This window comes from Diadema setosum, chromosome 8 (assembly GCF_964275005.1).
Source record: "Diadema setosum chromosome 8, eeDiaSeto1, whole genome shotgun sequence".
Classification (NCBI taxonomy): Eukaryota; Metazoa; Echinodermata; class Echinoidea; order Diadematoida; family Diadematidae; genus Diadema; species Diadema setosum.
In genome coordinates, this window is record NC_092692.1 from 5,207,549 (window position 1) to 5,351,727 (window position 144,179).

At 39.3% G+C, this 144,179-nt stretch overlaps 6 protein-coding genes across 6 annotated transcripts in view; 5 read left to right on the forward strand and 1 right to left on the reverse strand.

Moving 5' to 3' along the window:
• LOC140231725 (chromosome transmission fidelity protein 18 homolog) overlaps positions 1 to 13,430 on the forward strand; it is a 23,470-nt gene extending 10,040 nt beyond the window's left edge. Inside the window, exons 11-23 of the mRNA XM_072311878.1 lie at positions 474 to 567; positions 1,162 to 1,260; positions 3,928 to 4,055; positions 4,645 to 4,808; positions 6,201 to 6,253; positions 6,713 to 6,883; positions 7,593 to 7,742; positions 8,423 to 8,553; positions 9,340 to 9,424; positions 10,008 to 10,063; positions 10,430 to 10,556; positions 11,131 to 11,191; positions 13,199 to 13,430. Coding sequence (XP_072167979.1) covers positions 474 to 567; positions 1,162 to 1,260; positions 3,928 to 4,055; positions 4,645 to 4,808; positions 6,201 to 6,253; positions 6,713 to 6,883; positions 7,593 to 7,742; positions 8,423 to 8,553; positions 9,340 to 9,424; positions 10,008 to 10,063; positions 10,430 to 10,556; positions 11,131 to 11,191; positions 13,199 to 13,332 — 1,453 coding nt within the window. The 3' untranslated portion in view covers positions 13,333 to 13,430. The remainder of the gene's footprint in view (positions 1 to 473; positions 568 to 1,161; positions 1,261 to 3,927; positions 4,056 to 4,644; positions 4,809 to 6,200; positions 6,254 to 6,712; positions 6,884 to 7,592; positions 7,743 to 8,422; positions 8,554 to 9,339; positions 9,425 to 10,007; positions 10,064 to 10,429; positions 10,557 to 11,130; positions 11,192 to 13,198) is intronic.
• A 9,452-nt stretch (positions 13,431 to 22,882) lies between these two features.
• Positions 22,883 to 54,042, reverse strand: LOC140231726 (TPR repeat-containing protein DDB_G0287407-like). Its single transcript, XM_072311879.1, has 24 exons — positions 53,749 to 54,042; positions 52,783 to 52,959; positions 51,956 to 52,099; positions 51,308 to 51,584; positions 50,518 to 50,625; positions 49,782 to 50,011; positions 48,530 to 48,796; positions 47,490 to 47,557; positions 45,403 to 45,481; positions 44,749 to 44,888; positions 43,724 to 43,835; positions 42,750 to 42,886; positions 40,972 to 41,140; positions 40,303 to 40,398; positions 38,936 to 39,090; positions 37,468 to 37,561; positions 34,694 to 34,849; positions 33,773 to 33,897; positions 30,012 to 30,156; positions 28,420 to 28,531; positions 27,500 to 27,737; positions 25,941 to 26,148; positions 24,643 to 24,867; positions 22,883 to 23,384 (listed from the first exon to the last, which is right to left on the reverse strand). The coding sequence occupies exons 1-24, from the start codon at positions 54,040 to 54,042 to the stop codon at positions 23,316 to 23,318; spliced, it is 3,825 nt and encodes a 1,274-aa protein (XP_072167980.1). The 3' UTR covers positions 22,883 to 23,315.
• A 1,944-nt stretch (positions 54,043 to 55,986) lies between these two features.
• On the forward strand, positions 55,987 to 88,043 carry LOC140232346 (aconitate hydratase, mitochondrial-like). Its single transcript, XM_072312475.1, has 22 exons — positions 55,987 to 56,053; positions 58,316 to 58,381; positions 59,083 to 59,229; positions 59,789 to 59,899; positions 60,824 to 60,904; positions 62,736 to 62,828; positions 65,122 to 65,280; positions 65,873 to 65,924; positions 67,686 to 67,784; positions 68,204 to 68,308; positions 69,174 to 69,265; positions 71,080 to 71,185; positions 74,419 to 74,512; positions 75,618 to 75,755; positions 76,028 to 76,139; positions 76,747 to 76,869; positions 77,411 to 77,566; positions 80,020 to 80,117; positions 80,592 to 80,685; positions 83,841 to 83,973; positions 85,384 to 85,505; positions 86,694 to 88,043. Exons 1-22 carry the CDS (start codon positions 56,021 to 56,023, stop codon positions 86,829 to 86,831), a joined length of 2,352 nt encoding a protein of 783 aa, XP_072168576.1. The 5' UTR covers positions 55,987 to 56,020; the 3' UTR covers positions 86,832 to 88,043.
• Positions 88,044 to 91,842: 3,799 nt separating this feature from the next.
• LOC140231728 (microfibril-associated glycoprotein 4-like) lies at positions 91,843 to 97,955 on the forward strand. Its single transcript, XM_072311880.1, has 5 exons — positions 91,843 to 92,089; positions 92,826 to 92,963; positions 94,060 to 94,196; positions 96,795 to 97,056; positions 97,687 to 97,955. Exons 1-5 carry the CDS (start codon positions 91,843 to 91,845, stop codon positions 97,953 to 97,955), a joined length of 1,053 nt encoding a protein of 350 aa, XP_072167981.1.
• A 14,469-nt stretch (positions 97,956 to 112,424) lies between these two features.
• On the forward strand, positions 112,425 to 121,295 carry LOC140231730 (microfibril-associated glycoprotein 4-like). Its single transcript, XM_072311881.1, has 6 exons — positions 112,425 to 112,485; positions 113,734 to 113,871; positions 118,272 to 118,307; positions 118,820 to 118,956; positions 120,181 to 120,442; positions 121,030 to 121,295. The coding sequence occupies exons 1-6, from the start codon at positions 112,425 to 112,427 to the stop codon at positions 121,293 to 121,295; spliced, it is 900 nt and encodes a 299-aa protein (XP_072167982.1).
• Positions 121,296 to 139,840: 18,545 nt separating this feature from the next.
• LOC140231731 (fibrinogen-like protein 1) lies at positions 139,841 to 143,352 on the forward strand. Its single transcript, XM_072311883.1, has 3 exons — positions 139,841 to 139,897; positions 140,926 to 141,187; positions 143,081 to 143,352. Exons 1-3 carry the CDS (start codon positions 139,841 to 139,843, stop codon positions 143,350 to 143,352), a joined length of 591 nt encoding a protein of 196 aa, XP_072167984.1.
• Positions 143,353 to 144,179: the final 827 nt, after the last annotated feature.

Sequence of the window (144,179 nt, forward strand, 5' to 3'; positions counted from 1 at the left end):
AGTTACTGGTGAAACAATCTTTTTATATCTACTCCCCTAAATTATGGAAGAAACTGCTGTTTACATTGTTTTTGAAAAAATTAGTAGAAAAAATAAATGGTATTAGGGAAAAAAATATACAGGAAGGACTATACAGAGTCTGAATGATTAGACTAAATTGTTAGTTACTGCTTTCTTCCGTGGGCTTTGTTAGTTACTGCTTTCTTCCGTGGGGAAACTTGCAAAGTTGAATCAACTGGATGCAGTTACTGCTTTTTGCAAAAGTGAAAAATTGCATTTTTGGTCACTTTCATTTTTGTTTTTGCAAAACTGACCTATTAACATTGGAGAGCATTGGGTAAACTATTCATTTTTGCAAAAAAGTAAATATTCATAAAAATGTCAGTTACTGCTTTTTTCCGTGGGGGGGGGGGGGGGGGGCAGAAAAGGTCTCTTGTTATCAGCAAACTATACACTTTGATATCATCTTACAGGTATGTGCCGGCCCTCAGACAGCTGCGCCAGCTCGCCTACGTGACACACTTTCCTCCCACAGTGTCTGCTAGGCTGGCTCACAGGATGTATGTGGTGAGTTGCCATGCTATGTGCTATCCTTATGCAATACATCCATGACTAAATTGGTTCAAAGAGCATGCTATTTGTGATATAACCATTAAAAAAAGTAGCATATTGATATTAGTTCAGCTTCGAGCCTACGCTATGAAATGACGATGAGATCTCAAGATTGTTTTGAGATTTTTGAAAATTGCATAGTGCCAAGACATAATGGAACAAAATAATGTTGGGATATATATGACTGCTCACCTCTTCATTTATGTCATTCCATCATGGAATGTTACCTCCCTAGCACCATTCACAAAACCTCAATGGTTCTTGGTGCCGATGTGCCCACTGAGCAGGAATGTAGATGCTATGCCGTGCTTCTTTTAAGAGACTGTATTTTGGATCAGAATGCGGTGGTGATATGAGAATGACATCACTGGCAAGAACAGTCCGGCAAAGTGACTGCAAGAGTTCATGTTCATGTATGATAATGCTAGTCTGTGTCATTCAATAGTAATCAAGCATACCCTTACTTTCATTGTGATGAGATGGTGCTGGGGATGGGGTGTTCAGGTGGTTTGAGGATAACATCATTGCAACCCTCTTGACTCTTGACAGATCTCAAAGCGAAACCAGCTCCAGACAGACCTCACCACACTGATGGCTCTCTGCACAAAGGCGGAGAACGACATCCGATCCTGCCTCAACACTCTCCAGGTATATATCCTCTCACTGACATACTTGTAATGGCTTCATCAATCTGTGGACCATAGTAATCATGGTAGCAAGAATATTACTCTTAAGGTTAGCACACATCTTCTTAGGCAGAGGAACATAGATTCATTCTGCACAATTTCATAAAGACAAGTTATGTTGAAATTTGTACGTGGGTGTTAAAATCAGATGGACAATTCTACTCTGATCCTTCCACAGAGATGGCAATCATGGGGTTCCCATAAGATACAGTGTTAGCTATTCAAGGGTCTTCTGCTGTCATATCTTAACCTGTTGAGGATGGTTTGATTTTGCTACAACACGCATTTCCCATAGATGCTTGCCTGAGTATACTCGGGACTCGTCCTCGACGGGTTAAAAGGTACAAGTCCTATTTTGCTGGAATTTTGCTGAAACTGTAATGATTATGATACTTTGTTTACACCATCATCATGCTGTGATTACATCACTGTCAAGGTATAAAAAAACCCCCCACCTTTCCCCACAAGACAAATTCTGGGATGATGATTGCAGTGATGATGATTCAAAGATGAGAAACGATGAGAAAGGAAGAAATAGACAGAAATAGATCATATACTTTCGTACTGGACCATACATCATATGTACGTTTTGAATCATAATTGTCAAACCTGCAAATGCTCCTTATTCTGCAGCAAGCCTCATTAAATACTATAGATTCCTTCATGCCCTGACTTAAAGTATTGTGAACAAGAAAAAAATGTCGGTATTCATAAACAAAGTGATTTACAAATTTTGTATATATTTCTGCAAAGCTTAAGTCTCTAGGAATATGAATAGTTAACTTTGAGAAGGTGAAAATGTCTTTAGAACGATTGAGAGATGGTGTTTTGAGGCCCTTTTTAGACCACCTGAACCCGATCTGATGGCGAAATTTTGGTGACCAAAATTATGACGTCATGACATGGACGAATCAGCCCTGCGCTCGCTGATGTGATACGCTACCGCTAGCTAACTTTGCACCTAAGCTACGCTCTGTATCACGCCGCCGCGAGCGATGGCCTGAGTGCACCGAGGTATCTGTACGTGTCTTGTTTACTCTATCAAGCAAAAGTGAGTTATAATTTCACTTATTGAACCCATCTTCCTTCGAATTACCATGAAGTATACCTTTTTAATTTTCTACTTGCGCTTTCGCGCCTCAGTCTCTACTCTTAAACGGCTTATAGTAACCGTTTAATAGGCCTAGTTAGTACAGTAGTAGAGCCTAACGTTATGGTAGAACAAGAACTCTGACCTAGCTAACGTAAGGATCTACGTTGTGGAGTAGCCTATGTAGGGTTGGACCTACTACTCATCGACCGCCTAATGTTTATTTGCTTGATAAGGATATTTAACACTGAAATTCACGTTAAAAACTTGACCTGCGTGATTGAGAAAATCCAGCTCTATCAAATGCCGTTGTTCCCTTTTCGATTCGAAGTTTCAGTGCAAAAATGTCGCTGACGAACTAGCGTGGCCTCGTTTCAGCTCCCCGCGGTAAATCGCGTTATCAGGATCGACAGCTGTTTTTTGCATTGACAATGCACGCAAACCGAGTTGTATTGAACACCGTGTTGTAGAAAACGTCAACGAAGCTTTTTAGGAACTTCCATAGACATTACATTGTGCTGTCATTACGATTCGGTGAAAGTATTCATTTGAAATTTTGTCCTTGATTAAAACCATTAATGAACAGTGAATTATCGCGTTTTCCCACACCATCCTCATCTACATTCAAAGCCGATCCATTTTTATGTGCTTTGCGCGCAGACGAAGTGCGTACTAAGTGTTCAGTGCGCGAATTATACGCGGTCGGATATGTAGTGGGGCTACCATACACACCAAACTAGCTCTCCGGCGGGGACTCGGCGGTTCGCTACTGACGTTGCTTCAGACTATATTATTAGTATTATTATGGCTATTATTTATTTATTTATTCATTTATTTATTTATTCATTCATCTCTTCTTCTTTTTTTAAATAATGGTACATTTTACCCTGCTGTTTCTGCCGATAAAGCAGATGCGACTAAAGACAGGCAAGGTACAGTATTGTATTGCATCCGCTCACAAAGAACTACGTGCTTTATGAATGGCGGACTCGATGTAGAGCTAGCTAGCGCTGCACACTCGATCGTAAAGGGTACGTTCGTCCATGACATGACGTCATATTTTAGGGCCCCGAAAAGACGGCCGTTCTGGAGCGAAAATCGGTGAAGTAAATCAGTCAGTTTTAACTCGCGATTTTTCAGTGGTACGAATATATTTTAAAAAGTCACATAAAAAATCTGTTTTAACAGACATTTCCCTCTGCTTTGACACCTTCTTTTGTATGATTTTCTTGATTTTAATGTCTCGTTCACCATCCTTTAATATTAAAAGTCAGATTTCCCTGATTCGGGAATCGTAGTCACCTAAGCCATTACCATGTGTGTATCACAAAAGTTTCTTCCTGATAGTCTTTGAACCCTTCCTGATTTTGGTTAATGAATGTATGCATTGTCATTGTGCTGCCACTGAACATGTCGACTGGAGAATATTCTTTTCAATCATAATTGTTTATTCATCTGTTTCTAAATTTGTATACATGGAGAAAGTATCTCTTTTTGAATCACAGGTTATTTTCCTTCGCTTTCTTTGTTTCCTGCTAGTTCCTCCAGCAGCAGGGAAAACCAGTGACCCTGAGCCTGGTGCACTCCCTGACAGTGGGCCAGAAGGACCAGCACAAGAGCCTCTTCTCTGTCTGGCAGCAGCTCTTTCAGCTCCCCAAGCCTAAGAAGTGAGCCGTCTCATTCTAAATCATGGCACAAAATAACTAGATTTTGCTATAAATTTGGGTTATGAATACTGTATAGGCTGTTATTTTCACGAGGGTTTAATTTTTGTGAATTTCGCGAATCTCTGTTAGTCCACGAATTTTACAACACATGAAAAAGTCGCCATACGCTAGGCTAATAGTGCTCTTGCAATATTCTCGGTGTCAATTCGCGAAAACAACATTTCGCAAAAATGTTCATGACCTCCTCATTGGCAAAAATAACAGCTTATACAGTAATGGATTTGTATAGAAATCCACATATTTTACTAATAAGGTATGGACTAGCAAAACAACAATATGGCATGAGAGAAAAATATACTGTAAACTGTTTATCATTCATAGCTCAACCATTACTGATATTTATTATGAATATGACGGGACAAGTACAAAATTGTTAATAGGCATATGCTGTTGGTCAGAAGTTAATTTGAGTAAAATTATCAAAAGAGAGTTTACAAGTTACATTTTCAAGGCAATTATTCCCATAACAAGTCAAAAGTAGTACTCATATTGTCATTGTCTTGTTTATGTTGTGTGTGTCTGTCTACAGGAAACAGTATACCAACCCCCATGACTTGAAGCAGGGGTCAAGGTTGGGGGCTTCGCTGGACTCCATGCAGGGCCTCGACGGGGACATGACGTCCCCAACGGCCCGCTTCCACCACATGCTCCATGTCATCCAGGCCAGTGGGGAACACGAAAAGCTCATGCAAGGTAGGGTAACAGACAAACAAAGAAACAAACAAAATGAGACACATATCGTCGCTGGGGTGACAAGACCTCGTATCTACAAAATGTCAAATGTTCAGGAGAGCCAAAACACATGGCGGCCAAAGCATTGTGGCGAATTGGATAGCCTTTCCTTTGACATGCCGTGGTGGCTTCATTTTTGGAGTAAGACAGTTGGGATTTGGACAAGACATCGCTTTACCCATTATTTGACCATTAATCCAAAAAAGTCATTTTCACCAAAATTGCGGATACAAGGTCTTGTCACCCCAGCGGCGATGTATGCATACATACAATGTATACTAACACACATATCATATTCAAATACACAAAAATATATGTAAACATAATAGACAGAGGACAAACAAATGCTATGGGAATTTGGAGAGAAATGTGATGGATGTGAATGTGCTGTTTACTTTTCTCTCAAATTTTGTTTTTGGTGTGTGTTTCATTATCTTGAAATTGATCATTTGTATGTGCATAATCTGTCCTATGTTTCCAAAATGGCATGTTTACACTAAAAGTCACTGGCATTTTTATTTGCCAGTGGCAAACTAGCATTCTATTTCTTTGCATTTTTGGCATAGAGGTGTACAAGTGAATTCATATAGATTACCTTTTTGTGTCCAATAAGTTGAAATTTTTTAATTGTTTGCTTACTTGGTGATCCAAAAAAGCATTTTAATAGTGCAAATTGGAAGATCCCAATGCGGCAACTACAGTGGATTTTCCAAATCCATGAATTTTTTTGGGGTCTTTTTGGCATAAAAAACGATCGTCAGTTGAGAACAGTGGATGCGGGACGATCGATTCATTGAAAGTGCTATGATATGTGAGGTGTGCAACGATGACTGCAGAAAGGTGACAAAGGAAGATCAGTGTTTTGGATATGTATGGTGATGTAGAGGATCTCAAAATAATTTGCATGGTCAGAGTTGCATGTATTCTGCAACTCATTTCTCCTTTTTCGTGAACACCAGTTTTGACGTCTGAGACATCTTGTGGTTTTGGCTGTTGTGTGGGATGAAGATGTAGATGACAATTACTTTTAAAGACAGAGATAGTCGACTTACTTCAATATTTTAGTGAAAGATGTTACCCTAGGATGTTACCCATTTAAGTAGTTCTGCTATGCTAGTCATTCAAATCAGTGGTAACCTTTTTACCTCGCCTCATTCCAGTCAACACACTAGTCACAAATCATGTTTGCCTTTCGATATATACCATCAAATGGTAACAATCCTGAAGTTCAGGTGCAAGTTTCTTCACTTTGTCTCCCTCTACAAATGATATCTTTCTTTCAATCCTGAAGTTGTTTCGTATCTGCATTATTTTGTTTATTTGTCTGCTTGTTTGCTTGATTGCGTGTTTTAGGTGTCTTTGAGAACTACTTGGATGTCAAATTTAAGGATCCGCACATGGATGCAGTAAGTATTATGTCTGTGAACATTTCAGGCGACTGTCAGTTTACAATCCAACATTTACAATCTATCTTATATCTCGTAGCACTAGTAGGATTTAAGAAAATATTGCATGACCTGGGCCACATTTACAAGTTTTCCATTTTTTTTTTTTATGGGCATGAAGAAAAAAATGTCTGCAAATTGCATGATTGTTCCATGATGACTATAGAATTACAATTTGAAGTAAAAAGTAGCATACATGTTTTGCATTTTGAGAGGTGTAGTATCTAATGAAAATGTTTGCTAGTATAGGTCATCAATCGATTGATTGTCCCATCTATTACTGCCTGATGGTGTTTTGTTGCAATGCTGCTGGTGGCTCCATTTACAATGACATTGCAGCTTTGCAGTGTGCGCCTTTGAAAAAATCAAACCACCAAAAACATTCAAACAAACAAAACTCTCTCTTATTCTTCTCCCAAGATCAACGCAGCCTGTGATTGGCTGGTCTTCTCCGACAAGGTCCAGACGAAGATCGCCATGACGCAGAACTACACTTTCGGACGCTTCCTGCCCTTTGTGCCCCTCACATTTCACATGCTGTTTGCCTGTGTGGCATACACCAAGATTCGTTATCCCAACACCCAGTATGAGGTAAGGAAATTTTTGGGATTCTCTTTATTTTCTGTTGTTTTCAAGTGTTTGGGTATTGAAATCTGATGTTGTAGCACAGGACCTTCTCAAAATTTCACAATCAAAAAGCATAAATAAAAATTTTGAATTCTGAGAGATATATACAGAGAAATACTTATATTTTATATTCAGTATCAATCACTCCAATAAGCAAATATAAGACCACATAAGACTTGCATTTTTGTGCCTTTTTTGGTTGTAATCTCAACTTACAATTTGAAAGGGCTGTATCAAAGTTCTGTCATCTTTACTTGGTAAGTTCAGACTTTTTCTCTCTCTCTCTCTGGTTGTGTAGCCTCTAATAGATTTTTACTCCCTTAGCTTTCCCGCTACAATATCATTAAACCACAAAGAGCAAGCCTTAATCTTTAATTTGACAAGTCTCACGTTGAATTATTTATGGGGACTTAACCTGGCATTGTATACAGTCTCCAGTCCAAACATGTTCACAAAGCTGCATAGGAATTGTAGAAATGCTTATGTAGAAGATGTTTGTTTTTAACAAACACATGTCATTCATATTTCTGTATGGCCCAGGCTGAGCCAAGGTGACACTTACAGATGCATTTCAGGTTCAGCCATGGACACAAACCTAGCTAGCATATTGAGCGAAGTAACAATATCACAGCTGTAATTCAACAAGTTTTGTGTTTATTATTTCTTTTTGCAGCTGAAAACAAAGAGGGAGCACATCAGCAACCTGGTGGAGACCATGTGTGCTGAGAGCACACCCCATGTCCGGCGGGGTATAAACCTGACGCTGGCCGTTACCGAGATCCTCCCTCCTCTTCTCATCATCCTCAGGCCAGCCTTCAGACCGGTAAGCAGGGGGATGGGGATGGAGACATTGTGGTCTGTTTGGTGGTGGTAACAGTAGAGGGCTCAGTTGTTTGTTTGTCTGTTTCGTTTCCATCTTAGAAAATGGTAGGGTAGCCCATATTCAGCTGCAGTAGCTGGTCTTCCATGGGGTCCAGATGGACGTAAGGCGGGACCACTTCACCGGGTTAAACACTCTGCTCTTTGCAATGAATAAATGAAGTGGGATCTTTTAAGTGCATGAGTTGCGACTCTCTCACACATGTGACCTCCATTTTATGTGTGTTTTGCCTCTTACTGGAGGGAATGTTATGATTACACACAACATTGCTCAGTGGGGCCCGGGAATCGAACCGGGTCCTTAGGATCGTGTGGCAAACGCACTAACAAGTGAGCTAACTCACCACCCCTGTAATAGAAGTGGAAGCCCCAGCCAAGACAGAAATGTGATTTTGCAGACGAAACCTTTGACCCTTTTTAAAAGCCCTTGTGCTATTGTTAGGGCCGAAAGCAGTTAAACAGTGTCAAACACTCTTCCTTTGTGAACACTGTTCTTCAATCAGCCAACACACACTGTCACTTAGGTGGAGACATTTGCCAAGGCAGGTTTGACAGTATATTGTTGAAATTGTTGAGATTGTCCAATATGATGTAGTGAGTAATTTGCATTTGCTTACCGTGTAGATCAACACCCAGCTGTTCAGTGTGTCGGAGAAGAAACAGCTGAAGGAGCTGGTGGACACCATGATAGCCTACAACCTGACATACCGGCAGGAGAGGAGTGCAGAGGGAACGTACAACTACAACTTGGACCCGTGAGTGTTTTGAGTGTGGCTTGTGATCGCTACTAACATGGTGATCACCTGTGACAGCAAATGTGATGACACTATGTATCTTGGCCATCTTACTATGATTGAGACCATAGTTGATATCATCTTTACCTTTAGTTAGAAATGAAATAAGAGTATGAAATACAGTGTACATTATGTTGCTTTTGATGATTACAGCAATAATTACAATCGCAAATGAGGAATTTCATAATGTACGATTGCATCAACTTTGCAGTTGTAACAAGGATAATCACTAGAGGGGAATACAGAATGTTTGGAGGATGATTATTTTTGTTGCATACTGGTAATTGTAGATATTGTTTACACCTTATACGTATAAAATCTTGTAAATTGGAACTTGGAAAGAATTATGCAAGTAGTTCAATTTTATATTGAGAAGCATGTTGATGGAATAAAAAACTATTTATATTCACAGCAATAGAGAGAGATCTCCCACATAAGAGACGATGTGCAATAGATTTATTTTACATTGGGCAATTTTTTCGCATGCTGTTAATTTTTCAATATTGGTCATCTTGTAAAACTCATGAAAGTGGAAATTTGGAAATATTTCGTACCAGCTGCTACGATAGAGTTGCATTAATTGTCACCCAAAAAGTTAGTGGAGATGAATTGGAAACTAGAGTCGTCTAGATAACGTGACAGTTATTATAATGTGATGGTAATGAGAATAATGCTGATTCAGGTTTGAAAGAAATGTTGGCTCTCCTCCATTGGTCTTTGTAACTCTTGAACTTCTTCATCCCACAGAAATCTTGAAGTTGTCACACGGTTCTCAGACTCTCCACCAGTCAGACCAATCACCTATGCAGCCAAACAGCTCATAGCCAGAGAGGTAAACTACTAAACTGCATTCTGTCCAAAAATTAATCACAAGTTGTCAAGTCTCAGATACATTTCCATGGTTTGGTGTGGTATCTTTTTACTATGATTTTTACTGTTCATTGTCAGTGTATCATAAGGAAGAGTAAAAACATAGTTTTTGACTGATGCCCTTTCATTTATTGTTAACATACAACTGCTTCAGTAGCAGATTTTTTCGAAAGCCTGTTGATTGCTTCAGTTATAACAGATTGAAAAAAAAAATGCCAGTGCATTTTAGAAGATTTGGGAATTCATGTTCTTGTCTCAAATTGTTGTAAATTTCTTTCTGAATATTTGCAGGCTGCTTGTAGGGCTGGAATGAAATAATGTGTATTTATGTTGACCACATAATGCAACAAATAATGCCTTGTCTATGGCTGTAATATAACACTTGACAGTCCCTCCAGAATTATATTTTCTTCTTTAGTCAATATTTTTCCTCACTGCTACGTGCTGTGGGTAAAAATATAATCTCTTGGGGAAAATGTAACTCCCCCTGGGATATCAACACCTCTTAAAGGGCAATATTTTTTATATTATTATCCATTTTGCAGATTGACTTGGAAAAGATGCGGCGGAGTGAAGCAGCATTGGACACGAAAAGTGAAGGGTAAGTCCCAATTTTTGACCATACATATATAATCTGCTAAACAAAATTGTACCTGTGAGGGTGTTGATGGAGAGTGATTATAGTTTTAAGGATGATAAGGATGTCAATTATTGCTGCATGAACAGAGGGCTGAAAATTGATGCAAATGTATGACATTTATGTGATCACAAATTGAATTAGATAAAATTTTGGTGGATAAACTGTCATTCCAGAGAAGAATTAGCTTCTTCAATTGGATTAGACCCCCCTCCGCCCATACAAATTACTGACAATTTCAGTCTATCACTTTGAATTTGTCTTTTTAGTGTGTAAAAACAACATTCATGAGAGTTTTGCCTTTTGCTGATGTCGTAATTGTTTTAATAGTTCAAAGACATCGGGACTACCTGTTCAAAAACCAGTCAACGCCAAGGAAAAGAACTCTGACACTGCCGTCCCGCGCCACAAGCAGAAACTACAGGCGAAGAAAATTGATGTGGAAGAGGAAGAAAAGGTGAGTGGACAGAACACTCAGTCAAGTGTTCTGTTTTGTCAGATAAACACCAGAGATATTACTACAATTGTATTCCCCCCTCGGAACTGAGGAAGTTTGAGATTAACTTGATAATTGACAGAACTTGTACTTTGTGATAATTCGTTATTGCAATCCCTTTGACAGAAGTGAATAATAACACATATCAAACAAATTATATTACTTGCAGAGAAGTTCAGAAAATATCTTGTCAGATATGTTTTTGTTCATGTAGTTTTTTTTTTCCCCATTCAAGTGATGTCATTCTTGTCTACGGTTCCCTGAAGTAAACTAGCATTTTGACTGTGGTTTAGGGTTGGATCAGGGGTAGAAACTTGTCTTGAGCTTATGATTGTTATAAAAAATGGTTGTGTGCATTACCTCTGGTTGACCAGAAAGTGGGCAATTATTCATATGCTGGTATCTTGTCTGTTTTAAAGTGACAAGTATGACGGTTGAAATCTTTGTCATTATCAGTTATTTAAATTCTGTGGCTTTCTGATGGAAGGGGCAGAATCAAGTCTGTATTGATTCCTTTCGATTGTCCCTCTTGCAGCCCATGAGAGATTTCTTTGGAAGGATCATCCAGGTTCCAGCAGGAACAGGGGACGACCAAGGTAAATGAAAAACTCACACACATTGCCAGGACAAGAAGGACTCTTGTCAGATGCCTTATTCCTAAGTTGTCCAATTTTGTAAAATTCAAATTTCTCGCAAAGGGATTGTATCAGAGTAGCTTGTCTAAAATGGCTACTCACCCAGCTTTGTAATGAAAGCCTCATTTGCTGCTCATGCTCACCTGAGTCAATACTACAGTGAGCCATTGTTGTGTTGTGTTTTTTATGATGCATCCACAAACTCTTTACGTCTTCATTCCATTCTTAGAATCCATGATTACATTTTCTCAAAGCTTGGCAGGAATGATTTTTATGCCTCCGCCACGAAGTGGTGCCGGAGGCATTATGTTTTCGGGTTGTCCGTCCGTCCGTCCTTCTGTCCGTCCGTCCGTCCGTCCGTCCGTCCGTCCGTCCGTCCTTCCGTCCGTCCGTACTGAATTTTGTGGACAAGGTAACCATCAAAACCTGTTAAGGTATCCTAATGAAACTTGGCATGTATGTGTATTAGGGGGTGAAGTTGTGCCTATCGACTTTTGGGTGCACATGCTAAAGGTCAAAAGGTCAAGGTCAAATACATAAAATTTCACTATTTCCACCATATCTATTGAATGCCTGAAGATATTTTCTTGAAACTTAGTGTGTACATGTATTACCCAATTAAGACTCTCTGGTGAAAGTTTGGGTCATGAGGTCAAAGGTCAAAGGTCAAAAGGTCAGGGTCAAATACATAAAATTTCACTATTTCCACCATATCTATTGAATGCCTGAAGATATTTTCTTGAAACTTAGTGTATACATGTATTACCCAATTAAGATTCTCTGGTGAAAGTTTGGGTCATGAGGTCAAAGGTCAAAGGTCAAAAGCTCAAGTAAAAATATTAATACTTCTTTTTTTTCTCCATACCTTGGAAAATTGTTCAAGGTATCTTCATGGAACATAGTATATACATATACTGACTGGAAGTGATTATCTAGAGAATGTAGGGTTCATGGGGTCAGAGGTCAGGGGTCAAAGGTCAAGTGCAACACTTCAAAATTTTACTATTTCCCTCCTATCATGCAATGCCAGCAGGGTTATTTTTTTTTACACTTGGTGTATGCATACATGTGTAACCTAATAGAAATTCTCTGGAAAGTTTTTTTCTTCTTTTTTTGCCTCAAAGGTCAAAAGGTCAAAGATCAAGTGAAAGTGCTGAACTAACATTTTCCTCCATATCTCGGAAGTGGCTCAAGTTATCTTGAAACTTAGTACATATTATGCATGTTCTACCTGAAAGTGATTATCTTATGAATTTTAGGGTCAAGGGCCAGATGAAAATGGTAACAATTTACTATTCAATTCAGAAATTGCACTTTTTCTCCACACCTGTACCTTGAAAATTACTCAATGCCTAAATGTATGAATGGGTCAAAGTCGAGTTAAAGTCCTTAAATCCCTAGATACATGCTCTCCTATTCATCCAATTAAACCTAGGTCAAGGAAGGTGAACATTCAACACATTTGTGACAAACTTGTCATTTCAATATTATGCCAATTTTGTGAAAATGTAATCACACATTGTCCACATGTACTATCTAGACCTATTGGGAAAATCATGCATTATGGCGGAGGCATACCAGTCGCCAAAGCGACATTTCTAGTTAGGACTATGGGATATGAAATTGTTCCAAGTAGCATACCCCCTTGTTGCAATACATTATTCGTAATTCAAAATAATCAAACATGTAGTACAAGGTATTTCACAGAAAAAAAAAATCATAGCAAAATATTGGCATGAGCAATAGCTACTAGGTGAGCACATTATTGTTGTTAATATAGTTCCAATTGTAGTATATTGTAGCGTAGAATGATTATCGTAAAACATGACTTGGGTGTGTGTGTTAGGCATCATTTCAGACTTGGTTATTATGAAGTGCCAGTAAAGATGCCATTTCAGGAACGAGTGTGACTTGTCGTTTTGATAGATAGTACTGTATTTTTTCCAATAATCATTGATATTGATGCAGGAAACGAAGCCAATCAGAACAAGAGGCAGAAGCAGCCAGCCAAGAGGCGGCCAAACAAGCAACTCTGGTACAACTTCAACACCGGCTACACCAATGCTGTCAGGAAGCACATCAAGATACAGGAGCTCCTATGAATGACACTCTGTGTAAAACTGTTGATGTGACCCCAGGAACAGCTATCACAAACACTCTGTGTTACAACTTTTAACACCGGCTGCACCAATGCTGTCAGGGAGCAATCAAAATACATTAGCTCCTATGAGTGCCACTCTTTGTGTAACTATTAGGTGTGACCCCAGGAACACCTATGACAAACACTCTGTGTCACAACTTTAACACCAGCTACACCAATGCTGTCAGGAAGCACATCAAGATACAGGAGCTCCTATGAATGACACTGTGTGAAACTATTGGTGTAACCCTAGGAGCACCAATGACAGACACTCTCTGTTACACCTTTTAACACCAGCTACACCAATGCTGTCGGGAAGCACACCAAGATACATGAGCTCCCATAAGTGCCGCTCTGTGTGTAACTATTAGGTGTGACCCCAGGAACACCTATGACAAACACTCTGTGTTACAACTTTTAACACCGGCTACACCAGTGCCATCAGGAAGCACATTAAGATACAGGAGCTCCTATGAGTAACAGTCTGTAACTATTAGATGTCACAACAGGAGTACCTGTGAATAATACAGTGTGTCTTTTAGGTGTAACCCCACGAGTGGCTATGCATGACACGCTGTGTGTAACTTTTAGGTGTAACCCAAGGAGCACCACAGGATTTGGCGGTGTAATAAGATTGAAGGAAACATTCTGATTTCCTATCAACTTCATCCTTCTGGAGTCTTCGTGGTGTCTGGACAGCAGCCATCACATTTCAGCTCAATTCACATTTGGGGGTTGGCATTGAAGCACACAAAACTGTAACATGATCCCAGTTGACATCTGTAGAAACATACTGCACTGTCTTTACATTCATTAAAAAAATACTGTAAAAGTGGATGTTTTTGAGCGAGTAATTTTTCGCACTCAGCCAGGTAAGATGAGTTTTGTATACTTTTAATTCCGGCCACGGAATCAGCAGACATGAAATACTGGAACCTATAGCAAAAATATTTATGTGCTTTTATTTTCGCGCTAACTTCAGGTTGGGCGAAATGCATGAAATTTTCAACTCTGAAAATTTCCACTTTTACAGCAGTCACCCACTCTTTTCAATCTCTTATCTTTATTTTGAGATAAATATTCATTAAAGGGCTTGAAATTCATACTGCAGTTGTACTGCTATCCAGGACAATAAAATTTAAGCCCTAGACTGCCAACTCTTCACAATACCAGATTCTGGGTTTTTTTTTTTTTGTGCTGTCTATCCTTCCAAGTACAATAGAGGATCATTGTCAGCCATTCTGAGTTTAACCCATTGAGGACGAGTCTTGATATACTCCGGCAGGGGTCTATGGGAAATGCGTGTTATAGCAAAATCAGTCCATCCTCAACGGGTTAACTGTTTCCTCATGTATGATAGCTACATGTATATACAGTCAACCTCGCATACCTCAAGTCAGTCTGGACTGAAGCAAATGATTTGACTTACGAAAACTTTGAGGTATGCGAACCCCAATTCTCATAGGAGGGAATACATTGGGACTTTTCATGAGGCAAGTCTCTCGTTTGAAGAAGCTACACCCCTGTAGACAATGCCAGTGTATATCTTGGCAATCAAGGACTTAAAAACCAAAGATATAAAACACCCGTTTCTTGACCCTGGCCTAATCTAAGCATCAGTCACTGGCCACAGGGGGGGGGGGGGGGGGGGGGGGGGGGGCACCCGCGAGTGGAGGAGATTGTTTTGGTTTTGGCATGGGCTATGTAGCTCCATGGTGCGTGTGTGTGTCGACAAACTTCTACAATGCTCTCCTTATTATTCCTGTATTTTCGTTATTTATGGGTCAAATTTTTTCGTTCGAAATTCAAAACGGATGACTATAGGATTTCTCAATAGAATATAAAATCTAAAACTTGAGAAAGAATAGAGAAAATTGAGTACACTTTGAATGGTCTGCCACAGGTAGATATCCTTATCATGCTCTTACGTAATATGACAGCTGTTGCAGTCATTAAACCCTGGCTTGGCCTCCAGGTTTGCCACGTCCGAGTAGAAAGTTATTTTGCAGTGGGCAAATACATCTACTCCCACTTCTCAAACTAGGAATCGTTAGGGGGGTATAGCACCCCATCAGCTTCGTTTGGCGATGGGGTCTCGCCTCAAACGGGGGTTTGACGGCATGCTATTTTGCCACCGAGTTAAAAGATATTCGTCTAATCTGATGTTGAAGTAAACGAGGTTGACTGTAGCTTCTCATAAAGAAAACAGAGAATAGATATATCTTTGTCTTTTATATACACCTATGTCTGTCTGTAGATTAGAATAAAATAAAGGATCATGGCAGAATATAGCATGTTACATAAATTTTGCTCGTATCTACATGTAAATTTGCATTAAAACAATATGGAATGTATGAAGTGCATTGCAAAGATGTATTCTATCATGTGCTGTGTCTTCTATTGTGAAGCATGAACTTGTAAGATATTCCCAGAGCAGAATTTTATTATTATTTTTTTTTTTTTTAAATCACACGTCTGTGCCACGATTCATTTTATAGAGACATAGAGCAAGCAAAGTTTGGAAAAACATAACGAGATTAAGAATAATTCAAAAGAAAGATAACAGATTTTGCTGTAAGGAGAAAAATTCTGCAGTCCCAGAGTATCTTGTCATACAGTGTAGTGGGTTTATTGGACCAATATCTAGGACAGATAATTTGACAAGGTATGATCGAGGGGGCATTTCATGAAGCATTTTGTTAGATTTTTTTTTTTCTGACAAATTTGCTCTCAGCCAATCAGATGCAAGGATTCCAGTAGCTTTTCACAGTTGTCAAAAGAAATAATAAAAAGCTTCATGAAATGTCCCCCTTGGTGAATGTGTACATGTACAGACTGCATCAGTGTCTCTTAACAACACATGTTACATGATGTACTTGATGTAATGAAGAGAAATCACAGTAAGTCAACATAGTAAATACACACTTTAAAAAACGATTCTATTTTCTTGTCTTGCTCTTGAATTTAATGGATCAGTACAATGCATGTACAATAAGACTCACTGTCCATTTTAAAGGGCTGAGTTTAGTTTGTAGAAAATGGGACTAAAAAGCATGTGCAGTACATGTATTTAGTTTTCTATTTACCACAACATGTATCACAAAAAATAGAAACTACAAATGATGTGGTCAAGGTGGAATTTAGGCAAGATGATTGGTATGACATTAATATTTTGACAATCTTAACAATTACATCATAATAATTAAATAAATTATCATACGTCAGACACATCTGTACTTGTTGTCAGGTTAACTAATCTTTTAGAAATTTTATGAATAATCCACAGTAAAATTCATACAGAAGTTTAGATTATTAGCAGACAATGATTTGGAATTGATATAGCAGCCATCGGGAATTGAGTAATCAGCAAATTTTGAGCTATTCCTGTGGTAACTACAATAATCATTACTCACAATTTAAAACATCTATCACAAAATAGGTCCAAGAACTGTCCAAATCTACTTACGATTCATCCTTTTTTGTTTGGGCAAAATATTAAGCAATACAGGTCACATTAAAGAAGCAAATAACATTCAGGGCCAGGACTCCCAAGAAGCAATGCGTGCTCATAATGAGAGCCCATATTCTTATCTATAAATAAAAAAACATTTTGTTCATCTTGTGTATAGTCATTGACCATAAAACCCACAAACAGATGTGAAGCTAGAGTTTATTAACTAAAATAAAGGACATTATTACATGATACAAGGAAACAGGAGTAATTTTACACATACTGTACCTAATATTATTACATTAAATCACTTCAGTAAAACCCCATGAGTTTGTACAAAAATTGTTGTTACTACAACTACACTCGGGTTACAACAGTCCACTTATATTGACACATCTACACATCAACAGTAGGTCCTCGGTGTGAACGAACAAACCAAGTACTGTAAAACATGATATATTCGCGGCATGAAATTTTTGCGAATTGGAGCCGAGGGCCTCTTGTGGCATGAAATTTTCGCAAATTGCCACTGGCGTGCAATGCATACAGTGTAGACAAGAACTTCCGTGTGCATTTTATTTTTGCGAATCTTGGCGCTCGCGAATTTTGCGAAATTGAAATGCACGCAAACATTCCTTGTTTTACAGTATGTTCACATGATCAAGAGTGTATAAATATTCCTTTATTTAACCTTGTACAATAATTACTCTTTTTTTTTTGTAATTACTGCATAAATACTAGGGTTATAAACATTCATCCCCATTGACAAAATAGAGTTGCATCTGTAGTGGTTTATTTTTATTTCATTGTTATTTCTAAATGATTGAATGAAAGACATTTCTGGGCAGTGCCAGGTGCGCAAGTTGGACAATTCACAAAGTAAAGGCATGTACACTGTATGTACACTGTATGTACAATAATGGTGGAACTGGGAAAGTTTCTGCCTTAAATAGTACGATTCCATGGCATCAAAAATGATGTCACGCTGATTGTGCAGCAGAGAGTTGAAGGTTTGTTGGCAGACATGATGATGTTTAATTTCCGATTTTGCTACTGTAAGAGTACTGCAGAAAGGAGGCAGGTGTTCTAAACCTTTGCCGAGAGGGGATGTATTCAACATTTAACAACACTGCTACTTTTGTTTGTATATTATGTAGGCATATAAATTTAAAATGGTGATGTCATGTTATGTCACATCACAGTATATTATGTCATGCTATGCTAACTATGTGCTACATTATGCTACTTTACAACATTACAGTATGTTATGGTATAGTTATCACATCATACATGTAATACAATTTTTCTTACAGGAAAAAAGTATAATTACGCTACACTGACAGATATCTGCTGCATAGAATATTTTACACTTACAACTGCCACACATCACACAACTCAACACAAAAGCAAATGTCAACATGCTACAACGAAGTGCACAAAACTACATATTGAACATTAATTACGGTGGCAAATACACACACAACACTCCAATCACCAAGTCATAGTTACAACTTCCCAGGCTATGCTTTGTTTTTGCTATATGACCTCTGCAAGTGGGACTGTAAGCCTGTCGAAAACAAGTGATTTTTTTTTTTCTCTAAACTTTCACTTTTGAAAACTACATGTAACAGTCTATGTACAGGAATATGTATTGTACTGTGTTTATTGCTGGCACTGATCATTGCACTGCAATGTGCATAGATGACATAAGGCAGAGCTTTCAACATCTCCTGATTAACAGAAAAACTGACGCATGCTAAATAAGAAAAGAAAAGAAAAGAACATTGTGACGGTAAAACCAACATTTGGTTGGTACATACAAAGAGAATTTCAGAAAAGAAAGATCATATCTGTCATTTTGAAAGCACACTTTCTTCTTCAGTGTGAATGAAGAATCAGCCCCGGTGCTACGGTGCAATTAACTCACTGATAAGAGGCCAAAGCTTTTGAATTCTTAACGGTCATCAAAGCGCTGTGCGGAGGGAAGGACAAAAAATCTCGAAAGTTCACCTCCTCGTATCTCCCTTATTTTACCACCAAATCCCTTGAAACTTCACACATATATCAAATATGAATATATCATCCTTCATATGATTTTTGGGCGAAAACGCTGATGTATCTTTCGAGATATGTGTATTTTTCTGCTTGAGTCGACTGTGGGAAAGGGTTACGATTTTTTCCCGACACAAGTCTGCGCCTGCATGAATATGCATTTGATCAACATATTACTAGTCTGTATACACCAGACTCACTACCTGCGAAGTCTCGTGTTTGTGCAATTAGTAGTTAGGTAAAAATAAGAGCAAAAAGACAACCAACTTTAAGAGAAGATACTGGACATGCACAACTAGATCATCCTCCTGCGCATGCGTTTTCTACTGGTGAGTGCACGCTTAGCCAATCAGCGGTGTCAGGCTCGGCGCAATGCGACAGAGGTCGATTTTCGGTCAGCAGGGTGGTGAGTGGGCAAGAGAGGAACCCTGCTTTGTGCTTCAACTGTTTCAAGCAGCACAAAAACCAATACATCGGACTGCGTATTCCTTACGCCATGGATTTTACGTGGGTCACAAGTGACAGTGATCTCGATTTTTTCCAGACATAGCTGTGCGCCAAATGATACAGAAAAGATATTTGGAGAGCAGCATGGATATACTACCATAAGTCATATATCGAAGTTTCATTTTTGTGCAATGAAGGGAAATGTGAGAAAATAACACTTGTTTTGAGACCAAATTTTCTGTTTTGGAAGCTAAGTTTCGACATTATTTTCACACGTTTATCCTCAATAAAACCCCAAATAACTAACATTACGAGTTAGAGAATAGTTTCTTCTTCAGTTTGCTGTATAGATTTAATCATTTGATGGCTTTGAGGTGAGATATTGCGATTGTCCTGCAACACTTCCCCAGCGGTTAATTACGCACACAAGCTGTCTACTTTTTGCAACTGAGGCTTCGAGGTCATAAGCTTTTGGCGAGTTAATTGCACCCTAGCGCCGCGCCTGGAATGAACATACTATAAATATATTATGATATAAAACACATGTGTTTGTTGGCAGCTGTGGTAAACTTCTTCAGTGTGAATGAAGAATGAACATACTATACGTGTATATATATTATGATATAACACACATGTGTTTGTTGGCAGCTGTGGTAAACTAATGAAAACTAATGTTAGAGAAAGGCAGTGAGATATGAGAAAGAGCCAACACCACACCTTGTACATGACAAGTTTTCACTTTAGAGTAGAAGTAGAATCTTAGAATAAAATACAGTGGACTCCCGTTATAACGAACACGGTTATAACGAAATTTCGTTATGACGAAGTAAAACTTCTGGTCCCAAAATTATCACCATTGAAGTCTATGGTACAAAATTCGCTTATAACGAAATTTTCGTTATAATGAAATCTTTCTGAGCACCACTGACAAAGAAAAACAAAAGAAATGTGCTCCGTTATAACAATGCGAATCGCTTCCGAAAATACGTAGCGGAACAAGCATTTATAGCCTCTTTGCATGGGCGAATGCTTCACATCACTGTGTACGTGTTCGCTCCTTGTGTCCTGCATAGTTTCCGAGGGGGACTTGCATTATTGTAATACAATAATCTGAAATTAAACAAGGTTCGTTTTCGTTATTACTAAAGTTCCTTAAACCGTCAATGAGATATGGTTCTTATTACGACGGTTCGTTTGTCAGAAAATGATAGGAATTCTAAACTTTCGTTAATCGGAACATTAAAAAAAAGTTTCGTTAATCCAAAGGTGAAAAAGGTGTGTCCAGTAACAAAACTTTGGAATTGCAAACTTCATAATCGTCTTAACCCTAAAAGGGCGGGGGGGGGGGGGGGGGCGGAATCCGCCCCCCCCTCGACGTTTCGCACTATAATTCTGTTACGCGAGAAGGCCTCATCGCGAGGCTTCTTGACTTTGTTTGTTCAAGTCTCGCGCAACTTTTGAGACCAAATTTGCGACATCCGCGCGTACTTTTGCGAAGCCACGCCCATTTTTGTAACGGAATGTCGCCCCAAAACGGGCACAATTTTGTGATTTTGTGTACATTACCTATGGAAAACAGTGCTCTGTCGTGAAAGTCATAAAAACCTGATTATTTTTACAATTAATCACTTTCATTGATTAGTTTTGTGCTAATTATGGTAGAAAAGTGGTCAGTGACAATTTCCAATGAAAAAACAAAGAAAAAACAAAAGTTGAAAAACACAGAAATACATAAGAAATTCTGAAAACAATAAAATACATAAGAATTGAAATGAATTTTGGAAGTTTTTGTGATGTACAATCGATGAATATGCTGCAACAGATTTACAGACCAAAAATTAGACTCTCAATGCTTTTAATTAGGCTAAAATATGATCTTGAGCTTAATTTGCATAATTAATTAATTAAAATTAGAAATTGATTGTTTCAAAAAATCTTATGACACAATCTTGTAGACTATGACGCAGGTCTCACGCATGCAAAATTTCATCGCGATCGCGCCACCGATGGCCGAGATCTCATGGGGGGGCGGAATCCACCCCCGGCCTGAGCATAGCCAAAAAAGCCCGGCCCCTTTAGGGTTAAGATAACCGAACCTACGAAATAACTAAACCTTTCTCATTTTTTTTTTTATTATTTACAAACCTTCGGAATAACAAACCTTATTTCATTGTCGGATTAAAAAATCTTCTGAACAGTGAACCATTCTCATTTTTTTCATTTACAAACCTTCGGAATGACGAAACTCATTTCATTTTCCGATCAACGAGCCTTCGGAAAACGAACAATATATTTATATCTAAATTATGAACTTTCAGAATAACAAATTGTCGGAAGAGCGAAGCTTCAACATAATGAACAAACCTTTGGATTCCCGGGAATGGCGAAACTTCGGAACAAAGAGTCTTTCAGAGTAACGAACTTTAGTAAGAAACGAATCTTTGGAATAGCGAACTGTAACGGAATCCTAAACTATGATTTTCTATACGACTTAATGTGTGACAAAAACAACTTTATGCTCTCTTTTAAATGTAATATCCAAACGAAATTAAAAAGGTACCATCCCATTTCACATAGCTTTCCAGTGTATGATCAGTATTCAACAGACATATGATATATGCGTGGTGGTTACCTTGTTTTTGTTATATATTGTATTTGTTCCGTTAAAACGAAATTTCGTTATAGCGAAAGAAAACGGCCGGTCCCGAGCATTTCGTTATAACGGGAGTGCACTGTATAGGGTTTCTGCTACTGTGTAGACAAAATGTGCAATACGTGACATCAATGCAAATGTAATCAGTTTTTACTTCTCTTTACATAAAATACACTAAATAAGAGAAGCACAAACCTCCACCAAGCAGCTACTTTTTACCAATGATCTAGTTCTTCCAGAGATCAGTGATTTCCATCCGTATGTATGCATGCTGAAAATCAGAAATTAGAGCACGCACTTCAATGCATGTATGAAAACCTCAAAAATGCGCAGCTTGACCTCCCAAGTTCTCTGACCCTACCTGCCAAAATATCGAAAATCCTTCATAAAATCCATAACAATTTCCGGATCACTACCAAAATTTAATCATCTTTTCCTTGTGTCATTCCCAAGCGTTGTTGCAAGTTCAAGTTTCATCCCAGTCTGTTCACAACTTTTTGAGTTATTTTGCACGCAGACAAAGAAACAAACAAACCAACGGTAATGAAAACAACCTCCTCCCTTGGCGGAGGTAATAATAACATGCAAAATGAAGTTCTTCCTCATAAGCAATACCACAAATCCCATGAGAGTGAAAAATGAATATAGACACTGACTCTTAGGAGATCAAATACCCTCAGTTGAATCGAAAGCACACATTCACTAAACGAAATTTCACAACTGCACCACACATTTCTGAAATGATGACTACAGTGCTGGAATGCATAATCAGCAAGGATGAGGTTGCAAAAAAAAAAAAAAAGTAGAAAAAAAAAGCCTGCTTACACGTCCAATAAAATTTTGTATTTCAGAACTTCATATTTCACACCTGCAATGCATTTCTGGCCTAGACTATGGACGGCTGAACACAAACTATAAATTTCTTCATAAAAGATTGACAAAAAAATCATTGCACATTTGGCATTCCACACATAATGAAAGACGGAGTTGACCACGTACCAATATCACAAGATTCCTCTCGCTTCCACCACAGTGACCTGTTCTCTGAGTTGTATGTGAATCTCCTACAAACTAAACATCATGCTTTACACAAAGTCGCAAGTAGAAAACAAAATTCAACAATGAAGAAAATCTGACCGCTGATTTGAACTCCATGAGATTTACTCGGTGTCAAATTCCTTTATTGAATTACACCTCTTGCATCCTAAGCTAAGTTACATTTTATCTTCTTGGACCTTCTTCTAAATCATCTTTTCCATCATGTGACAGATGAGCTCACAGCACAGCAGTGTACAGGGATACACCACTGATTTGTCTGGACTCTCCTGCGTGGGTTGACATCTTAGCTGCTTGTTGGATTGCCCTGGATGCTGGCGAGGGATTCATCAATGACAGCCTTGAACTGCTCCAACTAGATGTGGCATAAAAAAAAACAACACGGACACAAAAAAACAAAAAAACAAAAAAACATCAAGGTCACATACAACAGTTTTTTTTATAAAAAATTTTACCATTCACGCAGTGTACTTCTCATTCCAAACACAATTTTTGTCTTCTTCTTCTATGATGATGGCGACGATGACGACTACTGAATGATGATAATAACAATGATACTCATAATCAGATATTGGCTTAGAAAATGTTTACATGCTAACAAAATCAAAGAATAAAATTTATTAGTGGAAAAATGAGCAAAGAAAATGGGATTAATTTTTCATCGTGGCTACTCGGCTTTTTTTTTTTTTTTCTTCATCATTGATGTTGCTCTGACCCTTTTATCTCTGCTGGGCATCATTCATAAAGAGGAATTCCAGTCCAGTTATAAGTTGGTCTGATAAGAAAGAGTTAAATCTCATGAGTACAACAGTGAAAATTAGATCAAAATCTGATAAAAATTGGGGCAGTTATGAAACTAATCAAGTGTAATACATGAAGTTATTTCTGGTTGAATAACTTCAAAATAATGATCAGTTACTGTACGAGCTGAAATTTTCACGGTGGTTTTATTTTCGCGAATCGCCTTTGAACCGCGAAAATAACAACGCGCGAATAACTAAGTTCAGTTAGACCCTCGCAACCGCGAAATTAACAACACGCGAAAATGTCCTCCAAGTAGCAATTCGCGAAAATATCTTTACGCGAAAATTTCAGCTCGTACAGTAGATAATATCAGGATTTGAGACTGGGGCGTAATTGCGTTTGAATGAAAAACTGGAAATTTCAGAATTTTTATGTACAAACTATATGGCAAGTTATGAGGGAATGACATCATCACTTTTACTATTATAGCATATTCTTATTGACTTTTCAATAACTGTTACATGAAAATAAGTGAAACTTCAAAATGTCACAACTTTCTTATTTTTCATCCAATATTGATCAATTCTTAATTGTAGTGCTAAGAAAATTTTACTCCTTCTTTTCAAGCTAACTTTCGACTGCACCAGAAATCCCCTTTAATTGCTAATGCTACCTCAACTGTCAACTTGGTTAAGATAGTGAAGTAAAATGCAATAAAAAAGGAAAAGATGAAGAAAATGGCAGTGATATAGAAGGAGCTTTGACTCTATTATTTATTGGACTTTTTTTGATTTGTAGAATGACTTTTATGGAAAGGAATACATCCCGTTTCTCAGATCTTTTGTAGTAGCTTTCTTTTTTTGGCCTACCTGCTTGATGGTCTCAACAGCACCCATCTCTGTGGCTAGAGGTAGACCAACGTCGATTAGGTCCCTGGCCTCCCTGAGCCTGTTCCCGAGCCCTAGCATCCGTACCCTCAGTGCCAGCAGGTCCAGGTTCTTGCCATCCACTGCCATGGCCTGGTCCAGGACTTCAGCTGCCTTGTCAAACTCTTGAAAGCCACCACACAACTTGGCCAGGTTCTCCAGGACAGTCTATTGTGGTGAAAGAAAGTATAGGAATATATATAAACATTTTTTTTGTTTTTGTTTGGTGACACATCGGTGACAAAATATTTACTAGACTGAGCATCTGAAAATACAAACAGAACATCACTCATCAGAACTATGTCTCTTTTGAGCTGAAATTTTATTGCAAATGATTGCTGGCAGAGATATATGCTCAGAATGATCTTCACAAAAAAGACACATTGCTCAACTTTCTCTTGGATGCTGCTAAAACCAAGAGCTACAAAAAAATTAATTGCATAGCCATAAATCAGTCAAAGATTGCAAGGTCTGAAATTCTGCAAAGGGGCAATTGATTTTGACATTTGTGACCCGCTACAACAAAAGGATCCGAAAGTCAGGGAAGGTCGATTTTCTGAAAATGACATGATATTATTCCCTTACTCTTCCACTCATAAACTCATAAAACTCATAAAAGTACTCGGTTGCGAAGATATCAATGATTTTATGAGAGCATGTGGAGTGGCTTAGGAAATCAGCGTTTTGAAAAAACCACCTTGAAAGTTTTCCTTCAGATGCGATCGTGATCAAGGGGAGACAAGACAGTTTTCACCTCTTGACAATAGAAGGTATGCTCCTAGCAACCCCTGCGCAGTAACCAGGATGCTACGTACTGGCCAATAAAATCACTCCCTTGTTGCTAGGGGCGGAGTCTACATGCAGCGCTAAATCCAAATCTTCGGACACGTTTCTGTTCCTTTGAAAGTCGGAAAATCATGGCCGACAAAAATGCTAATTTCTTGCTTTTCCTTTGATCATTTATTGAGAAACTTCGAAATTTTGGCAGATGATAGACGATATATTAGACTACAAAATTGTGCCAAAAACAGAAATCTGATGGTTTTAAACAATTTTGATGATCTGACTTCAAACTTGATTTTCTCGGCTCAGCCGTCAGGGACTTTTGGACCCTTTTGCTGTAGCGGGTCACAATTTGAAAGAGCAAGAGAATGAATTCCATTGACTTCAACTTCTTTGAAGAGTATGGTATCCATTGGGAAATATGAAAGCTAAACCAACAACAGAAGGAAAATTTGTACCGTGTCCTCAGGGAATTTTTCTGCAGCACGCTCCATGATTCTGAGTCCCTCTGGTTTGTGGTCGTTCGTGACAAAGTCTCGGCAACACAGATTGTAGGAGTTTGCCCCAAAATTTCCGCGTTCGAGAACGGCCAGCATCTCCTCTACTTTGCCCTGGGGGGCGAGTTGGACGATCTTCCGACCCAGTAGCATGTCACTGTCGGGAAACCTGCAGAAAATAATAAATTAATTAATTAATTACACAGAAAAATAGCCCTTTCTCATTGGGAATTATTGTGGCTTAAAAAATCACAATATGTGAGCTTACCATTCAGACTGCAACAAAATCGTGGGAAGTTATGGCACCACAGAAAAATGTTCAGTTTTTGCAGGTATGCACGACTGACTCAACAGTCTGCTGCAGGCAAGTATGATTATTAGGTAACAACAGCATGGCAGGCTAATTGCATACTTTGAATGTGCCAGTGGAGTGTAGAAGTGGAAGTCACATGACAGATATACCTCCTTTTTTTTTTTTTCCTGTTGCAAGAGTTGCCCTTGCAACTGTCACATCAGACTGAAAGTAATGATTCATAGAAAAATCATATTCTGGTTATCAATTCATCATCTCTTTTTCTTTTCTCAGGATGTTTTGAGTGGCTTTTGCACAACTGCCCTGCAACTTTCATAGAAATGACTCAATTGTCCAATGTTAAAAATTTTCACTGGCAGGGTGAAAGACCCTACTGGTGTATATCACACAGGCCCTGTATCCTCATGAACTTTGATGATTTAACATCAACATTTGCCATGGTGGAAACCCCCTGTGTGCCACGTTATTCTGAGACACAAAGGTAGTCACGCTTTGAGAAAGAATTCTGTTTTTCCAATCTATATAACTTCTACAAATTTCTGTTAAGCTGGACATAGTGAGCAAAGTTGAAGAGGAATGCCAAGCTTTGCTTTGATATAAATTGTATGACAAATCTATTTCTATTTATTCTTTAATGGCCAGTTGCTACATTACAGTAAAGGCATGACTTTTGCACATGAAACCGTGAGAGAAACTTAGAATTTACACACAAATTTAGTTGGAAACACCGCTTGATAGTCAATCACCACATAGAATGCAAGCTGTATGTAAAAGGAACAAAAGCGCGAGAAAAGCTTTCATTGTACCGCAGGATTAGGCGATTTATTGATCAGTTTAAGCGGATTAGTGCGTTTGAGCGGAATATGTGAAGTTGGCACGCCGTCGACTGAGTGGGACGTGCGAACGTGGCACATAAAGAGTTAAGGGAAGATTCATTTTAGTACTAGTAATGGAAGTTGCCACAGGAAAATATATCATATGCTTAACAAATTACTCAAGCTCAAGCTATAGAGTATGAAAGTGATGATGTCCCAGTTTTTTGTTATAGCTTATGTTGGGACCAGTTGTGAGCATTGTGAACAACAATAGTATTTACATACTGGGCTAGGAGAGGTTGTTTAGAACCAGTTTCCAAGGTAATGAATAGTTTTGACACAAGTTTGTTACTCGTTAACACTAATACTTCTGCAACAAAAGATTGTCTAACTTTTCAAGTGCAAAATCCACAGAGTGTTCATATGGCCTGTTGGGTATCTCATCCAGTGTGCTGTCAAGGTAATCAAGGGCAGCGTAATCACGGGCCGTTGCAAAGGGAGCATCGACAACCCGCACGAGGGCGCTGTGTGCATCAGGTTCTCGGTCAGTGGACAGGTAGTAGGTGATCATACGGCTGTTGAGGTAGGAGTGGGAGAACATCATGCGGCCCTGCTTGTGAAGAATCTCACCTGTGGATTTAACAGTGCAGATCCACCTGTCCATTACACGTGACTGTGGACTATGCCTATGGACTATTTGATACACCTGTGGACTAGAACTACAACTGGTATCAAACTTGTGGATTACACCTGTTGATTGCAATGTGTAAATTGGCATGTGTTGATTACATAGTCACTGTGGCTAGCACTTGTGGAGTACATACTGGTGTGTGGAATACATACTGGTGTGTGGATTACATACTGATAATTTATTACATGGTGGCTAGTACCTGTGGATTCCATACCGGTATGTGGATTACATGGTGGCTATTAACACCTATGAATTACATACTGATATGTAGATTACATGGTGGCTATCACCTGTGGATTACATACCATGGCCCAATTGTATCAAAAGATAAAATTGATTATAAATTTCCTTACCACACAGGCTATACCCATAGACTTACCATACAAATCAACTACATAATCAATTATAACTCTTCACAAAATGGGGCCCAGTACGCCATTGTGGATTATATGATGGCCAACACCTGTGGATATATAATGGAATGTAGACTACAGTGTGACCAGCTGCTGATAACATATCAATGTGTATGGATAGCAGCCGTTTGGGACTCTTTACACTCTACACTGCCAAAGTCAAGCTCTCTTATGTGGACATACATTTGCTGCCAAGTCTTCCATTTACCTGCTTTGTGGTAGTAATGATGAGCCACATCAGGTTGCTCCTTCTGTAGGTACCCCAAGGCTATGTTCTCCATGATCATCAATGTACTATGGTGTTCTGGCCCACTGGCAATCTACATTAGTGTAAACCATTGAGGAGAAAGACTCTTCAGTGCCTTGCCGCTCAAAGGTAATAAAATCAACTCTGCAGCCTGCATTTGTTGGAAGCTGATTTGAGCACTGTTGTATAGTTCTCGGCGATGAAGACGTACCATGAGAAACACTGGTGAAACCTTGTGTTTCTCTCCAAACTAATGATTGTGCAATTTTTGTCAAAGTTTCAGGTAAGCAAACTACCAACATCAAAGCATTTTATTCTTTCTCCTTTTTCCAGTTGGCAGATCATTTTGGCTGAGGATTACATACAGGGAAAGGTATAAGATGAACTTGTAATATTGCTTTTGAAAATAGATAATTATCACAAGAGTGATTTGACTTGGGAGAAAACCTGATCTTCACAAGTGTTCTTGACTGCACTCTTCTCACAATCAATGAGCTGCTTTCTCTCAAATGTTAAAATGCAGTGTGAAAATTTGCAAACAGTACAGATGGATTCTTCCCCCCCCCCCACTGAGATCTCGGCCATCGGTGGTGCGATCGCAATGAAATTTTGCATGCGTTAGACCCATGTCATAATCTACAAGATTGTGGCACAAGATATTTTGAAACAATCAATTTCTAATTTTAATTAATTAATTATGCAAATTAAGCTCAAGGTCATATTTTAGCCTAATTAAAAGCATTGACAGTCTAATTTTTGATCTGTATATCTGTTTTAGCATATTCAACAATTGTACATCACAAAAACTTCCAAAACTCATTTCAGTTCTTATGTATTTTATTGTTTTCAGAATTTCTTATGTATTTCTGTGTTTTCTAACTTTTGTTTTTTCTTTGTTTTTTCATTGGAAATTGTCACTGACCACTTTTCTACCATAATTAGTGCAAAATTAATCAATGAAAGTAATTAATTGTAAAAATAATCAGGTTTTTATGAATTTCATGACAGAGCACTGTCTTCCATAGGAAATGTACACAAAATCACAAAATTGTGCTCATTTTGGGGCGACATTCTGTTACAAAAATGGGCGTGGCTTCGCAAAAGTATGCGCGGACGTTGCAAATTTGGTCTCAAAAGTTGCGCGAGACTTGAACAAACAAAGTCAAGAAGCCTCGTGACAAGGCCTTCTTGCGTTACAGAATTATAGCGCGAAACGTCGAGGGGGGGGGGCGGATTCCGCCCCCCCCCCCCCCCCCCCCCCGGCCCTTTTAGGGTTAAATGATGTACTCTGTTAACTCACAAGACATCATTTACAACAGAAATTATATTTGAAGCTGTGTTTCATAAGGTTTCTTTTTTGAGATTCCGAAGACATTTTGTCAATAAATTTTTAAATAAGCGGGCACTTAACTATAACAAATCTGTAGGGTTACTGTCTAATAATGAAGTAAACTTACATGTGACCATTCTTAGTCTATTAATTTTGTCAAACATATGAATTTTATCTATGACATTGGAAGACTTCAATCTTACAGCTGTATGACTATCAATACCTCTGATATTTTGAGGGCATCCTTGGTCATGGCTAGCGCCCTCTCTAGCTGGTCGATGCGCATGAGATAGGATCCATAGCTCAAGTACGTCTGTGCCACTGTCGGATGATCTGTTCCGAGGGCGTTGATGCGGATCTCCAGAGCTCTGCGTCATTACACAAGCAAATGAGAAGAAACGGGTGTGACCTTTGGCCTATACTCGTGCTTTAGGTATTTACGCGCTAACACAGCACACATTCCACAATCTTCGAGATAGAACCATACAGAGAGATTGCACTGTATCAAACGCTTCACAAATTGACAAAATGAAGTGACGACTTGTGATGGATGCAGGAAGGCCACCTCTGCATACCAAAAACACACAAAAAAACAGTTAAAGAAATGTTTTGAAGGAAAACAAGGAAAAGTAGAAATTACGCGGTGCGTAATATATGTCCCCGCCGGAAGTAGCATTTAGTAGCAAAATGTACAATATAGGTAAAAAGATCAAGGTCAAAGGTCAAAGAAGTCAAAGGTCAAAATTCTATGTAGAAGTTTTGAAGCCCTCACCTAGTGCCATCACATAAAGCAAACGGAATCGAAATCGGGTTAGAAATGGCGAAGGAGTAGCATTTTGTAGCCAATGTACAATATAGGTAAAAAATCAAGGTCAAAGGTCAAAGAAGTCAAAGGACAAAATTCTGTGTAGAAGTTTTGAAGCCCTCACCTAGTGCCATCACATAAAGCAAACGGAATCGAAATCGGGTTAGAAATGGCGAAGGAGTAGCATTTAATAGCAAAATGTACAATACAGGTCAAAAATCAAGGTCAGAGGTCAAAGAAGTCAAAGGTCAAAATTCTGTGTAGAAGTTTTGAAGCCCTCACCAAGTGTCATCACTTAAAGCAAACGGAATTGAAATCGGGTTACAAATGGCGAAGGAGTAGCATTTTGTAGCAAAATGTACAATTTAGGTCAAAAATCAAGGTCAAAGGTCAAAGAAGTCAAAGGTCAATATTCTGTGTAGAAGTTTTGAAGCCCTCACCTAGTGCCATCATATAAAGCAAACGGAATCGAAATCGGGTTAGAAATGGCGAAGGAGTAGCATTTTGTAGCCAATGTACAATATAGGCAAAAAATCAAGGTCAAAGGTCAAAGAAGTCAAAGGTCAAAATTCTGTGTAGAAGTTTTGAAGCCCTCACCTAGTGCCATCATATAAAGCAAACGGAATCAAAATCGGGTTAGAAATGGCGAAGGAGTAGCATTTTGAAGCAAAATGTACAATATAGGTCAAAGGTCAAGGTCAAAGGTCACAACTGAAATTCTTTATAGAAGTTTCAAAGCTCCCATGTAGTGCTATCAAATAAAGCAAACAGAATCAAAATCGGGTTAGAAATGGCGAAGGAGTAGCATTTTGAACATTTTGATCACACACGGACGCACGGACGGACGCACGGACGCACGGACGGACATACGGACGCACGGACGGACACACGGACACACACACGTACGGAGCCCGTTTCATAGTCCCCTGCTCGAACTCGTTCGGCGGGGACAAAAAAATGTTTTAGTTTAAATTGGGTGTAGTGCAGATACTTAGCGGTGTACATCAACTTTCAGAAAAAAAAAACAAACAACAGCATACATTTGAGAAACATAATTGATTTCTACGAAGAAAAAAACATACTGAATTTAAAAAAAAAGTATGCTGGTTGGCAGCACTGTGGATGGAATACACAAGCACTTGATTGATGGAATTTAAGGACACCTCCAGTATAAAATGTCAACTAGAACTATTACTGAATTAATATGATTAATCCCTCCACTAAAAACTGAGGGAGTTAGCTCAAACCACAGTGTTTTGTATGCTTTCATTTATAGGGATGGTACAGTATTGGTGGAGATGAGAATTGGGCTTTTAACCTTTTGCAAGATACCAAGAAAACATTTATGATATAGTACAGAGCATACTGTTTTACGAGGAATTCAAAGTTTATTTGATGAAAATTGGGTTTGGAATGACTGAAACATCCAAAAACAAAGTAAAACAAAGCGATCGTAATAAAGTGTGAGTCCCACACTTTATCAGAATCGCTCTTTTTTGGATATCTCAGCCATTTCAAAACCAATTTTCATCAAATAAAAGTTGAATTCCTCATGGAATTACATGCTCATTCATATTTCATATGAGGTTTCTCATTATCTCTCCAAAAAATGTTAGAAACCTGAAGTTAGGTCTCAACCAAAACTATACGATCCCTTTAAAAGAAATACTGTTACCACGGGAATGCATTGTTCCACATTGATGAAAGATAAAGTTTGTGCATTTACATACTATTGGGGTCACATGTGCCAAATTTCAAGTCAAATGCTCAAAAACTGAGGTACAGTTGAACCTCTCTTATCCGGCCTCCCTTTATCCGGATCTCTCTATTATACGGACGTAATCTCGCCGTGATTTTTTTTTTTTTTTTAAATAATAATGGGAGGAAAGGGGGATTCCCAACTCCTTGAGAACTCCTACACAAACACACATGAATTACATATTACTTCCAACATCAACATACACCTCTATTTTGGGGTCTGTTACTGAGTGTAACAATGAAAAGGTTGCAGTATACACATTACTACATGTGGTACTACAATGGGCTACATCAGTACATGTGTATGTATATGTACATGTATAAAGCATTGAGTCTCCCGTATCCGACCAAATCCCTTATCCGGATGAGCTCCGGTCCTGACTTGTCCGGATACGATAGGTTCAACTGTACATGTAGTTGGCTCATTCCACAAATGCTGTTGCCATGGCAACACATATCTTGACACTCACAAAAAAGTGTCTTGCATGACAACATAATGTAGTGACTATAAGTGTCAAATTCCAACTCAAATGCTCATAAACTGAGAGCAGTTGGATCCCCAAAATTTTGTGTGATTTGTACAAAAACTGCTGTTGCCATGGCAACAGATTTCTAAACACTCATGAAAAAGTGTCTTGCTCAACTACACATTACACCAATCACATATGCTGAATTTCAACTGAATTGCTTTAAAAATGACATAGCAGTTCGATCCACATTTTGGTATGACTTTTACGAAAATTTGCTGTTACCATGGCAACACATTACTAGATGCTGACAAGAAAGGCGTCTTGCACATTTACATATGATAGCGGTCACACTTGCCAAATTTTACATGTAGGTCAACCGCTCATAAAATGAGGGAGGAGTTTGATCCACAAGTTTTTGCAATGGACAAACTGACCATCTAACTGGCCACCCAACCTCCGGATGATTCCTATAATACCCCCATAAGGCCTACATACTACAACTGTGTGAGTGAGGGTATGACATAGTTTTGGCTGAGATGGGGATTCAGGCTTTAACTTCTTGTGAGATACTGTAATTACATACGATTCCACGAAATATCAAAGAACAAACAATTCTTAGAGGAGTACAAAGTTTATTTGATGAAAACCAGTTTTGAAGTGGCTGAGACATCCAAAAACAAAGTAAAAACAAAGCGGTGCTGATAAAAGATGGGACTCACCTTTTATTAGGATAGCTTTGTTTTGGATATTTCAGCCATTTCAAAACCAATATTCATCAAATAAACTTTGAATTCCTCTTGGAATTATATGCTTTTACATATTTCATTAAAGGTTTCTCATTATCTAAAAAATTTATTCAAAAAAAAGTTGAAATCCTGTAGCCCCATCTAAACCGAAACTATACCATCCCTTTAAAATAGGTACTCTGCCACACTGTATGATTTTCAAAACCTTTTATACAGCGGTTCCACGTCTTCCATTCCTTTATCTGCAAGGCGCGCTGAGCACATGGCGAAGTTCATGTACGTTCCACCAATGTCGGGGGGAAGCTGGCCGAAGAACACTTCCTCATAGATCTGCAGTTGGTGTGTCAAGCAAAGGGCTCTTGCGAAGGATTGATCGTATTGAAAATTTCTTTCGGCATTCACTTGGCCACAACAAGTAATACTGATACACGTAAGGTACATAAAATTATGTGGTATTTGTGTGCCTGCGACCATGCATTAACTAGTTTAAAACATGGTTTTTATGCAAATTTGGAATCAAACGCATACACTTTGAAGGCTTCCCATTTTTTGACAGTTTGCTGAATTTCATATTTTGTTGCTTTTTTTTTAATAGGGTTCATTGGGCCAATTCTGTTCTGGCAAATTTACCTCTGACCATGCTGAATAACAGATTCAAGATGCATTGTCTGTTTTTTCTTTTTATATGTGAAAGTTTTATTTCAAAAAATATGGAGGGAAACAGAACTCCCAAACTGTAACTAAAAATGAAAAGGTCAACTACTCCCTTCAGGAGCACAGAAACAGTGCCACAATAGATATGCCAATGATTGAATTTGAGAAAATGATTTTTTCCTTCTATAAACGTCATGCAAACATCAATCATTATGTGCTAGCACACCACTAAAATGTTCTCCTATATGAGCAGAATATTCTAGATGTTCTGTATGGGGTGCACGCCCCCTCTTTATTTTTTTGTTAAAACAAAATAAGTAAAAAGAAAAATGGGGGTGGGCGCCCCCCCCCCCCCCCCCTTTAAATGCGTCTCTCCTTTATGGAATTCCTGGATCTGCCCCTGGTTCACTGTCTTTGCTCCTAAAGGAAACGACAATCACTGATGACCACAGTCGGAGAAAGATCCCATTACCTTGAGACTCTTTTCCAGGACAGGGTAAGCACCCTTGTAGTCTTCCTTCCCGTACAGCACCATCCCAACGTTGTTGAGGGCAGACGCCACCAGTTCGTTCATCTCACCGTGAACTTCTCTGTGCAGATCTAAAGCACGCTCAAAGCAATCCTCCGCCTGCTCACACACACCACAAATTAAGAAATGTTCTTTGCAGTGCAATGCAAATATCCCGGGAACAACACAAATTCATACCTAGCTTTCACACATACCGAGAGTGCTTAATTTGAAACATGATTGTAATGACGCATCGCAAGAATTGTGTTTCAAAATTAAGCATTAGTTGCCGTGTGAATGCAAACTGGAATCACGGAGGGTGATCTGAATCGTAATTCCAATCGTGTTTCAAATGATGGTCTGGAGGTGTTTTCCAATCACATTTCGCCAGAATTAAGCAAAAAACAACCATGAGAATGTAATTCCAATCGTGTTTCAAGTGATGGTCTGGAGGTGTTTTCCAATCACATTTTGCCAGAATTAAGCAACAAAACAACCATGAGAATGTAATTCACCTCCAATCGTGTTTTTGGGGGCAGAGCTTGCGGTGACCTTTCAAACCCCTCCGCAGAAAGATTGCATTCCTCAAATGCTGGCACTGCAGTCAAAGCATACGCTACTTATGGCTAAAGAGTGATTGAAGGGAACTTGGAAAGAAACCAAACCTCCCCTCCTTGCTCTGAAATTAAAAACTGCAGAATCTGTGAAGCCTTCCTCGGTCGTATGAATGAACGATAATTCCAATGGTAATTGCAATCATGTTTGAAATTCAGCATTCAAACATTCTCGGTATGTGTAAAAGCAAGGTTAGTTGCATGACACTTTTGTAATACACATGAAGAGCCGGGGCATTCTTCATTTCACTACATTCTTCTTAAAGGCATAATTTACCATTTGCAGATGAAACAAAAACCCAGCATTAGTCCTTTAAAATAGTTCTAAAATGTGAGTTAGGGATAGAAACACCCACTGTGAAAATTTGAATCAGTGAAATCGATCTTAAGTATTGTTCAATATACAAAATGTGAACAATGGTTATAATAAAAATGCTTCCATACTAAACCGTCCACAGTTATGATTTATTGAGAAAAATACTGACATCTCCTTATATTTTAGGCGCTATTGCAAAAATTTTATATGGGAGGGTGTTTCTGGTACAGCAGACCTACACATATGCATGAAAGGCAATATCTTGAACTGTTCCCAAAGGTGAACTGGACCTTTGATAACTGAGTACGAGTCGTAATGGCTCGAGGATCAGTGGATAACATCACACACTCTCAAACTCGAGTTCCTTTAAAGCAGTTTAATATTAAAATAGACTTACACCATGAAACACCCAAAATATTTAGAAAGAAATTATGATGATCACAGCTAATCCCATTGAAGGTGATACCAGGAAACTGAGGAAGCATCTACGTCTACTGTAAAAGCCGTTATTCACGCAAGGGCTTAATTTTCATGAATTTCGCAAATCACTGTTAGGCTGCGAATTTAACAACATGCAAAAATATTGCAACCTGGTGCACTAGCGGAGTGAACAGAGAAGCATTAATGAACTTATGATAGCCTCGGTTTCAAATCGCAAGAACAACATCTCGCCAAAAATGCCTGTGAGCTCTTCATTTGCAAAAAATATCTGTATGCGAAAATACAGCTTTTACAATACTTCAATCTGCATTTCTTTCTGCTTCGTTGGTTTCTTGTCAGACTGTCTCTAGCCAAAGTTCCAGGACACCAATCCTTTAAAATCCACAACCAAAATAATAACTAGAAATGTCGCTACAGCGACTGGTTATACCCCCGCCAAACAACATTTCATAAGCTTTGGTCAAAACAACATTTCATAAGCTTTGGTCAAAAAACTGAGGAAGTAGTTAAATCCGCAAGATCTTTCCTTGATCTTCTGCCATTAATATGCCGTTACCATGGCAACGTACTTTCGGGTACTGTCGAAAAATGCGTCTTGCACATCAACAACCAAAGGCACACATCTGTACCAAGTTTCATGGAAATTGGGCAAAAACTGAGGAAGTAGTTTGCAACACAAAATTTTCCATCATTTTGGCTCATAATATGTGAGCTGTTACCATGGCAACATACTTTTTGTCACTGTCAAGAAATGTGTCATGCTGACCTATATCCTAAGACAAACATTCAATATGAATTCCATGAGAATTGGAAGAACACTGATGAAGCAGTTTTGCCATGAAGCATTTTGCCCTATATTTTACCAATAACATGCCGTTACCATGGCAATGCACTTTTTGCCAGTGCGGAAATATGTGTCTTGCACATTAACATATTCAGATGAACATCTGTACCTAATTTCATAAAAATTGATCAAAAACTGTGGGAGGAGTTCGCGACGCAAGATTTGTACCCATTTTTGCCCATAATATGCCGTTACCATGGCAACGTACTTTTGGGTACTGTCAAAAAATACGTCTTGCACATCTACAACCCAAGGCACACATCTATGCCAAGTTTTATGGGAATCAGTTGAAAACTGAGGAAGTAGTTCGCGACGCAAGATTTGCAACGGACCGACCGCCCGACCGACCGCCCGACCGCCCGACCGTCCGCTGATTCCTATATACCCCTTCAAACTTCGTTTGGCGGGGGTATAATAACTATTCTTCTGCTCTACAGTTATTAATAGTTGCTAGCAGTGAATGAAAAAGCTTCAAAGGATAAAGGAAAGTAGATAATTTTTTTGTTTGTTTGCACAGTCCCACCTCATCAAATTTATGCTGTTGAAGAAAGATGAAGCCAAGATTGTTGAGGGTCACAGCAAGGTAGGACTTGCCTTTCTCCACCCTGTCCACATGCCTGCAAATCAAATTAATTGTTCACTAATATAAATGTGGAAATACTGCGCATTTCAGGAGAGACATGAAACAAGCATAAAATAAAAGTGCACAAATATTTCTGCTTCTCGTATCATTAACAATATGTAATCTCTTTCATTACATGGATATAAAAACGTGTTAAATTCATTTAAGTACCCAGCCAACTGCAAAAAAATTATTCACATGAAAATTTCTACTTCAACAGTATCATCATCACAATCATTTAAACTTATGATCATGATTATCCTTATTATTGTTACTATAATCATCATTATTATACTATTTAGCATTTTGTTTACTTACTTTAAATATTAAACAAAATTATCCTCACAATTCAATTTTCACTTTCATTATACCATCACTACGACTGTTACAATTTTTCTGTGCATGTTTCATGAATGATTGCTGCCATCAGATAACACACAAAACTAACCAGCAGCCCATACTGCTTACATGTTCCAAAGGAATATCACTGGACACATGACATTACTACAAAGGTGCCTGCTTTGTCTTTTGCACCCTTTTGTAGATGAGGGCTTGTCAAAGAAGTACCAACTTCTAAGATTTCTTAACAAAGTTCTTAACTTTTCATCTGCGAAATGTGACTTTCCAGCTCAAAACCAACAAAAAGTAGGCTAAAATGACTTTCCACCTTTCTAGGTAGTTTAAAAGAATAAGCTCTAGGCTTCAAAATGATGTACAACTTGTTAAAATTGGACCATCTTAACCCATTCAAAAAGTGGTTGAAATGAGAGAGAGCATGGAGGTGCAGTTTCATAGAAATGGGAGAAAAGAGGATTTAAATATCATGGTCATTCAGGCATAATGTGCTGAAGTATCAATGAAAACATGTTCTATTTTACAGTAAAAGCAGCACCTGTCCATAAAAATGCAGTCCAGAAAGAAACCTATGCTGATATCTGGAATTTGCGTTTCTTTTAAGCCGCCAAATTTTGACAGAAGGTAGAGAAAAGATCACTCTTCCAGGGCCCCATTTTATTAAAAGAAAATCGATCTTAAATTTCCTTACCACACAGGCTGCAATAAACTTACCATTGAAATCAACTATATTATAATCAATTTTAACTCTTCATAAAACAGGGCCCTGGCAAGACAAACTAAACATTTGAGTCAGTCAACCCAAATGACATACTGTGGTCCATTACAGAGAATCTTAATCTGCGATTTTCTGTGGTTTTGAGCCGGGTGGTCATATATTTGGATGCCTTCATAATTTCTCAAACAGGTAAAGAACATGACAGCCTGGTTTAACCCTCTCTGCGGGAGGGACTTTGGACAGTGTGTGGGTTTTCTGTGCCAATCGTCACTCAAAACACACAAAGGGTTAACATACCTCTCTCTAAGGTCCAACACTTCTCGGTGGATCTTGGAGGCCTCATCAAACCTCTCTGTGCTGGCGTAGTGACATGCTAGCTTGGTCTTCAGCTCACAGTAAGAGTCCAAGGCGTCCACATCCCTCTCCACCTCCTCCATGTTATATCTTGCTTTCTGTCATGAGGTCACAAGATATCGAGAATGGGAGCCATTACTGAATATTCACTCTCTGAAATCACAGTGCGTTATATCTTTTCGTGAATCATACACCATGTTTTCGGTATTAAAAAGTGTTAAGTGTGACCTTGAATACATACACTAAAAAAAGAAAACATTTGCCACAAGTTGCTGTTCAATAATCTTAATTCAAAGTCAGATCTAGACTTATGAAATCTGGATATTCCTAGTGAATTTGAAAAGGAAAATGGAAAGACCTTTGAAGTCAATGGCCAAATGAAGTGTCCTGTCTCAATCTTTGCTGTACCCACATTACCAGCAGAGGGTGATTCAATTCACAGCACCTGCTACATGAAGGGATCATCAGATCATCCAGATACTTGTCAAACTCATTAAGCATATTCTACTCGTATTTATTCTTCAGATCCAAATTTACACAAGTTTTTCTTAAGGTTTAGAGTACATGTTCATACTGTTCACGGACAGAAAAAAAAAGGACACATGACAATTATTCTCAATATCGTGCAGCAAAAGCATATGATTTGTTTTATAGACAAAGATTTAAAATAAACATCGTTTATCAAACATGTGAATTTCCAGGCCTACTTGAATATCAACCTGAGTGACTTTTGGTGCATTTCATGAAGTAAAGTTTAGATAATACAACTAATATAACACGTAAATTGTTCCTCACACCAGCAGTAAATGGATTTTCACTTTGAGTCACTGTAATTATAAAAGACACAGCATCTAGTAGCACATATGGATTTTATAGGAGCAAGTTCATCATTGCTAAAGAGGTGACATTTAAAGAGCACTGAATCAACATATTCCAACACATGGTGTGGATTGTAAAGAAGGTATAAAAGTGTGCAGTGTGCCACTGTGTGTAGGCTTTCATGATCTCTGGTCAAAATTGCTTTGTGACAATATTTCACAAGTAGTGCACTATTTGAAAAAAATGTTGACATAAAAATTGACATCATTTTCAAAGTCTATACCATGGAGTGTCAAACATGCCACCATTCTGAGATAGTTTTAAATACACATAATATTGTGTGAAACTCTTTCAACTAATCACCAAGGATAAATTTTAGATCCAAAATAGAGTAATATTAATGACAGGTAGATACAAAATCCCCAATGTGTGGTTTTGGGTGCTTAATGGATTTAGTAAACGGTGTTGAAACATTAGGGCAGACTACATACATGCATCTTGATTAGCCTCAGCAGGATCGGCTCCATGGAAAGGGTGTAACCAGCTTCATCCAGGAAGTTTGTCAGTTCCACCAACACTGGCAGCAGCTGGATACAGGGACAGAGGAGTAGGTTGACTCTCACTTTACCACAAGAAACAGTATTGCATACTATGTGTTTTTTTTTTTTAAGTAAATAATCTCTAAAGGGGTAAAGTAACTTTTAACATTCTAAAGTTACTGAATGAGGTTCTGCTACTATTTTTGCAATGGTATAAGAAGAATTATACGATATTTAACTAAGAAATGTTGAATGGCAGAACAAAACTACAATGAAACTACTCAACCTCCACAACAGTAAATGTGTGCAATTCCTCTGTTGTTCTCTGGGCTTAGAATTTTAGAAAACCTGATAGCTTTTCTAGTTACAATAAACTTTTCATCTGTGTTTTGCCAATCTTATAAAATCTGAATGAAGCCTTTCCCCCATAACAAAGAAGAAGATAATATGACATATGCATACGAATTGAATGTAATTCATAACTTACGAAAATATGGTTCAAAACTCTGACACAATTCCAATGTGTATTCTTCAAAATCTATCAATAGTTTCCCATGCCACCAAATTATATATAGTTAACCTCCACGCTATACCACAAGCTCTTCACACTATATTCCTTACCTGTTCTGCTGGTGTCTCCTGGTTGTCACCTGATGCACCCCTTTTCTCTTTTTCCAGGTACAGCAGGGTCACCTGGTCATCTATGATGGCTATCAGTTGCTGGACAATCTGATCACCAGGCAGACTGGTCGCCATCCAGTACTGCATTAGGTCATACTTGGCTTGACCACTGCGCACAAGATATAAATCTCCTTCATTTCCTTGCAACTTTATTTCATTATGGATATTCAACAAAAAGTCACAATTAAATTACATCACATGATTATAAGAAACACAATAAATGAAGGGGAAGATAAACCAAACTTTGATGTGATTCATGTGGAGATATTAGTGACTTGCAAATGGTATGTCAAGGCACAAATAATTAAAATACTAATGATTGACAACACCCACATAGTGCATAACACAGTGTACATGTATCCTCATTTGCAACACACAATTTGCGACACAAAAATATAATTCCTGCCAGATCAGATCAGAATGCATTCTCACGAAAATGACAAGAGGGTTGTGTTTATAAGTGAGGAGACCCCTTAGAACTGTCAAGAAAAAAATGTTAAATTTCGCTCAACAATTACACGGTACCCATACATTATCCCACAGATTGTTGTTCTTCAGAGAGTATATACAGTGCACTATCAATTGTATTTGTAATATTGCTTTGCTCTATTGCTTTTTATCTTGAGATAAAGATCCTTCATGTCTTATAACTTCTGGGTCTTTTACCTATCCTGGGCCCCCATGGAGGGCCACCTGAACCATTTGAACAATTTTGAATTTCCTCTGCCTTAAAAGAATGATTCCTGCCAAGATGTGGAATATGACAATGTACCTCACAGGATAAGATACATGTGTCGGACTTTAACCCGTTAAGGATGGGCTGATTCTGCTGCAACAAGCATTTTCCACAGAAATCTGCCCGAGCCTACACAGGACTTGTCTCAAATGGATTTATATAATCTTGGGCCCCATCTCGGATGAATTTTAGTGGAGAATAATCAGTAAGGTAAGATGCATGTGACAGGCAGAGTTCAGATGGCCATGATAATCACATAATATGGGAAAAGAAGAAGAAACAGAAACTGAAGAGGAAGAAGAAGACAGAGAATATGACAAAGAAGGAAAGAAAGAAGAGAAGCAGGAGGACAGAGAAGAAGATAAATACTCAAAAGGAGAATAAACAAAATATACTTTCCTCCTGCTCTAGAACAGGAGGTAACTAGAAAAGCACTCTGAGAGCGCAGACCTCCACCAAGCAGCTATATTTCCACCAATGATCTTGTTCTTCCAATCCCTCCATAGAAATCAGTGATTTCCACCCCTATGTATGCATGCTGAAAATCGCCTGATTTCCCAATTTAGAAGCCTTTGTTACGTCATCAACTTCCAGCTGCGCGACGCGCCTCGCCCTCGCAGAAACTAGAGCACGCACTCTAGTGCATGTACGTATATGTACGAAAATCTCAAAAATGTGCACGTTGAAGTCCCAAGTTCATTGACCCTACCTGCCAAAATATTGAAAATCCTTCATAAAATCCACAAAAATTCCTGGATCATTACCAAAACTTAATCATCTGCTCCTTGTGTCATTCTCAATCTTTCCTGTAAGTTTCACCCAAATCCATTCACTACTTTGTGAGTTATTTTGCACACGGACAAACAAACAAACCAACGGTAATGAAAACAAAACCTCCTTCCTTGGCGGAGGTAATATGAATAAAGAGAAGCAGAAGAAGAGGACGAAGACCAGCCTTATGTAAAATGTTTTCTAAACTCACACTGACAATGCATTGAACATGCTCAGAGAAGACAGGCAGTCCACAAGGTCCTCCAGTTGTCCCATTTTCTGCAGTTGCCATGGCAACTCATCAGCAACCCGCTTGGGCACTTTGGTGTCGAATCTCTCATCCAAATCCTGGTGTAAGGACACAAAGTGATTTCGAGACTATTAGTAGAGAAAGAGGTTTGTGAGGTGAAATACACATTTATTTCAACATCTTGGTAAGACTTTGTGTATTCAAACTGTGTATACAATCTCTCCCCACAATACTTACTTGTCAATTGATGACTCACACATATTAACTTCCTGTGATGAGAAGACGGAAATTCACTGGTACTTTTCACAGGAAACAAAACAAAACAAAACAAAACAAAACAAACAGACAGACAGACAGACAGACAGACAAACAAACAAACAAACAAACAAACAAACAAACAAACAAACAGCATGTTCTAAAAACACAACGAAAGTAGCTAAAGCCATTTAACTGCCATGCCAATGACCCTCTTGTGATCACTATACAGCCCTGTATGCTAGTTTGTGGTATATGTAGACCTCTGCCCTTAAAGTAATTCACTTTAACGTCATTTGCATAAAGACAATATTTCCTCATTAATTTTTAAAAATTTTATGGCATGATTTTATTCTCAATGAACTTTTGCTGTTGAATTTATGGCTGGACAATTATGGTATATTTTTGACCCTCCTACCAAATCATAGCACAATATTGGACACTCCAGTTCAGCGGCCTTGGACCTTGACCAAATCATGCATCTTTACTTTATGTAGCAAATCTGGTTGAAGTACCTACAGCATCATACCACTGGTTTTGTCATGAATTGAGGTGAAGAGAGTTGGGTGACTGAAGACGTCAACAAAAGATGGAGAGAAAAATGCCTTGGGCATGGAGGTAAAAAGAGATATAATTGAAAATATCCACATGAGAAACTGGTTTGAGTTATGTGTCAGTACCTTGAAGTTGGACATGAAGTATATGATGAGGAGTTGCCTATGATGCACTTTACTCTCTGCTGACGGGCAGAATGAGGCTTCAACTGCCGAGGCTAGTTCGCTAAATGCAAATCTGTTTGGGGAGGGGGTGGGGTGACACCCAGACACCATGTGCAAAAAGAGGGGAACAACCATTCACATGATTAGACGTGCAAACGCTAGTTCTGATCAAAAGTCAAGGTGCAAATGATTAATGTGAAGTTAAACACACCTCGTGCATTGGTAACGTCCAAGCAATATTCACACTCACACCGGGGGAATCAGATTGAAAGAACTGTATTACTTTGAACCACTGAAAAGCAGGATGCTAAAAATCATGCCCACAAAATAGAGGGAAAAAAAAGAAAAACATTCATGTGAACATAATCTATTTTTATTATGATATAAAAAGCACTGATAAAGGTGTCAAAATATCAGAATATCAACCTCAAACAGTGTGCAACATACTCTTATTATGAAACTGCAAATTTACAAGAGTGACTGAAAAATGCTACCAAGTGAATTTCAGGGTGACAAAGGGTAAAAAAAACCCCAACAAACTTTGGGGCAAATGACTGTATGTGCAAAAGCCTTTTTTTTCACACTGTGAACATACATACCATTTTTCATTCCAAATGGGATTATTACAGTAATGAGTATATCATCTCTTTGATAATTGACAGCTGACACAATGTGCACTTTATACACACACAAACAAATACACACACACACACACACACACACACACACACGCACACACACACGCACACCTGTGAATGACACAAATCAAACAAAGGCAAATGTTCATTAGTATTGCACTTCAATAAACACAGTAATAGTTCCCTCTTCTTCATATCATGACTGACTGCATCTACAGCAACATGAAAACACAGGGTATACTGCGAACAACAAATTTACTTCACAGAATGTTAATGTTAAGTGCAAAGTAGCAGGTCTAGGAGGGTTGATGATGCATAAAGGGTATCATCAATAGAGGAGAGCATTACCTGTAGAGCCCTTCGGCCTCCAGGAGAAAGTCATCCATGGCAAAGAAGAGCGACGACCACTCCTGGTTGGTGAGTCCTACGATGGCCTTGAGCTCATTCTCGGACAAGCCGCGGTGGGCCAGCAACAGACAGCACATCACCTGTGAAAGACAAGCAGTGGAGTGACCACAGGGGATCATTCCAAAGTCTTTTACCGCAGTCACCACCTTACTGGGCAAACTCCTCATGACCAACAAATTTGCGACATTTCACTGCCATCCATGGTTATTCCTTGGTCTGCACACAACAAATTTAAATCAAATCGAGGCCAACAAATACTGTCTGGCAATTTGGCATCTTAAGAGGTTTAAGAGGCTAATGTTATGGGGACACAAATTCTCTTATACGACACTCTCACCACACAGTACAAAGTCATTCTGGATTGTTTTCAGATTTAATCTACTGGAATATGGGCATGATTTGATATTTGCTACTGCATATCATTACAGCATATCAACAAAAAGAAAATGAATCTTAAAATTTACTATCATCATTCTTCTGCAGTAAAAGAGCAAACTGGCAGAAATATTTTGCTTTTTCCCCTATACCTTTTGAAGTTTGGTCACGTGGATTCCAAATAACAAATGAGTATTTTGACAATACATTTTTACATACCCCTTTAACAATCTCCTTTCCTTCTGGGTTGTAGTCTTTTTCAAGTCGCTGGAGGAATTTCTGAAACAGATCCACAGTGCTATTAGAAAAGACAAAGCAAAACAAAACAAATAATGAAAGGTCAACCAAAAATCACAAAACATCCTATTTACCTGTTGAGGATGGACTGATTTTGCTATAACACGCATTTCCCATAGACACCTGCCTGACTATTTTCGGGACTTGTCTTCAACGGGTTAATACAAGATAAAAGACTCAGTGGCATAGGTTTTATGAAGTTAATATTTTAGGTTACCACATGGACAGATGGCTCTGAGTAGCCTCTGGCAAACTGGACAATGAGGTTTAAGTGTCTTGCCCTGAGGACAAGACTGCTGCAGCCGGGGACATGAACCAAGGACCTTATTCGCGTACAAGGAATTAATATTTGTTCTATCTCCCAGAAGTTAATTGACCTGCTTATGACCTTTGACCTTGTGGTGACCTTCAACACCCCAAGGGACATTTACCATCCAAGTTTGGTCACAAACGGGCAAAGGGATCAAAAGTAATGAGCCATAATCGAAACGTGCCATAAAAACATAACATTGGGCCCTAAAAATTTGTTGACCCCTTTCTGTGACCTTTGACCTTGTGATGACCTTTAACTCCCCAAGGGACATCTACCATCCAAGTTTGGTCACAAAACGGACATAGGGATCAAAAGTTATGAGCCACAATCAAAACGCGCCGTAAAAACATAACATTGGGCCCTAAAAGTTTGTTGACCCCTGTCTGTGACCTTTGACCTTGTGACGACCTTCACCTTCCCAAGGGACATCTTCCATCCAAGTTTGGTCACAAACGGACAAAGGGATCAAAAGTCATGAGCCATAAACGAAATGCGCCATAAAAACTTAACATTGGGCCCTAAAAGTTTGTTGACCCGTCTGCGACCTTTGACCTTGTGGTTACCTTCAACTTCCCAAGAGACATCAACCATCACCCAAGTTTGATTGCCATTGTAGCAACATGTGCTGAGTTACGTGTGATAAGAGAGTCTTGCAAGTAAACTTTAACGTATGACCTCAAATGACCTTTGACCTTATCATGTGACCTCTTACGGCACCATACCATGAAGGTACCCCCAGTGCATCCATCACCCAAGTTTGATTGCCATTGTAGCAACATGTGTCGAGTTACAACTGTACGTGTGATAAGAGAGTCTTGCAAGTAAACTTTAACGTATGACCTCAAATGACCTTTGACCTTATCCTGTGACCTCCAACGGCACCATAACATGAAGGTACCCCCAGTGCATCTATGACCCAAGTTAGGTTGTAATCCAAGCAACTTACGTGAAGTTATTTGCCAAAAGAGAGTCTTGCAGGTAAACTTTAACATAGAAAAGAGAGTCTTGCACATACTCTTTAATATATGACCTCAAATGACCTTTGACATCATCACATGACCTCCGACAACACCATAACATGAAGATACCCCTAGTGCTTCTATCACCAAAGTTTGGCTGCCATTGCTGTAACAGTTGCCAAGTTATGCATCATAAGAGAGTCTTGCAGGTAAACTTTAACATTTGTGACGGACGACGGACGGACGACGGACGGACGACATTTGGATCCCTTAGTCTCGCCTTCACCTCCGGTGGGCGAGACAAAAAGGAAGTGAAGGTATTTTAAATACATGATGCATCTATGTGACAACTGAAGAAAAATATATTAAACAGAACATTTCATATCTCTTGTGTCCACAGCAACAAATAAAAAGCATTCAACAATACCTTCCCAAAGACCATGTACAAAGTGTACATACCAAACTTATACAATGAATAAGTAAATTTGGGCAGGGAACGCTTGAGCATACTGTAACAAAATTAAGTTCTTTACTACAAGTTGATGATCTTCCACAATTTGGTGCTTTATTTTTTCTCCTTTCGTGCTCCAAAGCTCATTCACTTGCATATATTATTTCATTCTTTACAGGGTGGGAATGGGGGAGTTGAGATGAGTTTCAAACTTTACCCAGACAGACATTCTCCCCCATCCCCCTAAAAAAAAAAAAGTTAAAGTAAGAAAAAATGCCAAACATACCTTGTAGATGTAAGCATGAAGGCAATGTAGTCATCTAGCTCAAAGAAGGAGCCAAAGCTGCACAGCTCCTGGTGACAAACAAACAAACAAATGAACAAACGAAAAAATCAGAACATGATGAAACGGAGTACGCTCTGCCACTTATGGAAAAAAAATGGTATTATTCTCCTGGGAAGCCAAGTCCTTTCAAATGATTGAGCATCTCCTGCAAACAGTTCAGATGGTGTGGACTTGAAAAGCATGATTCTCTGAATTCATTTTACACTAAGGAGACAGAGCTTTACAGATACCATTGACAGATAAAGTTGTAATTCTAATGACTTATAATGCCCCTTGTGACTTGTATACTGAATCATCAAATTAATTTCATGGTATGGAGTTTTGTAAATATTGGAGATAAAATAAAAATGCTAAGGGACTTTCAATTTCACATGTTTTTACTGAACAGTGACATTGGGCACAACCACATATTCAATCAGATATTTAAAGTGATGATGTCACTTCCTTACAACTCTCCTATTGGTTCGCTCACAAAAATATCACAACAACCTCTTTTTGATCAATGATTCAGCAAACCACCTACTTGTCCCCCTTAAAAGTTATCATGGATAGGTTTTGAGTCCAATGTCATTGAACTCGCTGAGTTATTACATAATACTTGATGTAGCAGACTTGCCTTCTCAATCTCATTTCAAAGAAGGAAATCACTCGTGAAAATATAATGTTATGTATGTTCACAGATCAATGGGAGGCTCGCATGGCAATGGCATCATCAACTCATCTTAGTAAAGACAGATGACACTGTTGCACAGAAACACAAGTGAAATTCCATACCCTTCTCATTTTTAGTTCCTAATTCAACTCCCATAATTTTGTTTGTATAACACTGCTCTATCAATTTTAGTAAACTTCAGCATGGGATGGTCTTGCAATTCAAATATAATAACTATATTCACAAGATTTATTTACTTTCGTGTGAGTGAGGAGTGTAACACAGAGGAACAGTCACATGGCATGCATACAAGGGGCACAGACCTTACCTGTAAGAGAATGTACAGGTAAAGGGGGTTTCCCGTCTCAGCATGGGCCAGCACTTTCTCCATCTGTCCCGGGGACAGCTCCTTGCCCCTCACCAGCAGCATCCTCTTTGTGACCTCTGACCTCAGGTCACGGGTCAGCTGGCTGATCTCTAGGCTATCGTACTGGCGTGCGTCGACGAGCTCCCTGATGTTCCTGGTGTCGGTGTTGGTGGTGGAGAGGATGATGTGGGCACTGGATGATGCCACCTTGGGTAACCAGTACAGCTCCTGTTGAGAGATTACCATATAGGTAACGCCATATACAAGCTAGGTATGTAACTTTTCACTCATCTCTTACATAAAATTGCACAGATGGGATTAAGGGCAATGTTGTAGTTTACATGCACACTGTCACAATTTATTCATTTGCTCAACTCTAATCATTTTTGAAAACTTTGCCCTTCTTTGATAATACAGTGACACTACCCTCAGTGATTTTCATTTCTTTCCTTGTGAAAATGAGTCCGGTTTATTGTGGCCCCACCACTTTCATCACACCTTATTTTGTATTCTTCTTTTTCATTATGTACATCTTTTTATTGTTTGTCTCTTTCAAAATGCACCTGAAGATTATTTTATTTGAATTTATGGTAATTACAAGCGAAATATAATTAAGGTGTCTCCTGATCAATGGCTATCCAATGTCATCACCACTGACTCATATGTTGAATTTGTGAATGCACACAATATATACATGAACACAATCAATAGAGTATTGTAATGCAAACCCTGAGCTGCTAGTGTTTACAAAATAAACATGGTAAGGTGCATAAGTGTACAGGTACGGTTCTGTCTCTCTAAAGTCACAAAAGCTTTTTGCACAGAATCAGCAGTTTCATTTGTAGTGCATGTAAGTCTGGTATGGGACACACACAATGTCATGGCCCACTGTGATAGCCTACCAAGACATCTGAAAAATTAGTATGACTGGAGAAAGGGTAATAACATTCATGAGTTGGTGAAAAGTTTGTGTTACCTATCTGAATGGAAGAGGGTTGGTTGGAAAAATATTCATTCTTATTGCTGCAGAAATGGCATAAATTGACAATTGGTAATATTTACATTCAATCTGATAAGAAATATATGAAAACTAATGTGTTGTTTGTTTTAGTTTCTTTCAATCAATGAAAGGCTCAACATTATTTACAAATCTTCAAAAGCATTACATAAGAAGGCAGAAATGCATGAATTTTGCACAGATATTCTCACTTGCCTTCACGGCCCGCCCACCAGTGTCCACTTTGTCCAGTGCGTCAATGACAATCACGACCCGCAAGCCTTTCTGCGACACGTCGTTGATGAGCTTCAGAAGGAGCTTTTGCATGTCTCTTTCATCCTTTGTCTTCTCGGCTTCCGTTTCCCCGTCACCGCTGGTGGGCAGACTGCCGCCTCCCAGTGCCATCTCTATCTGGTAGCAAATGTGTCGGAGGATGTCCAGCTCGCCTGGTTTCCATAGCAACAAAAAATACTGTCATATCAAAGTAAAAGTGATTTCATCAAACTGCAATCATATATCTTGTGCTGTTTTTAATAAAGAACACCACCTTTAACATCAAGACTCCACATTCATGGAAACAGCTATTCATACACATGCAATAGGGGAATGTCAAAAGTCAGAAGTGAAGAAGCATTAGATTCTTAAAAAAAAAATAAATAAATACAGTGACTGATGTCCATGTGACCACTGCTGTAAATCATAAATGATGCAGGATATGCAACAAGAGATACATATTTGGTGAATATAGTTCCTTTGCCAGGGATACAAACTGCATGTTGGCTTATTATGGGGCCCATTCCATGTTCACACCTTGATATATTGAAGTGACTGCATTACTATTTGATTACTTCAATATGGTAAACCCTGGGAGAAAAAAATATCCTGTAACAATCAAAGATTCCTGTAGAAGAATTCACTTCAGTATAGTAGCGGGAGTGATAGTGCTACTTACGAGTGCTGTTACTGGTGCAGCCAATGAAATGAAAAGCCAAAATGTCATCACTATACTTTCCAAGATGACGTTCCATCCAATTAGCAAGAACACAAGACTTTCCAGAACCTGGCAGCAGAAAGAAAATCATAATTTCACAAAAATTGTGAACATTGAAAGCATCACTGGTGGCAGTCACAAAAAAAAAAAAAGCACAGTCAATGTTTACACTCCTAACAATCATATACAAAGCAAAAGCAATATTTGTGTAACATATATAATACCAGTATCCCATCACAAATGCATCTCTTTTTGTACCTCCATTCACCCTACTATATTTACAGAGATCCTTAAAATTGAATATTAAGAGGAGTAAATCTGAACAGAAATACACAGAAACATAAATAAACATCAAACACGATTATCTAGAGGTAAACTGACTGATCCATTCATTGTGATTTTGCAGCACCTAAGACTAGACAAAAATACCACAAATAATGAATCTGAGACAACATAATCTGCACTTCCAAACAATTGATTTTGTAACTCACCCTTAAGTACCAGACACTCCTAGATACACACACAGACACACAACTCACTCATATATTGTCACCTGTCCAGCAGAAGGGCAACGACACAAAATTTTGAAGGCATAATATGACAGTGTTGGAAGCTCTTTCATCTGATGAAACCATGATTTTGTTTTTTTGTTGTTGTTTTTTGAGCACACAAGTTTTAGGGCCCTTCTGCCAGGCAGGTGATGATATATGAAAATACTGCTCAGTCCAACAACTAGAAATAATCACCGCACCTGCATCACCGCGGAGTAGGAGATGCTTCCCATCACTCTCCTCCTTTCTGACGACGTGACGATCTATCTCCTCCAGGTAAACCTCTCCTCCCACCATTCCTCCCCCCATGCCACGCCTGGTGACCAGGAACGTCTCATGCTGTGCGTGTTCCTTCTCCATCTCGCTGCTAGCCTGATGCGACTGGCCCAGGAGGCTGCTCAGGTGTTCCCGTACCGTCTCAAACATCAGACGAGCCCCGACATCCGGTGTTGCATAGTTCATGTGCACCGCGAGGCACTATACGGGCAACACAAAATAAACACTTCATACATGGCTGTTCTCAATGCTGCCACCTGCCACTGCTAATGCCAATACTATTACTTAAACCAGACTTTTCATATGATTCAAATGCTGTTTCATATGTTTAAATCCCGTGCATATGTTTTTTAACTACAAAGAAACATGTACAAATCTGTCATAATGACATCCTATTTTTTTTTTTTTGGTCAAAGTGAAGAATGAATTCCAGATATAGGTGTTGCATAATGGCTTTTTTACTTTCTTGGAGTGATCTTTTAGTGAAAATGTATTTTTTCTTGAATACCAGTGACTTTTACACTCATGAACAAAAAAACTAAGTGATGTTCTGATTAAGAGAGGCATCATACCTTGTCTTTAGTGTTGTTCACCCTGTGCTTGAGGTTGTCTAGATGCTCTGCCGCTCGTGGCCCATCCGAAGTTGATCGGAACTTTCTCTGGCCGCGTTCATCTCCAAGAGCAATACATTCCGCCAGTTTGGCATCATCGTAGGCCTGGATATTGGGCACAGATATAGAGCAACAAGAAATGAAATCCCAGATGAGTGTGTATATGTTGTCAACTAGCACGATAAACTGCTCCTTATATAAATCACATGTTCAAGATTATTTACACTCAAACAAAGTTGCTACAAAATGTAACTTTCCGCAAAGTTCAAATCATCACTGATCAGAAAGCAATGGAATTCAAAAGCATACATTCACAAACCAACACTAAATCTGTAATTCACAATGGTGTATCATATTCATCAAAACTGTCAAGTTTTACTTTGCTGTGTATCAAGTAATGCACTTAGTGCAGAGGGCATGGAACCCTAGGGCATGGAACCCTAGGGCGGGGTGGGGTGGGGCTGCAGGCCCCCCTCCCCCATTTTTTTTTTTTTTGGGGGGGGGGGGTAAATAAAAGATGGGGAAAAATGGGAACAAATGGGGGGGGGGAAATCTCACCTCCAACAACTTTCTGAAGTTTGATATGTCCTTAAAAGTCTTTGGGGGTAGGGGTACATTGACCCTGGACACCCAAGCCTGCATGCAGCCCCCAAACCCTTACAAAATGTTCCTTGGCCCCTGTGATCAGTATGTCTAATATCAAAACTGTGTACACCATAGTATATATAGAAATGCCATAATGTAGAGAAAAGTCTGATGACCCTAGAGACATATAGTAGCAGCCAGACCTTGTCTCTGAAGAAGAAACATGCTGGCCTGTTGCCTGGCTTGTTCAGATGGCCGTGCAGGAACTCCAGTTCGGTGACGGACCGGTCTCTATACTGGTCCAGCCAAGGGTACCGGGGCACCGCGTGGTCAAACGTCTTCTGGAGGAATTCGTCCCGACTTCCATGCCAGCCATACCGCTGTACATAGCAATAATCATGCATTGCACGTTATGAAGAGAGTTACATTCATTGCTTAGAAGATATAAAGGTACAGTGTGGAAGCCTGAAGCTGTGTTCTCCTCCAATACCCATGAAAGAGAAGAAAGATCACCATTAAAAGGAAAAAATCCACTTTTCAGATGCCAAAAGGAGATAGTCACTGCCTCTGTCCTATCATGATGTGATTGGCATCAATGTCACTTTAACACTTTTTTTTTTTTTTTTTTTTAAATAAAAAAATAGAATAATTGACATTCATGTAAAATTCAACAAACATTTGCCAAGCAGCTGTACAGGTCTAATCTGTTTTGTTATTGTGTTTTGAATGCAATTTATTGCATTGCAGTTTCTTTACACACAGATAATGACTTCTGTACAAAGTCCCTTTCCTCTGGCATCAGAATTTAATAATCAATTCTCATTAATTCTGCCCTTTATTCATAAATGATGAGTACTACATCAGATATCAAACGTACTTTGAAGAAAACAAAACAATAAAATAGATACTTTCCATTCAGAATTCAATATTCAATCCTCATTAATTCTGCCCTTTATTCATAAATGATGAGTACTACATTAGATATTAAATGTACTTTGAAAAAAACAACAACAATAAAATAGATATTTTCCACTCAGCAAAAAATTACACAATAACTGCATTGAGTTTGGTCACGTTTTTCCTGCATTAATCCCCTTGTTTGTTGCATTGATGTCATTTTGACATCCTGGAATGAAGGAGATACAATGTAAAGTGAAGCCAGTGAATACCTGCCCAAAGAATCCAACAATCATGTCAGACCGGTCCAGCTCCCGAAGACAGATGGTGATGGTGGCCGCTTCCTTGGAGAGCTCCGAGGTGATCCCCCACCGCATGTCGACCGGCACAAACTCATAGCCAGACCGCTGGCAGAGATGGGCCAGCTCCGGCCAGTACTGCTTGGTCAGAAGTTCACGCTCCTCTTCCAGCCCGCCGAACGGGGAGCTGAAAAACACCCGTGCCACATTTTCCTCCTTCGTGATCCGAGTCTTGTTCCTTCTTCCCTTCATGCCGGCATCACTCATCCTATCAGAGAAACAATAAATACTCATGTGATTGATCTTTATGAAATTACACAAATTTTTCTCTTTTTTTTTAATGCCACAGTTATCATTATCATTATTATTATTATTATTATTATTATTATTATCATTATTATTATTATTATTATCATTATTATTAGTATTATTATTATTATCATTATTATAAGTATTATTATTATCATTATTATTATTATTATTATTATTATTATTATTATTATTATTATTATTATTATTATTATTATTATTATTATCATTATTATCATTATCATCATCATTTATTCGGCTTACATTCTCAATGTGAGGTGTTTGGGCCAGAGGAGAATCATACACATGTACAACCTTGCCAAAAATGATTAACCATTACCGAGATTCCAGTGATTGCTCTTACTGCATGGAAAGACCTGTTCTTAACATTAAAATGTTAACTTTTAGAGTATATTCATCATATTTCAAGTTGTCATTTTCAGTGAATATCATGACCAGCACATAATACAATTCACTGACGGCTGATGGATGGATATGGAGCTAGTCCAACTACTAGTACTATTTTATCCCTCATTTTTGTAAAACCGTTCTTATTGAATTCACAGTCCATCGTAATATACCCGGCATCAGTAATTCCTATCCGCACCAGCAACCCCAACACGTATGTGTCGATTACAGTGCCTCAGAGTTAACTCTATCCCTGCTGTGCATGTGCCCCCCCCCCCCCCATGACCTATTTCAGCAGAAACAATGAATTGTGAGCATGGTGAGCATTGATGAGATGGGGCCTTTATAAGGCTTTAATATTAGTGTCATGTTACGATAGCCACATAAATTGTAAACCGTTACATGACACAAGGCGTGTAAGCCTATAAATTTAAAGTAATCACTGCTATTAAACTGTCATCTATTGGTTGACTGAAAGATCGGTCTGTATCTAGTCGTCGGGGATATGTTCCGCGGAGACTGCGTCTGGCTTCACACCACAGAGATCCCCTCAGAGCGATAACGTCAAAAAAATAAAAGACTCCTCCGGACAGACGGATCTTTCTGTCTATTCTATTGGGTGCCATCATCTTATTGGTAATGGTAGGCCTTGGGGAGGTTTTTGGCTCGAAATAGATGCTCGTGGCCATGGTGGCCGTGTAGCGTGTTTGCTGAGTTGTGAACATGACGATGAACCAAGCAACTTGTTACATACTGGTACGTTAGGTTACTGAGCTGAGTAGCTAGCTCACTCACAGCTCAGAGCCTCAGAGGCCTTCAGTAGCTGCTTACCCGGCCAGAACTCTGGCGGCACATCAAGTAATGTCCGCTCCACGGAAGCAGCGCCTGTATGTAGCTCTTTCTTAAATGAGTTAATTAACAATTGCACTTTCCTGACACCATTTCGAAACACTTCAGTAGAGTTGATAACACTGCTACTGCTACAAATCAACACATTGGCTACGTATCATGCGATTCTACGAATGCAATATTTACCAATCTTAAGCCAAGCCAGAAGACACCCTATTTTAAATGATCCGGCCCCCTGTCTCCCCGATTTGCCCGAAAAACGAACGAGATCTGAGTCAAACTATTTTTGCTTAGACTTTAACCTAGTTGCTTAGGTATTTTCTTTTTTTTTCTAAACAAATAATAAGAAAGTAATGGATATTTACTGGATAAAAAACAACAAAACAAGTAAGATGATGGTAGAAATGATAATTTCTGAAGTCAAAATGAAGTCATGGTGATTTAAATGGTAATAATTTCATTACCTTTCTCCCTTTTCCCCAAATAACGGCTGGTGATTTCTCGACATACCACACTATTGCGTCACGAGATACTGTAGTACTCAGCGGATGTGTGTGTACCCGTCGAGTCACGTATAATAGTACTATCCTTCATAGACACACCGTACACACACCATTGGTACACTACGATATCTACAGTATATACACGAATTGGCTTCTCAAACCGGTGTCACGAAGAGATGGCGTACGCGGTTAGAGCATCTGCTTCGAGGGTAATTTTAGCATTATATTTGCAGTTTTGTAGCTGTATACTTTAAATGGTGGCGTGTGTAGTTAGTGGAGAGCACCAAAATTTACTAGATGACAGTACTTAGACAAATATTTGAGTAATAACAGCGTAGTTGGAGAGACAAATTTTGCTGGTTTGTCGTGTGTGTTCTGTGACTGTGTGGTACTACCGTAGAGTACAGTAGTGGAATGAGAGGAACGTGCTTAGCACTGGCCGTGGCCAGCGCAGTGGCGCAGCTGCAAACATGTGCAGTGAATTGTGAACAGTGAGTCACAGTGCAGTGCCAGTACAGTGTGCATTGTGTTACTGTTGCTTCAGTTCTGTCCCTTCCAGCCGGCCGGTATCATGAGTATTGCATTGATATCAGATACTGTAAAAGTGGATAATTTCGCGCTACTAATTTTTCATGCCCCTCGGGGTAAGAAGAGTTATGCACATTTTTAGTTCCGTGGAATCAAGACAACTAATAATGGAGCATGGCAAGCAAAAATGTGACGGCGACAACGGTTTTACTTAGGCAAAAGTCGGGAATTTTGAAAATTCATTTTTTCACTGAATCACATTGCCCATTTCCTAAGCTTTGCATTGAATGATATAAAACACTTGTATTCTTCGGCACCATAAGTGGGCATAGAAAGAGAAATAAAATGCACTTTTTAAGTTGTTAGCCTGACAAAATTGCGAGAAAACAGGCTTTGAAGATTCACCTCTTTCTCAAAGACAATGTCCGAGCGGCGATGCGAGGGGAGAATCACCCATCTGTACGATGGTGCCAATCGATGTTAATCCCCGCCTCTAGCAACCACATCGCCTTCTGATTGGCTTACTGAGAGAGTCAAATTTCCCGGGCACCTTCCTGGGAGCTCAGCGTATGGAGCCGAAAAACAATGCGTTTCGCTTGGGTTTGTTTACCAGTACGTCTTTCAAGATGGCGAATACGATAATTGCACGTATGGTGTACATGTACATGACGTGTATGGTGCACGTATTACGCAATGGCATCCACACGCCATGACTGTGCAATGTGCATTATGTAACAGGAGCGGTGGCGAATCCACACATTTACAAATCGCGTTTTCATTGTGGTTAATTTGTCTTTATCATTGGCGACCCCTTTGAAAGCAGAATTGCTAGTGCTGGCGAGGGTCATGCTTAAATAAAAAAAAAAAGAAGAACACGACTCGTTAGTTTGGTGCGATTTTGACGTGTAATATTTGAATATAATTGGTCACATGTGACTGCTCCTTTCCTCTTATCTGCCTTCCATTGAGTCAGTCTGCTGTCCCACTACATGTACATAGACACATTTGAGAATATTTAGTTTTCTTTTCACACGATTATGTCACGCTACACGATTTTTGTTTCACTTCCGTTGTCGAACATTGCGGTAGAATAGTTTGGACAGAAAGCCAAACGAAGAGCACGCACTACAGAGTGAGCGAGCGAGCGTATAAACCACTATATAGCAAGAACAATGGAGCATGTAATCGTGCACGCGTGGAAAAAGCATTTCCCACACGCTGCAATTAGTGTCTCCGAAAGCCGAATTATGTAAATGTATGCGACGCACCAGCCAATGGCATGCGAGACCTGCGAGACCTGCTGAGACTACGTCTCTTGTACCCTCGTCTGGCTTCATGGAATCCCCTCCTATCTTTGGAGGATGGCCGCAAAATAAAAAAAAAATGATTCATATAGAGATTTAGCTGTTCTTTTGCATTTTTTGCGGATACTATCACACTCTGACTCTTGGTCTGAGCTGAGCTTGTGTCGTGGGGTGTGAAAGTGAAACATCTCGCAAGAGAATAATGTATTTCTCAATTTTTTGTGCTTGATTCGCACACGCTTTGAAAAGTTGATTCTGCATTTTTGATAGCAAAATTTGGGATTTTGGATGGATTTTTGTAGGTGACTAATTCAGTGCCAGTATGTGAAATGATGTGATTTAGTGTAAATTGTGAGAATAGAATTTGCTGGCTTGTGTAAAGTTGTGATGTAATATTTGTAGTGATTAAGTGACTGAACTTCAGTAGGTGAATCAATTGAGCAAAATACCTTTATAAACAACTCGGAGCTTTCAAATTCACACTTATTTGCTAGTGGAGCATATTTGATCATTTCAATTTTGTATTTCATATATGTTCAGCCAATGTGATGTGTATAGATTGTCCAAGACAAAGGGCAAGCATATAATGCAAAACATATGTGTCACATTTCTATTTAATTTCTCTCTGTTTTTGTTTAGGTGAAGGCCCTCATGGCTGCCGGCCTTCGGGCCAGGCTGTTTCAGACTTCAGCAGCAGCAAGTCAAGTAAGTCTGATTTCCCTATTGATTATTGTGTGTTTGATAGTATTTGCTGGGTCTATCCCAAACAGTAATACAAAGGAAAGAAAAGAGGGTTGAGCAGCTGCTATTCATAGCAGCAGAAATGGCAGCTGGTTACCCTGATCTTGTTAAAGTCTGATGTGCAGCTGACTTTTTAAATGGGAATTATAGGTCTTTGGATTTATACCCGTCTGTTTTGATAGCAATAAACCCAATCTATGTATCTATCTATCCATTCATCTCTATGGTATGTGTAGTGAAATATTACCCTGTCTTTATGTTGAAATGCTAACTTTTTTTTTTTTTTGTGCACAAAAGTTAGGTTTCTTTGAATCTTGTCAGTGATTATATGTCTTTATGTTGTCTGATATTTGTGAAAAAAAGATCAGTAATGAAATATTTACATTGAAGCCATGAAGGAGGACTTTGATATACAACTAATGTTTCAAACTGCTTGTTTCATGTACTCTGGACAGCAAGTTTACCAGCATTTGAATACTTTCCTTCCAGCTTTGTAATGAGGTTCAAGGAAATGCTGTTTAAGTAATGGCATTTATGCATATTCAAGCGTGATCATAATTAAAAAAAAAAGCAAACAAATTGCAATCTTTTGAAACATTTGGTATGCTCCCTGTGCTATTTCTCTAATGCAAGAAACTGCTTTTCGTGTCCATGGTGCAATACAGGTGGCCATGAGCAAATTTGAGCAAGATAAATTCATCAACTATGACAAAGTGGAAGCAAATCTAACAATCGTCAAGGACAGGCTACAGCGACCCCTCACACTCAGCGAGAAGATTGTCTATGGCCATCTGGACAACCCCAAGGAACAGGTAAGACCAACCTCACCTCCCAACCTCATCATGTCTTCAGAGATATTGAGTGTTTAGTGGGGCAAGATGTCTGTGTTTCATGTAGATTGCATAAGCAGTGAACTTTCCTGCAGTCTTGCTGTTGCAATTGATTGACAAATTGCCTGATTGATGAATTGCCATTCATTGACGTAAGAAAGCACTGAATTAATCAGTGTTTTAATAGTAGCCATGATAAAAAAAGATTTGTCAGTCTATTGCCATAAAAACAATTCAATGCAAGAATTTCATTGATTTGAACTTTGCCATTGCTGGTGTTGAAGCAAGGCATCACTGACCATGCTCAAGTGTACAGCATCAATGTATGTCTATGTACATGATTATCAAAATTTGATCCCCAAATCTCCTGTTTTATACAGAACCCAATCCACTGTGCTGCAGTGCCCCAAAATGAAGGAAAACTGTGCCTCACCAAATGAAGTAAACATTTTCTAACTGCCTGCAGTAATAGAAACTATGTATAAAACTATTGCTGTTTTTCTCTTGCTCTAATCTTTGTGGTTTTTGTTTTGGATTACAGGATATCAAGCGGGGTGAGTCGTACCTCAAGTTGAGACCGGACCGAGTTGCAATGCAGGATGCCACAGCTCAGATGGCTATGCTCCAGTTCATCTCCAGTGGGCTACCCAAGGTGAGTGACCGAGTAACCATTATTCTCTTTGACATTGACGTCCTTCCTCCACCCAAACGATCATGATTTGTGTCCATGTGAGTGCTAAGGCAATTATTAGTAGGGTACAGCCAAACAGCTGAGAGCATTGAAATTTGTGCTTGTGTAGATATTGCATGTTAATGACAATTCCTGCTCAGATGTTCTGGTCTTCTTTATCCAGGGTAGCCTCTTCAGTGTTGCCACTGCTTTACCAGAGGGCCTTGCCGTTATCATTACCCTAGCATTAATAGATACCCATTAATACACCTAGGTCGAGAGGGACATAGTGGTGGGTAAAGACATCTTGTCCAAGGATGTAAACACTTGGCGGGAATTGAACTTGTGTCCTCCGATTGGGAGTCGGGAGTCTTATCCACTATGCCACAGTGCCCCCAGGTGGAATGTTAAAGAGACGGTTTTTCCACCATGGGCATGAGTTTGGGCATTTTAGTCACTCCATTGATACTATAGTTACTGTGACTTTACAATACTGCTGACCATTTGTGAAAAGGGCCCAATCTTTTTTTTATTTTTTATTTTTATGATGCACAGTTTTAAGTTGCTGATCATGGCAGCTGTATTTGTCATGAGAATAGAAGTGGTCTCGTTGAAGATATTTGAAACAGTCAGACATCAGTATCAGCAAGCATCAAACAAACAGACCATGATTATGAGTTCTATCATTTACTTCAGTCCATTTTGTTTCTTTTGTTGGATTTTGCATTGATGTGCTAGGATTGGCAAGACTCACCTGATGAGTCTTAATCCAGGGCCCTTGTCAACAGGGCCAAATTTTGTTCGTAAAGTTGAATGAGGCTTGAAATTCAAGTGTTGTGAAACGGGTCTTGAAATTCATTTTGCAGTCTCAGTGACTCTATGTTGCTTTTCTCTCTGTCTGTCTAGGTTGCAGTGCCATCCACCATCCACTGTGATCATCTCATTGAGGCCCAAGTTGGAGGAGACCAAGATTTAGCCAGGGCGAAGGTACATCTTTCTTCTTCTAATATCACTATGTTGTATTTTTGTCCATCCTGTAGAAATCCTCACTGGACTGCTGTTGAAATTTCAACTACAAAATCTATCATTCTTGTTGATGATGGGAAAACATAGGGTAAAGAAGTATGAACCCAAGGGATTGTGAATTATGAGTGTCATATCTGCTAGTACCTAAAACCCTTGCAAGGTTTTGATATAAATGCGGTCTTCAGAGAGAATCTGCTAAAACAAGTTTGTATTCAAAATGGTATGGATTTGTCAAACCAGCCAAATTCAAAAAATTGCTTCAGACTATGATATGCTTCATGTCAGAACATGACAAGATAAATCCCTGAACCAGTTCTTTTCAAACTGAACTCCATACAATTGCAAACTTACACTGAAAAAACACTGCACGGGGGGGGGGGGGGGGGGGGGGGGGGTAGATTCCGCCCCCCCCCCCTGAGATCTCGGCCATCGGTGGTGCGATCGCGATGAAATTTTGCATGCGTGAGACCCGCGTCATAATCTACAAGATTGTGTTCTAAGATTTTTTGAAACAATCAATTTCTAATTTTAATTAATTAATTATGCAAATTAAGCTCAAGGTGATATTTTAGCTTAATTAAAAGCATTGAGAGTCTAATTTTTGATCTGTAAATCTGTTTTAGCATATTCAACAATTGTACATCACAAAAACTTTCAAAACTCATTTCAATTCTTATGTATTTTATTGTTTTAGAATTTCTTATGTATTTTTTTGTTTTTCAACTTTTGTTTTTTCTTTGTTTTTTTCATTGGAAATTGTCACTGACCACTTTTCTACCATAATTAGCACAAAATTAATCAATGAAAGTGATTAATTGTAAAAATAATCAGGTTTTTATGCCTTTCATGACAGAGCACTGTTTTCCATAGGAAATGTACACAAAATCACAAAATTGTGCCCGTTTTGGAGCGACATTCCGTTACAAAAATGGGCGTGGCTTCGCAAAAGTATGCGCGGACGTTGCAAATTTGGTCTCAAAAGTTGCGCGAGACTTGAACGAAGGAAGTCAAGAAGCCTCGCGATGAGGCCTTCTCGCGTTACAGAATTATAGCGCGAAACGTCGAGGGGGGGCGGATTCCCCCCCCCCCCCCCCCCCGGTCCTTTTAGGGTTAAGATGTAACCTTTTGTTTTAATTTGACATTTCTCCTTCAGGTGTCCCAGAATCTAACTTGTGTAGTAATACATTTTAGTAATGCTGGTACTTTCACAAAGCCATTTGCAATGTAATGATTCCATGTATTACAATGCTCTGAGATGCATTTGCTGGTACTTCTGATGGCAACTTGACAGATCTAGAATGATGTAAACATACTTTTATCAGCTCACTGTTATAGTTCTTGTGGTATATTCCCACCCCACTATCAACAATACCCCATCCCCAACCTTTTTATTGAATTAAGAGGGCAGCATGGCTTTTGGTCATTTGTTATTGTTGGCTGCAAATATGTAGATGTGTATTGGTATATACTTCAGTGATTAAATGCATTTTGAGGAAATGTATATGTGCATTGTACATTACTGGTGTGGCCAATCTGGGCTTTGTCATTTATAGTGTAGCAGTCCATTGTAATCAATATCAACTCGCTTTTGCTTTGAGTCAGTTTTACAACTCACTTTTACTTTTAGTCAGTTTTACCTAAAATGATTATAAAAGCCAAATCGTGTAGAGAGGAAATGAAACATTTGTTGTCTGAAGTCTTTTCATCACTGTAAATATGTGCAGACAAAATATTGCCAAGGTGTCATCATATATTTGTGTATATTCACAATATTTTCTGGTTGCTGTGGTAGGAGCTGAACAAAGAGGTCTACAACTTCCTCTCCACGGCTGGTGCAAAGTACGGTGTTGGCTTCTGGAAGCCAGGCAGTGGTATCATCCATCAGGTAAGGGCAAAGAGTTGAACAGAAGGATGTAAAGCGAGCGGGATGTTTACAAACTTTGACCTTGCTTTGACTATTGGTACTGCAGTGTAGTGGAAATGGAAGCAATGTATGTTATTGTGTTGTTCACGCCTGCTGGAGATAAAAAATGTAATTCTGGTTTTCCTGTTGCCTAAGAGTTAAAATTATGTAAGGTATCATAATGATATAAACAAATACAAATGAAACAAATGATAATGACAGTGAAACAAAGTTCACTTACACACACATTTAAGCATTAGCATGCATTTTCTCCTTTTATGTTAGATGTTGCCAGTTAATAGTATATCATAAGAAATTATTGATCTGTCTGATAGGAACATTTCTTGAAAAGTTTTGTGTGGTATTTCTATGAGAAAAACAAAGCACCAGGAACAGCATAACATGTTTATCAATAGAATCAACATCTTGAATTAAAAGTTCAATCACACATGTATTTATCAATTGCATGGAGGCATGTCTATTAATGGAGTAATGGCCTGAATGTTGTGACGTACTGGATGATAGCATCCACATGGTGACCACTGAAATTCCCTCTCTGCCCAGTCTTTACATGCTTGCATGTTGACTGGTACCATGCACTGAGGAGTTCATGATAGTGTCACCAAGATGAAGGGAGACTGGTGATCAGATTTCACAGTCTGAAGACAAGCTCTCGTGCATGTGTGTGAGTGCATGCGATGGCTGTGAAAGATGAGGAACCAGTCCAAGGGTAGCTTCAGGTGTAGGTTGTGTGACCCACAGACCATGGGCAACCTATGTATGCTGCTGCCTACATTCAATGCTTCTTTTTAATGTGTTTCCCCTCTGTCTGCTGTTGGGCCTTTTCTACTTTCCTTCTATACCCTTTAAATCTTTAAAGCTGATCCATATTTTGCCAAATTCTACACATCAATATTCTCAGCAGATGTGATTAACAACAACAACCACTACAAAGGTTTTGAGTAAAATAGAGAAGAAACACTCCTTATTAGTTTTGGAGCGGGACTTGCAATTCATGACGTGTGTTGATGACTCATTTATCAACGAGATAGGTATGAGTGAATTGGATTGCGTGTGTAATAGATTTAGGATGTGTTGCATTTTTTCTATAACAGTGTAGTACAAAATGTACCATTTGATACTGAGTTGCAGTGTTTTATGTGGTCGATACCAACGTGGTCAATTTATTTTGTTTTTGTTTTGCATTTTTCAAATCTGCCTGACACTTGACTTGATCATGGTCTGTGTACATGTGCAATCAACATGATTATAATGTACTGTAAGAGTGGATATTTTTGCGAAAATAATTCTTCGCGCTCGGCTGAGTAAGATGAAATTGTCCTACTTTTATTTTCGCTCCAGCTTCTGGTTGTGCAAAATTTCTGCGCCGCGAAAATGTCCACTTTTACAGTAATGACGTCGTTGCCTCTTTTACAAACTAAAGTGGCATAAATGCTGCCATAGAGTCTGGATGATATTTGAAATCAAGGGAGTATGGCATCCAGGCTGGATATTAAAGATGGAAATACAATTATGACCTATCTTTCTGCTTTTAGGTCCGATGACAATATTAGAGGTAAAAAAAAAAATATCAGTGTGTAGGTGAAATTAAAAAATGAATGTGTGAAAAACAAAATCAAAATAAAATTACCCTTCCTGCCAGTGTGAGGTGCCAAGGGTATCAAATAATCATGATTAGCTTGATGGGCTTTCAGTGCATGCAAATTTTGTCTAGTTTTCATGCCTATAAAAGCAAAATGGGCATCAATAAATAATAGCGCTTTTGAGCGAGGCGACAAACCCAACAACAAAAAGTATGAAAGTCCAAAAAGCCTGGTACCAGCTATAAAGTACAGTCTGTACTTCATATCTTTTGTATTAAGACGGTTTCACGAGTTGATAAGTTGTTGATAGAAAAACCGTAGCCACAAAATGAGAAATTGAGTGTGACCCCTTTCCAAGAAGCAAAGTTAGCAATTTCCCACTTCAATAATGATGGTAAGTTGCATTTGTATTTTCCATTACAGGAGGAAAATATATTATGTTTGTATGTTGGTAATGGCTATGCAAATATCAGTTCACTTTACAAACTTTGTGAAAATGAAACCACTGTGAAATACATGGTGTGTACAGTAAAGAAAGTCTAACTGCATTCATGCTGTCTTGCCTGAAATATGACATTTATATACCAGTATTGAAGGATGCGGGTACAGAATTCTAGTTCATATCACAATGATAATTCCCCGTGGCTTGAACACCCCTATTTGCCCAATAGATCATCCTGGAGAATTACGCATTCCCTGGTGTTCTGCTGATTGGCACAGACAGCCACACTCCCAATGGAGGGGGGTTAGGAGGGGTCTGCATCGGCGTTGGTGGGGCGGACGCTGTCGATGTGATGGCTGATATTCCGTGGGAACTCAAGTGTCCAAAGGTAAGTGAGGAATTGAGGTTATCGATTCTAGCTTGAAGTGCCTAGATATTAACAGATTTGACTTGAAGGAAAGCTAGTGACATCTACTTTGATTTGAATTGCCTTCCACAAATATCATGAGCTGAAGCATTTGCTTTACTGCCACATTGTTGGATGTGGATAGACTACAGAGACTGAAGCTGTACCTTGGAGATGATGGACTAGATTCTGGATAACAAGAGATACTGAAGATGGTGGCACGCAAAATGCTCACACTGCTACTTGTACATTAGTTTGGTGTTGGGTGCAGTGTGCTCTGTGCTTTTTGCTATGAGAAGTGAGTGGATCACAAAAGCTATCTCGGAAAGCACTGCACAAAGTGAAAATTTGACATCTGGATACATTGTAAGGCTAGAATTGAAAGTGAGAAATATTTTGGGCCTCCCACATTGTAGCTTACAAGAGGTCAAATCAATGACCAGTTAGTAAGATATCAATTACAGTCCTTGATTTTGATTTGCCTATTAGATTTTGTTTTTCTTTACATGTGAGTTGTTATTTGTCTATTGCACAAAATAGTGGTCTTTACATTTTTGCTTTTACTGTCTCTCAGGTCATTGGTGTCCACTTGACTGGTCAGCTGAGTGGATGGACATCACCAAAAGGTAAGCCGTCATATTTTGCATCGCAATATGCTGTTTTAAAAATTGATATACTGCTATATCAACTTAATGGATGTGGTTTAGATGGACCTTGACTACTTTGTTCTCTAACAACAATTTTGATGTGAAATAGTATGTGATTGAAATGTCATGACATCTGCACATACTGCTCAGTTTGCAAACTCGTTATGCATTTTTAATTTTTTTAGGCAATTGATTTTATTCCATAAACTGGGTATTTTTATGCCCCAAATGATTGATTTATCATTTTAACTCATTGAGGACGGGCCAATTTTGCTACAACACGCATTTCCCACAGACACCTGCCCGAGCATACTTGGGACTCGTCCTCAACAGGTTAAGGAAAGTTCTCAAATTGTTTCGAAGGAACTTTGATGTAGTAGATGTGAGAATCATTCATGACATAACATGTCCATGACAGGTTGCATTATGATACTTTCTATCAGTGTAATAATATCTAGCAACCCTGTACAAAACAGCAAGGCCTTGTGGACTGTGTACCCTTCATAAACTACTTATATTGTGTATGAGTACTTGAGATAAGACATGAAAAAGTAAATATGCTCACATGAATGATGAATAGTGCTATATCAAATTGGATATTGATCATTTGATATTGAATGTTTATAATTTAAAGGCAGATTTTAAAGATATCTAGTCATATGTATTCATGTATGAAATAGCATTTATGTGGTCAGAGAGTTCAACTGTAAAACTATAGATTTATTTATTTTCAATCCCCGAGAGAGTGGTCTCCAAGTACTTACGCAAGCATTTATTTAGATTGCATGTGTCTCATAGTAGCCGAAGATTCTCAAAATGTGATTTGAATTTGAACAGTTAATACATCTCTGAGCTGATTAATCAATGTTGCTGTGCCAAGGTGGGGTTGTTCGATTCTGTTTACATATTTTCAGTCAGCTGTATTTCCTTTGATGGGTTTACTATGCAAACTATTTCAATACATTCATAAAGCAATCACTGAACAAATGTGATTACATACTCCAACTAGAATCAGATAGCACTTAACACAACCTTTGACTCATGTGGACTTTCAAATGTCTGGCTTGATATGTTCATTGTGTTTCTGTTTACATTCTGTGGTGCACTGAGAGAAAGATTGAGTAGCTGTTTCATCAGGAACTACAGTGGAAATTTTTGTTCACTGCATTGATTGCATCAGAAGTTATTCACATGATATGTGTGAATTAGTAATGCCATGTGAATGACCTCTGATGACATGTTATGTGTGTATTAGTAATGCCAGCATATAGGTAATGATGCTTTTTTCCCCCCAGCCCATTAGTGGGAATTTCTTCTGTTCTGTAGCTCTACAATATGAGTGCTTGTCTCATCAAGGGCACAAATGTTAATGGAGCACCATTTGATTGCACCTTTGAGAGCACTTTCTGTAAACAAATTTGAGTGTCCTTTGTAGAGATACCAACTTTTTTTTTTTTTTTTTTTTTTTGGGGGGGGGGGGGTGATTTTGGCAGTATTTTGTAAGTCTGCTTTTTGCCCCAAGTACTGCAGATTTAATTGAAATAGTGCTGTTTTTCTCAAATTGTATAACTACACATGTCTAATGCAGGAACATTAAAAAATACTGTTTTTCCAACCAAAAAGATTCCTTTCAGTCCTCAGAATACTGCAGTGCTGTTGGAATCCCTGCCTGTGATGTACAATAATAATTGTAAAGCACTTTATCCCCACTTGTTCTTGTGTTTTTTTTTTTCCTACCAGATGTCATTCTCAAAGTGGCAGGCATTCTAACAGTCAAGGGAGGCACAGGAGCCATTGTGGAGTACTTTGGACCTGGCGTTGATTCTATCTCCTGCACAGGTATGAAAAACCAAAAACAAACTACCACCAAAAAACTACTGTTCCTCCAAAGTGCTAAGAACTAACTGATGTAAAAGAAATCATTGAAATATACGTTGTGCATGCCTGAATTAATAATACTTGGTTTCTTATAAAAGATAGCATATGAATATAAATGAAAATTTATAAAACAAATAATGCGCAAAACGCAATGGAACTTTAAGCAAAAGATGGCCACATGAACATTTCTCTAGTTCGAATATGTGCGACTTTTGAATTTTCATTCATATTCATACAGTTTAGCTACATTGTAGAAATAGATATGCTGTGCCATTAATGAGTGGGAAAAGTGTTGAAATTTCAGCAGAAATAATAGTAAGGATTTTCATCTGATGAGAATGTCTGCAAAGCTGTGACACCAGACTTCCGTTGCTTCCTAGGTATGGGCACCATCTGCAATATGGGTGCTGAAATTGGTGCCACAACATCCATCTTCCCATTCAACAAGAGGATGGAAGACTACCTGGTTGCCACTAACAGATCGGGTAAGTCTAGCCTGTGAATGTGATCTTCATCATCATCATAACCAACATCATCCATTATCATCATCCATAATCACCATCATCATATTTGTCACCATCATCTTCTTCTTCATCATCGTCATCATCTTCATCATCGTCATCATCTTCATCATCATCATCATCATCATCATCATCATCATAATCGTCATCATCATCATCATCATTCATAATCACCATTACCTCCCTTCATTTTCAAACACTAGATATATTTTAGAAATCTGGCCTTGTCTTGTTTCTGTCTTCTTTGATAAAAATGCTTTCTTTCTGTATTAGTCGTAGTTGTTAAAATGAATACTAAATATTTCAAAGTTTACTTTACTTTTGGCTGGCAGGTAAGTATAAGAATTGTTTTTTTTTTTCAGTTTTGTAACTCCATAAGTTCTTGCTTGATAGTTGGAGGCTGTGAATTATATTCTATGCAGTGCTTCACATGTGAATGATATTTTCATATTTTGCAAAAATGAGATATATGACAGTGGTCGGTTTAAATACAGAATAGGTTTTTAACATTTATTGTTTCCATTTGTACTTCTTTATGTCAAACTGGTAAATGGTTGACTGACAGAGGGAACATCAGCTATTTTGTCCTATCTAAGCTGAGTTATGAGCCCTGTCGTGTTAGGCATTTTCTATCAATAAAATCTCACAATTGCAGTCACCATGGAAACAATCAGGCAGCAACCGATCAGCTATGAGCAATGTAAGTCACTGCTGTAGTAGCTGCCAGCACCTGTACCATGATTGTAAACATTTCTATGGAAAGAGGCCCCAGGATATGCTTTGAGCAGATGTTAACCTCATCTTTGCTTGTGTTACATGGTGCCTCCAGATATTGCCAACTTGTCCAAGAAATACGCCCACATCCTGACAGCCGATCAAGGTGCGGAATACGACAGCGTCGTCGAAATCAACCTGAGTGAGGTAAGACTGTTGGGGTTATAGTGTGTTAAAGATGATATAAAGTTTTGGTACCTCAAAAGTTTCCCTGAGTTTCCTTGTCTTAGTTTGTGTTTCAGGTTAAAGTACCTTTCATATAACTAACACTGTGAGACTTACTCGCCCCAAAGTGCTCTCATGTCTTAGTAATCATGCAATAATGGTTTCGTACCAGAGCAGAGCGGGCTCTGAAAAATTCGAACGAGCCGTTGTTTTGACTCGACGCGGTACCGCGACAATCAATATACACGTATTGTACGAAACCATTATTGCATGATTACTAAGACATGAGAGCACTTTGGGGCGAGTAAGTCTCACAGTGTTAGTTACTGTACGAGCTGAAATTTTCGCGGTGGTTTTATTTTCGCGAATTTCGCGAATCGCCTTTGAACCGCGAAAATAACAACGCGCAAATAGTTACGTTCAGTTAGACCGTCGCAACCGCGAATTTAACAACACGCGCAAATGTCCTCCAATTCTCGAAAATATCTGTACGCGAAAATTTCAGCTTGTACAGTATATGAAAGGTACTTTAACCCGAAACACAAACTAAGACAAGGAAACTCAGGGGAACTTTTGAGGTACCAAAACTTTATATTATCTTTAACCCGTCAAGGACGAGTCCCAAGTATCCTTGGACTAGTGTACGAGAAATGCATGTTATTGCAAAATAAGTCCATCCTCAACGGGTTAAAGACCGATTTTGATGGTAATTCACACAACAGTTGCCACAGCAATGAGCAAGGAGATCGTGTTGCAGTGTTTGTAGAGACGAACTGAGCCAGTCCTGTTGATTTTTTCACGTGGTCTCTTCTGTCAAGAGACAAAATACTCCTTTCATAGGATTGGGCATTATATTGAAGTCATGATACAACTTTGTAATAGGGAGCTTTAGATTTTGACGCGCGGACGTTTGAGACGACGAGTGCGCTGGACGTTCTCTCCCCTGCGTCGTGTAGAAAAGTAGCTTTAGATTACGCTGAGACGCAACGTATAAAAAATAAAATCGCGCCCCCATATGATTGGTGCATGAAGTAGTTCTGTACGTTGCAAACTGTGCGGACGTAAAAATAGCCCAGTACGCATAGTGAAAAACTCAAACGACGCAAGCTAAAAATAGATCGACTTGACGCGGGCTTCTGCGCACGCTCAGAACACGTTTTTTCCCTCTGTACGTCCACGCGTCTAAAATCTAAAGCTTTCTATTAATGAGGGTAGAGAGAACGTCTTGTCACTTTTCAATTCAGCACACGATACAGATCAAGTTAAGTGCCCTGTTCACTCACATGCTCTAGAAAACATTGACACAACATCATACCAAATGCTTTTGCTTCACCTGACGTGGCTGGCAATAGTCTGTTTGTAAATGGTATCAACCAAGCAAATCTTGATATTCAAAATGAACCAGAATGCATCACAAGTAAAGATCACATGTTTAACTGCAAAATGGAATTTCAATGTGTGTGTATGTGTGTGTTCTAAATTGACCATAGAGATAGAGATCAAATTGGGTCGTGTCTTTTGTGGTCAAACATGCTTTCTCGTCTGTATAATGTTCTGATGCTGATTTCTTGAGATGCGAGTTGATGACTGTGGAAATGAGTGAGTTACAATATACATATACAAAGTTGGTCTTTTCTTTGTAAAATGAGGCATTCCATATCTTCTGAGGACCATTTTTCATTGATGTAGCTTGGAGCTCTGCCAATTATGTTTTTACTGCAATTCATGCATTACTGTTACTCAAAGAGGCGTGCAATCCTTACTCATTTCCTTCTATGAATTGATCTGATTGTCAGCTGGAACCCCACATCAATGGACCCTTCACCCCTGACCTTGCCAACCCGGTGTCAAAGGTCGGAGAAGTTGCCAAGGAGAATGGCTGGCCTCTAGACATCAGAGTCGGTAAGTGCCGCTGTTGTGTGAAAAGTAACTTGCAGATTGCATTCTGATCTTATCGGTGTCAATGTTGACCTCTTTGCTTCCAAGATCAGTGAGTGTCCAAGCAGTGCTAATTTTTGAAATGACTGGAGAGGCCTACAAATATGCTACTAGGAATCATGTGTCAATGATTCATTATGTATCTCTACTTTAGTATGAAATCAGGAGTAGATAAGATTGTGAAATACATATGTTTGAAACCTTGTGACAAAAAGTGTCCTGGACTAAATATGACCACTCCCAAATAAACAGAAATGAACAAAAAACAACAACTCACAATAACAAAACAAACACAAAAAAAGTGACAGGAAACTGGGAAAAAAAAGAGAGAAGTACAGTCAAACTCGGATACCTCGACGTCGGATAAGCCGAATATCACTTACCTCGGGGGCAACATGAAAGTCCCGATTGTTCCTATGGAGTTTCCGTGTATTAAAATTCGCGTAGCTCGAAAAAGATAACTCGAAGTTCGGTTACCTCGAAGGGAAATCTAATGTCCCGATCTTAATTAACTTATTGTTTTTCCCAGCATGTTGCTCGAATCGAAATTGCAAGCATCACTCAGCATCTCCGATTAAGCGCGCGTGGACCGCGAAGACATGTCACAAATGTTTTCACACTCGATTGTAATCTGATAATCGCGCGCCCAAAGAAATACCCGGTACACAGCTGACAAGAAAAATCCCCAACACCTACCAACACACGTACATGGTATGCACATAGCACCCGTGCCAATGGAGTGCTTACGAAAGCACTACGCGCTGCCCCATCATCTGCTTTTCTTTAACCACTGTGTTTTGATTTTTGATCGAGATAGTCATACCGTGCGCGTAGATTTCTCAACCGTCGGGGAGCACCTGCTTACGTTTTTGCCATTAATCACGCTCCACTGTCAAAACATCAATCTTCTGCGTATAGTGCCTTTTTTTAGCTATTTTTTTTTTTTTTTTTTGCCTTTCACGAAGTTTGTTTCATTTATTCTTCCCCGAGAACGCAAGCACTGAAACTTTTTTTTTTCTTCCAGCAATGCGATTATGAAAATCTGGAAGTATAGGCCGATCACAATGAAGAATAGAATACACAGGGCTCCGCACTAACTTTTATCGGGCCACCAATATCATTGATTTTTATTTTCTGGTGGTCGAAAGTAAAATCTGGTGACACACACAAAAAAAAAAAATCAGGAAAAACATTAGAAAAACTAAATCGGTCCTACTAAACATAGAAAAATTGATATTAAGCATTACTGAAGTGATACAGATGCCCATGTCTAAAACAAATGAATAGAAAATTCAATCATCTTACTCTGTGTTTTAAGATTTGACAAATAGGCGTAGAGATTATTATAAAAGTTGATGCCTATATATTTAGGAGGTCAAACTTACGTTTGAAATGAGAAAATGGGAGCATTTGCTGACATTTGTTAGCATCCGACATTTGTTTTAGCATTGTAAAAAGCCGAAAGTTACCGTTATTCATTTTTTAATGTAAAAGCAAACAACCGACATTCATTTTAGAATCATACGGAGTTTAATGCTATCCTAATCCATTTCCAAACGTGAAAGCAAACATCCGCTATTTGTTTTAGCATGTAACTGAGCGGATTAATGCCATTAATCATTTCCAAATGTTAAAGCAACAATCTGTTATCTATTTTTGCATCGTACGGAGCAGAATATTACCGTTATTCATTTCAAACATCCGACATTTATTTCATTATCGAATGGAGCCGAATGTTACTGCTGTCCACTTCCGACAGTGAAATGAATCATCTGACAATTATTTTATCATCGCACGGAGCCGAATGTTACTGTTTTTCATTTTTGAACGTCAAGGCAGACATCAGACATTTTGGACCATCAAGCGTATAGCTGAATGTTACTGATATTTATTTCGAAATGTACCATAGCAAATATCCAATATTTTTTTTATCATCGTATGGGGCAGAATGTTACTGCTATTCACTTCCAAACATGCCAAACGTAAAAGCAATCATTCGACATGTATTTTAGCATCTTCCGGAGCTGAATGTTATTGACATTTACTTTCGAACGTAAAAGCACATCTGGCATTTATTTTATCAGCGTACCGAGTTGAATATTATTGTTATTCATTTCAGAACATCAAAGCAAACATTCGACATTTATTTTAGCATCTTCCGGAGCTAAATGTTATTGCAATTTACTTTCGAACGTCAAAGCAAACATCCAGCATTTATTTTATCATCGTAAGGAGTTGAATATTATTGTTACTCTTTTCCGAACGTCAAAGCAAACATCAAACATTAATTTTACCATTAAACGCAGCTGAATGTTACTGATATTCATTTCGAAATTTAAAAGCAAACATCAGACAGTTATTTCAGCATCGTATGGACATGATGGAGCAGAATATTACTGCTATTCACTTCCGAACATAAAAACGATCATCGACATCTATTTTGGCATCTTCCGGAGCCGAATAATATTGCTATTTCCTTTCGAAAGTATAAGGAAACATCCGACATTTATTTAACCATCGTACGGAGTTTAATGTTATTGTTTTTCATTTCCAAACGTCATAGCAAAAATTCGACATTTATTTCAGCGTCTTCCGGAGCCGAATGTTATCCTTATTCATTTCCGAACGCAAAATCAAATATCTGACATTAGTTTTAGCACCATACGGAGCTGAGTCTTATCGTTTTTCATTTCCAAAAGTATGAGCAAACATCCGACATCTATTTTAGTATCATACCGAGTCGAATATTACCGTCATTCATTTCCACAATTAAACGCAAACCTCTGATATTTATTTTAGCATCTTACGGAGCCGATTGTTACCGCTGTTCATTTTCAAAAGTAAAGGCAAACATCCGACTTTTCTTTTTTTTTTGGTGGCGCGATCGGGCCACCAAAATCTTTATTTCTGAAATCTTGATTTCATTTCCAATTTTCACTCAATTCATTCATATAAAAGTTTATTCAATTCCAGTTGACAAGCATGCAAATAATCAGCAGGCACTGTAACAGACACCATGTTGTACATCGATAAACGTCGAACATCGATAAACATCGGATAAGTCGAAGAAAATTCGACGTACGCGTACCTCGAAATTCGCGTACCTCGAACCATTTTCTTCAGTCCCGACGAATTCGAGGTATCCGAGTTTGACTGTAGTTTATATGAAACAATGTGTGTCTGTGATAATGTTCCAGGTCTAATCGGGAGCTGTACCAACAGCAGCTACGAAGACATGAGTCGGGCTAGCAGCATCGCCAAGCAAGCTCTCAGTCACGGAGTCAAATGCAAGTAAGTAATTATCCCTTTACCATCCATGTTAATATCTTCGGTGATATACCATAGGGATCCGGAAGGCACTAGTCCAAATATGAGACTACTGACCTGTTTCAATATGCAAATACTGTTTTAGCACTGAAATTGTAAGATGGGGGCCAGAACACCATACTTCTTACCAAATACCTGCTTCTGGTGTGGAATTATTTATATAAAAGTATTGGCAACATTGATTCCACACTTCTCTTTCACTTTTTTTCATTCATGCATTTATTAATTAAAGGGACACATAACCTCCCATACCTCATGAGGTAAGAAAGTTAAATTGGACTTTATTGTTTTTATTGGTTTTTACAAAATACGGATATCAGTTTAAACCAAACACAGATAAGATGAGAAAGGGATGTTATTACACTACTATTTCCCCATTGGTTTGATATTACAAACCAATTGATACAGATATAGATAATATATGGGTGAATGTATTTGAAACCATGAAATACATAAACATGTGAAAAGTATAGAAAACATAACTCGGAAACTACAACCCCTTCCCCAGAAAGTCATTGTATAAGTTAGTACAACAATACAAAAACATTATTTAATGCAAACTTTCGTGAAGTAATCGCTGTCTGGTGAACACATATTAAAGACCCAGTAGCATTGGAAACATGAGTGGTCCGATTGAATAACCAGTCTTCATTCACTGCCCACTGGAGTACATTCAAAACCACAAACAGCGCCCATCAGCCACGTGTCAAGGTATATGTGCATCAAAGCGCACTCTGAGTTTGGAGCACATCAGGAAGTGGTCCACTTTTGGCTTGGTTCAGTTTGGTGCAGTACACTTTAGGAGCATTCGATTGCTCCACTTGCACGGGTTCAGTACGGTTTGGTTCGCTTATAGGAGAGTGCTTGAAGGCACCCCATGAATCCCTATGCTACCGGGTCTTTAAACCTTTAAATTTCCATAATTTTTTCATGATATGTCTTGTTTTAATGAGACCCTATCATTCTGCTCATCATATTTTGATCTCTTTATTGATGTCAACGTAAACACGACAGAGCATTTTACATTGAATTTTATACACGTTATGATAACTGTGCTTCTGTATACCAGATCTGCCTTCACGGTGACTCCTGGTTCGGAGCAGATCCGTGCCACCATCGAGAGAGACGGACAGGCGGCCATTTTCAGGGAGTTTGGTGGCATTGTCCTGGCTAATGCATGTGGTCCCTGCATTGGGCAGTGGGACAGGTAAGTAAAAAATGGGGGGGGGGGGGAGCTTGTCAAGAAAACTTGTAAAATCATAGGGATGCTAAATAAACAGCACAATTCATCTATGAATCAACCAAATTGATGTGTTGCTGTAAAAACGCAGGACTTTGCTCAGTGAACGTAATCCTTTACTTTATGTATACATCCCAACCCTCATATCAGTCTAACTTAATGAATGTTTCTCTGCATTGATTCGGAAAAATGTACAAGAAATGGTTGCAAGTGTTTTCCTATGTGTCTTCTGCTTACAGGCAAGATGTGAAGAAAGGCGAGAAGAACACCATCGTAACTTCCTACAATCGCAACTTCACAGGGCGCAATGATGCCAACCCAGCCACTCACGGCTTTGTGACGTCACCTGAGGTGAGCAAAGCTTAGTGCTTCCATGCGACTCTGTTGGGATGCTTATGGATTCTGTGGCAAGTTGAATCGTTAAAACACAAACAGCTGAGATTGCTAGGCGCAGACAATGACCATGCGCCAATTTACAAGAATAGATGAATGTGGCACAGTGTTTGAGGCAAGCAGTGTGGCATGTTATGGGCTGGTGCTGCTGTAGCTTGAGTAGGTTCATTTCACATAATTACTGAGAAGGAGTATTTTAGGAAGTTGCGTATTAAAAAATGGAACTGATTGACAAATTGCCCTCCATCATCATAATTTGTCGATCAGGTGTAGTATGTACAACTTGATGTGAGAGTGTCATTGAATCAAAAAGTTGAAGATTATCAAGTGACTCCCTTGCTGTAACAGTTTCATCATTTTTTTTTTTTTTTTTGATGTTCAATGATTGTATTTGAATGTGTGAGCTCTTGCTTGTGAGTAGGTTATAGATCCACAGCATGTAATCTTTACATTCATGGCTGATGATAATTTCAAACATATTGACAATGATACTCCAATCATGCTGGATGTCCACTTCCGCAGATGCACTCTTAACAGATATTTTGTCTTCAACGCTATCCCACAGATCACCACTGCCTTGGCGCTAGCTGGCAGACTAGACTTCAACCCAGAGGTTGATGAGTTGGTGGGGGCCAATGGAGAGAAGTTCAAACTGGACAGTCCATATGGCGATGAACTCCCCAGCAAGGTAAACCCTGATCTAAGTGGTATATCTGAAGCTGTATCTCTGAATTTTGCTTTCTGTTAAGATACATGTCTCTTCTTAAACTAATGTGTATATAAGAATGTGTAGTGTATGTGCAGAGTTCTTTTTGTTTCCTTCATATTGAACCCTGGATGTCTGCTTGGTTAAATTAAGTGCACATTGTATACAATTTGTGCATTCCTTTTATTTCTATTTTTTTAGGGGGAGGAGGGAGGGTGTCTTACTTTGCTTTGTCGTATCTTCATTGTTGTACCATATCATCTTGTTGAATATTGTTTTAAACTGTCACCTTAGTTCACTTTCTTCAAGCATGCTACAATTTCCAGTTACAAGTATTACAGTTACTCTGACACCAGCTGGTAAACTACTAATTGTTTGTGAATATCAAGAGATGTTGCTATGGCAATGGCAGTGATCATATCTAGTGCAATCGCTGTGATCATATCAAGTTTAAAAACCTCCTCCCAAAATGTGTCCTAGATAAAACACTTGACAGCACCCCTACCACCCCACTTCATTGCAGGGCTTTGACCCAGGCCAGGACACCTTCCAGCCCCCACCAGAGGATGGCTCTAGTGTCGCCGTAGATGTGGATCCAAACAGCAAGCGTCTGCAACTTCTGTCTCCTTTCGACACGTGGAACGGCCAGGACCTCACAGACATGGTGATCCTCATTAAGGTATGGTCTAATAAACTGGAGAATGTTATACACTCTGTCTGTTTCCACCGTACGGTTGCAAATGATCGGAAGTATCACTAACATAGTACTGTGGAAGAGTTTGATAGCAAGTGACAAGGCAGTGATGAAATGTTTGTAGCATATTCCGACCATAGAATAGAAACTTTATGTGCAATTGTTTTCACATGGCCACTGTACCTCAGTGAACTGTCTGTGTAGAATTTTGTGTGAAATTGACCCCGCCACAAAATTGACATGTTAGTATTTTCATGAATTCATGAAAAATACCCTTTATTAGAGTGCTGTGTAGAGTTTAAGAAAGACAAGTCTGTGTTGAACTGCTTTTACACATAGCATTTCTGACAAAGTTCTGTGGAAAATTTAATAAAAGATGTGACAGTGGCATTCTGTTAGTTGTGCCACTGATATGAAATATGTGACCATGGTACATTGGTTGTAGTACCACTGAAATGAAATATGTGACCATGTTGCAGTGTTTGTAGTACCACTGAAATGAAATATGTGACCATGGTACATTGTTTGTAGTACCACTGAAATGAAATATGTGACCATGGTGCAGTGTTTGTAGTACCACTGAAATGAAATATGTGACCATGGTACATTGTTTGTAGTACCACTGAAATGAAATATGTGACCATGGTACATTGTAGTACCACTGAAATGAAATATGTGACCATGGTGCAGTGTTTGTAGTACCACTGAAATGAAATATGTGACCATGGTACATTGTAGTACCACTGAAATGAAATATGTGACCATGGTACAGTGTTTGTAGTACTACTGAAATGAAATATGTGACCATGGTGCAGTGTTTGTAGTATCACTGAAGTACTGGGAGGTGTGACCATGGTGTAGTGTCTGTTTTACCACTGACAAATTACTGGAAGGTGTGACCGTAGTTGTGTTTGTAATACACTTGTACCACCGACGAGTACTGTGAGATGTGACTGTGGTGCAGTGTATGTAGTACTGCTGGCAAGATGCCATTGATAGGTTGATAAAAGTTTGACAGGAATGGAACAGTTGTGCTATCATCATATTTTGTAAAGCAAATTTGATGAGTAACGTGCCTATGATGAAATGTTTGGAAGACCACCAACAAAATACTGGAAAGGATTAATTACACACTTAACTGTAGTATGTGTCATTGTGACAGTATGATTCAAATTGTTTGCAGTTTAGATAGACAGGAACCAACCCCATTACGAAATTGTGTTGGATTCACTTTTTTATGCCTCCGCCAACGAAGTGGCCGGAGGCATTATGTTTTCGGGTCGTCCGTCCGTACGTCCGTCCCGTTTTGTTTTTGTCGATATCTCAAGAACCATTAGGTGGTTTTGCATCAAACTTGGTATGAGGGTATATCCTGGGGGGATGATACTTTGTTTGGATTTTAGGGTCACGGGGTCAAAGGTCAAAGGTGACAGGATATTTTGTGAAATAAAGGTTGAAATTTCATGTTTTTCTCCATATCTCGCAAATGGTTCAAGGTATCTTCATGAAACTTAGTATATATGCATGTACCGATGGGCAGTGATTATCTAGGGAAGTTGGGGGCCAAAGGTCAAGGGGTCAAAGGTCAAGGTCAACTCCTCAATATATCACTGCTTTCCTTATATTTATGCAATGCCTGAAGGAATTTTTTTTTTAAAATTTGATGTATGTATGTATAACCCAATATTTATTCTGTGGGAAGTTTCTTGCCAAAAGGTCAAAGGTCAGAAGGTCAAAGGTCAAGTGAAAGTGCTAAATTGCACTTCTTCCTCCATATCTCAAAAGTAACTCAAGGTATTATCATGAAACTTACATATTTATGCATGTTCTACATAACAGTGATTCTCTTTGGAACTGTGAAGTCAAAGGTCAAAGGCCAGGTTTAGATGATACTATTTTACCATTTGATACTGAAATTATACTTTTTCTCAACACCTTGAAAATTACTCAATGCATAAACTTATAAAAGGGTCAAAAGTCAAGTAAAAATCATAAGTTCCCCAAATACCTGCACTCTGACGTTTTAATCATTCATCCAATTAAACCTAGTTCTAGGAAAGTGAACATTCAGCACATTTGTGGCAAACCTGTCATTTTGGTATTTTGCCAATTGTGTGAAACTTTCATCACACATTGTCAAGACATTATACTATAGACCTATTAGGAGAACCATGCATTATGGCGGAGGCATACACCAGTCCCCCTAGCGACATTTTTTTTTTTTTTTTTTAAATTATGTGCTACTTCCAACAGAATGTAACCTTGTAGCACCTTTGGAGACTCAAGTGCAATAAAACTGTGATGCAAATCCATTCTGATTCCTTTCATCAACAGAGCTGCTAATTAGGATTTTTTTTTTCTTTTAATGAAAATTTGTGACCTGTAGACTAAAATGTGACTGGCCATTCTACACCTTGCTCCTCTTTGCATATTTACAGGTGAAGGGCAAGTGCACCACAGACCACATCAGTGCAGCTGGTCCCTGGCTGAAGTACAGGGGTCATCTCGACAACATCTCTGACAACCTGCTCATCACGTGAGTGCAGTTCCTGAATTATATTACGAGTTGTGCTGACCTTTATTAGTGTGTGAAAACTGCACAGCTATTGCAAACATTTCCCTCGCAGTTAGCCTTGACCTGAAGCTTTCTATTACTATCAAATAATAATCTTATTCGGAAGAAAAGAGTCTGTCATCCAGTTTGATTAGAAGCTGTAAATCATTTACCCATGTTTCAGAGTGTTTTCTTTACACTTTCATGTATTTCTTGTTTTAATCTGACTAGTTTATTGTCTGTTCGGGTTGAATTGTAGATAGGTCTGCATCAATGATTAGAGCTGATAATTTCCGTTTGTGCTCCATCCCTGGAGAAAAAAAAAGAAGAAAAGAAGGATGAAGAAGAAAATTTGTGCTTTGAGAAAAATAGACGCAAGCATTGACAGAGACTAGCCAGAGGAGATGAATTTGTTACATGTGTTGACTTGAGTGTTGATGCATATTTTATCAACAGAGCCACAAACAGTGAAAATGGTGAGATGAACAGTGTTCGAAACCAGCTGACTGGAGAATTTGGTGAAGTCCCCAAAACGGCGAGGCATTACAAGGTAGGCAGCAAGTGCTAAGTACTTGTACGATACAAGCATGATGCTGTTAGATTTTTTGGTGTTCTTTTTTTCCACGATCTGTTCCCTGAATTTTTAAACATTTTGTTTGCTGCTGTTGAAAAATTGATTTTTTGCACTTTCACAGACCTTAAGTGTCAGCGACCTTATTTAGATGTTTGCTAGAGATTGAAACACTTGCAAAGGGAATCTGGTGTCAATTTTCAACATGTAGAAATGACAGATGCTCTCCATTGAAGTGAGTTTTATATGAGGTACATACAACTTGTGCAGTTCCAGAGTAGACTGATATCAAGTTGGAATATGCAGAAAGAATAAGTGCAGTTCAAGGAGGAAAATACAGATGACAAATCAGTATCTAGAAGGAATTGTTGTCTTCTGCTGCCTCCCCCTTGCACATTTGGTTGTAGACCTTGAGTCATATGGTTCAAGACTAATATTGTTGTGCAAGAAATTTAGATGTCTGTAACTGTTCATATAAGGAGTGCATTCCTGCGTGATATACATTTACTTTGAAACGAATGTTGATTTTAAGTAGAGGGAAGTAGAATCAGTTACATTTATTGCAGGTAAAAATGAGCCTCAGATACTGTAAAAGTGGAAATTTTCGCGCATTTCGCGCAACCAGAAACAAGCGCGAAAATGAAAGTATGTGAATATTTTTGCATGTCGTATGTTCCAGTGGTTGATGTCTTGATTCTGCGGAATTAAAAACACGCGAAACTCTTTACGTCTGGCCAAGCGCGAAAAATTAGTCGCGCAAAAATATCCACTTTTACAGTAAGCAGCGGAACAAGTGTAGTGAATTCAGTAGTCACATTAGTGAAAGAATATGATGGCTTATGGTTATGCCTTGTGCCAAAGTGGTGTAATTCTTTTCTTGTCTTATGTTTACGTCATTGTTTTTATGAATTTGTTTATTCTGAGTGATGATATTTTTCAAGGTAACATCAGTGTTTTAACACTTTACATTTTCAATGATAGACATGCCAGTCTGATAAATCATCCAATGGACTATTTCACAATGAAAGATAGGAGTGTTTGCCCTATGTGATAAAATTAATCTTTCCATCAAGCATGATGTAAAGGGAAGGTATGAACACAGCTGGCTAGTATCCCTGATTTTGTAGGGATCTTTCTGAACATGTGGATACCTCTTTATGTCTGGATAAGAGACTCTAAAATACTCGCAACATTGGGAATCATTCTGCTCATTGAGCTGCATGTAGCACAACTATTTCCATGATTGCTATGTGGAATCTGTCGGATTCGGATGTGTGAATGTTGTCAACCCTGGTATAACTCAAAGGAAACCAAAACCCAAAGAGAAATGTGGATTGAATGAAAGCAGTAACATTAGTAGAACACATCATTGATAGTTTGGAAAATCAGACAATCGATGCAAAAGTTACTAATTTTTAAAGTTTTGGTGTTGGAACCACTGGATGAAAAGACTACTAGAGGTTATGACGCATGTGTGGACTATAATATAAAGAAAATATAAAGGGAATTTGACAAAAATTCCTTTTTCATAAAAATTACACATTCCATGAACTTGATACTGACATACGTAAAGGGAAGCAATTATTCCCCCTGCTTTCTGAAAGCGGTTAGTCAAGTGCTCTAAGGCTTACATTATGCTAGAAAAAGTGAATTTTTGTGGAATTCCCTGTACATTTTCTTTATATTGTTGTCCACACATGACATCGTAACCTCTAGTAGTCTCCTCATCCAGTGGTTTCAACACCAAAAGTTTAGAAATTCAGAACTTTTGCATCGATTGTCCGACTTTCCTCAAAACTTTCACTGATGTGTTCTACTAATGTTGCTGCTTTCACTCAATCCACATTGTTCTTCGGGTTTGGGTTTCCTTTAAAATAAAAAAGGACAAAGTAGACTGTCACACTGTACCAACTCTGTGCCGTATGTAAAAAAAAAAAAAGAAAAAAAGAAAAAAAAAAAGCAGAACACAAGTGGACTTTCTGCCACAATGACTTTAGAAAAAGTGAATCAATCAAGATGTAATTTCAAGGTATGAACTTATTAGTTACATCTTACAGAAAACTCCATTTGATTTGCTTTAGTCATCACATAGATATTGAGATCTTTGTGGTGCATGTTGGGAATCCCTTCCCTCCAAATTTTGTCCACTGTTATAATACCTTACGAATACACAGTTGTTCATCGTGTTTTGTCCATTGCATACTTGCCAACTAGTAAGATTTTATCAGATTCAGTAAGATTTTTTACGTAAAAAATAGCAAAATCAGATTTTCTGTCAGAGAAATCAGATTTTAAAAAAATATTTAGATATACCTTTCATGTGTATTTTCTGAAGATTTGACCAAAAGTAAGATTTTTAACTTCAGTTTGCATATAAAATAAGATTTTTGCAATCCACGAGTAAGATATTTCATCTTGAAATGTTGGCAGGTATGCCATTGTTGTAACACTTTACAAATACGCAGTTGTTCATTGTGTTGTTTTTTTTACACGTAAATATCTCTTTTGAAAGAGTGACTGCTTGATTTCTTTTTTGTTTTGCATTTTTAACTAATGAAATTAATGATTCGTTACATCAAAAAGGAAGCAGATTTTTGATGAGTTTGCAAGCGTTGATAAGGTGTGAAAAATGAATGATTATGGAAAGATGTTAAATTATTAACTCATGTAAGCTTGAGTTCAGCTCTTCCTCTCTTTTTTCTTTTACTCTCTGTTTTCTGTTCTCTTTTTCCTTTTCTCCCAGATTTTTGTTTAAGATAATCATGAGTAATATTATTTACATATTTATGTATTTACATATTGATATAATGTAATGCACAGAATTTGAATTCATTCGCCAGTTGTCTTGACAGGTGTGAGAAAAATATTTTCATTCATATGTATGTCAAGAGCATCCATGTGCTAAATTGTGAAGAAATTGACTCATATGACATGCTTTTTGCAATGATCCACATTTGTCTGTGACCACTTGAACAAATTAAATGACGTTTTCTGCAAAATGTAGGCAAGAAGTTATAGTTATATACCCTGAAATAGCATTCAGATTGTTTAATCATTTTGAAAATTATCAATACAGAAATCTGATTGTAATTTTTTTTGGGCGACGTTCTCTATGGTTCTGTACTATTTTGCAGGCAAACAACACACCGTGGGTGGTGTTTGGAGATGAGAACTATGGAGAGGGAAGCAGCCGTGAGCACGCAGCTCTCGAACCCAGGCACCTCGGAGGAAGGGCAATCATTGTGAAGAGCTTTGCTCGCATTCATGGTGAGATTATAGGAGGATGTAACGATTGCCATTGCGTTGAACATGTACTTACTGTACAAGCTGAAATTTTCACAGTGGTTTTATTTTCGCGAATTTCGCAAATCTCCTTTGAACCGCGAAAATAACAACGCGCAAATAACTAAGTTCAGTTAGACCCTCGCAACCGTGAAATTAACAACACGCGAAAATGTCCTCCAAGTAGCAATTTGCGAAAATATCTGTACGCAAAAATTTCAGCTCGTACAGTGTGTAGTTTCACTTATGTATTTATGTCAATGTGCAGATATGTGTGACCCGCTACAACAAAAAGGTCCTAAAGTCGCGCACGGTCGAAGCTGTGAAAATCGAGTTTGAAGTCAGAGCATTAAAATTGGTCAAAACTTACGATTTTCTGATTTTGATATATTATTGGAGTCTAACATGTCTTCTATCATCTGTCGAAATTTTGAAGCAAAATGATCAAAGGAAAGATAAAAAAATAGCGTTTTTCTGAGCCATGTTTTTTGGCGTTTCAACGAAGCAGAAACTTGTTCGAAAATTTGGATTGAGTGCCACAGATAGGTTCTGCCCCTAACAACGACCAGAGTGATCTCATTGGTCAGTTTGCTGCTTGCTGCTAACCGAAGTGTGAAGCTCGCACACTGCCCAGTCGACTGGTGCGTGAGGGCGGGGTGCGCTATGCTCAGCCGCTTCTCACATCCTGGTCACTGATTGGTTGGTGAGGAGACCGCCGATGCTGATGTGCTTGAATGAACTCTTCGGGGGTTGCTAGGGCTTACCTTCCATTGTCCAGAGGTGAAAACTGACTTGCGTGTCCCTTGATCGCGATTGCGTCAAAAGGAAGACTTTTAGGGCGCTTTTCTCGAAACAGTGATTTTCCAGACGTCTCGACATGCTCTCTTTTAAACATCGATATCTCCGCAGCCGATTATTTTTATAAAATGTGTTATATATCAATTTAAAGCAGAAAGATTATGGGATTATATCGTGCAATTTTCAAATAATCGACCTCGCCCGACTTTAGGATCATTTTGTTGTAGCGTGTCACATATACATGTCCTGCAAAATATTAAGTATGGAGTATATGAATGGTTGGACCTTAGTCTGAAATATCAGAGGCATCACATCCACTAACTCTCACTTGGAAGTTAGAAAGGCTGAATTTGTATTGGTTTTTTTTTCACATCCTTCTTGCAAATGCTGAATTGGCGTACTGAAAATGTATGAAGTAAATGTCACAAAATTGTTGTATTTATGTTTTAGCTGTAATAGAGAATCTGTGTAGATTGTTTTGTTTGATTCTATTAAAATCTTAGTTTAGATGTCTTTTGTGTCTAATCATGTATTCTGATCGTTTTTGTGATTGATTTTCTTCTGGTTTCGCTTTTTTTTTTTCCCAATGTGACACAGAAACCAATCTGAAGAAACAAGGCCTTCTCCCACTGACCTTCTCCAACCCTGCTGACTACGACAAGGTCAGACCTGATGACAAAGTGTCCCTCCACGGCCTGGCAGAACTTGCACCGGGCAAGGTAATTGATGAATCAGATTCGAGTGATTAGCCAAACTAGAAATAAAATGTAAACTCAGTACACCGAGGTATCAAACAATACCGAGGTATCAAACATTTAGGTCAAACCCCAGTTAACTTTTGGTGGGTTATCTTGAGAATTATCTCATGCTGTCTACTATCAAATGTAGCACATGATTCTTGCATGGGCAGACAACATACAGAATCAAATTTTAGTATTGGTAAATCTCTGTTAATGTGCCTTATAGTTCAAGAAAGAGTACCTGTGTGTAACATGAAGTTGGCATTATCAATATTGTATTACATGGCAAGCTCTTCAGGCAGCTAATGTGTGACTGTGCAGAGCTACTGACACAAATGTCATTGGAGCATTAACCTGAAGTCAAAAGCATGGTGGCTTACACAGGTGTATCAGTATATGGTGTGACATCCTAGAAAGTGAAACTTGTTTGGAAACTTAAAGGGATCGTATAGTTTTGGTTGAGACCTAATTTCAGGTTTCTAACATTTTTTGGTGAGATAATGAGAAACCTCTTATGAAATATGAAAGAGCATGTAATTCCATGAGGAATTCAACATTTATTTGATAAAAATTGGTTTTGAAATGGCTGAGATATCCAAAACAGAGCGATTCTAATAAGTGTGGGACCCACACTTTATTACGATCGTTTTGTTTTACTTTGTTTTTGGATGTTTCAGTCATTCCAAACCCGATTTTCATCAAATAAACTTTGAATTCCTCTTAAAATGGTATGCTCTGTACTGTTTCATAAGTGTTTTCTTGGCATCTCGCAAAAAGTTAAAAGCCTAATTCTCATCTCCACCAATACTGTACTATCCCTTTAAGATGAAGACTGCCCCATCTCCCAAAGGACCACTTGTACAAGACCATCAAAGTTTTCCAGGGCTCTGGCAGACCAGCCACTGGTTTTAGAGACTTCAGATTTACAGTGCACTCCTGTTATAATGAACACGGTTAAAACAAAATTCCAGATATAACGAAATAAAAATTCAGGCAGTAGCATTATCGGCTCTGTGTATTTTTATTGCTTATTTGTTCGGTTATAAGGAAATTTCGATATAACGAAAGAAAACTGCCAGTCTGAGGACTTTGTTTTAACAGGAGTCCACTGTACAATGCTAGAATTTCAGTATCTACTAATTTTCCTTGTTCTCTCCCCTCTTGCAGCCCGTGGAATGCGTTCTGAAACACAGTGACGGCACCAGTGACACCATTCTCCTCAGTCACTCATACAACGAGACACAGATCGAGTGGTTCAGGGCAGGCAGCGCCCTCAACAGGATGAAAGAAGCGCAGGCATCATAGCGACCAACTTGATCAAAAACAAAAGCAAAATCTGTCTTCTGAATTGAACTAAAAATATGCAGAAAAATCTTCAAAAAAAAAAAGAAGAAGTTGTTGTTAATACATAGTAATATAATCATGTGGATTTTCCCTTTATTTTGCTTACTGTTTAGTCTCATTGTTGAGACAAGTTTTTATGCATGGGATGTACATTTGAATTCTGTGGTGTGTACCCAACTATTCATTAACTACAGGTCACACCAATATGCCAGGTAGACAGCTTTTTTCTCTCTTTTATTTTCTGGTATGTGACTTCACTGAAGCCACTAGATGAGCTAGAAACATATTTCCATCAACAGAATATTAAAACCTATCATCATCAAACTTAAATATGTGCTATTTGTATTAATGAAAGTTTGTATGAGACTTGCCACACCTTAAACCAATTTCTCATGAATTGTGTTCTGTTCTTCATTCTGATTTTAGTTATGATTGCTATAAAAATAGCCTTAATGAAAAATGAAGAAAAAAAAAAAAAAGGAGAGAAAATGTCTTGCTTGCAGCGAGTAAATCTACCTTGAGTCATCAGCATTTTTTTTTTCTCAGAAAGCCTTTTCAGGTATGGACTGGTTACCACATGTATGCCTCTGATGAAGTGAGGATCATTGTAGATACGTTTTGATCCATGTAGTCATGTTCCTTGTCGCGCATCTGTAATGTGAGTCAACTTCTTTCAATGCCCATATGGTTTTGATTTGCGCACAAAATGACATTATTCATTTAATTATAACTTCCAGCCTATAGTTGTTGAGGACATATGCAGAATAAGCTCTGACTTATTGCTTATTCTTTGTGATATCAAGGCACAATGTCAGCCTTTCATAGATATATACATTATATCTTTGTTTTAGCTCTTCACCTGTAACAATTAATGAATGTATGGTATCATTCTTTATACCAGTTTGCTGCAGTGACTTGGTATGGCTGCATTCCCATAGCGCATTGTAATGCTCTGCCTTGTTCACACTCGTGCTAGTCTCGGCATGAAAAGTTGGAGAGAAGTTTTACTGTTACCACTTGAAATAATATTGAGTGTAGCAGGTCCATTGGTATGCTTGGATGTCAGAAAACAGCTTCAGGAAATATGACGCAGAAAGCATAGAAGTGTACATGTACTGATGTGGTCATTATATTTGAAATATATGGACATTAGTCCCAAAAACTATAAACTGACATTATTAGCGTTGCCTGTGGCTGATGTACATGTATGTGGGTTTCATATTGCGAAGAACGAAATTGTGTTTGGTGTGTAGCTGTTGTTTCATGTGTGTCATTTTTATGTGTTCATATGATCTGTGACTCCAGTCTAACAATTGTTGGTTGTTGTTTTTTGTATACCCAGTGTGAGTGCAATTTATTATGCAACTCGCTCTCCATCAAGGGTTACAGTGAGATAAAACCATGCAAAAAATGGAAGAGCTTGGTCCATATAGGGCTACCCATTCAGTTTCATTGGACTGTAATTTCTCAGTTTCCTGTCCCTTACGTTTACTCATGGCCCAATGTTTTACACTGGCACCCCTTGTCTCAATTAATACCTCAATCCACCAGTAGGTTAAAACCTACGGCTGGTGGAGGTTTTATGTTGTTGGTTCTGTGTGTTTGTCTGTCTGTCTTTACATTCAGACGGTGATCCTTAACCTTGATAGGTATCCGAGGATAAGCTCTGGTCCCTTAACTACACCGCATTCACACGATGAAGCTTATTTTCAAAGATAGCTATTCTAGCAGGATAAACTGCTGCCCCACGTAATTACGAGCGAGTTCCACTCGAAGATAAAACCGAAGAACAAAGTTTTGCGATGAACCTAGAACTAACAAGGGTGTAATACTAGTGTGTTTCGACTCCATCTGCGCACGCACGTTTAGTGTTACGTTGACTGGGAAGCAGAGGAAAATGCAGGGGATGGGGGCAGAGTTCGTGAAGAGGTCACGCCTATCTACAAGGTTTTTGATTTATCGTGTCCACACGATGATGAAAAGTGGGGACCCCCCGCGGCTCGTTGATAGCGCGCTAATCCTGAGATACATGTCTCGTGGATAGCTCTCTTGGAGTGCACCTACACTGTGTTTAACTACGAGCTTATCGTGGAAGATAGCTATCCTCGAGGTTAAGGATCACCGTCTGAACGTAACAATTGAAGAGACCGTTTTCGTAATATATTCAAATTTATGGATGTTTCATTCCCGGTAACATAGAGACGAGTTATTCCATTAACCTGCTCTTCTTAAATGAAATCCAATTTCTGAAATCCAGTTAGCATATACACTGTACAATATATTGTATAACTTGTTGATATGTTGAACAAGTCTCGGGGACAAGCCTTCGGGTTGTCAAGAACAACCTCTCTGTATAAGGTATTAATAGGCCTGTGCCTAAAATGAATAGGAATATTTTACGAAAACTGCCCATAAACCAATTCGGCATGAAGTCGGAGTCATCTTTAGACTTCCTCTCGGCTCTGGCCATGGTCTTTTGTCATGAGACGATCCGACCGGTCATACGACCTTAAGACCGGAGGTGTGACCTTGCCAGTTTCCAGTCGTGTGACTGGGTCTTAGTATCAGTCATCCCCATAGAGATTTGACATGTTGAATTTCTACGACCGGTCGTGGGCTTTCATCCAATCACGACAGAGTATCATGCAAAGAGTATAGAAGCGCACGGAATGCGCACTCTGTGCGCTTCTATATTCATTGGTAACCTACTGAAGCCAGAACGGTCGTAAGACTAGTTGTAAGGTCAGGTCGTATAGTGTGCGTTGCGGCCAGGTCGTACGACCTGGGTCCCGTTTCATAAAGCTTGTTATCAGTGACAACTGCCACATTTCTGTGACAAGTTTGCTGTAAACCAATCAGATGCAAGGATTTCTGTGGCTTGTAACAACTATGACAACTTGTCACTATGATAACAAATTTTATGAAACGGAGCCCTTGTCTTAAAAGGTCGTATTTAGTCGTGAGTCGTATAGTGTGCGGCGGGCTTTAAAAGGAGATCCAACGGGTGCACGTCACGAGACCGACACTCGGGCGTCATACAACCCTCGAGTGATACAGCCCTCGAATTATACAGCTCACGAGTCATACAGCCCATGAGCTCGACACCAATACCCCCATTCCACAGATATTTTCTCTCATCGGTCACTCACTGGAATCAAAGTTTATCGCTTTCGGCCAGCCAACGAAGTGTATCGAATCATCGTCAGATGAATCCAACTTGTGCTGTGTTCAACTACAATGTATCAGGTCAGTGTCAGACATGTCGGGCGGTGATCCGATGAGGCAAGATCGTTCGACGAGGATCACGCGCCACACTTCGTCTGACACTCACCTGATAGTCAACCAACCAAGTGGGATTCATCAGACTGCGATCCGATACTTTTCGGTGAGCGGCAGGAAGCAGCAAACTTTGCTTCCGGTGAGTGACCGATGAGGAAATAGGGGAATAGGGTATAAGCAAGCAAGGCCCACGTCCGAGACCCCCGTGTTGTATCTTTAGAACTCGTGGGCTGTTTTTACCTAGTGTCGAACTCATGGGCTTTATTTGCCTAGTGTTGAACTCATAGGTATAGTCTGACTCGTGAGCTGTATGACTCGTGGACCTGTTTTCAATGTCGAAATCGTAGGCTGTATGACTCGTGGGTGTCAGTCACGTGGGATGACCCCAATTCAACGACCTGGCTGATAATCGAAGTGGCATCAACAACTACAGTTTTATTTATTTATTTATTTTCTTTCATTTACGGTGATCTTTAACTATTCACGAACATAAAGTCCGTTTGGGTAAAGTTAATAGGGTTGGCGACACAAGTGTCTTGGGTCGATCGTGAAATGGTGGACAACAACAATGTACAACCGAATTTATAAGAGCACTCGATATGCAACAGAGGTTGCACTTTAAACTGGTTTTTCGTCAGCGCGTCATCATCTCCAACGACACACCGCAAATCGCCATTAGATCCAGAAGTTTGAGAGGAAAGAAGTTCTAAACAGATGGCAAGACTTGTGGTCATCAGAGTTTTCGTCCTTCTTGTTATGTTCCACGACATCTATGGTAACGTCTGCAGTCACAAATATTTTTTTCTTTCATAGTCAATCAGTCCGTCAGAGGCGTTCAACTCAATTCATGTTATTTTTCAATATCGTAAATTCTTTCCAATACAATGATAACGGCATATGAATGTAATGAACAATATATAACATGCACTGAAAGCGGAAGTAAAATTAGCACCTGCATGACCTATATGAAACTATTTGTTCAAAAATATTGAGTTAATCGGGAAAGTGTTCGTAGTGACGAGTGGCCCACGTAAAAGACAAGCTTGTAGTGGTATGAGCCACTTAATTAATTGGACTTAAAAAAAGGTAAAGTGCAGTACAACTGTAATTGAAATTGATTGAAATTACAGAGACGTAGGCCTATATGCACACCAAACCTATCAATGCTCGCGCCTACGGCATGAGTCTCGCTCTCCAACCAATCTCTTGCTCACTCGGCCAGCAATCGTTTTCTCACCCCTCCCAGGAAGAAAAAAAAACCCAAAACAAAACAAAAAGGAAAACGAGGTACGCAGATCAATAATGAACATCGGATGAGAAGCCCGCTAATGAATGTTGAACTGAGAACGGCAAACACTTTCCTGATCTTCTTTTCGTTGGCTTGAGGAAACAACATCACGGCTTTATATCTCACAGCTATTCACTCTTCTAAATTAATAATCCAAAGGGGTTTCAAAATTGTGCATCTACTATATATATTACAGCCATGTCAATCATTCATTCTAGAGTCATTCATCCTTGGCCAAAATTTGCCCCCCCCCCCCCAAAAAAAAAAAAGAAGAAAAAAATGCTCGAGAGAATGTCTTGCACGATCATCTTCCTTATCATCAAGTAATGAATGAATGGATGAAAAATTTGCAAGAAGAATCAAGCCAAATTGCATAATTTCTGATTCCAAAATGAAAAAAGCGCAATGCCGTGCGTGGGGGAATCGCTCCATCCCCGCCCCCTTCGACTGTTCTGCTCCATCGCAGTTTCTCACCCCCAGTCAGTTGAGAAACTTAGCATCTCTGGCACACACAGGCACAGGAACCAAAAGACGAAGATGGGGCATCGGGAAGGGGCAGTTAATGAGAGAAGGAGGGACTCCTGGAGGGGAAATAGGTGTCCGCAGAACACACCAAGCAAATTGTCAGACATTATTCACTGGCATGGGCTCAGTAATTAACAACAAAACAAATCATACAAATTAGGTAATAAAAAACAAAACATAATTCAAATAGTCTTAAGAACCAAGAAAGCTTTCCCTTACTTTTGTTTGAATACAGCGAAACTTTGCATTTTTTGGATCATCACTTAATTGCGTCTTGGCGTTATGGCTTTGCAATAATGCAGATTAGTGGATTTTTTTTTTCAACTGCACCATAAAGGCGCTAGACGCTTTATACTAATTTCCGACTATTTCTTGACTTTTTGAGTTTATCAATCCTATCTGCTAGAAATCTTTATCTCTCTCTTCTTTCTTTTTTTTTCTTTGTGTCCTTTCCAACAGAATGAAATCAAACTATAGATGGGGAAATTATGCCAGGGAAACAGCTTGATCATTTTTTATTTTATTATTATTATTATTTTTTTTTGCGGAAGTCAGAAGAATGAAGATAAAAATTAGTCTTGCATGTCACCCCAATTCCAACACCCTTCAAGTGCCCCTCATCTCCGCCTTCCGGTCCCTCATTACGGTTAATCTTGTGTAGGCCTACTATATTAATGTTGGCACCCCTGGTAAAGTTGGACGAAGTTGAGTGAGCACGTTGGTGCTCGTGTTCTAACACTTTAAGGTTCACCCCTTTACAGAAACCAACATGTGTGACGCGATTAGTCATGCAGTGAAAATCACAGTGACATGGGGCAGGAATCTTAAGTTTCCCTCACGTTCTATTTCCCTCATTTTGACAGCACTCTGTGATGTGAAGATGGCGCTACGGGAACTAGAGCTGGCAAACGGGGAGAAATTTACAGCGCAGTATCTCGTGCAGTCTTCGGAGATGTCGGGATGTGCGTCAACGACTAGGAATCTCATCTGTACGGTATCCTGTAAGACAAACTTCTGACCTTCTTTTAATCAGATTATTAATAAGTATAAACTTATATATATATATATATATATATATATATATATATATATATATATACATATATATATATATATATATATATATATATATACATATATATATATATATAATAATTAATCGGCTTTCTTATGATGTCATGAAGATAATGCGGGTATAAAAGAAATATGATATATCAAACATTAATTGCAGAACTTATTTTGAGGAGTTTACATATATATATATATATATATATATATATATATATATATATATATATTTATATATAGTCAAACTTTTGTATAAAGAGCGCTCAAGGTAAAAGCCAAAAGTGGTCTTTATTATATAGACAGCTTCGATCGAGGCGGCCAATCTATTTAGGGTTAACCTTGTACACGAGCTTGTCCGTGCATGGCTAGTACCCGGTCGCTGAAATGAAGACAATCCAAACCTTGGAAATTGAACACTAATTTCTTGGACTGAACATGGACGAAGTTCGGTGCTTGATACCCTATATCACCATGTACTCGATTTGAATGTCAGATGCAGATGTCTCTAGGAGAGTCAAGAATGAACGAGAAGGCAAACGTGTTCTGGATAATATGTCTGTAAAGAACAGGGACATAAAGCAAACGCATGGTGACATAAAATGCATGTGAGCATGTCATCCAAGCTTTATGAAGACAGGGGAAAATGCAATGGAGCAAAATATGAAAGGAAAGCAAACCCTGATGAAATACGTGAAAAAAAGAGTAAAAAAGATACAGTCAGACAACAATTGTGTTTATCTTTCATTGTTGTCAATGACTACGTGAGATTACATACCTTATTAATAATTGACTGTGGCTCAGCGGAGAGGAGTTGACATCATTTCGGTTGGATGAAAAAGCTGATAAACGTGTAAGAAAAACGATATATTCCAGGAAGTCAGTTTGCAAACAAGACTATGGCCGAAAAAGAAATAGCTTAATCCACGACACCGTTTTCTGCATTTATATAAAAAGTGATCATAGGCAGTGTTACCATGAGAGTAACGGATTTTTTTTTTTTTTTTATATTGTTGATATTATACATTATAGACGTGTTTCCAAGGGACTGCGCGGAAGTTGCGGAGAGTGGTCCAAGCGCTAGTGGGCGCTATTTGATCAGGCCCACAGGCATGACACAGGCGTTCGATGTTTATTGCGATATGAGCACAGATGGAGGAAATTGGACGGTAAATTAATGTTTTGTGTGTGTGCGTGTGTTCTAGCTCACTTCAAGTTAAGAAATTAACTACAAATGTAGCTTTGGCGACTGGTGTACCTCCGCCATAATGCATGTTTCTCCTAAATTATGTAGGTCTGAGTGCAATGTCTGGAGAATGTGTGATGACAGTTTCACATAACTGGCAAAACATTAAAATGACACACAATTTGTTACAAATGTGTTGAATGTGTTGAGTGCAGGTATTTGGGTATATGAGGATTTTTACTTGACTTTTGACCCTTTTTTAAGTTTGATATGCATTTAGTAATTTTCAAGGTGTGGAGAAAAAGTGTAATTTCAGTATTAGATAGTAGATTGTTATCAGTTTAACCAGGCCTTTGACACTTGACCTTTGACCCTATGAACCTAACATTCCCAAGAGAATCACTGTCAGACAGAAAATGCATAAATATGTCATAAGTTTCATGGCAAAGCCTTTGTGAGCCACTTTCGAGATATGGACGAAAAAGTAAAATTGAGCACTTTCACTTGACCTTTGACCTTTTAGCAAGAAACTTCCCAGAGAATGTCTATTGTGTAATACATGTATACACTAAGTTTCAAGAAAAATCCTGCAGGTATATTACATAAATATGAGGGAAATAGTGAAATTTGAGTTGACCTTGACCTTTGACCCAGACATTTGACCTGTGACCCCAACATTCCCTAGATAATCACTGCCAGTCAGTATATGCTTATGTACTAAGTTCAGTGAAGATACCTTGAACCATTTGCGAAATATGGCGCAGGAGAAAAAGGTGAAATTTCAAAATTTTCTCTTCACTTTGACCTTTGTTCATTGACCTCATGACCCGAGACTCTCTCTGGAGAATCTTCATTTGATATTACATGTATACACCAAGTTTCAAGAAAAAATCTTCAGGCATTGCATAGATATGGGGGAAAATATTGAAATTTTGAGCATTGACCTTGACCTTTGACCTTGAGCGTGTGCACCTAAAAGTTGCTAGGCACAACTAGGCCCACTCATACATAGACATGCCACGTTTTATTAGAGTACCTTAAGCGGTGGTTACGCTATCCACAAAATAATTGATTACGGACGGAAGGACGGATGGACGGACAACCAGAAAACATAATGCCTCCGCGGACACTTCGTGGCGGAGGCATAAAAAAGTAACACTGTTTAAAAAAAATCAAATAATAGGCACTGCCTTTTGCAGTCAAGACGGAAGGAAATAGAGAGAGAGAGAGAGGGGGGGGGGGAGAGCAAACTAGGGAGAAATGAAGGGAGCGAGTATGTGTGTGTGTGTGTGTGTGTGTGTGTGTGAGCGTGCATGATATGGGGTGGGGCATAGACATTGAAATGGTTGGGAGGAGAATGAAGAACGTTCTGAAAGCTGGGCGATGTACCAATGATTCCTTAACATTTTGCTCCAGCGACAAAATGCTCCCATGACAATTCTGCAGGCTAAGCACGCTAACCCTAATCCTAATCTTCACATTAAACTAACCTAAGACCTACCACAACTCTCACCCTAACATTAGATCCTTCATTGGAGAAAGTAACATCGGAGCAATTGTGGCAGGAACGAATGCCGTGTCATCGTACCCAATATTATCATGTTTGTCTACTTCCCTTCATTGAGTAATGTCCGTTATTGTTATTTGTTAATTTGAAATGAAATAAAGTTTGGTATTCCGAAGATTTACTTCGAAACACAAATTCTCAATATCTGGAGGTTTGTTGAATTGAAAATGAAGTAAGGTCCCTCGTTCCGTTGGTTCGTTTAAATCCGACAATGACATTTGGATTTTGTTATTCCGAAGGTTCAGAAAGTAAAGTAAGGTTCGTTTTCCGCGGGTTCGTTAATCCCAAAATGAAAGAAGGGGAGTTACTCCAAAGGTTCGTTATTGCAAAAATTTGTAAATCCGAAAACGAAATATCGAGGTGTCTTATTCGGAAGATTCGGCAATCCGTAAATGAAGTAAGTTTCTTTGATCCGAAAAATGTCATATAAGGTTTGGTATTTGGGAAACTGAATAGCGATGATGTAGAAGAAAGGGAAGGTGGCACACGGAAGAGGAAGGGTAAATATTGGTTTAAAAAAAAAATCAATGATACAATCACAAATTACAATTGATTGTATTAAAGTTTGTCAATAGTATGCATATCGTTTATGTTTATGTGTGTTGATATACATGTCTGTTTGTGTGGGTGTTTGTGCGCGGGTGTTTTCATTCCACATTCATTGCCTAATATCCCCCTTAAAAAAAATGCAACACCGTATTTTGTAAATAAATGAAGTTTATTTCCATTTTCGGGATTATACGAACCCTGTTTCATTTTCGGAATTACGAATCTTCGGAAAAATGAACTTAATTTCATTTTCGGAATTACGATCCTTCGGAATAACGAACGTACCCATTCTCACCATTCAGGGGTGATATTCATCGATTCGAAGGTGCGTTATTCCGACGTTCACATAGTGGTGCAATAAAGATCAAATTTTGAGGCACCTTCTGTAAGAATGATCTATAAACTTTCATACAGTGTTTAGTTTAATGTCAACATATTTGTTGTATGTTTGGTTTCCAAAACCAGCTTTTGCAGCGCCGAAAAGATGGCTCGATCAGCTTCGATCGCACCTGGATGGATTACAAGTTTGGATTCGGCGATGTGATGTCAGAGCACTGGCTCGGCAACGACAAGATCTACCACCTGACGGCACAACGTGACTACGAGCTACGGGTCGAACTCGGGGACTTCGAAGGGAACGAGGTCTTTGCTATCTACAAGTCTTTCAGGATCGATAACGAAACCATGAAATATCGATTACACGTCTCCGGTTACTCCGGCAACGCAGGTAGAAACTTACTGTCTTTAGTAAAGATATTCTAGTTTTTATGTAAGTAAAGGAATCGGCATGACAAAATGCAGATCATAATGACAACGACAATCGAAAATTTCGTGGACCTATCTATCTTTATATAATTCTTTTCGTTTTTAATTATGGTATTATCATTTTTTTCGCCACAACAATTTCTTTTCTACGAGTTCTGTATGAACATACATTGTATATATATATATATATATATATATATATATATATTCAATTTTACGAGTATAATACCCAATGCTAAATCTGACAAAAAGCTCTCGAGTATTTCATGAAGTATATTTTGCTACATACCTGAAAATCACGCAGCACTCAGAAAAAAACAACAACATAGCAGCCGTAAAATTAATCATATTTTCACACCATGCGAACCTACCCCATCAAATACAAACAAACGAACAAAATTTGCCCGAACATTCTGCTTACAAAATTAATGTTTAGATAGAGGTCTCACTATACACTCCCCTAACTATTTTTTTCTTTTGCTTTAAAGTCAAACGTCTATGTTAAAGGAGGGGCGCGTGAGGAAGCGTTTGATGCATCCGTCGAATTTATGGTTTCTTGATGATACCTCTATTCTCTCCCTTCCTTTCACAGGAGACTCTCTTAGTGCGCACAATGGTCTCCTGTTTACTTCGTGGGACCGTGACAACGATAATTATGAGCTCAACTGCGCCCAGGAACATGTAGGCAGTGGCTGGTGGTACGACCACTGCCTCTATGCCAATCTGAACGGTTACTATGTCACGAGCGACGTGGTTACGTTCACTAGCCGCCTTGGAATCTGCTGGTACGACTGGAAATCAAGCTACAACTCCATGAAAAGAGCGGAGATGAAAATTCGGCCCATAAGACCCTGGTGTTGACTCCTAGTTAATTGATTAAATGAAAATATCACGCACACACACACACACACACACACCCAAAAAAATTGGGCATCCATTGAAATTCAACTCTTTTCAGAAGTAGTAGTGATTAACACTAGTAGTGTTTAAAGAGGAAATTCAGAGAAGATTGCAACTTGGTTCAAAATATATGCTATGTTTATGCTAGAATCTTGGAAAAGACAAAATGTAAAGCAGGATTCCCACTTAACCTAGTTGTAGTCTCGAGTAGCGCGAGCTTTAACTCGAGCAAACTCGCGTGAAAATTACTTATTTTTACGCGGTTTGTGCCAGTGAGCTATGCCGCAACGTGGAGTTTACTACAATAGCTGCACGAGTGAACCGAGAGCGATACGACGCGTGGGGTCATCCCACGAGACCGACACCCACGAGTCATACGGTCCACGAGATCGACATCAGAAATGGGTCCATGAGTCATACAGCCCATGAGTTCGACACTACACACAAAAGGCTCACGAGACCGACACTAAACAAAGAAAGCCCACGAGACCGACAATACACAATAAAGGCTCACGAGACCGACAGTACACAAAAGAGGCTCACGAGACCGACACTAGGCAAAGAATTGGGCTCACGAGACCGACACTAGGCAAAGAAGGCTCACGAGACCGACACTAAGCAAAGAAAGCCCACGAGACGGACACTACACAATTAAAGACTCACGAGACCGACAGTACGCAAAGAGGCTCGGGAGACCGACACTAGGCAAAGAAAGCACACGAGACTGACACTAGGCAAAGAAGGCTCACGAGACGGACACTAGGCAAAGAAAGCCCACGAGACCGACACTACACAATAAAGGCTCACGAGACCGACAGTACACAAAAGAGGCTCACGAGACCGACACTAGGCAAAGAAAGCCCACGAGACCGACACTACACAATAAAGGCTCACGAGACCGACAGTACGCAAAGAGGCTCGGGAGACCGACACTAGGCAAAGAAAGCACACGAGACTGACACTAGGCAAAGAAGGCTCACGAGACCGACACTAGGCAAAGAAAGCCCACGAGACCGACACTACACAATAAAGGCTCACGAGATCGACAGTACACAAAAGAGGCTCACGAGACCGACACTAGGCAAAAAATTATGCTCACGAGACCGACAGTACGCAAAGAGGCTCGGGAGACCGACACTAGGCAAAGAAAGCACACGAGACTGACACTAGACAAAGAAGGCTCACGAGACCGACACTATAGGCAAAGAAAGCCCACGAGACCGATACTACGCAAAGAAGGCTCACGAGACCGACAGGATGAACAGCGCCATCTACCTGTCAATTACAAATATGTACCTGTACAGGGTGTTCCATGAAGGGGAAAATACATACTGGCGGGTGCAATTTCGTCACGCTATCGAGCGAGAGATTGTAACTAATTGAGTAGCACCATGTACATATCAGGGACATCAAGTATGTATTTCTACACGTGTGGCTTTTCGGGGGCAGTTCTGTCATTCCACGGGGAGCGACATTGTTACCAATTTTTTTTAAAAATAAAATTGTCCTCTTCATGGGACCCCCCCCCCCCAAAAAAAAAAGTATGACAAAATAAAAGAGGACAAGAACGATGTATGGTTTGATTTTAGATGCCATTGTGCTATTTTTAATGTAGGCTTTCCCAGTTTCTAGCTAGACGGTGGACAGGATGTAAGTTTTTTTTTCGCCCTTTTCTTTCTCGCCTCACTAGTTAAGTAGGCCTTATCAGGTGTCCTGTCCGCCTGCTTATACTCCCACCTGCCTAGAGTTCAATTTGTAATTTTCTCTGTAACCATAATGTATGACATTCAATGGATGAAAACATTTTATTTCGCAGCGATTCACCTCGATTTATGACTTGTGTTTGTAAAATTATTCTCCTCAAAACGGTACATTTTTCATGAAATAGAATAGCTGATTTCATGGATGCATCTTCTTTTTCCGAATCCTTAAACGCTACCTTAAAAGACAATTAAATTATTTTCTGTGAGGTTATATTAAAAATCAGCACCTTACAAGATGACTACTCCCCCTCCATATCATAAGGCAGGCGTGAACTGCAACATTGACCATTTGTAAAATATTTTCTTGTAAACTTCATTTCATAGCTGGGCAGTTTTCTAGTTGGTTGATCTGAATGTCCACATCATTTTATTTTATTTTATTTTTTTTTAATATAAGGTGTATACCGGTATATGTTTTGCGGAAAGGGAAACGAAATTAATGTTGAAACATCTCACGCACGTTTACTGAATTCTGTTTATTTCTTCACAAACACACACACGCAATCACAATTAAAGATCTTGAACAGTTCAGGAGGTGAGGGAGGGCAATTGACAGGGTAATACCCTAGCAACTCTCCTTTTCCATCTCTCATATCTTCCCTATGCCATTATCTGGACACCCTATACAACTAATTGGTCTATAGGTGGCACTGTTTATCCTGACGGTCTCGTGAGCCTCTTTTGCCTGGTGTCGGTCTCATGAGCTTTGTTTGCGTAGTGTCGGTCTCGTGGGCTTTGTTTGCATAGTATAGGCCTCGTGAGCCTTTTGTGCGTAGTGTCGAACTCCTGGGCTGTATAACTCGTGGGCTTATTTGACTTGATGTCGAACTCGTGGGCTTTGTTGTCCCCGCCGAACGAGTTCGAGCAGGGGACTATGAAACGGGCTCCGTACGTGTGTGTGTCCGTCCGTCCGTCCGTGTGTCCGTCCGTGTGTCCGTGTGTGCGTCCGTGTGTGATCAAAATCTTCAATTTGCTACTTCTCTGTCATTTATGAGCCAATTTTAATTCTGTTTGCTTTATATGATAGCACTACAAGGGAGCTTTGAAACTTCTACACAGAATTTCAGTCGTGACCTTTGACCTTGACCTTTGACCTATATTGTACATTTTGCTACAAAATGCTACTCTTTGCAACTGATTGACAAATTGCCCTACATCGACGTAAATAAGCACTGAATTGATCAGTGTTTTAGTAGTAGCCATGATAAAAAATCATGGGCGTACATACTCGAGCAGGATTCGAACCTACGACCTCCTGATCACCGGACAGGCGTCATCTCCACTAGACCACCGAGCTTTCGCCCGACAGCAAGTGTTGGTTCTAATCCTTATATCATGCAGCGGGTACTGCTTTGTTATTCAAATTTATGAAATTCTTCCGTCGAGATGTTTTCATTGCAACTGATTGACAAATTGCCCTACATCGACGTAAATAAGCACTGAATTGATCAGTGTTTTAGTAGTAGCCATGATAAAAAATCATGGGCGTACATACTCGAGCAGGATTCGAACCTACGACCTCCTGATCACCGGACAGGCGTCATCTCCACTAGACCACCGAGCTTTCGCCCGACAGCAAGTGTTGGTTCTAATCCTTATATCATGCAGCGGGTACTGCTTTGTTATTCAAATTTATGAATTTATGAATTTATGAATTCAAATTTATGAATTGTTATTCAAATTTATGAAAACATCTCGACGGAAGAATTTCATAAATTTGAATAACAAAGCAGTACCCGCTGCATGATATAAGGATTAGAACCAACACTTGCTGTCGGGCGAAAGCTCGGTGGTCTAGTGGAGATGACGCCTGTCCGGTGATCAGGAGGTCGTAGGTTCGAATCCTGCTCGAGTATGTACGCCCATGATTTTTTATCATGGCTACTACTAAAACACTGATCAATTCAGTGCTTATTTACGTCGATGTAGGGCAATTTGTCAATCAGTTGCAATGAAAACATCTCGACGGAAGAATTTCATAAATTTGAATAACAAAGCAGTACCCGCTGCATGATATAAGGATTAGAACCAACACTTGCTGTCGGGCGAAAGCTCGGTGGTCTAGTGGAGATGACGCCTGTCCGGTGATCAGGAGGTCGTAGGTTCGAATCCTGCTCGAGTATGTACGCCCATGATTTTTTATCATGGCTACTACTAAAACACTGATCAATTCAGTGCTTATTTACGTCGATGTAGGGCAATTTGTCAATCAGTTGCAATGAAAACATCTCGACGGAAGAATTTCATAAATTTGAATAACAAAGCAGTACCCGCTGCATGATATAAGGATTAGAACCAACACTTGCTGTCGGGCGAAAGCTCGGTGGTCTAGTGGAGATGACGCCTGTCCGGTGATCAGGAGGTCGTAGGTTCGAATCCTGCTCGAGTATGTACGCCCATGATTTTTTATCATGGCTACTACTAAAACACTGATCAATTCAGTGCTTATTTACGTCGATGTAGGGCAATTTGTCAATCAGTTGCAATGAAAACATCTCGACGGAAGAATTTCATAAATTGGAAAAATGCTACTCCTTCGCCATTTCTAACCCGATTTCGATTCCGTTTGCTTTATATGATGGCACTAGGTGAGGGCTTCAAAACTTCTACACAGAATTTTGACCTTTGACTTCTTTGACCTTTGACCTTGATTTTTGACCTATATTGTACATTTTGCTACAAAATGCTACTCCTTCGCCATTTCTAACCCGATTTCGATTCCGTTTGCTTTATGTGATGGCATTAGGTGAGGGCTTCAAAACTTCTACACAGAATTTTGACCTTTGCCTTCTTTGACCTTTGACCTTGATTTTTGACCTATATTGTACATTTTGCTACAAAATGCTACTCCTTCGCCATTTCTAACCCGATTTCGATTCCGTTTGCTTTATGTGATGGCACTAGGTGAGGGCTTCAAAACTTCTACACAGAATTTTGACCTTTGCCTTCTTTGACCTTTGACCTTGATTTTTGACCTGTATTGTACATTGGCTACAAAATGCTACTCCTTCGCCATTTCTAACCCGATTTCGATTCCGTTTGCTTTATGTGATGGCACTAGGTGAGGGCTTCAAAACTTTACACAGAATTTTGACCTTTGACATCTTTGACCTTTGACCTTGATTTTTGACCTGTATTGCACATTTTGCTACAAAATGCTACTTCCGGCGGGGACATATATTACGCACCGCGTAATTTCTACTTTTCCTTGTTTACTAAGTGTCGAACTCCTGGGCTGTATAACTAGTGAGGCTGTATGACTTGTGAGCTGTATGACTCGTGGGATGTATGACTTGTGAGCAGTATGACTTGTGGGCTGTATGACTCGTGGGTGTCAGTCTCGTGACGTGCACCCGATACGACTCACACCGAGTCTCAACGTATAATTGGCATTGTCTTTCAGAGGGGGTCCAATGTTTTGTATACGAAGGCATTAATTTGCCAAAAATGAGTTTTTAAAAACATCTTTTTATCATGCATTTTGGAATTCTCCCTAGGAAAACGAGAATGAATTAGTTGATTTTTATAAATTTGAATATGAATCGTAGGTATTAACAAACATTAACATGTCTGTTAAAACAAAAGAAAAAAAAAACCCAAAACCCTCAGGAAAGTAATTTCACTTTTCGGCTACACCATGTTTCAAAGGTTTTGAATTATCATCTGATAGACCGAGACTTAATATTCATTAACTGCACACTTTGGCCTGTTTTTAATCATAGTGCATCTTGCCCAGTGTAAGTGCTTTCGTATGAGCAAATTGAAGTGAAAAGGTTTGTTTGTTTGTTTGTTTATTTCAGCATGAGGTGGAGTTCCCAGTTTTCAATTTTCGGTCTCTACCTTTGTGTTTCTGACATTAATTACAACATATTCACTTAAGGTTTATACTTTAAAGGTGTACAGAATTGTCATATAACAGACATGAAAAATGAAGAGTCGATTGGAATTATTAACCATAACTGGGCTGTTTAAAATGATGTGCTGTATAATACGTTGACATGTTTTGTTTGTTTGTTAGTTTGTGCGAATAAATGGCACTCAAGATCTCCCCGAATAAATTTTGGTGTTTCACAGTGACTCCCTCTCAAAACTAGCGTCTTCAGAGGACACGTTCAATATGCTGTTCCCTTGATCTTGCCTATCTTGAACAGATGCGGTATAGCCTGAAAAAATGAAAATATTTCTGACCAAATGAAAATCACTATTATTTTGTAGTCCAGCTAACATGTCAGGATACGCTCGCCCTACACTCTGAATAGGCTCATGAAACAGATTGTGCAAAGCTCTCTGTAAATCAGGACAAACTCTTGCGAACTCCCTGTAAGTCTCGTTCTCACGAGACTCCCACTAATCTCGGGCACAACTGATCCTGACTCGCAACACAGTCGTAGTGCTGGTACTCCACTCTTGTCGAATCTCGTATAGCACTCGGATATACTTCAAGATGAGAGTCCATCGCCACTTCGTCACGAGTAATGCGACTGCATTGCGAGTTTAGCACGAGTTTTACCGAGCTGCAATGAGCAAGCAAAACCTGTTCAAAAATTGGGGAAAATTGAGGACCAATCCGTGTCGAGTTGTCGCGAGTCTTATCGCGTTACATGAAGAGGTCTAGGCGAGTTATCCCGAGTGCCTCTTTCAAGAAATTTGCTTTAAATCGCCATAACTCCCCACTACAACTCGGCTAAGTGGGAACCCTGCTTAAAGGGATAGTAATAGTTTATAATCTAATTCAAAGTTTACTTTATGAAAATAGAATATGCTCTTTTATATTTCATATAAGACGTTTATAATTATCTCGCAAAAAGTTAAAACCTGAATTCCCATCTCAGCACCCAAAACTGTAAAATCCCTTACGACTTCTGCTCAGTGCATTCCACAACTGGGAAGGCAACAAGAGCAAAGAGAGAATTCATACGGTGTCTGCTGTAATGACGTAAGCACTTCGGATGAATTCGGGAAAATTCGGCGAAGATTTTATTGACGTCACATGATGAATCAATCTGGTACTGAAAAAAAAACGGTTAAATTATTTCGAATTAAGCTAATTGTGATATTTTTTTTTTTCGAAAGAAAGGTGACACAGACCGCTTCTATACCAATGCACAGTTTAAAAACCATCAATGGAGAGGCATATATTTCAGATTTTAGAATGCAAAAAGGCCATCGCATTTTTTAGTTTGAAAAGCCAGCCTATAGCAATGGTGAATGTGAATGAAAAGCAAACCGTCGGGCGCGGCAGTACGGCTGAATGCATAACTCAAAGAGGAACAAGGCCAAGAGAATGCTGATAATGATTCAAGATTGCCGAAGTGTTTCGGGAGGGCAAGTGCATGAGAGACATGGAATTTTACCTTTATTTGAAAGGTTGTCGTTACTGGTTTTTTTTTTATACCCCCGCCAAACGAAGTTTGAAGGGGGTATATAGGAATCAGCGGACGGTCGGTCGGACGGTCGGGCGGTCGGGCGGGCGGTCGGTCGGTCGGTCGGGCGGTCGGTCCGTTGCAAATCTTGCGTCGCGAACTACTTCCTCAGTTTTCAACCGATTCCCATAAAACTTGGCACAGATGTGTGCCTTGGGTTGTAGATGTGCAAGACGTATTTTTTGACAGTACCCAAAAGTACGTTGCCTGGTAACGGCATATTATGGGCAAAAATGGGTACAAATCTTGCGTCGCGAACTACTTCCTCAGTTTTCAACCGATTCCCATAAAACTTGGCACAGATGTGTGCCTTGGGTTGTAGATGTGCAAGACGTATTTTTTGACAGTACCCAAAAGTACGTTGCCATGGTAACGGCATATTATGGGCAAAAATGGGTACAAATCTTGCGTCGCGAACTCCTCCCACAGTTTTTGATCAATTTTTATGAAATTAGGTACAGATGTTCATCTGAATATGTTAATGTGCAAGACACATATTTCCGCAGTGGCAAAAAGTGCGTTGCCATGGTAACGGCATGTTATTGGTAAAATATAGAGCAAAATGCTTCATGGCAAGACTGCTTCATCAGTGTTCTTCCAATTCTCATGGAATTCATATTGAATGTTTGTCTTAGGATATAGGTCAGCATGACACATTTCTTGACAGTGACAAAAAGTATGTTGCCATGGTAACAGCTCACATATTATGAGCCAAAATGATGGAAAATTTTGTGTTGCAAACTACTTCCTCAGTTTTTGCCCAATTTCCATGAAACTTGGTACAGATTTGTGCCTTTGGTTGTAGATGTGCAAGACGCATTTTTCGACAGTACCCGAAAGTACGTTGCCATGGTAACGGCATATTAATGGCAGAAGATCAAGGAAAGATCTTGCGGATTTAACTACTTCCTCAGTTTTTTGACCAAAGCTTATGAAATGTTGTTTGGCGGGGGTATAACCAGTCGCTGTAGCGAAATTTCTAGTTTTTTTTCTTTGTTTTGTTTTGTTTTTTTTTTTTTTAAGCAGATCACTCAAATGACACGGGAAATCGTTAGATTCACTTTGAATTGGTACAGCATTTATCCCAGCTAAATATCAATACAACGCTCACCTAGGAAAACAGTTTCACCTTTGAATCTCTGCAATGTCTTTAGGACGTAGTGTGTTTGCTTGCACTGATTTCATTCAGTGACGTCGCAGATATCAGGCGTGTTCAGCTAGTTTCGATGGGTTTCGAAATACATGTAAAAAGGAAAATAGTATTCTCGTCGCTTATGTTGCACAAATCTTTTCCGTGATATCGGGAATTATAGGCCTACTGAGTGGAGTTGCCTTAAACTCTATTTGCAATTTCATGAATATTTTTCATGTCTAATATCTGTGAATGTACACTCTAAAGAAATCCTGCTCTGCTTTTTTTAGACTTCAACGTATTTCAAATATGAAGGAAAACGTTTGATAAGTCAAACTTGAAAGCGATGATAGATTGAACTTTGATCAATCATACCTCGTAGTGTGGATTTAATCCCCATTCTTTCTGCTGACAGCTCATAGAATTAAAAGGGAAAGGACAAAGAGTAAACTTTTTCAATTAAAAAAATATTTGTGTATTTGCTTGTCATTGTTTTATGAACGGCAAAGCTTCCTCTCAAACTTTTGATTTACAAGGAGTTGGTGTCTAAAATACGTAATTTTACACACACATTTGTCGCTGTTTGTGTTTCACCGTGACAATAGCTCTGAAGATAGACATTTGCTCCGCCGACCTTTTCTTTGAATACGTCATGCTCCCCGCAATAAGCAAGTGCTCCAACGACTCTGTTGACGATTGAATTCTCCATTGCGTTTGATATAATAATGTTCGCTTTTCATGAATTCAGTGTGATTCCATGATTGTCTGGCGACAAATAAATATCATTCAGAAATTATCATACACAATCGTTGTTTCTCTTTCTTGATCAAATGTTTTAAGAGACAACATTGAGTACGGTCGAGTCTTATGTTGAAATAGTTCTACCTGTCTACTCCACGTAGTTGCCAGAGATTGCACTCACTGGAATGTGGAAAATTATGTCGAGAAATTTGAAATTGGTCACCTCTCGCCTCTAGCCGTGGTCTTACTTTTAGGTCATGGCTCCGGTACTCGGTATATACTGAGTATTCCACACCCCGCACGACTTTGGTAATATATATACTCAAAAGACTATGTATCTCACTATAGGACAGAGAGAACGGCTAGAGAAGGGATGAACGCGCAACTGGATTGAGTCAGCAAGATGGCACCCTTTTGACCTACAGGTGTCACGTCGCCATAATTAGGGAGTTTTACTAGATCTGCGTCGCGATGTAACGCTAAGACGACGCAGTTTCCCGGGTTGGACAGTGGTATACAAATATTGACTGCTCATGAGGATGATGGAGGAAATTATCATTCCCAAGGTGCTTTCACACTGATCCTTCTATCACCCCGAGGTGTTAGCCGAGGGTTGATAGAGGATTCGGTATGAAAATTTGAAGCACCAAGGGAGTGATAATTTCCACCACCATCCGAATACAGAGCAGTTAATATTTGTTTTATATATCTCATCGCTTAAGACTAAGTCTCATAGTAGTACAACTAGCTATGTTTAGATCTGGGGCTAGTCAAATACGAAGTAGGCCTAGGCCTAATCCTATAGACCTCTAGTTCTAACGCAGTTCTAACTAAACAGGCCACAGCGAACGCTTGCATCGTTTTCGTACAGTAGACTAGTACAACTCACGCGCGGCCTTCTGCGAGCTCCTGCATAAAATCTTGACAGAAGATTACGGTATCTAATTCCCCGTTGCTTGTGACTTAATTCGATATTTCCAACATTGCAGTTGAGCAGAGACCGCGTACTTGATTTTTTGTTGTCTCTGCTTCCTAGAGGCTGCTCCAAATCCTCTGGCTCCGCATTCAACTCATCACTTCGAATCACGGTGGGGAGTAACTATACACAGCCCATGCACAGCGTAGTAACAGCGTCTGGTCGGGCTAGGTGGGGAGGAGCACTCGCCATGCCATGTTGAAACATTCCTGCAAGCGCGCTAGATATTAGTGCACGTGCATGTGTTTTACGATGTGCGTAACGTAAAGCATATACCTATGGCGGGCTAGATATGACAGAATTCGACACAACCATACAACTATACAACCATGGAAGGGATGTCAGGTTTTAGCCAATCAGAACGCAAGAAACCGTACAAGTATGCAACTGTGCAACTATGCAACTGTGCAACTGTACAGCCCTAGAATGCCTGTAAGGTTGTCACTCGTACGGGCCGAAGTGCCATTAACCGAACAACCATACGTCCCTGCATCCATTACGGAACGCCTGTCGGGTTTTAGCCAATCAGGAAGTGAAAAACTCGACAGACATACATGTACATAAATACATGAGTGTATAGGAAAGACTGAAGGGTTTTAGCCAATAAGGACGCGAAAAACTCGACAGACATACATAAATACATGAGTGTAGGAAAGGCTGTAGGGTTTTAGCCAATAAGGACGCGAAAAACTCGACAGACATACATGCATTGGTGTGGAAAGGGCTGTAGGGTTTTAGCACACCAGAATGCAATACACTCGACAGACACGCTCACATGTATGGTTTCACTCTCTCCCAGCAACCCCTGAGTATACATCCACACCTGCCATAGGAGGGCAGGTCATGAACCCTTAACGTGGAAAGGAATGGAGACCATTGCACCAACGGTATAAGAAATCTGTCAGGGGATTTTAGGGGTTAGCAGAGCCCCAAGGCTAATTACGTGCAGAGGGAAAGGCAATGCTCCAGTACTCGAAGTGGTCAAACGATGGATGGCATTTTATAGAACAGATTCCTTGAAAGAGAGAGGGAGAGAGTGGGAGAGAGTGAAACCATACAACCAGTCCATTTGCCGCCGGAGGAATGGTTGTCTTGTTTATTCATGCTGCAGGGATGAATGGCTGTCTAGTTTAAATCAATCCACCTTGATTGGCTAAAGCCCTACAGCCTTCGCTCAGCATGAATAGATTTATGGCTGTCTAGTTAATCGCATCCTGAATGGTTAAAACCCAACAGCCGTCCCTCACTAACGCATGTGTGTATGTCTGTGTCGAGTTTATTGCATTCTGGTGTGCTAAAACCCTACAGCCATTCCCGCACCCATGCATGTATGTCTGTCGAGTTTTTCGCGTCCTGATTGGCTAAAACCCTACAGCCGTTCCTACACTCATGTATTTATGAATGTCTGTCGAGTTTTTCGCGTCCCGATTGGCTAAAACCCGACAGGCGTTCTGTAATGCATGTATAGGGATGTATGGTTGTTCGGTTAATGGCACTTCGGCCCGTACGAGTGACAACCATACAGGCATTCTAGGGCTGCAAAGTTGTACAGTTGCATAGTTGCACAGTTGCATAGTTGTACGGTTTCTTGCGTTCTGATTGGTTAAAGCCTCAGATCCATTCCATGGCTATATAGTTGTATGTATGGTTGTGTTGAATTTCGTCACTTCAGGCCCGTCATATATACTAGCAGCCTAGAACGTCCTTGGAAAATATAAAGCGGATTTACTGTGTAGGGCGCGTACACGTGATGTTATGTGTGCAAAAGTGGCGGAGGGTTTACGTACCCGTTAGCATTCTGTCAGAGGGTTTTGACTTTCTATCAGAGAGTTTTGGCTTTTGTCATTTGACCTATAGGTAAAGTGACGGAAAGTCAAAACCCTGAGGCAATTATAGACGGAACTGCACCATGTCACATGATATACTTTTGACCAATCAGTGATAAGAATTTTAATCATGAGGTATATGAAAACAGTTCTGATGCGTGCAGACCACATACCTTTTTTTTTATCTAATAAGCGTCAAAACGTCGCTTAGCGTCGCGTCGCAAATCGAAAGCTCGCTAAATAATATTCTCGAGCAAGAACAAAAAGACGCGCGTTGCAGAATGTACGAAACCTTGGTTATTGGGCCTTTATAAGCCTACTCTATCCAATTAAAGTCACGCATAGCCCACGGTACTACTCTCACGTGTGTGTGTGTGTGTGTGTGTGTGTGTTTATTACTGTTTTTGTGACGAGAGTAAAGATGGTGATGATGACGATGAGGATGGTGATAGGAGTAGCAATGTCGATGATGATGATCATCATGACAATATGCTTCTCTAAGAGCAGATCCAACGACCTGACTGAAAATCGAAATGGCATCAAGTACGGTTGTGTTGTTTGTTTGTTTTTAATCATTCGTATTTTTACGTATATCTTTAACTATTCACGAACATTAAATCCACTGGAGTAAATCTAATAGGTTTGGCGACAGCAGTGTCTTGGCTCGTGAAATCTTGGACGAAAACCGGTACAACAGAATTTGTAAGGGCACTCGGTGTGCTACAGTTCGTCAGCGCGTCATCATCTCCCACACACGACACAACCAAAATCGCCATTAAATGGAAAGAAACTCGAGGATAAAATAGTTCTTTAAAAGGGACGTGTGGCCATCAGAGTTTTCCATTTTTTCTTTGTTAAGCAGAAATAAGCTAAAGACTGTTGTTCTCGTAGAAATTTACTTTTTCTTATCAGATTAACCTTCAACTGGACTGGAATTTCTCTTTAAGTATCATGTGGAGTGCGGTGCATGATGCAACTCCCTATCTATACGTCGGGATAAAAACGCGGGGGGAAAATGGAAGAGCTTACTATATTGTAATTTCTCAGTTCACTGTCCCTAACTTTTAAACATTGCCCCCTTTTTCTACACTGCCACCCCTTGTGTCAAATTACTGTTGTTGTTGTTGTTGTTGTTGTTGTTCTTTTTTATTGTTTGGCATAGTTTCACTTGTCTACTCCAAATAGTTATCAGAGACCAGGAATTGCATTGGAATGTGGAAAACTGTGCCAAGACATTGAATTGTTCACTTCTAGGCTCTGGCCATGGTCTTAAGTTATGAATTGGGCATTAGGTTTTATACAACACATGTATAGTTCTTTGTAATCTGATTGAATGAATGTGTGGGTCGCATGACATTCAGAAGAATCAGCTCTCTCACGTTCACTCCTAATGGCAGTACATTTAGACGTCTATTGAATCAAGCGAATCAAGCAAGCCAGCAGTGCAATAGATCCTGAATCTGTGCATCGTAAAAAGCATTAAGACCTAGAGGCAGATCTAGATCAAGGCCTAGCTGTTGTCCTCCTCCTAGATAGGCTTAACGTGAGATTTTTTTACTTATTTATTTATTTATTTTTTTTTTGTGGTCAAGATAGACCAGGCCTATATCGTGCTTTGCATAAAACAGATATTCAATGTTTTATCATTCGTGCGACGGTTCGAATATTACATGAGCGTGCAGGTTTAACGGTTTCCACTTCGCGTCGTTGAATAAAAGGGTTAAACGTGTACGATCATGTAATATTCGGAACCATTGCACTCATAAACATTGGATATTTGTATAATATTCAACACCACACGACTTAGATATGCAACTGTATTAGACTCAAAAGACCAGGTCGTTACCACAGAGCACGGCTAGAGAAGGAATGAACGTACAAGTGGGTGGCGTCTCTGTCACATCTAGCCCGCCATAGGTGCCAGCCAGACCGCACTCGGGTGACATTTCAGCCCATACCTGATTATTCTCGATTAAGACGCGCGTTGTGGAACATAAAAAAAAAACCTTGGCCACAGACACCCCCCGCTTTTTTTTTTAAGTCTACTGCGTTTATAGATAAAGTCATGTAAAGCCTATTGTTTTGTTCTGATTTCTTTTTTCTTTCTTTACTGGTGATATCAGTGTTGATGATAATGATGATAATTGTAGTATAGTATAGTATAGTAGTAACAATAATGATCCCCATCATCATCATCATTAACAATATGATAAAAAGAGGAAAAATATTTACGTCGCTTCCCTGAAAAGAGATCCAATTACCATGCCAACGACCTGGCTGATAATCGAAGTGGCATCAAAAACTACAGTTTTATTTTTTTTTTATTCTATTCCATTTACGTAGATCTTTAACTATTCATGAACATTAAGTCTACTGGGGTGAAATTAATAGGGTTGGCGACACCAGTGTCTGTAGTTGTGATATGGTGGACGACAACGATGTACAACCGAGTTTATAAGACAGAGGTTGCACTTTGAAGTGATTTTTCGTCAGCTCGTCATCATCTCCAACAACACACCGCAAATCGCCATAAGATCCAGAAGCTTGAGAGGAAAGAAGTTCTAAACAGATGGCAAGACATGTGGCCACCAGAGTTTTCGTCCTTCTTGTCATGTTCAACAACATTTATGGTAAGTTTCTGCAGTCTCCTGAGATTTTTTTTTTCCATAGTCAATAAGTCCGTCTCACGTGTTCAATTTAATTCAGTTTAACTCATATTCTATTTCCATTATCACAAATTCTTTCCGATATAATTAGAACAGCATATTAATGTAAAATCAGAGTGTATAACGAACTTTTGACAGCGGAAGAAAAAGGAGCACGTGCATGACCTACATGAAATTATTGTGTTATCGGGGAAGTGTTCCTAGTAAACATCATCAAAAGAAGCTTGTGATTATAGTGTAAGCCACTCAATGAATTTATTTAGATATTTAAAAAAATGGTTGAACAATAATTGAACCACATAGTAGAACATGCACACACACAGGCACACGAAGGATAGGGCGAAACAAAGACGAAGACATGACAAAACAGGAAGGGACATAGGGAAGGGGCAGTTAGAGAGAGCAGGAGGTAATGTTGGAAAGGAAACAGTACATACAAAGAAGATTGCCAGACATTATTCACTGGCATGGAAACAATTAACAGAAAAAGCGAACTATTACATAAGCTAACAATGGCTAATATTAAAAATCAAAACGGAATGCGCATTGCCATTAACCAAATCAAGCTTTCATTTAGATCTTTTTTTTTATTTCGTTTTATTACAGCGAGACAGTGCATCATTTTGGTCATCTCTAGAGTATTGGCTTTTTTTTCTTATACAATTATGCAAATGTTTTTTTTTTCCTTTTCAACTGCACTAAAGGCGCTGCACGCTTTGTGTTAATTTCCGACTGTTTCTTGATGTTTTGATTTTGTTAATCCCATGTGTTAGAAATCTCCCCCTCTCGTTTCTTTCTCTCTTTTCTTTCTTCCCCTTCTTCCTGCCCTGTCCATCATGATGACATCGAACTATAGATGGGCAAACTGTGGCAGGAAGACTGTTCATCATACTTTTGCGGAATTAAAGGCTGTAGAATGAAGATAAAATGATAGCATGTCACCCTAATTCCAACACCCTTCAAGTGCCCCTCCATCTCCGCCTCCCTCTCTCTCTCTCATTAAGATTAAGCTAAATATGTAGGCCTATCTTGACACCCCTGGTAATTTGGATGAAATTGAGTGAGCACGTTGGTGGTCGTAATCTAACCCAAGTTTCACACCTTCACTCGATCTAAAGAGCATGTGTGGCGACATTAGTCCGACAGTGAAAATCAGTGTTATGGCGCAGGAATCTGAGGTTTTCCTCACGTTGCATTTCCCTTATTTGACAGCACTCTGCGATGTGAAGATGGCGCTATGGGAACTAGAGCTGGCAAACGGGGAGAAATTTACAGCGCAGTATGTCGTGCAGTCTTCGGAGATGTCGGGATGTGTGTCAACGACTAGGAATCTCATCTGTACGGTGTCCTGTAAGACAAACTGTTACCCTCAAGGAGAAACATGATTAATAAGTCAACTTGTCTTGTATATAAATAAACTATATATATATATATATATATATACATATAATACATATATATATATATATATATATATACATATAATATATATATATATATATATATATATATATATATATATAATATACACACCCACGTATACATATATGGTGTGTGTGTGTGTGTGTGTGTATGTCTGTCTACGATTCTTTTGTTCGCCCGTACATGTCGTCGGAGCGACAAATAAATGGGCAAGGGTTGTCAAAGTTGAGTGTGTTCAGATGACAGGTTCAGTACGATCGAAACATTCTTTTGAAGTGTGGACGGAGAATGGAAGCGGAAATAAGAGACGCAGTCTTCCCGTGCCTGCCTTCGTTGTTTCGCTGCAGCAATCCAGCTGGCTTCACAGCTTACGCTTACCTTGCTTCTCTTTTTTTTTTTTTCTTTCAGTTAGTAGTTTGACATGTCCACCTGTCCAGCTTCCGGGTCAGCTAAAAAGCAGCCTCTCGAACCCCTTAGCGTTTATACTGCAGCAAATACTGCTATAGCAGGCTCTGAAACCACCTCTGTAGGTGGTTTCAGAACCTGACCTGATCTGATCTGATCTCCTTTTGTCTTTTTATACTGACCTGAAAAGCTGCTCGAGGCTGCTATAGGAGGCTTCACAACCCCCCTTTTGCTTTGTATGAGACGGGGTATTATTGTTCGTGATGAGTCCACTACTCATTCGCCTCCGAAGATTAGTGTCGTGAAGACTTTGGCTGGGTGCATTTTGATCTTGGCCCCCATAACGAAGGTGAATGATGAGGCGGCATTCGTTAAATCTTGTGGTGTGTAGTACTGGATCATCTTCCACGATGAACTGAAATAGCTGGCTAAGTTTTCAGCCCATAGTCGCGCCGTACCACATTCTATCAACGTCTCAGTTGGGATAGGGTCTGAGCCACGTGTTCTTGCCGTCAGATTGCACTAGCTGTCAGACGGATTGCTTTCTGGATGTCCTCTAAGATGGGCACGGCTCCAAGCGACCCATTAGCACTCATTGGGAACTTGGGGCAGCCCAGCACGGCATGGCTGGTGATTTAAGGACGGTTCAGGACGCTGTTGACATGGTCTAACAAGCGGCAAGGCGCCTGTCTTTATAGGTACATGATCTCTCTGTCTCTCTCTTTGTGCAGTTTTTATGACACCAGTATTTGTTTTTTTCCTGGCAGAAGGTCCGAGACACTCGGCATGGCTGTGGTGTACACCGACCCATGAAGTGTGCTCCATGATGCGTCGATCCACGTTTAGATAATCCAGCTCAGTTGAGTATAGGTGTTTTCCAGAGTTAAAGCGAAGGACTGCCATCATAGTCGTATCCTACATCAGAGCAGTTTGTTGAAGTTAAAGCGTTTTGATGCTTTTGTGCCTTGACGTGGGCGTCTCTTGCTTTTGACGCCTAAGTTGAGCTTACGATTGAGCGACGATTGGAGTAGCGGTCTGTCCATTACACTCAACGCTGCACATAAGCCTGGTGATGCGTATTTCTGCCTGTCCCTCTTCCTGTCGACGACGTAGCCAAAGAGGGACCAGCTAGGGCTAAAAGCGAGGGTTCATCCCTCGCGTCCTGTTGCAGGTAAGTAAACAGAAGACAGCGTTTGTAAAGAGAAGACCATCGTTCTGCGCTGGTCTGGAGAAGTAAAGTAGGCCGTTGTTGTTTCATTTACCAAACTCATGCTTCTCTATCACTCCTCTCCTCCTTCCCAGGCAGAGCAGTCTCTACCGACCCTTCCATTAAGTTGTCAAGACTGACGAACTCGTCGTTCACACTGTTGTCAGCGCTCCTATTGTTAAAAATTGTTCTTGGTCTCCTCTGTATTGGTCATGGTTGGCGCATAGACGCTGGAAATATACCTAGTGACATACTGTTCTTAACAGAAATGAGGAATTCTCACCATCACTTATAGTCGATCGTACATCGATCCCTTGAGACACCAGACGAACGGCGTCTTCACTGCATAAACTCACTCAAACCCTAGTCAAGCTGCTCGTTCCCTTCCAGGTCCTCATCCACTCCAGAAGATGGTGTAACCTTCGCCTCATTTACATGTTCATCTATCCTTTGGGTGTATGCGAGTTCAGTAACATTGTCTCTGTCTCAATCATTGCTATTATGTTCTTTGATTCTTTGTTGTTTTGACGGTAAGTGTATCAGAATGGGATATGTCAGGTGATTTTTAGAGCATCATTTCTAGCCCTTTCCTAATGCCAGAGAGGAAAGCAATGCACTCCTGAAAAAGGCTGTTCAGTCGCTCAGACTCGACTCACTGCTGCATTGGTTGGTGAAGAAAGGATGGTCTGAGCTACCTCCTTACAGGTCCGCGACTACGATTTCTATGCACACAAACGCCTCTTGCCTTTCTCCACAGGAGGTGATATGATGGGGTGAAGGATGACACAGATGACTTGCGCAACTACTTTATTATTTAAAGTGAGGAAGAGTTGCGCTCCATCGAACTCACTCTCTAGTCTGCTAGTCCGACTCTGCTAGTCCGAGCATCTTGTAAAGCACGTAGGCCTATATCGAGATGTCTAGAGATGGGAGACGGATGCAGTGGATATCGAGATGTCTTACATGCCTTACCTTACTCTTTGCACTCCACAATGCGCTACTGTAACCATGGTAACCGTCTTCTCCGTTTCACCATGAAGGTGTCTTCTACAGGGACCCCAGCTCCATTCAATGCAGTCCTCGCGTATGTAGGTAGGCAGTGTTCGCCGAGGCTTTCAGACTCCATCTGTTACCCTTAAATGGTTTATGATCCCGCCAGCGCTAGTCGAAGCGGTTACCGCGGTCTGACTGATGTTTGAAAGCAAACAGCTACTATATAAGGAGCCACATCTTAGAGTTGAGTACGTACACGTGGGGACCAAAGTGAACGAACCAACCGATGGCGCGACTGTATTTCCGTCAAAGGCATTCCACTTTGCACCCCATACGCCAAAGTACATCATTTATCAGCACACATGTATATGTATGTGTGTGTGTGTGTGTGTGTGTGTGTGAGTAAGAGAGAATAATACACAATCATTTGTATTGTATTAGTTAAAGAACATGATTATGTATTCTGCATTTGCCCTCTCTCTATCTCACACCCCCCCCCCCCCGAAGCTCTTGGAAAAAATTTCCCAAGGGTTGGGAATGCATCACATTTGATTCGACGCATGGAAGTCCAGAACAACTGATGTCCGTGCCTTTTCGAATGGTGGCTATTTATGTTTAAATTCCATATTTGCCAACCGTTCACTCTCTCCGAAGTAGATACAGAAAAGGAGGGATACATTTTGGAGAGTAGGCCTACTTGTACAACAGTATTAGGAAACTACCTTGTAATGCCTGCAATTACCACAGCTTACGTCATTACATACGTCATGCTAGCGTGTACCGTCTTTCCGTAAGATCGTTAAAAAGCGATTAATTTCAAAGTATGTGCGAAGAAAGTACCTGAACGACAAATTAAATTTTATCACTTTGGTAAACAGGTGAATTAATGAAACTGCAATCGCATGAGTGTCAATGAATAGTATTCGGCATAGATTACGCACATATTATGCAACAGTTCGATTTTTTTTTTTCACGAAATCAAAACAATAAGCGCCTATTCCTTTCATTAACAACTCTAGATTTGTAACAGTGAAGATTAGAAGAACAAAGGTTTTTCTTTGGTCGAACTATTGACCGGACCTATTATTCTTAGTATTACTTTTGAAAACAAACCAGTGGGAAAGCTGCGGAAGCACCATGTCATGGCCACTTCTAATTTGGATGCAGTTAATATAACTGTTATGCACTATTTGCAATAAAAAGATAAACTCCCCGAAATTCTACAAATACCAGTATCATGTAAGTTCCGACTTTGATGTAACTTCCGTCATTCTGTTATGTGTGATTGTACTCAATTTAGTGAAGTCAATTTGAATAGTATGCAATGGTGCTTTAACTTGTACAAAGGTAGATTCTCATCGGTACGTTGGGACTGTTTGCATAATCTGTGAATTACAACCATATCAACCTAGCTAAGACGAGAATTGGTCGTGGGACATCTCAGCAGGGTGAGAAAAAAATCAATTTAGAATATGACGATTGACAGTGCTGCGATTTCCAGATGATTCCAGGACCACGATTTAGAAAATGAAAATTCAATTCGAGCAATTCCGCGATACAATAATTTTCAATTGAAGTGTCCTTCCTTCGTGTTCTCTTTGTGTTCTCTTTTATAGGATACATATAACTCTGTTCCAGCGCTGAACATATGATGAAGTGCGGTTTTGAAATTGTTTAATGTGCAATATCACGATCACACTTTATTTGATTTTCACATTTTCAGACGCAGATGTCTTTAGGAGAGCCGAGGATGTGCAAGGTAAACTTGTACCAAATATGATGTCTGTAAAACGCTAGGATAACATGAAAACACATGAGAACGTGAAAAGCACGTCATCGAAGAAGTGGAAAGGAACAATAAAGAAAGAAAATAGACACAAATGAAATATGTAAAAAAAAAAAACAACAACAACAGAAAACCAAGTGAAATAAGATACAGTCAGATAACGACAATGATTATCTGTCAGCATTGCAAATGATGACATTGATTAAATATGATTATGGAGAGTGTAGATTACGTAAGAGTACCTATAATCATATCTTCCTCTTTATAAATTGCCTTTGACCTCAGCGAAGGTTTGACGCCCTTTTCTTGGATGAGAAAGCCGACGGAGGAGCAGGAAAACGATATATTCCATAAAGTTTATTTGCAAACAGGACTTTGTCCGAAAAAAAAAATAGCCTTATCCGCAACACCGTTTTTCTGTGTGGTTAAATACTAAAAGCCAATGTTAATATATTTTTATTGTTGATATATATTATACATTATAGACGTGTTTCAATGGGACTGTTCAGAAGTTGCGAAGAGTCGATCAAGCGCTAGTGGGCGCTATTTGATCAAGCCAACCGGCATGACGCAATCTTTCGAGGTTTACTGCGATATGAGCACAGATGGAGGAAATTGGACGGTAAATCTATTGTTTTTATTTTGTTTCTGCTCGTTTCAAATGGCGAGGAATAGATACAGATTCCGAAAATAATAAAAAAAGGCAACGCAATCAAGACAGAAAGAGAGAGGGAGACAGAGCGAGAATGTTTGTGTATGTGAGCAAATGTGATGGAGAGAGAGAGAGAGAGAGAGAGGGGGAGATGGGGGGGGGGGGTGGGGGAGGCAGAGACGATGGAATGGTTGGGAGGAGAATGAAGAACGTTCTGAAAACCAGACGACATACGTATCTCGTATGGATACTTTTTTATGCTCCGCTTAATTCGGTTGACGTTTGCTATTGCAAACGTTTGTTAATTCGAAATTAAACAAGTTTTGCTATTCCGAAGATTCGTTCTTCCCTAAACACACTAGCTTCCAATAGCTTGATGTTTTCTAATTTTGAAATGAAGTAAGGTTCGTTTTTTCCGAAGGTTTAGAAAAAACTTTACCGCCCGAAAATAAGGGACGTTATTCCTAAGTTTCGTTATATTTGTTTTCGAAGATTCGTTATTTTGAAGATTCGTTAATCCGAAAGCGAAATGAAGTTTGTTACTCGGAACGTTCATTGATCCGTAGATGAAGTATGGTTCGTTGATCCGAAAATGCAATAGAACGTTCATTTATTTCCGAAAATTGAGTAATGATAATGATGTGGAAGAGAAGGAAGATGGTATACGGTGGAGGAAGGTAAATGCTTCTTTTCCATTAATAAAATAAAAAAATTACAATCTATTGTATTCCAGCTTGCCAATAATATGCATATATCGTGTATTTGTGTGTGTTGATATGCATGCCTATTTGTGTGGTGTTTGCGCGCGCGTGTTTTCATTCTATTTTCATTGCGTAATAATAGTATGTCCCGCTATATAATTATTATCTTTTAATTTTTTTTTATTATTTTTTTTTTTACTACATCACCGTATTTTGTAACTAAATGAAGTGTATTTCATTTTCGGAATTACGAACTCTTTTTCATTTTCGGAACATGATCCCTTTGAATAACGAACGTACCAATTTATCATTATTCAAATTCGGGATGATATCCGTCATTTCGAAGGTTCACTATTCTGATGTAGGTCTACACATAATGGTGCAAAGATCAAATATCTAGGCGTCATCTATAATACAATGACCTAGAGACTTTCATATTTAGTTTCATGTCGGCATTATTTCAGCCTCGGGTTTGTTTGTTTTCCAAAACCAGGTTTTGCAGCGTCGAGCAGATGGCTCGGTCAGCTTCGATCGCCTGTGGGTCGATTACAAGTTTGGATTCGGCGATGTGATGTCGGAACACTGGCTCGGCAACGACAAGATCTACCACCTGACGGCACAACGTGACTACGAACTACGGGTCGAACTCGGGGACTTCGAAGGGAACGAGGCCTTTGCTATCTACAAATCCTTCAGGATTGGGAACGAAATCACGAAATATCGATTACACGTTTCTGATTACTCCGGCAACGCAGGTAGAAACTTACTGTCCCCGGTAAACTGCAATCGACATTATGACATAATGCTGATGAAAATAACAATAAAATTGCAGCCGAACTTTTCGTGGGCATATCTTCGTGATATAGTTTTCTTCTTTTTTTTATTACCATTATCATTACTTCCTTGGATTTATGGCATTTCAAAGAGTTTTATATGAAACAACTAAATTAAGTCTAATTCACTTCCACAACGAGTATACCCAAGGCTAAACCATACAAACAACTCTCGAGTATTTCGTGAAACGTATAATTTTGCTATACATATCTGACAACACGCAGCACTCGGAAAAATATAGCACCCTTGATATAAACATGCAAAAGCATGTCGTTATACCATATGGGTCTACTCTTAAAATATAAACAAGCAAAATGTGACACAACATTCTACTTATAAATGTTTGGATAGGAGTTTCACTACACTACTTTAACAATTTTCTTTTCTTTTCTTTTGCTTTAGTCAAACGTCTATGTTAAAGAGATGGGTGTCGTGAGCAAGTATCTCATGCGTTTGTCAGCTTTATGGTTTCTTGCTGATCTCTGTATTCTCTCCCTTCCTTACACAGCAGGAGACAGTCTAAGTAAGCACAACCGTCTCCAATTCACCTCGCAGGACAGTGACAACGATAATTACCTTTACAACTGCGCCGAGGACCATCTCGGCAGTGGCTGGTGGTACGACTACTGCATCCACGCTAATCTGAACGGGTATTATTTCAATGACGTTCCGCTTTCGGTCAGCGACGTCTATGGAATCTGCTGGTACGACTGGAAAGGGAACTACTACTCCATGGAAAGGGCGGAGATGAAAATTCGGCCCATAAGACCTTAATGTTGACAGAAAAAAAAATGCGTATCTATGACTGTCCTTATCAAATGATTAAAATGTAAATACGATATAAGATAAGGTATCAATTAAGGTCCAACTTGTTTCACGAGCTAACACACATGAGTTAGATAAAGTGTTTGGAGAGTATGGAGTAAAACGTTTGACCACACAAGCCAAACTGAAAAATTGATAATAGATAATAATTCCTAGTAGCGTGAGATATTAAAGAAAGACAGGGGAAACGAAAAACATAGACACTGACAGAGAGTATATGCTGTCGAATCACAAACTTATTTGTTTGCCTACTTGTTGTTTGAGAACGGCAAAGTATAAGCCTCATCCCAAACTTTGATTTACATAGAATTATACTGGTGTCTAAAATATATAACTTGACACACGCTTTTCTGTTTCACTTCTTCGAACACAAGATGTCACAAATATTCCTGGCGATGGGTGCATGAGTCTGAGTCACTTGAATACAAAATCTCTGCTGCACTTCTCTTACCACTGATTTTGCTGATACCATGGCAGAGGCTCCAACCCCAAGCACTTTCTGATCTGGAGGTTCTCCCGCCTGAAATCCCAAGCAAACGGGAGACTCCAAGTAGTTTGCGAACATCACAAGCGCGAAGTTCCTTCCTGCCGTGGTCCGCTTAAGGGCCCTGGAAGCTCAAGTGGTTCTAGATGCTCTCTCGCGCTATCTAAGGCTTATTTTTCATCATACGATGGCCATTTAGAAAGAAATCATTTCAAGCGGGAGACACAGAGCCAGAACGGGAGAAATTAAATCTCAAGCGGGAGAACGGGAGATTTTGCAAAAAATGGGCTTTCGGCGCGGGAGAGTTGGAGTCTCTCCCATGGCGCCTGGTGCCAAATGACAAAGTTGTGTTGTTTCATATCTATGATGAAAACATCACAATACATCTCTCTCTCTCTCTCTCTCTCTCTCTCTCTCTATCTATCTATCTATATATATGCATATGTATACATATATATATGTATATATACATATGTGTGTGTATATATATATATATATATGTATATATATACACACACACACACATATATATATATATATGTATATATATTAGCCCGACGTAGAAGCATATCATTAGTGAAGAGGCGGAGTGGTGTGCTAGTGTGTGTATAAGTCAGGAGCCTGTTTCACCAGATGTCTGCAATCATTGCACATTTTAGATTACTTTTGTCTATGTCAACAGATGAAATACTCCTTACAGATTGGTCAACTTATTTCTCGGCTGTTACTGCCGTGCAAGCACAATTCTAAAATTATTGCGACACCGTGTTTGTGAAAGTTGGTTCTATTTCTACATAATCACGATAATGAGATACGTGCATAACGTGTACACATGTATAATAATAATTACACTATACTTGACTACTATGTAAACAGCGGCAGATTGTGAAATAAATCTTCTTACCATACTCTGTAAGTGCTACGGAGCTAAGAGACTTTTAGCTCCTCATCCGAGTGAAATGATTCTGATTTACATGTGGAAATCCTCACTCTTTTCAGAGTGAATTTTAGCTCTTCAAGCGACGGGTGCTAGTCTTGGTTCCAGGGGTAGGGAAATCATTAAAATTTTTGATTTACAGGGGAAATCTTCACTCTTTTCAAAGTGAATTTTCGCTCTTTGAAAGAGGGGTGCTTGCCTTGGTTCCAGGGGAATTTTTTTTTTTTTAATTTGTCGCACTGGTATTTGATACACACGTCCAAGCGTGCACACACACACACACACACATACACACGCACACACGCACGCACACACACACACACATACATGCATTCACACACATATGCATATATTCCAATGTACGTGCAAATATACATACACTCTGTCACTAAAACATGTAATATGCATTATTTCGATTGGCTTTTTTTTTGTGTTTTTTAAACATATTCAGGATTCTATGCATATCATTTTAACAAAGGTTGATCTTGACAAACTGATATAGTTAAAGCTGATGCTTGTAGGACAACTTTTTGGTATGTTGGAGATATTGTTCACAACAAATACCAATATGTATTATGCAGAGTGGCTTCAAGCATTTAAAGTTCCTATAAGTTCCTGGAAATGAAACATCCATAAACAATGTGAATATATACCCAAAAGTGGCCTTTTGACCAAATATCTAAATATTTGCATCTAATTTTGTCAAATTAAAGACAATTGAACAAGTGAAATATTGTACAATATTTAACAAATTTAATAACATTCTGTGTCTGAGGTAATTCCAAACTACGAGAATAACATGTCAGATCTGATGACATCAAAACCTGAAATGCAAATAGGATGCGGATACATCTATGAACACACTTAAAAGCAGATCATTCGTCTGTATTTGTGCAGTATTGAAAACCCAACTTGGAATACAAGTGCATGTACACACTAAGAATTCACAAATAAATGAGTCGCTGAGTAATAGAGACAACTGTCGAAGAGGCATGGGTAAATTTCTTCGTGACAATGATACAATACTTAGCAATTACTCTCATTGTCATCATGGGGGGGGGGGGGGTTGTACAGACACTAAAATTTGGCCGGTGTTTCAAAAGCCTTATGCAACCCCCTGATTTGAAAGAGCTGAAATATGTGTATGTTTTGGATCATTGTATCTCTTCGATAGACAAGTCTGAAGTAATTGCATAAAATGCACATACACGAACAAGACAATGAATATTTAAAGCAACAGTAACATGTCAAATTGCCACCATTCCTCCACTGAAGCATAGGGCTATATCATCTTTGACCATAGCAATTAGAATATGTGTAATTCATTTACACAGTGGACTCCCTTTATAAGGAAGTCCTCGGGACCGGCAGTTTTCTTTCGTTATATCGAATTTTCGTTATGACCGAACAAGTAAAAAAAAAAAAAAAACCAAACCCCCCCCCCAAAAAAAAAAAAATAACAAACAAAAAACAGAGACCGGATAATGTTGAAGCCTGATTTTTTACTTCGTTGTAACCGGAATTTTGTTATAACCGTGTACGTTATAACGGGAGTGCACTGTACAGGTTTTTAAACTTTTTAAACAGTTTTATTTTATTTTACTTTATTTTACTTTATTTGGTTAGCTTAGTGGGAAATACTGAATTGAGGTGAATTTTATTAGTTCTGGTCTAGAAAGTTACCGGTAACTGTTTAAATTTATTGAACCATTATTTTGTATGATTATCCTACGGACAAAAAGTACATGAATATTCTAGTTTTCCCCCTTGCTTACAAAAATTCATTTGCCTAAGTCAGTCATATCATCCTACTTGAAGAACTTTGCCAATTTTCTGGAATTTGCAAAGGAAATCTAAATGTTTTATAAATTATATGAAGGAAATAAATTGCTAAGTACATATAAATCCATGTGAACATTATTCAAAGAATGCAATATGCTAAAATTAATGTGCACAAAAATACAACAGCATACAATTGTACAAGTGTATCAAAATAAAATACATTTTGTAAAGCATTGAGATCATCTATCCAAACATTCAGTGATCAAGATTGAAAACCACTTTCAGAATACATATTCAGACACCAAGATACATGTTTGTCATCACACATTTTGTGAATTGTCAAGAGAACTGGAAAAGAGAAAATCCAATTATCATTCAAAGAATGCAATATGCTAAAATTCATGTGCATAAAAATACAACAGCATACAATTGTACAAGTGTATCAAAATAAAATACATTTTGTAAAGCATTGAGATCATCTTTCCAAACATTCAGTGATCAAGATTGAAAACCACTTTCAGAATACATATTCAGACACCAAAATACATGTTTGTCATCACACATTTTGTGAATTGTCAAGAGAACTGAAAAAGAGAAAATCCAAGTAAAAAAGTCACAAGACATGCATGATTATGATTACGTGCCTGTGTTGACCTCCATTATCTGGCCGATATGGCTGTGGCACGTTCTCACCGGTGGCTTGATATCAGCGGGGATTCATAGATGAAGGATATGAAAATGTGGAGAGTCTGTAATCGACAAGTCTATTGTTGGGGATTCCATTTTTAAAGTGTAGAAGACTTCGTGAACAGGTGATCCAAAGCCTGAAAGATGTCTTCCTCTCCAAGAATGGTCGTATCATCAACAAAAATGAAATACCGTTGTTGCTCCAGCCCACCAGCAAGAAACAGCAAGAAGGGCTGGCTAAACTCTTGGTCCTCTTCTTGTGCTGCTGTCTCTACCATCAAGAAAAAAATGTGTACAACATAGATAAAGATATGCATTTATATTCTTACGTTCATGCCATGATTTCAAGGCATAGAAAGGTGTGACTAGAACATAATTGTCAAAATATACAATATGCTAAAGATGTACAGTCGTCAATGTGCCTGTGAGACAGTATACATGTACTTCAAAACATCTGTAAAAAATAATCGGATATTTTTCAAGAGCCATACATTTCCTATTACTTACATTAACAGGTTAAATTTACCAGGTATTAATGTCACAGCGAAGACAGTGAATGAACTCACAGATCTTTCTTCAAAGAGATGCAGGAGAGCACCGTCAGTTGTTGGCTCCTTACTCTTTCCTTCCTGTCTTGATGCAGGATGCTGGCAGAAGTTTTGTCAACAGCACCGAGGCTCCATGGTCTCCTAAAATTCACATAAAATTCAAATGTTTTCAAAGCCTGCCAAACATTCTACTGTAATGGGCAACAGTAATCTCGGAACCACAATAATTTGGGAGAGGGAGATAGAAAGAAAGGCCTTCATAAGAGCATTAACATGGCCAATGGAGGACATTACTAATATGCACATGAACGGAATTAGTACAGTACAGAGGAAAGACAGCAACAAACTCAGTGTACAGTGTTCCTTGCAATTAATTCATGTGGGGTATTCTCTTTTTTTTTCGCGCACATTTTGTGTTGAGTGCATTTTTTCCATGTACATGAACCCAGATACATATTTTGTGTTTAATCCAACAAAAAAAAAAAAAAAAAATAGAAGTTGAACAACTCAGGTCACATTCTACAAGTGGAGAACAAGTAGATACTTGTATATGGGCAAGGGTGGGAAACTGATTTTCAGAATCCTCTTTCTCTTATTAAGTGAAAGTGGTTCAATGTTTTAGTTGTTTTTGTTGTGATGTAAGTGACTAAATCATATCATTTTAATTTGTTATGAGGCTACACACACCTAGATCCATGGCATAATCAGTGAGATGAGGCCCTCAGACTGGGCTACCTGCTCAGAAGGATTCTTCAGCATTGTTAGATCCCCAGCTTGAAAGGAATTTTGAGCCTTTTCCAGGAATGATCAATTCAAACTCCATACTGATCTGTGTAGCGGCGCATCAGCAGACCTATATGAAATCAATGCTGAGGTGAAACATGAGAATAATTATTGTAAATCAGTCTTTATTGTACATCACTACCCTTACTGAAGTGGGTTGTCAAATGGTTGCAATAAGCAATATGGATGCAGTCAATAAGACAATTCTGGGAAAAGTGGGTATTTTGTCTAGGGGTTTGCATAATTCCTCCTTTATTTTCAATTTCAATTATACTTTATTTTCATCAAACAAAAAGTAACACATCACAGAGTATTCGGTCAATTCATACTGTTAAACAATTTGAAAATACAAGTAAAGTCACAAAATGTAATACAAAATAAATACACAGATAATTATATAACGAGAAAGCACAATGCAATGGTAACTAGGAATAGATAAAAACGATAGAAAAGAGTGATTTTCTAAAAAGGCAAACCTGTAAGAGGCAGATCACTTCAAAGCACAAAAAATCCCATAACCTGTACTGTATAAGCATCTGATGATAGACATATAATATAATAATAATAATATAATAAGGTCTTATTTACCCAAGGTAGCCTCTTCAGTGTTGCCACTGTTCTACCAGAGGGCCCTGCTATTATTATTACCCTAACATTGCCAGGTACCCATTTATACACCTGGGTCGAGAGGGACATAGTGGGTAAAAACATCTTGTCCAAGGACGTAAGCACTGGGCGGGATTCGAACTCGGGTCCTCCGATCGGGAGTCGGGAGTCTTATCCACTATGCCACAGCGCCCCCACTATAATGACAACTATATTGATATCAATCAATATTGATAGTTGATATTAAATCTACAATGGCTGCAGCTTCATTCTTGTTAAAATCATATTAAAAAATGGACATCACCAGATGTTAAAACCCTCTAGAATCTAGATCTGTATCAGAGCAGTCAGAACCAAATTTGCGAAGAAATGGCCACAACCAATCAAAAGAAGCAAAAAAAAACCAAAACAAAAAAACATTTTGAGCACATGAGCACATTGATACACACACACACACACACACACACACAAGCGGAAGCCTACAGTACACTGGTCGTGTTCCATGCATCCACAGATACTCAGTATATAGATCTAACGTTAGGCCTACATGTAACGTTAAAGCCGTGGTCACAACTCGCCGTACTTGCAAGTGCGTGCTGTCTACTTGCAAAAACGTGGACAAAATTTGGGGATCCGTACGTAGTAAGTACCGCCTCAGTGCGGATTTTGAAGCACGCAGACACGCCGCAGCACTTTTATGTCACGAGGAACTTTCGCTGCGTTCGGGCTACGGATTCACCCTAAGTACGGGCAACGTACGTGCCCTCTAAGTAAACGTGCATACAACGCACTGACTCCGTGCGTCTTCCTGCCGTCACTTGCTCGACGGACGGCGCTCGTAGCACTTGCGTGTTGAGCACGTGATTAGTGCGTAGTCCGTGCTTATTCGGCACTGCATGAATTCAACTCTTCAGCAGAGCACGCAGATCGTACCGAATAAGCTCCTGCTCCGCACTTACAACGCAAGTTGTGCGTACTGATTTCTGCAATGAACGCAAGCCCAGCCTAGGGACGAGTGTCATTAATTTTCGTCTCCAAGATGTTGGCAATTAGGTATTCGTACTGTTCTACTTCACCTAGGGGGCAGAAATGCCCTATATAAGGATTGTTGCCTCGAAAAAAAAAATCGCATACTTAGAAAAATGATTGTTATGTTACATGAAAGAGCTTTCAAAACTCTATCGAATTGTCATCACAAACCAAAATGTCATGTCATATGACCTTTCTGCCTGGCAGTCGATGAGTATTAATTATGGTTATTAAAAATATATAAACAGTATATATATATATATATCATATTTTGCAGAACATGAGAGACAGTCAAAAACTGCTCGAAGAAGAGAAATCTTGAGTTCTGAGTATCAGTGCATGAAGTGACCAGGTTTTTGGAGTTCAGAAAAATTGTTACATTCAAGAGTTGCACAAGCTTGGTTAAAATGCATTGGTCATCATTGTTTTTGTAGAGCAATGATAAAGTCAGTACAATTTCAGTTAAGCTGAAATTGAGAATGTATATTTTGAAATTAAGGAAGGAAGAAATTACTATGATGACAGTATTACCTTATATAAATTGCAAACGTGACACCTTCGGACTCAGCGAAAACTGGAAAACCATAGGCCTACAATTATCGTTCCAGCAATTTGCTGTTAATCTAGCTCAAGAAATGCCTGGATGGCTGAAATGAACCACTGGTCACCTCTGAAACTGCGTGTAAAGATGGCAGACTTCAACATCAACTCATATGCATCTGCAATAAGAAACGTATATTCTCAGCTCACCTCCAGTGCCAATGTGTTAGGCTATTTGAACCAAAATAATGTTTTACAATGTCCATGTATACACGATAATATGTTTACACGTGTACCTGGGCCCCATTTCATGAAATAAGTTAGGATGGCAACTCTTGCTGGAATGACAACTTCCAATGGCAACAGCCAATCACGAATATGGATTCTGGTCGTTACTATGACAATTGCAATTCCAGCAAGAGTTGCTATCATATCAACTTTTTATGAAATATATAGGGCCCAGATGTATCAACCCTTTCTCTGTCAGTGAGTCATATATTCACACATTTCACATAAACCTATGACCATGAATTGAACTGCCATGTACACGTATGGAGAAGACGTATGATTATACATCAGAAGAATCTCGGAAGGTGGTCATATAGGCCTACCCCCAACATCTGACGGAAAAAAAAAAAACATCGCACTTGCACGCACTTACAACATGCGAGAGAGTAGGGATACCGTACGTGAGAAGCACGTGTAATTGCAGTCTCCGCAAGATAACGTGGCAATCGCACGGAGATTGTACGTTGTAAGCACGTACAACTCACTTACCACGTGCACAACGTACGATGCACGTAAGCCCTCACGGCCAGGCGTGGCGTGCGGGCTACGTACTTACACCCTGCGCAACCGTGCGAGTGTCGTGCGTTGACGTACTTCCTCCCTGCTCTAGTCACTCCCTCCCCACGTTTTCAGAAAAAAAACGTGAATGCCGTGGCCTCCGCCAAAAACGTACGGACTAAAAGCACGCACGGCGAGTTGTGATCAGGGCTTGACTGGGGCCTTACGTAGACACACGAACGCTCACACACAACACACATACATAGGGCCTACGTAGCCCACGAACACCAAACCCCTCAGATACTCATGCAGGCACAAAACTGTGCCCACCAACACGCACCATCACATACCCTTTGATATACACATACGCCAATATAATAAATACCACATACACAGGTACGCATACAGGCACACGTATACACACAGACAAACAAACCACTACCACTATACAACCACCACACATGCACAGTTTCTACATTTTGTATTACAATGTATTATACTCCAAACACACACACACACACACACACACACACACACACACACACACACACATACCCTTACCAGTCATACCCATCCCACCAAAGCTTAACACCGGAGCAACCACCCCGAGCCCGGGGCGACAATCCTTGACGGGGCGACAATCCTTGTCGCAACAAATTTTTTTTGCCATCATAGATTGTCGCCATCGAGGTCAGAATTGGGAACCGCACAAGCGTCACGGATTGTCGCCAAACGACAATCCGTGACGCCAACTCCGTCAAGGATTGTCGCCCCGAGCCGGGGGCGACAATCCGTGTCGCAACACCTTACCTGATTATTCTCGATTAAGACACGTGTCGTGGAACATAAAAAAATTTGGCCACAGACCTTTTTTTTTTTAAAGCCTAGTGCGTCCTAGATGAAGTCACGTATAGCAGATTATATTGCTGTTTTTCTTTTTTCCTTTACTAAGGGCATCAATGATGGTTATAACGATGATGATGATAACGATGATAATTGTAGTAGGAGTAGTAACAATAATGATCTTTATCATCATCATCGTCATCATAAAAACAATGTACATGCACTATAAATAGTAAATTACTTTGTAACGACGTTTCCCTAAAAGGAGATCCAACGACCTGGCTGATAATGGAAGTGGTCTTTAACTATTCACGAACATTAAGTGTACTGGGTGAAATTAACAGAGTTCGCGACACCAGTGTCTCTAGTTGTGATATGGTGGACGACAGCAATGTACAACCGAGTTTATAAGAGCACTCGATGTCGACATAGGTTGCACTTAAAACTGATTTTTCGTCAGCGCGTCATCATCTCCAACGACACACCGGAAATTGCCATTAGATCCAGAAGCTTGAGAGGAAAGAAGTTGTAAACAGATGGCAAGACATGTGGCCATCAGAGTTTTCGTCCTTCTTGTCATGTTCAACAACATTTATGGTAAGTTTCTGCAGTCTCGTGAGATTTTTTTTTTTGTTTTTTGCATAGTCAATAAGTCCGTCTCACATGTTCAATTTAATTTAGTTTAACTCATATTCTATTTCCATTATCACTTAGCACAAGTCATTATCTTTCCAACAGAAGCATATTAATGTAATATCAAAGTGTATAACGAACATTTGAAAGCGGAAGAAAAAGAAGCACGTGCATGACCTACATGAAATTATTAATGTGTTATCGGGGAAGTGTTCCTAGTAAACATCATCAAAAGAAGCTTGTGATAGTGTAAGCCACTCAATGAATTTATTTAGATATTTAAAAAAAAAAGGTTGAACAATTGAACCACATAGTAGAACATGCACACACACAGGCACACGAAGGATAGGGCGAAACAAAGACGTAGTCATGACAAAACAGGAAGGGACATAGGGAAGGGGCAGTTAGAGAGAGCAGGAGGTAATGTTGGAAAGGAAACAGTACATACAAAGAAGATTGCCAGACATTATTCACTGGCATGGGCACAATTAACAGAAAAAGCTAATATTAAAAAAAAAAAAAAACGGAATGCGAATTGCCATTAACCAAATCAAACTTTCATTTTTTTAAATTTCTTTTTATTACAGCGAAACAGTGCATCATTCTGGTCATCACTAGAGTATTGGTTTTTTTCTTACACACCTATGCATTTTTTTTTCTTTTCAACTGCACTAAAGGCGCTGCACGTTTTGTGTTAATGTCCGACTATTTCTTGATGTTTTGATTTTGTTATTCCCACGTGTTAGAAATCTCTCTCTTTCTCTCTCTCTCTCTTTTCTTTCTTCCCCTTCTTCCTGCTCTGACCATCAGAATGACATCGAACTACAGATGGGCAAACTGTGGCAGGAAAAACTTTTTCATCATACTTTTGCGGAAGTCAGAAGAGTATAATAAATTGGTATACTAGCATGTCACCCTAATTCCAACACCCTCGGGTGCCCCTCATCTCCGCCTCCCTCTCCCTCATTAAGGTTAAGCTTAATATGTATAGGCCTATATGATGTTGACACCCGTGGTAAATTTGGATGAAGTTGAGTGAGCACGTTGGTGGTCGTAATCTAACCCAAGGTTCACACCTTCAGTCTAAAGAGCAGGTGTGGCGACATTAGTCCGACAGTGAAAATCAGTATTATATGAAGTTTTCCTCACGTTTTATTTCCCTTATTTGACAGCACTCTGCGATGTGAAGATGGCGCTATGGGAACTAGAGCTGGCAAACGGGGAGAAATTTACAGCGCAGTATGTCGTGCAGTCTTCGGAGATGTCGGGATGTGTGTCAACGACAAGGAATCCCATCTGTACGGTATCCTGTAAGACAAACTGTTACCCTCAAGGAGAAACATGATTAATAGGTCAACTTGTTTTGTAAATAAATGAATAAACTATATACACCCACGTATGGTGTGTGTGTGTGTGTGTGTGTGTATGTCTACCTATGTTTCTTTTATTCGCCCGTGCATGTCTTCGGAGCGACAAATACCATGTAATCCTTGGGCTAGGGTTGTCAAGGTTGAGTGTGTTCAGATGACAGCTAGGGTCAGTACGATTCGCACTCGAAAAGTTCTTTGGAAGTGTGGACGGAGGATGGTAGCGGAAATAAGAGACGCAGTCTTCCCTTGCCTGCCTTCGTTGTTTCGCTGCAGCAATCCAGCTGGCTTCACAGCTTACGCTTACCTTGCTTCTCTTTTTTTTTTCTTTCAGTCAGTAGTTTGACATGTCCACCTGTCCAGCTTCCGGGTCAGCTAAAAAGCAGCCTCTCGAACCCCTTAGCGTTTACACTGCAGCAAATACTGCTATAGCAGGCTCTGAAACCACCTCTGTAGGTGGTTTCAGAACCTGACCTGATCTGATCTGACCTGATCTGATCTGATCTGATCTGATCTCCTTTTGTCTTTTTATACTGACCTGAAAAGCTGCTCGAGGCTGCTATAGGAGGCTTCACAACCCCCTTTTTGCTTTGTATTAAACTGGGTATTATTGTTCGTGATGAGTCCATGTTTCGCCTCCAAAGATCAGTGTCAAGACTCTGGCAGGGTTCATTTTGATCTTGGCCCCTATAACGAAGGTGAATGATGAGGAGGCATGCGTTAAATCTTGTGGTGTGTAGTACTGAATCATCTTCCATGATGAACTGAAATAGCTGGCTAAGTTTTTCAGCCCATAGTCGTGCCGTACCACAATCTATCAATGTCTCGTTTGGGATAGTGTCTGAGCCACGTGTTCTTGCCGTCAGATTGCACTAGCTGCCAGACGGATTGCTTTCTGGATGTCCTCTAAGATGGGCACGGCTCCAAGCGACTCATTAGCACTCATTGGGAACTTGGGGCTGCCCAGCACGGCATGGCTGGCGATGGAAGGGCGGTTCAGGACGCTGTTGACATGATCTAAGCAAGCGGCAAGGCGCCTGTCTTTATAGCTACAGGATCTCTCTCTCTCTCTCTCTTTATGCAGTTTTTATGACACCGGTATTTGTTTTTCATGGCAGAAGGTCTGAGACACTCGGCATGGCTGTGGTGTACACCGACCCATGAAGTGTGCCCCATGATGCATCCACGTTTAGATAATCCAGCTCAGTTAAGTATAGGTGTTTTTCCAGAGTTAAAGCGAAGGACTGCTATCATAGTCGTATCCTACATCAGAGCAGTTTGTTGAAGTTAAAGCGTTTTGATGCTTTTGTGCCTTGACGTTGGCGTCTCTTGCTTTGGACGCCTAAGTTGAGCTTCGAGCGACTATGGGAGTATAGCGGTCTGTCCATAACGCTCAACGCTGCACATAGCCCTGGTGACGCATATTTTCTGCCTGTCCCTCTACCTGTCGACGACGTAGCCAATGAGGGACCAGGGCTTAAAGCGAGGGTTCATCCCTCGCGTCCTGTTGCAGGTAAGTAAACAGAAGACAGCGTTTGTAAAAAGAAGACCATCGTTCTGCGCTGGTCTGGAGAAGTATAGTAGGCCGTTGTTGTTTCATTTACCAAACTCATGCTTCTCTATCACTCCTCTCCTTCCCAGGCAGAAGAGTCTCTACCGACCTTTCCATTAAGTCGTCAAGACTGACGAAATCGTCGGTCACACTGTTGTCAGCGCTCTTATTTGTTCTTGGTCTCTTCTGTATTGGTCATGGTTGGTGCGTAGACGCTGGAAATATACCTAGTGTCATACTGTTCTTAACAGGAATGAGGATAGTCGATCGTACATTCGATCCCTTGAGACACCAGACGAACGGCGTCTTCACTGCATAAACTCACTCAAACCCCAGTCAAGCTTCTCGTTCCCTTCCAGGTCCTCATCCACGCCAGAAGGTGTAACCTTCGCCTCATTTACACAGATCACCCTGTACAGTCAATCTTGCCTCACTTAGAGCAACGATGTCGCTGTATCTGGAGAGTTCGCAGACAATCAGTGATGTTCATCTATCCCTTTGGTGTATGCAAGTTCAATAACATTGTCTCTGTCTCAGTCATTGTTGTCTTCTTTCATTATTTGTTGTATAGACGGCAAGTGTATCAGAATGGGATCAGTCAGGTAATGTTTAGAGCATCTTTTCTAGCCCTTTCCTAATGCCAGAGAGGAAAACAATGCACTCCTGAAAAAGGCTGTTCAGTCGCTCAGACTCGACTCACTGCTGCATTGGTTGGTGAAGAAAGGATGGTCTGAGCTACCTCCTTACAGGTCCGCGACTGTGATTTCTATGCACACAAACGCCTCTCGCCTTTCGCCACAGGAGGTGATATGATGGGATGAAGGATGACACAGATGACTTGTGCAACTACTTTACTATTTAAAAGGGCATTGTACCGGGTTTTTTTTATTTCTTTATATGTTGTTCTTTTAATTCTAAAAGACCCAGCGGTGCAAACAGAATCAAAATTTCATAACGATTTAGTCCGTAATTTCATGCTAAAAATGGAACTTTTTTTATGTGAGAATTACGCTAATGAGCTGACGAGCCCAGATGTCGTGATGTCACAGGTGCAAACTCTATCACTGATTACAATCGCTCGCATACGCGTGCGTTAATTCGTACCGAATATAGCACACGACGCTTAGGCCCAATTTAGCTAGCAGGCGGCGCTTGTGTACTGTCCCATCCATGTAGATATCTCAAATTTCGCTGAACCAAATCTCACCAAAATTACAGGATATACTTCTAAGCATATTTCAAAGTACTCTCTTATATTTGAACGAAATCGGTAATCAGGAAGGATCAAACTCACTCTTCGGCGAACGCCACCTGCACAATCTAGCACTGAAGTTAACCGACTAGTACTGTGCGAACGGGGAATCTACGCGAGAACTAAACTCAAAAGTGTAATGATTGTGGCAACTTGTGTGATTTATGAACTATATTTTTCATTCAACTTACCACAAATAATTTGTAAATTGATTTTTGCTCCCGATTACTTGAAAGATTTGTCTCATGATATTAGATGGCTAACTTCAGTCTGTGCTAACTTCGCAGGCAGGTAGGGCCTACGCCGCAATCACTCATGTTTAGTCGTACAGAGCAGATTATTTTTAGCGACGACAGGAAAGTCGACAACTACACTTACGCTTCCCGACTTGCGATTTGGTTCCAATTAGCGTGAGCAATTGGATATGAGTCATAAAGTATTTCCTGTGATTTTGGTGCAATTTGGTAAAGTGAATTTTGAGATATCTACATGGATACGGAAGTACGCTAGCACCATATTTATTACCTACACCAGCGCTTGGATCGCGAAGCGGCGGCACTGTTAGTATCTACGTGGTCAGCCTGAGGCCACTCTTCCGAGGTATGGGTCCTACTAAAACTAATTGTTAGATCTAACTAGTTAGTCCTTGGTGTAAATACGACCACCATGAGATTTATCTCGACTACAAAAACATTGGAAATCCATAAAGCAGATACCTTATCTGCAAAATTCAGCACAGGAACAACAGTGCCTGCAGCACAAGGGTCTAAATCTATAACACTAGACCCAAGTTCTTGGAGTCTGGACTTTCGTACTGATCGTCTGGACTTTCTTCAAGTTCTGGCAGCAGGGGTATGTATACCGTACATATAACGTTACGCTGTTCCTTATTAGCGCTGTGCACGTACAACTGTCGACGGCGAGTGAGTGTACTCATCAAAACTTGGACTGCCACATAGAATCTCCTCGGTCCTTGACTGCTCAGTAGTCCTAGTCCTAGTTCTAGTCTAGAGTCTATGTGTACTGGGTGCCGTTTTCCTTTAACTAGGCGTTAATCGTGATTGCCGTTGACTATTTTTTGGATTTAGATTTTAAGAATCACTCAGCTCTCATCTACGTTAGATAGTTTGAACTGTCGCGGAACCATGTTTGCTAGCGCTAGCGCTCATATCAATGCATAGTTAGTGCAACGGTACTTACACACAGTTTTCTATGGGCAGCACGTTCGGATAACGATGCCAATTTCATTTTGCATATCTGGAATATTCCCCACAAGTTTTATCTAAATAAAAACTTTTGAGGAGATTTCTTTTAAAAATTAATGAATATTGTTTAACATGTTTATTTCAGCTCCATATTGCAATTTTACTAAATAACAGCTTTTGCAGTACTTCGTGTGAGATTTTATCAGTAAATTGACATGCTGTGTAGTTCGTCGACGCGTGTTGCTAAAGTCGGAATTGTGCACACTGGTTGTGCACATGGCTTGCTCGTTTTAATTTTTTTTCCAAAAAATCATTACAGGCTTATCCTGGCTTTTAGAATCCTCTCTTTCCAGTAGTTGGCATAAAAAATGTAGATTAGAATTATCAGACAATTAGAAAATGTCAGTACAGTTTTCTTTTAAAGTGAGGAATTAAGAGTTGCGCTCCATCGAACTCACTCTCTAGTCTGCTAGTCCGAGCATCTTGTAAAGCACGTAGGCCTATATCGAGATGTCTAGAGATGGGAGACGGATGCCGTGGATATCGAGATGTCTTACATGCCTTACCTTACTCTTTGCACTCCACAATGCGCTACTGTAACCATGGTAACTGTCTTCTTCTCCGTTTCACCATGAAGGTGTCTTCCACACAGGGACAACAGCTCCATTCAATGCAGTCTTCGCGTATGTAGGTAGGCAAAGCTCGCCGAGGCTTTCAGATCTGTCTGTTACCCATACATGGTTTATGATCCCACCAGCGCTAGTCGAAGCGGTTACCGCGGTCTGACTGCTGCTTGAAAGCAAATAGCTACTATAAGGAGACACATATTAGAGTTGAGTACGTACACGTGGGGACCAAAGTGAACGAACCAACCGATGGTGCGACTCTATTTCCGTCAAAGGCATTCCACTTTGCACCCCATACGCCAAAGTACATGATTTATCAGTACATATGTATGTTTATGTGTGTGTGTGTGTGCGCGCGCACATACACTTGAGAGTGAGAGAAAATATACACAATCATTAGCATTGTATTAGTTAAAGAACATGATTATGTATTCTGCATTTGCCCTCTCTCTATCTCACACACTCCCCCCCCCCCCCCAGCTCTTGGAAAAAAATTCCCAAGAGCTGGGAATGCATCACATTTAATTCCACTCATGCATGTCCAGGAACAACTGACAATATGTCCGTGCTTTTTCGAATGGTGGCTATTCATGTTTAAATTCCATACTTCAATTGCCAACCGTTCACTCTCTCCAAAGCAGATATACAAAAGGAGGGATACATTTTGGAGAGTAGGCCTACTTGTACAACAGTATTAGGAATTTACGATCAAACTACCTTGCAATGCCTGCAATTACCACAGCTTACGTCATTACATATTATATATACGTCATGCTAGCACGTACCGTCTTTCCATGAGATCGTTAAAAAGCGATTAATTTCAAAGTATATGCGAAGAAAGTACCTGAACGACAAATTGAATTTTATCATTTTGGTAAATAGGAGAATTGATGAAACTGGAATCGCATAAGTGTCAATGAATAGTATTCAGCACGGCATGATAGATTACGCATATATACAACAGTTCGATTCTTTTTTCACGAAATCAAAACAATATGCGCCTATTCCTTTCATTAACAACTCCAGATTTGTAATTACCTGGCAGTGAAGATTAGAAGAACAAAGGTTTTCTTTGGTCGATCTATAGACCGGACCTATTATTCTTAGTATTATACTTTTGAAAACAAACCAATGGGAAAGTTGCGGAAGCACCATGTCATGGCCACTTCTAATTTGGATGCAATTGATATGCACTGTTTGCTATAAAAAGATAAACTCTCGGAAATTCTACAAATACCAGTATCATGTAAGTTCCTACTTTGATGTAACTTCCGTCATTCTGTTATGTGTGATTTTACTCAATTTAGTGAAGTCAATTTGAATATAGTGTGCAATGGTGCATTGTACAAAGGTAGATTCTTATCGGTACATTGGGACTATTTGCCTAATCTGTAAATTACAACCATAATAACCTACCTATTAAAGATGAGAATTGATCGTGGGACATCTCAGCAGGCTGAGAAAAAAAAATCAATTCAAAATATGACGATTGACAGTGTTGGGAATCCAGATGATGGACCACGATTTAGAAAATGAATGTCTTTAGGAGAGCCGAGGATGTACAAGGTACGTTACTATCACTTGTCCCAAATATTATGTCTGTAACACACTAGGATAACATGAAAACACCTGAGAACGTAAAAAGCGTTGGGAATTCAGATGTTGGACCACGATTTAGAAAATGAAAATTCAATTCGAGCAATTCCGCGATACAATAATTTTCAATTGAAGTGTCCTTCCTTCGTGTTCTCTTTGTGTTCTCTTTTAGACGATACATATAACTCTGTTCCAGCGCTGAGCAAGTACGGTTTTGAAACCGTTTAATGTGCAATATCACGATCACACTTTATTTGATTTTCACATTTTCAGACGCAGATGTCTTTAGGAGAGCCGAGGACGTGGAGGATGTACAAGGTAAACTATCACTTGTACCAAATATTATGTCTGTAACACACTAGGCTAACATGAAAACACCTGAGAACGTAAAAAACGTTGGGAACCCAGATGATGGACCACGATTTAGAAAATGAAAATTCAGTTCGAGCAATTCCGCGATACAATAATTTTCAATTGAAGTGTCCTTCCTTCGTGTTCTCTTTGTGTTCTCTTTTAGAGGATACATATAACTCTGTTCCAGCGTTGAACATATGATGAAGTGCGATTTTGAAACCGTTTAATGTGCAATATCACGATCACACTTTATTTGATTTTCACATTTTCAGACGCAGATGTCTTTAGGAGAGCCGAGGTTGTACAAGGTAAACTTGTACCAAATATGTCTGTAAAACGCTATGATAACATGAAAACACATGAGAACGTGAAAAGCACGTCATCCAAGAAGTGCAAAGGAACAATAAAGAAAGAAAATAGACGCAAATGAAATATGTTAAAAAAACCCCCATAAAACCAAGTGAAAGAAGATACAGTCAGACAACAACTATGATTATCTGTCAGCATTGCAAATGATGACATTGATTAAATATGATTATAGAGAGTATAGATTACGTAAGAGTACCTATAATTATATCTTCCTCTTTATCAATTGCCTTTGACCTCAGCGAAGGTTTGACGCCCTTTTCTTGGATAAGAAAGCCGACGAAGGTGCAGGAAAAATAATATATTCCATAAAGTTTATTTGCAAACAGGACGTTGTCCGAAAATAAAATAGCCTTATCCGCAACACCGTTTTTCTGTTTGGTTAAAGACTAAAAGCCAATGTTAATATATCTTTATTGTTGATATTATACATTATAGACGTGTTTCAATGGGACTGTTCAGAAGTTGCGAAGAGTCGACCAAGCGCTAGTGGGCGATATTTGATCAAGCCAACCGGCATGACACAGGCGTTCGATGTTTACTGCGATATGAGCACAGATGGAGGAAATTGGACGGTAAATTTATTGTTTTTATTTTGTTTCTGCTCGTTTCAAATGGCGAGGAATAGATACAGATTCCGAAAATAATAAAAAAAGGCAACGCATTATGCAATCAAAACAGAAAGAGAGAGGGAGACAGAGCGAGTATATCTCTGTGTGTGTGTGTGTGTGTTTGTGTGTGTGTATGTGTGTGTGTGGTGAGCAGTCAAGTGTGATGGAATGAAAAAGTTTTGCTTTTCCGAAGGTTCGTTCTTCCCTGAAACACACTAGTTTCCAATACCTAGATTTTTTAAAAATATTGAAATGAAATAAGGTTCGTTTTTCCGAAGGTTCGGAAAAACTTTATCGTCCGAAAATGAAATAAGGGTCGTTATTCCTAAGTTTCGTCATTTCGAAGATTCGTTAATCCGAAAGCGAAATGAGGTTTGTTACTCGGAACGTTCATTGATCCGTAGATGAAGTATAGTTCGTTGATCCGAAAATGCAATATAACGTTCATTTTTCCGAAGTAATGATAATGATGTGGCAAAGAAGGAAGATGGTATACGGAGGAGGAAGGGAAATACTTCTTTTCCATTAATAAAAAACAAATTACAATCTATTGTATTCCAATTTGCCAATTACATGCATATCGTCAATTTGTGTGTGTGTTGATATGCATGCCTATTTGTGTAGTGTTTGCGCGCGCGTGTTTTCATTCTATTTTCATTGCGTAATATGTCCCGATATACTGTATCTTTTTTTTTTCATTTTTGGATTAACGATCCCAATTGTATTGTCAGAGCAAACCTTCGCAATATCGAACCTTATATCATTTTCGGAATACGATCCTTTTGAATAACGAACGTACCAATTTATCCCCATTCAAATTCGGGATGATGTCCGTCATTTCGAAGGTTCACTATTCTGATGTAGGTCTACACATAATGGTGCAAAGATCAAATCTCTAGGCGTCATCTATAATACAATGATCTAGAGACTTTCACATTTAGTTTCATGTCGGCATTATTTCAGCCTCAGGTTTGTTTGTTTTCCAAAACCAGGTTTTGCAGCGTCGATCAGATGGCTCGGTCAGCTTCGATCGCCTGTGGGTCGATTACAAGTTTGGATTCGGCGATGTGATGTCGGAGCACTGGCTCGGCAACAACAAGATCTACCACCTGACGGCACAACGTGATTACGAACTACGGGTCGAACTCGGGGACTTCGAAGGGAACGAGGCCTTTGCTATCTACAAATCCTTCAGGATCGGGAACGAAATCACGAAATATCGATTACACGTTTCTGATTACTCTGGCAACGCAGGTAGAAACTTACTGTCCCCGGTAAACTGCAATCGACATCATGACATAATGCTGATGATAATAACAATAAGATTGCAATCGAACATTTCGTGGTCATATCTTCTTGATACAGTTTTCTTTTTATGCCTCCGCCACGAAGTGGTGCCGGAGGCATTATGTTTTCGGGTTGTCCGTCCGTCCGTACGTACGTCCGTCCGCATTCGTTTACGCGATAACTTGAGAAATATTGACTGGAATTTTACCAAACTTGGTCCAAGTATAAAGTATGATAGGGCAATTACTTAATTAGATTTTGGGTGAAATCGGCCAAAGGTCAAAGGTCAAAGGTCAAGGTCAAATCATGAAATTGTATCCGTTTACGCGATAACTCAAGACTGGATCAAACAAATTTCACCAAACTTTGGCCGAGGATGATGTATAATGGGACAATTACATGATTAGTTTTTTAGTGAAATCGGACAGAGGTCAAAGGTCAAAGATCAAGGTCAAATCCTAAAATTTACCTGTTTACGTGATAACTCAAAACTGGATGAAGCAGCTTTCACCAAACTTGGTCTAAGTATGATGTATGATGGGACAATTAGTTGAGGAGATTTTAGTGACATTGGCAAGAGGTCAAAGGTCAAAAGGTCATGGTCAAATGCTAAAAATGTTGCTATTTCCCCCATATCTATGCAATGCCCGAATATATTTTATTGAAACTTAGTGTAGGCATGTACTACTACGTAAAGACTCTGCAGAGAGAGTTTCATGTCATTAGGTCAAAGGTCAAAAGGTCAAAGGTTAGGTGAAAATGTTGCAATTTCACTTTTCTCGCAAATGGTTCAATGTATCTTTATGGAACTTGGTACATATGCATGTACTGACTGGCAGTGATTATCTAGGGAATTTAAGGGTCATGGGTCAATAGTCATGGGTCAAAGGTCAAGGTCAACTCCTCAAAATTTTACTGTTTCCCTCATATACTAGTTTATGCAATGCTTGCATTATTAGTTTTAAAACTTAATATATACATGTATTACCTAATGGAGATTCTCTGGGAAATTTCCAGCCAGAAGGTCAAAGGTTAAGGGTCAAAGGTCAGGTTTAAATGAAGAAAAAATCTATTTTGTACTGTAATTACACTCTTAATACCTTTCTTCTTACCTTGAAAATTACTCAATGCATAAACTTATAACAGGGTCGGTCAGAAGTCAAGAAAAATCCTCAATTCCCCAAATATGTGTACCTGCACTCCTAGACAATTATAGCAAACCCAGTTTGAGGAAAGTGAACATTCAAGACATTTCTGACAAACCTGTCATATCAATATTTTGCCAGTTATGTGAAACTGTCATCACTCATTGTGAAGACATTGTACTATACAACTATTGGGAGAATCATGCATTATGGCGGAGGCATCAGTCGCCATAGCGACATTTCTAGTTTTTTGTTATCATTATCACTACTTCCTTGGATTTATGGTATTTCAAAGAGTTTTATATGAAAAAAAAAAACTAAATTAAGTCTAATTCACTTCCACAACGAGTATACCAAAGGGTAAACCATACATACAGCTCTCGAGTATTTCGTGAAACGTATTTTGCTACATATCTGACAACACGCAGCACTCGGAAAACTATAGCAACCCTGATATAAACATGCAAAAGCATGTCGTTATACCATATGGGTCTACTCTTAAAATATAAACAAGCAAAATGTGACACAACATTCTACTTATAAATGTTTGGATAGGAGTTTCACTACACTACTTGAAAAAAATTTCTTTTCTTTTCTTTTGCTTTAGTCAAACGTCTATGTTAAAGAGATGGGGTCGTGAGCAAGTATCTGATGCGTTTATCAGATTTATGGTTTCTTGCTGATCTCTCTATTCCCTCCCTTCCTTATACAGCAGGAGACAGTCTAAGTAAGCACAACCGTCTCCAATTCACCTCGCAGGACAGTGACAACGATAATAATTTTGACAACTGCGCCGAGTACCATCTCGGCAGTGGCTGGTGGTACGACAGCTGCATGGACGCTAATTTGAACGGGTATTATATCAAAGACGGTCCGTTTACGCCTAGGTTCAGCACAGACGTCTATGGAATCTGCTGGTACGACTGGAAAGAGAGCTACTACACCATGAAAAGGGCGGAGATGAAAATTCGGCCCATAAGACCTTAATGTTGACAGAAAAAAAAATGCGTATCTATGTCTGTCCTTATTAAATGATTAAAATGTAAATACGATATAAGATAGGGTATCAGTTAAGGTCCAACTTGTTTCACGAGCTAACACACATGAGTTAGATAAAGTGTTTGGAGAGTATGGAGTAAAACGTTTGACCACACAAGCCAAACTGAAAAATCGATAATAGATTGGACCTTGTACCTATCATTCCTAGTAGCGTGAGAAATTAAAGAAAGACAGGGGAAACGAAAAACATAGACACTGACAGAGAGTATACGCTGTCGAATCACAAACTTATTTGTTTGTCTGCTTGTTGTTTGAGAACGGCAAAGTATAAGCGTCATCCTAAACTTTGATTTACATAGAATTATACTGGTGTCTAAAATATATAACTTGACACACGCTTTTGTGTTTCACTTCATCGAACACAAGATGTCACAAATATTCCTGGCGATGGGTGCATGAGTCTGAGTCATTTGAATACAAAATCTCTGCTGCACTTCTTTTACCACTGATTTTGCTGATACCATGGCAGAGGTTCCAACCCCAAGCACTTTCTGATCTGGAGGTTCTCCCGCCTGAAACCCCACGCAAACGGGAGACTCCAAGTAGTTTGCGAACATCACAAGCGCGAAGTTCCTTCCCGCCGGGGTCCGCTTAAGGGCCCTGGAAGCTCAAGAAATTCTAGATGCCCTCTCGTGCTATCTAAGGCTTATTTTTCAACATACGATGGCCATTTAGTAAGAAATCTTTTCCAACGGGAGACACAGAGCCAGGGCGGGAGAAATTAAATCTCAAGCGGGAGAACGGGTGATCTGCAA

Coding starts and splice junctions, on each gene's coding strand:
- LOC140231726 (XM_072311879.1), bottom strand. CDS start 54,042: ATGAGTGATGCCGGCATGAAGGGAAGAAGGAACAAGACTCGGATCACG. Junction 40,399..40,971: donor AGGAGACACCAGCAGAACAG/GTAAGGAATATA, acceptor CCCTGTATCCAG/CTGCTGCCAGTGTTGGTGGA. Junction 24,868..25,940: donor AAAAATTCCCTGAGGACACG/GTACAAATTTTC, acceptor TCACCACAATAG/ACTGTCCTGGAGAACCTGGC.
- LOC140232346 (XM_072312475.1), top strand. CDS start 56,021: ATGGCGTACGCGGTTAGAGCATCTGCTTCGAGG. Junction 56,054..58,315: donor TTAGAGCATCTGCTTCGAGG/GTAATTTTAGCA, acceptor GTTTTTGTTTAG/GTGAAGGCCCTCATGGCTGC. Junction 62,829..65,121: donor GCAGTGGTATCATCCATCAG/GTAAGGGCAAAG, acceptor TTTGCCCAATAG/ATCATCCTGGAGAATTACGC.
- LOC140231728 (XM_072311880.1), top strand. CDS start 91,843: ATGCCGTGCGTGGGGGAATCGCTCCATCCCCGCCCCCTTCGACTGTTC. Junction 94,197..96,794: donor CAGATGGAGGAAATTGGACG/GTAAATTAATGT, acceptor TTCCAAAACCAG/CTTTTGCAGCGCCGAAAAGA. Junction 97,057..97,686: donor CGGTTACTCCGGCAACGCAG/GTAGAAACTTAC, acceptor TTCCTTTCACAG/GAGACTCTCTTAGTGCGCAC.
- LOC140231730 (XM_072311881.1), top strand. CDS start 112,425: ATGGCAAGACATGTGGCCACCAGAGTTTTCGTCCTTCTTGTCATGTTC. Junction 112,486..113,733: donor CATGTTCAACAACATTTATG/GTAAGTTTCTGC, acceptor CTTATTTGACAG/CACTCTGCGATGTGAAGATG. Junction 120,443..121,029: donor TGATTACTCCGGCAACGCAG/GTAGAAACTTAC, acceptor TTCCTTACACAG/CAGGAGACAGTCTAAGTAAG.
- LOC140231731 (XM_072311883.1), top strand. CDS start 139,841: ATGACACAGGCGTTCGATGTTTACTGCGATATGAGCACAGATGGAGGA. Junction 139,898..140,925: donor CAGATGGAGGAAATTGGACG/GTAAATTTATTG, acceptor TTCCAAAACCAG/GTTTTGCAGCGTCGATCAGA. Junction 141,188..143,080: donor TGATTACTCTGGCAACGCAG/GTAGAAACTTAC, acceptor CTTATACAGCAG/GAGACAGTCTAAGTAAGCAC.